This window comes from Pseudophryne corroboree, chromosome 2, assembly GCF_028390025.1.
Source record: "Pseudophryne corroboree isolate aPseCor3 chromosome 2, aPseCor3.hap2, whole genome shotgun sequence".
In the NCBI taxonomy this organism is placed as follows: Eukaryota; Metazoa; Chordata; class Amphibia; order Anura; family Myobatrachidae; genus Pseudophryne; species Pseudophryne corroboree.
The window spans coordinates 923,693,088-923,837,266 of record NC_086445.1 but is presented as its reverse complement, the minus strand read 5'-3'; the positions used below and the strand labels follow the sequence as shown (position 1 = coordinate 923,837,266).

General features: G+C 46.9%; 1 pseudogene; it reads right to left on the bottom strand.

Moving 5' to 3' along the window:
- Positions 1–102,693: 102,693 nt before the first annotated feature.
- On the bottom strand, positions 102,694–102,812 carry LOC135051473 (5S ribosomal RNA; annotated as a pseudogene).
- Between the last annotated feature and the right edge of the window lie 41,367 nt (positions 102,813–144,179).

Here is a 144,179-nt window from a genome sequence, read left to right as displayed (position 1 = left end):
CTAAAGACATGTTCCAAGATGTAGTGATAATTCCTTCAGGACCTGACAGCTGTCTAGAAGTTTTCCCCAGTCTTTGCACTTTATTATCCAGGTTAAGCCCTGTAAGTAGTATCAGGCAACAATGTAAAATGGGGTCTCTGAAAGAGGACTGGGAAAAGAACGTACATATGTGTGCCCAGAATTCTCTGCAAATGGTCATTAAAACTGCATTTTAAGGCTCTGTTATTTCTTAAGACATAATGATATACATTAATAGTAAGTACCAATGAATCATCGACAGTCCTTATAAATGTACGGCTTTCTGCCTGAACATTACCCTCTCCTGCCACCTATAAATATTTACATGCAATTAGATGCATTTAGCTTTTGTGTTTTCTCCATTACGGGTGGTTTTTTGAGTAAATATTATTTTATTTTTTTACTTTCTGTAAAGAAACACATCTCACTTCAGAGGAGTATATACGAAGCTGTGTACACATACAGTAAGTGTATATTTGCTTAAGATGTATTTGTAGAGTACTCTAAACACTACTTGGGAGAGTTGGAAAGTCTGAGTGATGCTGTATTTGCTAGCATATACTGTATGCCCATACAACAATTTAACCCTGCCTGGGTTATGGCAAAATCTTGGCCTTTTTAACTGTATTTTAGTACGGTATATATTTAGCAATGGAATATTAGCTATTCGGAAGAGAAGAGTGATAAAACTAAAAGAGCAATCAAAGGTTATTGCAACATTTAAATAGCTGTTCACTTAAAACCACACAGTGCAATAGAAGTTTGTGCATCGCAACTAACCCCTGCTTTCCTAGACATCCTGGTCATACCCTGATGAACAGTATATTTTGACCCAGATTGTTTTATGCACTAATTGTACTATGCTTCGTTGGATCCCCCTACCCATTATAGTAACCTAGTACCTTATTGTCCTGATTGAAATGGCTGGGCTTGCTGGGACCTGTAGTGACACAACAGTATTTAATGATTTTTTTTTTACAAAACAGCATTACCCTGGCACCCACCACCCAATGGCCCCAGAGCTGTTCATCCCTGGCAGCCTTTTCTTGGGGAGAAAGAAGGGGGAGGGGGTTTCGCTGGCTCCATTGCCATAGTGCATTCCACCCATGCTGACAGGATTAGTTTGTCATTATGATAGGGTGATCCCATGATGCAGGCCTGGCCACTCTGTGGCTCTCCAGTTGTTGTGAAAGTAAAAAAAATCTCAGCATGCCATGCCTCATTGTTAGCATTACCTAATAGCAAAACTGTGGCAGGGCATGCTGGAACTTGTAGTTTCACAACCGCTGGAGAACCACAGGTTGGCCAGGCCTGCCATGATGTTCATCTCCCTGTTATATTGTACACCAGCCCAACCTTGTTAGTGCTGGCTGCAACTTTTGCATGGGTTTCCACACTTCTCTTACATAATCTTATGAAGCCCAGGCTATAACATGGGTGCAAGTTGCTTATTTTAGCATACCTCCCAACTGTCCCGATTTTCGCGGGACAGTCCCGTTTTTTGGGGACTGTCCAGCTATCCCACCTGTGTGCACAGTGCCCTGCGGTGTGGGGGAGGGGGGGGGGGCATTTGGGAGGCTCCTGTCACTGCTGCTCTGCTTAGCAGAGCAGCGGTGAATAGACGATGTGTGCATGCGCACAGCGTCTATTCATGGAGACATAAGGGAGAGGGGGCATGCCAGCAGCTCACAGAGCAACACTTACAACACTTTTTTTGGTGCAGGTAACTGAAGATGGCTTTGACAAAAAAAATGAGAGTATTGAGGTCTTTTTGATGTCTAGAGAACAAATTTCCGTGTCATAGCTTCAGAGTTTAACAACTGTCACCCAGAAAGACCTCCCATATTACATAACACTGTCAGGTGCCTAATTTCCAAATTCAGAGAAACTGGGACTGTGGCTGACAAGTCACGGAGTGGTCATCCAAAAGGTGCTACTGACGAGACAACCTCAACAATGGTTTTGGCATCCTTCGTGAAGACCCCACAACGCAGCGCAACGCCCACACATTAAATGACTGTCGTTTATGGAGAACAGTTCAGTCTGTAATTCCAACAAAAAGTGTTGTAAATTTTGAACCATAACTGCTATTTCAATTTTCAAATCTTTTTGCAGCAATAAACTTTCCAGCAAATTCTGATGTTGTTTGACATGTTACATGACCCCCTTCCCATTTGAAAAAACTGACTTAGATTCAAGATGGCCGATTTATAGATGGCACCCATGTTTGTTACATACCCTAAAAAATAGCCCACCTCACCCATACCTTACTGGAGTATTCAGTTTTCCCATTTCCTGCACAGTTTTTGAAACAAAAGGGTGTACTGCGACTTTTGAATTACCCTGTACTTAAAACCTGGACCATTGGGGTGCCTTGAGGACCGCGTTTGAGAACTTCTGGTCGAGGTTATATGTGAAATGGACACCACTATACCACCAATCCACCACCACAGGCATAGAAGACCACAAGTACAGATTACATTTTAATTTCCGTTTAATTATACTGTGAATGCGTTTCTGTTCCTGAAACGCAGTTTATGATCACAAGTGAAAGGGGAAGGAACAAAACTTCATAAAACAGTTGGAATTAACATTATTCCAATGAAACTGTCAGTCCCTAAATCATGTACACTTGAACTGTACTTTATTTTTAACCGTTAAAACTATGTAGAACAGTCTTTGAAGTAATCAATAATTTTTTTTTACTTCTGTAAGGAATCTATGTCTAGCAATAATAGGGTTAATGGGGTGACAGAGTTGCGTGGCTCTTTGTGTGTCCTTGTTAAAAGCGGCTGCCAGCGGGAAGTTTAACAACGTGAAAACTGAGACTCACCACTCTCCTCATTAAAAGCATTTAACGAGGGATTTTCGAAGGTGTGGAAAGTGTTTATGGATTAAGGGTTTTCTTGTCCACTCCTATATGTTAACTCAATAAATTGAGAGCAGTGGCTGGGGAATAAAGCTCCACACGCAGAGCCGTTATGCCCATGTTCTTCTGCATTGAAGACAGTGTTTACATCATATGAAAACAATTTCTCTGTGAAGCACATTTTGAGTGTACTCTACAGCTATAGTTTTCTAGTTATGGCTGTTATGCTGTGACCAGAGAAATTAGGTGATTCATCAACAAGACCTGTCTCAACAGAAGCTCGCCAGAATTAAATTCAAAGATTAGCTAGCACATACATTTGAGGGGGTGGTATTCATGTGACCGCCGGTCAGCTGACCGACAGTCACATGACCTCCTCCCCCAGCCCGACGGGTCACTGTCCCGATGGTCGGCATGCCGACCAACAGGGACTATTTCCACTCGTGGGTGTCCACGACACCCATAGAGTGGGAATAGAACCCGTGGCGACCGCAGGTCGCCACCGAGCCCGCAGGTCGCCACCGAGCCCGCAAGGGGCTTGCTGCACTCGCCCCTGCCTGCCGGGATCCCGGCGTCGGTAAGCTGCCGGGATCCCGGCGTCGGTAAGCTGACCGGCGGTCAGCCGTACTACACCCATTTGAGGAACTCTGCCCTTCTTGCACCCTCTCTGTCTGAATTACCTTGTCACAGCTTATTAGTGGGCATTCTTCACAGTACTGTCCTCTGCTCCAACTGCATGAAGCCCAGACACTACATCAGTGCAATCAGCTGAGAGAATGCTCAAAGTCTCACATACAGGGGAGTCTGCTCCAGCATTTACAGACTGTCAAGTCGCTGCCATGTTTGTGCCTGTTTCTTATTTGTGAAACCATATCAATCCAATGTGATATTCTTGGTGCACTGTACGAGTAATAGTAAATATACTGTATCAGTGTGCTTTTATTGTTATGCTGGTTATATATTTATTTTGTGGCTCAATATAAGAAATCCCCTAGAATTTGAAATAAAAGTTGCCAAGGGCGCCATTTTTTTCATTTCCCTGGATGCCATCAACCCTAGTTATGCCCCTGCCTGGGTCTACATTTCAAACAAAGAGTAGGTACTGTATGCATAGATATGGGTAATATAAGCTAGAGAGGGCTGGGGCTGAAAATGTTTTACGGGCTTATACTGAGAAGGTGAGGAGCTGAGTGCTGTGTGGGTGTGGTCAGTGCTGTGTGGGTGTGGTCAGTGTCGTGTGGGTGTGGTCAGTGCCGTAGGTGTGTACACCCCTACACTATCAGACCCACTGCCTCACAAAATACATAAAAATACAAAAATTGCAGAATTTTGTGAGAAATAATATTTATGATTTATGTGCGATCGTGTGGCCAGCTAGGTGGCTTGTTATCATCATACTGTCATAATGATGGGTCTATTTTATGTGGAGGCCTGGTGCTGTAGCTTCATTCACCCCATTGTTAATCTGGCCCTGCAAATGCACAGTATGTTTCTGTTAAACGAGCTGTGAATTCTGGGAACACAGTTTACATGGCAGAGCTTTGCGTCAATGCTTTACAATGTAATTACACACAAGGTAAATTACAGTAATACATCCTTTTACACCACTAGCATATAACACAGGTTATTGCACATGAACGTGCATAACCCGTGTTGCTGGTTGGTGTACAAGGGTCAAGTTGAAATAATCCGGGTCGAGTTACCCAGTATTCCAACTTGAGTAGTTTGCAAGGTTAAACACGGGTTCAACCCGTCAAACTGCATACCTCCCAACATGACCCTCTCCAGGAGGGACAGAATGCTCTGCTCCTGGACTTCCCTCTTAATGTATGATTGCCCTGACCTGTGGTGAAACACCTTTCTTATCCATTAACCTGTTCAACACAGGTGCCGGCAATCATAAATTAAGGAAAAAGTTCAGAATCAGAGCATTCTGTCCCTCCTGGAGAGGGTTATGTTGGGAACGGCTTCCCGTTCACAAAAAAGGACAGGCGGCGCTTGGAGATCATGTGATTATGTGATATTTGGTGTAAAAGCGGTATAAATTACACACAAGGTCCTGGGAGCATCACATAGCTAGGCAGCACCATGTTGAGGCACAACCACAGACATTGATATAATTTTTTTTCAACTCTGTTGCTGCTATAATAATACGATTAGATAGGGATCCTCTGTTTAGCATGTAAACACATACAGGTACCAACACTCATAATAACACACACAAAAGTCTGGGGAAACTTTTACTCTCTAATGGCTACATCCAAATAATGTATCCCTCTATTCACAGTGATGGCTTTTGCTATGGAAATGCTTACATGCAAAAATAATAAGCACATTCCTTCAGCATAATACATTAATAAACCACCTACATCATTGCATAAACAACATCACTGTTGATATTTCCAGCTAAATACTATAGAGCACTTTATACCCTTGTGGGGTAAAAACAACAAAATTAAATACAGTAAATGTATACCTTCAAATGGCTGACTGAAAATTTGTCACATTTTTTTATTATAATTTTTTAATTTTCTTGTATCACTGACTGAAAATTTAGAAAATATATATATATTTTTTAAATTTACTTGTATCACTGCCTCATATTGTATAACTGCCTCTCTGCTTGCATACAGCGTGAATGTGTCAGACATTTCTAGGGGTCTGTTTAGGACCCATTCGCATTTTAGCCCTGAAAGTGCCTTTGCTTATTCCAGCTTATGACAGCAATTAGCAATGTCTTTTCTGAGCTTGTCCTGGTGAACAGTGAAAGTTAAGAGATAGATTTTGCTTATCACTTTAATGCATACTTGTCTACTTACAATTTTTCGGCCTGTACCCCGGACCCACGGAGGAGTGTCTGAATCACCCGCATCCTGCCCACTTCCTAGTGATGCAGGCAGGATGTTGACACTATACTCAGAATTTGCGGCTTTGTATAGAGGGTGAGGGGCTAAATGACGTGAATTTGCAACATCTGGAGGCGAGGCCTAGTTACGTGACAGACCGGCCCCGCACCTCAAAGTGGCAAGCAGCTTCTCCTTTCTGGAGACAGGGCTGCCATCAGAAATTGTGGGGCCCGGGACTAACAAAATAGACAGCCCCCCCCCCCCCCCCCCCCCAAAAAAAAAAAAGATTCTACTGCACAGCCTCAGCCCTATGTGAAGTCATAAGTCATACATCGTGAAGTTACATATGGGTGGAGCATTACGGACCTGCAGGAATGATTCACAGAGAACTGATGCACAGTGAAGGCTTGCTTTAAAAAAGTCCTCCCTGTGCATTAGCCCGCTGTTGTTGTACACTCTTGGTGCAGCTCTTCAGGTATCGTCAGTAGAAGCAAGGGGTGGGCCCCTCTCTCTGTAAGGGCCCAGGACACCAGTCCCCCCCCCCTGATGGCTGCCCCGTCTGGAAAGGAGACTTTATAAGTAGGCAACTAAGCTTTATTGATTGTTTGTGACCTACCTACTGTTCTTGTGTGTCTACAGATCCCCAGTATAGGCTGAAGGACAAAAAGAAAAGAATGGGTTGTATCATAAGGTGCACACGTACTGTGTTATAAAACATCACTTTTAATAGATTAAATTCCCCATTGACCAGTGAATTCCATTCTAGATCTATTTGCAACTTATTGATGAGACTATTAGAATCACACTAGGATATATACTGTATTGGCATAACAGCTTATTATAACAGCCTAATTACTTATCTCTTAACCACTCTATCCTGAAAACTGACTAATTATAATGATGGTTTACTAATGTCTGGATTTTAGAGTTAGATATTGATTTTAAAGGAGTAAAGAGCATACATATACATTTAACAATTAAAAATGCAAATGCAGCGGGAGGCGCCTGTAGGAGATAGACACCTCCTGCATGCATCTGCGAGATCTGAGTCTGAGGACGCAGCCTCGCACAGTGCCGTAACTACACATTTTAGTGCTGTGTGCAAGAAATGGCATCGGCGCCCCCCCCCCCCCTTTATGTTAAATAGGAGCAGTGTGCGCCGTAGGTGCGCGCAAACAATATAGGGGCATGGCTTCATGGGGAAGGGGTGTGGCCATAAAATAATACCAATTCATATTACGGTGCACAGTAGTCTCCATTATTCAAATTACGCCACACAGTAGCGCCACTACACCAGGTAGAGCCCCTTTTACACATTACGGTGGACAGATTCGCCTTTTTATACATTATGGGCAGACAGCGTCCCCATTTTACACATTACGGCAGACAGAGTCCCATTTTTACACATTATGAAAGAGATCATCCCCCTTTTTTACACATTACAACAGACAGCGTCGCCCTTTTTACACATTATGGCAGACAGCGTCCCCCTATTTACACATTACGGAAGACAGACCCCCTTTTTACACATTATGGCAGACAGTTCCCCCTTTTTACACATTACCAGAGGCAAACACAGGATTTCTAGAGGGGGGTTTCCAAATGCATTCCACAATCTACCACTTTTGCAGAACATTGGTGCAAGTGCGGGAGTCTGGGAGAGCAGTAGAGGAACCTAGTAATGACCCTGGATATTAATGTAAACATTGTTTTTTTTTATACACTGGATACTGTATGGAATACAGTATTAATATTTAACACACTATAGATGTTCTGTAGTATAGGCTGTATCCAACATATTTAAATAATAAATAAAAACACAAACATACAGCAATAGAATCAGTTTTGCACTTTCTAAGCACACATTCTCCCACCTCATGGTACGGCTCCTGTCTCTTCTTCCTGGTAGCTACTTTCTGGTCCAGTGCATTGATTGAGGACTCCAAACACACAGCAAACTTGGTAAAGGAAGCTGCTATCACCGGGAATGAGCAGTATTTCTGTTCTGTCCCTTAAACTGCATGTTGTAGTGGCAGCTCTGGTAATCGTATTATATGTCATTGATAATTTGAGCCACTTGCCAAGAGGAGGGGGGTTTCTAGGCAACCGGAAACCCCCCGTGCGTTTGCCTCTGATTACGGCAGACAGCGTCCCCCTTTTTACACATTACGGAAGACAGTCCCCCTTTTTACACATTACGGAAGACAGTCTCCCTGTTTACACATTACGGCAGACAGTCCCCCTTTTTACACATTACGGCAGACAGCGTCCCTTTTTACACATTATGGCAGACAGCGTCCCTTTTTTACACATTACAGCAGACAGCGTCCTCTTTTTTCACATTACGGCAGACAACGTCCCCTTTTTACACATTACAGAAGACAGCGTCCCCTTATTACACACTACGGCAGACAGCATCCCCTTATTACACACTACGGCAGACAGCGTCACCCTTATTACACATTACAGCAGACAGCATCCCCTTTTTACACATTACGGCAGACAGCGTCCCCTTATTACACATTATGGCAGATAGCGTCCCCCTTTTAACACATTACGGAAGATAGTCCCCCTTTTTACACATTACGGAAAACAGTCCCCTTTTTACACATTACGGCAGACAGCGTCCCCCTTTTTACGCATTACGGAAGACAGTCCCTTTTTTTTACACATTACGGCTGACAGTCCCCCTTTTTACACATTACAGCAGACAGCGTCCCCTTTTTACACATTACGGGAGACAGCATCCCCTTTTTTCACATTATGGCAGACAGACCGGATAGATAGACAGGATAGACAGACAGACAGACAGACAGACAGAATAGATTATACTTACTGTCTCCTCTGGCTCAGGCAGTCAGGCTCCTCGGTGCAGCTGCTGGCAGATCCCGGTCAGGCTGGGAAGGAGGAGGAGGGAGGGGGAGGGGGAGGAGGGAGCCGCAGCAGCGCACTGTAATTGGTGGCGCCGCCGCATGCAGCTGTCCTTCACTTTCCACATTTTGCTGGCCACCGCCGTTGTGAATGCTGGGATGAGGGAAGCGCATCCCAGCATTCACAGCGGTGGCCAGCCAATGTGGAAGGAGAGGGACAGCTGCAGCAGTGCCGCCACCAATTACAGTGCGCTGCTGCGACTCCCATCTCTTCCTTCTCACCTGCCCCGGAGCTGCTTCTCTCCTCGATCCGGGCATCCGGCATGACTTTAGGGAATGCGGACAGTTGCGTCCTCAGGGCACCTGCGCTGTGTGCCAGGCACACCTGGCACACGCGTAGTGACGGCCCTGGCCTCGCATCACCATTGTGACCATTGCAATTCTTCCAGACAGCGGTCAGCCTGCATAAGATGAAGCTTACTCAAGCTGGTCAACGGATTGGGACACCCGGGTCCAGTAAGTCTCCATCTGATGACGCAGACCCTTTTTTGAAGAACGGTGTCCGCCCAAGCGCGGCGGCATGTCAATCGTGATGCAGCTGACAGGGGACTGTGGGGGACATTTATTAAGCAGTGATAGGAGCGGAGAAGTGAGCCAGTGGAGAAGTTTTCCCAACAACCAATTAGCAGCTCTGTATAATTTTATAGTATGCAAATTATAGATGTTACTTCAGTGCTGATTGGTTGCCATGGGCACTTCTCCACTGGCTCACTTCTCCGCTCTTATCACTGCTAAGTAAATGTCCCCCTGTGAGTGGTATCGAAAAACGGATCTTGCACCTGCACAGACTCCACACCATCAGATTTGTACGTAAACCACCGGGTTTAAGTACAAATATGAATTAGGCCCAGTATCCTTTGGGGACATTGCAGTATGTTTAAGCAAATCTCCATTGTACATAAACCCCCTAATAGTATTTAGACAAAGCTCCATACTTTGCAGCTCACTTAGAAAAGACAGAAACATTTATTAAGTCACACAAGGTCACTTTTAAAAACAGAATATTTGAAAGTAATTTTCTGCTCACTGGGAGGTGACATATCTCCTAATGAACGTTTATAAATGACTATGGTGGTAGAGGCTAAAGACTGTAGAGCAATTTAAACATGCTTGGGATAGGCATGTGAATATCCTTACAAAGAATTAAGGTTCAGAAAGGGCTGAGATTACCTAAAGGATAAAAAAGGGGCAGACTAGATGGGCCAAGTGGTTCTTATCTGCCGTCAAATTCTGTGTTTCTATGACTATCAAGAATAGCGCAATTTTCTCCCTAGCACACTTACACTGTCCATGAGCTTGGGGACCAGTCTTATGGATGAGAAATGCAGTATATCGTATGGCTATTGGCACCACGGCTGCTGCACACAGAATTCAGATTGAACAAATATTTATTTCTTATACAGGTTGTATGTAGTTTTTGCATCGTTTGCAAAGAGGATTTATTCACAAAGGGATTGACAGTTGGAGAGCATTTGTGGAGGCAGAAGCATCACAAGGGTCGTGCACGCCGCACCCAGGTGTCAGCCTTCCAGGGGTTGACACAAAAGTGCTGACAGCTCCGTAATGACAGGAGCCAGGGTGCCGCAGTGTGAGCCCTCATGCCCCACAGAGTGATGTAATCAGGGGGGATTACTACCAGTTTACAACTGTGAACCTGTACAGAGGTGCAACGGCACCGATGTCTTACGTCTGAAGGTTATGTGAGCGTTTTTTTTTTTCCAGAACCGCTCTAATAACCTTCAAGCTTTCCTATCCAATTATATCCCCACTATACAGTCCACACATATCCTCCACATGTTTTCTCTTTCTTCACTTTCCCTTCCTCTTGACCCTGGTTCATCATTGCTGTGGTGTGATATCATACAGCCCATCAAGAACTTTTGCAATCTGTTGGACAACTATGCAATAGATAGCACCTACCCTTGTGCATCAATGTCTATTTACCTATAGATTGTAAGCTTACAAGCAGGGCCTTCCTACCTTTATAACTGTTTGTTATTACCCAGTTTTGTTTTATCATCATGTCTAGTTGTAAAGCACAATGGAATTTGCTGCGCTATATAAGAAAGCGTTAATAATAATATTGTTCTGAAGGTCCATTATCAACCGTTGTGCGTCTGATATCTGTGTCTTCGTACACAAGCAGCGGATCTCGGATGCCTCCAGTGGGCGTCTCTGCACAAATCCTGGCGGTTGCGACATTTGCATATTTCCGTACGTACTAAATGACAGCTGGGATGGCAGTAAGATCAGACTCTGAATCAGGCCCAATATTCATACGAATACGTTAAACAAAAAACACAAAATACAGTAGATGTCACTCCATTAATGTAACTAAACCATATATACTTACACATAACATATACACATACTGTACCTTCTGCTATGTAATATCCAAGTAATATATATGCAAGAATATCTGGGGGATCCAGTAAAATGCGTTATATACTGTTATACTGGATATGGTACACTAGGAGGCGGGCCATGTGTTATGCCCATTAATGCAAGCTATCAAGGTGGCAGTATAGCCAGTCGTATTGTTTCACTGGATGGATCAGAGATGAGTGAGCCATGATGGATGCCATTGCCAATATAGAAAGCTTTATAATCGAATTTCTTCATGTCCATGTCTGCAAGCACCTTCTCCGATGTGTATGTGTGTGTAATGAATACTCCCTGTAATGCTTCATATCATTTGCAGCCAGGTGTAATAAAACTCCTAACACCATGCAGTGCAGTTTTGATGGGGTGTATTGATGCCCATTTTTTCTATTACATATAAGTTTTGTTGCTTTTTTATTTCAGTAGTGTATAAATAAATGCTTTCAATGAATTACATCTAAGTGTTATACTGTATAATTCCTTTTCCATTCCTTGCAAAATAAGAAGACAAACACAAATCAGTCTGTTACCTTCTACCCACCCTATTGGTGAGGATTTCTTTTGATAGCTACTGTATGTTACTGTTCTAAAGGGGTGGTCTTCAGGTTGTCAACTGTCGGGATCCCGGCGCACAATATACCGGCGCCGGAATACCGACAGTCGGCATACCAACAGTTTTTCTCCCTTGTGGGGGTCCACGACCCCCCTGGAGGGAGAATAAATAGTGTGGCGCATGTAGCGCGCCACTGTGCCCGCAAGGGGCTCATTTGCGCTCGCCACGCTGTCGGTATGCCGGCGGGAGCCGGCATACCATAGCACACCCGTTCTAAATGATATAGGAACATTACATAGGGCCTGATTTCGAGATGGACGCAATGTCGATTTTGCACACAGTGGAGCGATTTTCTGCCACTGTGCATGCGTCTAATTCCCACTGTGCAGGTGCCGCCATGGTCTTGTGATGATGGTCGCAGTACGGATTTATTCGTACACTGATTGGCACCATTTGTGAGAAGTAACTTGGGAGTGGCAACTCAAACGCAGGTGTGACGCGACCGTTCGTGGGAAGGGGGGTCACAGCTTGAGACTGTGATCCTGTGTGCAGTTACAATGGCTACGGCATTTTACTCACAGCGGCCAGACTGCACGACCTTAGGGTTACTCACTCAGAAGGTCAACGGATGCCCGATGTACGTCAAATGGTTGCATCTTTGTACAGAGTGGTGGTTCACAGATGACACAAGTGGGCATCTCAATACATACTGTATGTTAGCAGCTACGACATTTGCAGATTTTCGCACAGCCATTGCAAACAAATTTGCAGCTGTGGTGGCATTAGCATACATTTCTGAATCAGGCCCATAGGGCAGTCTTCACATAAAGGCTCATTCAGAAGCCACACCAACTACAGGTGAAGCAATTTCTTATGTGCCAGTGCCAATGTTACTGCTTGTCTCTCAGGCTCATACAGTTTTTAAATAAGGAGATGTGGAAACTTCCAAAGTTGCTTTGATGGAGCACATTTGTAAGTGCATATGCTTCACGTTTTATAGATCCATAACCTTCTTGCATGTCATTTGTTATGGCTTTCTGTGTCTTCATATTGATACATGGACAAGACCACAAACTTCACACAAAGCATTTGCGCGGACCGTTGGCAACCAAGGGCTGAGATAAGCTGGAGGTAAATAAGACCCCCAAGGCAAGGTTTTGGATGAGCCCAAAAATGGCCAGAGAGGGTTGGGTTACATGTTTTGTTACTAGACTTGTTTCAAACATTACCAGTGGGAAAATTCAATTGTGTATGCAAGGGGACAAATTGCCGTATAAATACGGCCGGCAAACATGTTGCCAGCAATTGAATTCCCCACATGGCTTAGCCACAGGCCTGTATTATCCAAGGGCGTAACTCTCAGAGGCAATGGAGACACCTGCCTCTGGGATCTGAACCATGAAGGGACACCTGCATGTATCAGCAGCACCTGTGTGGTTCACAGCGGGATCCAGGTGTGAGCGCTGCTCCTCCAATGGAACTCTGTGGTGCATCAGCTGCTGCTGCTGCAGAGTTAATCAGCTCTGTCCCAGGAGCCTTGGTAACACCTGCAATGGGGGACATCTCCCGCATGATATCGCGCAGCATGTGCTGCAGCAAGTGATGGTGCACCAGCCGCTGCTGCTGGTTTATATAAAAGGACTCAGTAAAAATAGGATTTTAATTACCTACCGGTAAATCCTTTTCTCGTAGTCTGTAGAGAATACTGGGGTCCCATTTAGTACCATGGGGTATAGACGGGTCCACTAGGAGCCATGGGCACTTTAAGAATTTGATAGTGTGGGCTGGCTCCTCCATCTATGCCCCTCTTACCACACTCAGTCTAGGAAACTGTGCCCGAGGAGATGGACATACTTTGAGAGAAGGATAGATAAAAAGATAGTGGTGAGATTCCGAACCAGCACACGAGCTGTCCTCTTTACGTATACCTTCAAGGCCCTCACAACATCCAAAGACTTTGAAGTAGCAGAAGTGTTGGTGATAACCGGAACCACAATAGGTTGGTTGATGTGAAACGCAGACACCACTTTAGGAAGAAATTGCTGACGAGTTCTGAGTTCTGCTCTGTCCTCATGGAAAATTAAATAGGGGATCTTGTGAGACAAAGCCCCCCACACGTCTTGCTGAAGCCAAGGTCAACAGTGTGACGGTATTCCTCGTAAGATATTTTACGTCCACCTCCTGTAATGGTTCAAACCAGTCCGACTGGAGGAACTGCAGCACCAAATTGAGATCCCAAGGTGCTGTGGGAGGCACAAAGGGAGGTTGGATGCGCAGAACACCTTTCAAAAATGTCTGGACCTCAGGGAGAGAAGCCAATTGTTTTTGAAAGAAAATGGACATGGCCGAAATCTGGACCTTTATGGAGCCCAGACGGAGGCCCACATCCACACCTGCCTGCAGAAAAAGCAGGAAACGTCCCAGATGAAATTCCACTGCAGAAAAATTTCTGCTCTCACACCAAGAGACGTATTTCTTCCAAATACGGTGGTAATATTTAGACGTTACCCCCTTCCTTGCTTGGATCATAGTCGGGATAACTTTGTTAGGGATCCCTCTTCTGGCTAGAATCAGCCGTTCAACTTCCATGCTGTCAAACGTAGCCGCGGTAAGTCCTAATAGACGAACAGGCCCTGTTGCAGAAGATCCTCGCGAAGAGGTAGAGGCCACGGATCTTCGAGGAGCATCTGCAGAAGGTCCGCGTACCAGGCCCTTCTTGGCCAGTCCAGAGCAATGAGTATTGCTTGAACCTTTTCCCTTTTTATTCTTTTGAGAATTCTTGGGATCAGAGGTAGTGGAGGGAACACGTACACCATCTGATAGACCCATGGAGTTGTCAGAGCGTCTACCGCGACTGCCTGTGGGTCTCTCAACTTGGAACAATACCGCTTAAGCTTCTTGTTGAGACGAGAGGCCATCATGTCGATTTGCAGATATCCCCACCAATGTGAAAAGCACCTGAACACTTCCGGATGAAGGCCCCACTCCCCTGGGTGCAGGTCGTGTCTGCTGAGGAATTCTGCTTCCCAGTTGTCTTCTCCCGGAATGAAGACCGCTAACAACGCCACAGCGTTTTTTTGTGCCCAGAGGAGAATTCTTGACACCTCTGACATCGCTGCTCTGCTTTTCATTCCGCTCTGTTAGTTTATGTACGTTACTGCCGTCACATTGTCCGACTGGACCTGAATGGCCCGATCGTGAAGAAGATATGAGACCTGCAGAAGGGCATTGTATATGGCCCTGAGTTCCAGAATGTTGATTGGAAGGATGACTTCCTGACTTGACCATCTTCCTTGAAACTGCACCCCCTGGGTGAGTGCTCCCCAACCTCTGAGGCTTGAGTCCGTGGTTAACAGGATCCAGTCCTGAATTCTGAACATCCATCCCTCGACGAGGTGAGAAATCTGTAGCCACCACAGAAGGGTGATCATGGCTTTTGGTGACAGACAGATACTCTGGTGCATGTGAAGATGCGATCCGGACCATTTGTCTGACAGATCGAGCTGGAATGGTCTTGCGTGAAACCTTCTGTATTAAAGCGCCTCGTAAGAGGCCACCATTTTCCCCAGAAGGCCAATGCATAGATGCACCGATATCCGGGTTGGCTTCAGAATATCCCGAACCATCGACAGGATTAACAATGCGTTTTCCAGTGGAAGGAACACTTTCTGCAACTCCGTGTCCAGTATCATTCCCAGAAATGGGAGCCTCCGTGCTGGCTCTAGGTGAGATTTCGGAAGGTTCAGAATCCACCCATGATCCTGGAGAAGTTTGGTTGAGAAACCAATGTTGTCCAGCAACCTCTTCCTGGACAGTGCCTTTATCAGAAGATCGTCCAGATACGGAATTATGTTCACTCCATGCTTGCGGAGTATAAACATCATCTTTGCCATCACGTTGGTGAACACCCTCAGTGCTGTGGAGAGACCGAATGGTAGGGCCTGGAACTGGTAGTGACAGTCATGCAGTGCAAACTGTAGCTAAGCCTGATGAATCAGCCAGATCGGAATGTGAAGGTACGCATCCTTGATGTCCAGAGACACTAGGAATTCCCCTTCCTCCAGACCTGAGATCACAGCTCTCAACTCCATCTTGAACCTGAACACTCTTAAGAACGGGTTCAAGGACTTGAGATTCAGAATTGGTCGTACCGAACCATCCGGCTTCGGTTCTACAAATAAGTTGGAATAGTACCCCTTGTTGTGCAGATGAGGTGGAACTGGAGCAATGACTTGAGTCTGTACCAGTTTTTGGACAGCATGCTGTAAAGTTATACTTGCCTCTTGTGAAGCTGGTAAGCCTGATTTGAAGAATCTGTGAGGTGGGAGCTCTTGGAACTCCAGTCTGTAGCCCTGGGAAATAAGATCTATGACCCAGGGATACCGGCACGAACTTGAGAAGATGTGACTGAAGAATTTTAGTCGGGCTCCAGGCATCACAATCCACCTTCATGCTGAAGGCTTTGAGGAAGCAGAGCCTGAGCTCTGTTCCTGAACACCTGCAGTTGCTGGTTTGCGTGGTTTACCTCTTGCGCCTCTGGAAGCAGTAGAAGCACCTCTGGATTTTCCCTTAAACTTGGCTTTCCGAAAGGACTGTAAATTTGAAGCTGAAGCTGTATATGCTGCAGGAGTAAAACAACATCCCCCCTAGACAAGGAATCTAACCCCTCAATTAGGTTACCTGACCATTTAGCAATGGCTTTTGTGATCCACGCACATGTAATAGTGGGTCTCTGGGCCACCCCAGCAGCTGTGTACAATGAGTTGAGTGTAGTCTCAATTTTATGATCAGCCGTGTCTTTTAGGGACAGGTAATACAATTTTTCGTGACAGCCTAGAGACTGATGCGTCCACTATCGGTGGATTTTCCCATTTTTTCCTATCCTCCAGGGGAAAAGGAAAAGATGAGTGCAATCTTTTAGGGATTTGAAATTTCTTATCAGGATTAACCCACGGTTCTTCAAACAGGATAGTCAATTCCTTTGACGCAGGAAAAGTGACTGAGGACTTCTTTTTTACTTTAAAATAAGAATCCTTACACTCCTCTGACACCTTTTCAGGAATTAGCAGAACATCTCTGATAGCCTCTATAAGAGCCTCTATTCCCTGTGACAGAGTAGCACCCCACCCTCCAAATCCACCTCACCCTCCTCCATGTCTGACGCATCAGCGTCAGAGTCAGACTGCTGGATATGGGCCAGAGATAATTTTTGCGGACGAATGGGAGGGGATTGAGATGCTGGTTTGGGGACTGAGTCTCTATTCATAAACTCATCCACAGTCTGTCTTAAATATTGCGTCTCTTTCTCATTGCGGGATAGTTTTGTAGAAATATTTGAAATCATTCCCTTAATGGAATTAACCCACTACGGTTCAGCCCCGCTATTCTGGGAAGATGCACTGCCCTGAGTACCCAGAGTGAGTCCCCGGGTGAAGAGGATCACTCTGCTGTACAAGAAACACACTCTTTGCCTGACATAATGTAAATGTGAGAGCACACACACACACGAAAAGGTTAAGCATAATTAACCCACAAAGAGCCCTTCAGGGAGACAAAGAGAGATTTGGAGCCAGCCCCCACCGCGCCCTTATTGCTAGTGCCAAGCTTAGCCGAGTCGCAGACTAAGTACCCTGATAGGGGACTTAGTACACTAATAATCGCTCCCTGCTATGACCCCCTGGTACCACTGAGGTAATATGGAGTCTCTCCGGAGGAGCTGCGCGTCCCTGTCAGTCAGCGTCTGTGTTCATTGCAGAGGGAAAATGAAGCTGGTGAGCTGCTGGATCCGCTCATAGTGAAGGCCCTGCCCCTTCAATGGTACGCGGTCTTCCTGCTTTTTTTATACTGTCTGAGGTAATCTGGTGCTTATAATGGAGAAAAAAACGTTTCAATGCTATTTTTGCCAGTGTTGGTACTGTGTACAGTGTACTGCGACGCACCTGTGTACTGTGTCTGGAGACACATTCCGCCCCGGTTAGAAGCCACGCGTCTCCGTACCCTCATGCTGCCATAATGGCCGGTGACCCGCTAGCCGGGATGCCGGCTTAGTACTCACCACTCTTCATTCTTCTGACTCTGTTAGGGGTGGTGGCATGCTGTGGGAATGTACGCTCTCCATGGTGGGGATTGCGAATAGTTCCCTCAGGAGCTCAATGTCCTGTCAGTGGGGAGCGGGACTATTAACCCTTCAAGAGGTTGGCCCCCCCAAGTCCCACGAAGCAGGCAGGCTGGTGCCAACCAGCCCTGCCTGAAAATAACAAACATATAAAATAAATGCAGAAAAGTCTTCAGGAGCTTCCATAAGCATGACCGGCTCTTCCGGGCACATTTTCTAAACTGAGTCTGGTAGGAGGGGCATAGAGGGAGGAGCCAGCCCACACTATAAAATTCTTAAAGTGCCCATGGCTCCTAGTGGACCCGTCTATTCCCCATAGTACTAAATGGAACCCCAGTATCCACTAGGACGTAAGAGAAAGCTGATTCTGCATGCTGCAGACAGCTGAGTCTAACCCTGACCCACCGATTATTGTCACACAGCATAGCTGGAAACCTGCCAATTCTCTGCGGCAGTGCCGTAACTAGACATTTTAGCGCTGTGTGCAAGAAACGGCATTGGCGCCCCCCCCCCCATTATGTAAATAAATATATAGGGGCGTGGATTCATGGGGAAGGGGTGTGGCCACAAAATAATACCAATTCATTTTACAGTAGTCTCCATTATTCAAATTACGCTGAACAGTAGCGTCACTACACCAGGTAGAGCCCCTTTTACACATTACAGCAGACAGTGTCCCCTTTTTAAACATTACGGCAGCCAGGCCCCCTTTTTACACATTACGGCAGACAGTGTCCCCCTTTTTACACATTACGGCAGACAGCGTTCCCTTTTTACACATTATGGCAGACAGTGTCCCCCTTTTTACACATTACAGCAGACAGCGTCCCCGTTATTACACATTACGGCAGACAGCGCCCCCTTTTTACACATTACAGCAGCCAGTCCCCCTTTTTACACATTACGGCAGTGTCCCCTCTTTATACATTACGGCAGACAGCGTCCCCCTTTTTACACATTACGGCAGCCAGTGTCCCCCTTTTTACACATTACGGCAGCCAGCATCCCCCTTTTTACACATTACGGCAGGATAGATAGATAGATAGATAGATAGATAGATAGATAGATAGATAGACAGAATAGTTGATATTTACCATCTCTCCGCTGGCTCAGGCAGTCAGGCTCCTCGGTGCAGCTGCTGGCAGATCCCGGGCAGGCAGGGATGAAGGAGGAGGGAGGGGGACTCCGGAGCCGCAGCAGCACAGTGTACTTGGTAGCAGCGCCGCTACAGCTGTCCCTCTCCTTCCGCATTGTCTGGCTGCCGCCGCTGTGAATGCTGGGATGAGGGAAGCGCATCCCAGCATTCACTGCGGCGGCGGCCAGCCTATGTGGAAGGTGAGGGACAGCTGCAGCGGCTCTGCCACCAATTACATAGCGCTGCTACGGCTCCCTCCTACCCCTCCTTCCTCTCCTCCTCTGGCACACACAGGCGGCTTGTAATGAGTCAATTTGACTCATTACAAGCCGCTGACTTGGAATGTGAGCAGATGCGCCCTCAGGGCGACTACGCTGTGTGCCAGGCACACCTGGCACACACGTAGTTACGGCTCTGCTCTGCGGTCTTCGATCCCTGTAGATTGGCTGAGAGCACTATCTATATAATTATGTAAGGTGTATATGTTTATATATACACACACACAACATATTTGTTTTCTCTCTTTTTTTGTTTTTTAAGGAGGGGGGGTGGGGCACCAAACTGGGATGACCCCTGGTATTAACCATAATCTATTACCTCTATAAAATAATTTGTGGTACCCATGACTATGGGCCTCAATGTGATTTACAGAAGCAGGTTGAGGAGCTCATGGTTCCCCAACTGTGGAACTCCAAGTGCCTGCAATATTTAGAATAGCTGCAGAACACAGGCTGATGGGGATGCAGTTAAAATATCAGCTGTCAGAATCCCGGTGTTCAGGAGACCAACACCAGAATCCCGACAGCCGGTGAAATACCGCTGGAAGGAATCCCGACGACCGCTATGTATTTCCAATCCGTGGGTCCACACCACCAACCTAGTGGGAATATAACCTGTGGCAAGCAAAGCAAGCAACCAGGCCCAAAGCGCGGCGAGTGTAGTGAGTACGAGGGGATTCGCTGACAGGATTCTGACAGACGCAAAAAAATGGAAAAAAGTCCTAAGTGAAACTCTTCCGTAGGAGCCTTCTTGGATTCACACCAAGACACATATTTTCTCCAAATACGGTGGTAATGTTTTGACGTTACTCCCTTTCTGGCCTGAATAAGGGTGGGGATGACCTCCTTAGGAATACCCTTCCAGGCTAGGATACGGCGCTCAACAGCCATGCCGTAAAATGTAGCCGCGGTAAGTCTTGGTACACAAATGGCCCCTGCTGCAGCAGGTCCTCCCGAGGAGGAAGAGGCCGAGGATCTCCTATGAGTAACTGCTGAAGATCTGGGTACCAAGCCCTTCTTGGCCAGTCTGGGGCAATGAAGATTGCTCGAACCCTTGTCTTTCTTATGATCCTGAGTACTTTTGGGATCAGCGGAAGTGGAGGGAAAACATACACTGACGGAAACACCCACTGGGTCACCAGTGCATCCACTGCTACTGCTTGGGGGTCTCTCGACCTGGAACAGTATCTCTGAAGCTTCTTGTTGAGACGAGACGCCATCATGTCTATTTGAGGAACTCTCCAAAGACTTGTCACCTCTGCGAAGACTTTTTGGTGGAGGCCCCACTCTCCTGGATGGAGATCGTGTCTGCTGAGGAAGTCTGCTTCCCAGTTGTCTACCCCCGGAATGAATATTGCCGACAGAGCTTGTAGATGTTTTTCTGCCCAGCGGAGGATTTTTGTTGCCTCTGCCATTGCCGCTCTGCTTTTCGTTCTGCCCTGCCTGTTTATGTATGCGACTGCTGTTACATTGTCCACCTGGATCTGCACGGGACGGTCTTGAAGATGTACCGCTTGTTGAAGGCCGTTGTAAATGGCTCTTAGCTCCAGAACGTTTATGTGAAGGTAGGCTTCCTGTTGTGACCAACATCCCTGGAAGTTTTCTCCCTGAGAGACTGCTCCCCAGCCTCGGAGATTTGCATCCGTGGTTACTAGGACCCAGTCCTGAATCCCGAACCTGCGTCCCTCTAGCAGGTGAGAGCTGTGCAACCACCACAGGAGCGAAATCCTGGTTTTTGACGACAGGATTATCTTTCTGTGCATGTGTAGGTGTGACCCCGACCACTTGTCCAACAGGTCCCAATGGCATGGAACCTGCCAAACTGTATGGCCTCGTAGACTGCCACCATCTTCCCCAACAACCGAATGCACTGATGGTTTCAATATCTGTTTTACCATTTTCTGGATTTCCATAGCCTTTTCCAGTGGAAGAAATACTCTCTAAACTTCTGTGTCCAAAATGATCCCGAGGAAAGACAACCTTGTCGTTGGTTCCAACTGTGACTTTGGGTAATTTATGATCCACCCGTGTTGTTGGAGTATTGACAGGGAGAGGGATATGTTTTGCAATAACTGCTCCCTGGATCTCGCCTTTATCAGGAGGTCGTCCAGATAAGGGATTATATTGACTCCTTTCTGACGAAGGAGGACCATCATCTCCGCCATCACCTTGGTGAATACCCTCGGTGCCGTGGAGAGACCGAAAGGTAACGTCTGGAATTGGTAATGGCAATCCTGAACCGCAAATCTCAGATAAGCCTGGTGAGGAGGATAAATGGGAACATGCAGGTAAGCATCCTTTATGTCTACAGACACTATGTAGTCCCCCTCCTCCAGACTGGAAATCACTGCTCTCAGTGATTCCATCTTGAACCTGAACCGTTTTAAATAGAAATTCAGATCTTTTAGGTTTAGGATCGGTCTGACTGAGCCGTCCGGTTTCGGAACTACAAAGAGGCTCGAATAAATCCCTTCCCCTTGTTGTGACAACGGTACCAGGACTATGACCTGGTCCTGACATAACTTTTGGATTGCCGCTGTTACTGCTTCTCTCTCTGGCGGAGAAGCTGTCAAGGTCGATTTGAAAAATCGGCATGGGGAAACGTCTTGAAACGCCAGCTTGTATTCCTGGGATACTATTTGCAATACCCAGGGATCCAGGCCAGACAGAATCCAACCTTGGCTGAACAGTTTGAGACGTGCCCCCACCCGAGCGGCCTCCCGCAAGGGAGCCCCAGCATCATGCTGAAGACTTGGCAGAAGTAGGGGTAGACCTGCTCTTGGGAACCAGAACCCGCTGCGGACTTCTTTCCCTTTCCCCTTCCCTTACCTGTAAAGAAGGGGGGACCTCTCGCTTTTTGTATTTATTAGGCCGAAAGGACTGCATGTGTGGGTGATATGTCTTTTTTGCCGGTGCAGAGGGCAAAAACGTTGACTTACCAGCGGTAGCCGCCAAGACTAACGCATCCAGGCCATCGCCAAATAAGGCCTCACCTTTGTACGGGAGAGCCTCCATGTTTCTTTTGGAATCTGCATCCGCGTTCCACTGGCGAATCCACAATGACCGCCGAGCCGATACTGCCATGGTAGCGGCTTGTGAACTCAAGAGTCCAAGAGTCCAATATCCTTCATTGCTTCCAGCATGTAGGCAGCAGCATCCTTGATATTCCCTAACTTAAGGAGTATCTCATCTTTATGTTAGGGTCTCCTGCCCTGTGCTGCCACGTCGTCATGGCAACCGGGAGACAAGTGCTAGTGGAGTAACCTGAGCGCAGCTGATACTCCGGTTCGGGTCTTTTGCTGTGCAGTGGTTATAGGCTCTGTGCACGGCAGGGGATCCGGTGCTGGTTTTTGTGCTCACAGTCTGTGAGGTCTGAGTGGGGCGTGGACAGCACCTGCTTTATAAGGCCTCTTTTCAGGGTAAGCAGATGCTGCTGAATCTCTGTTGGTTAGTCAGTTCATGAAAGTTAGCCAGTACTGTGTAGCTTTGTATTTGTTTGTTGCTTACTGCAAATAGGCCTGGGGATTTGGTATTACACTCTGCCAATCCAGACCTAGCAGTAAGACTGAGTCAGTCGTTTAGCTTGCTGGGGTTCTGTTATTACTCTGTGAACTTAGCAAGTTTGCGGCTGTATTCTAACACTTGCCTGTCTAATCCTGTCTCACTGTGCTAGGTGTCAGGGGTCAGTTTAGTGGCAGTAAGCTTAAACCTGTGCACTGCAAGTGAGAATCAGGATTGTGGAGGCTCTCCTTGTGTCTATCATTCCATCTCTGACCAAGGAGTTTACTGCCACACCCGTTGGTAACCCTTTAGGGTTTTGCTGTTGCCCTTAGCAACAGCATTTCGGGTTCTCTACGTATTAAAACACAACATCTTGCTTTTTACATCTGAGCAGTTCTAATACAAGGGAGATACCCAGTTCCTTAGCCTCTGGGCTTCTCTGTTCACTGTGTGTGTATTTTGTTACCCTATCACCTTCTGTGTACGTTATGTCATATTCCCCAGTTTGTCTGTGAGTCCATTTGTTTTGCATAACAGTTCAAACACCAGTACATTCCTGCAGACACTGGAGTGCATAACAGTTCTGACACTAGTACTTTCCTGCAGGCACTGGTGTGCATAACATATTCAGCAGCCTAATGCTCTTGTTGAAATTTTGTGGGAATATGGAGCATACCCCTCAAAATACGTTGCAACAGGTGGTCGATCAGGTGCAGGTCCTGACTCGACAATTTAATGATTTGTCCATTAAAATGCACACCTCCCAGGCTGCTGGCGGAGCTCCCGCAGCAGCAGCACCTGCAGGGGTTAAGGAGCCGAAAGTAAATCTCCCGGATCGTTTTTCTGGAGATCGCTCGCAGTTCTTTTGTTTCAAGGAGAGCTGCAAGCTATACTTCCGGCTTAGGCCTCAGTCTTCTGGGTCGGAGATTCAGCGGGTGGGCATAGTGATTTCCTTGCTACAAAAGGAGACCCACAGGTCTGGGCATATGGGTTGCAGCCTGACTGTCTGTCGCTTAAAAGTGTTGATGCTTTTTTTACGGCACTGGGCATGTTGTATGATGACCCTGACAAGACGGCCTCAGCCGAGGCTCAGATTTCGATCCTTAAGCAAGGGCGAAGGCCAGTTGAGGTTTACTGTACGGAGTTTCGGAGGTTGGCCCATGATACCCAGTGGAATGACCCAGCCCTGAGACACCAGTACCGAAGAGGTCTTTCTAACCAGATAAAGGACCAACTGGTACAATATCCCTTGCCTGATAGCTTGGATCAGCTCATGCAGTTATCCATCCGGGTGGATAGACGGCTGAGAGAGCGTAGGCTTGAAAGGGAGACTGAGATTTCCTTCCTTCCCAAGGGAACCTCAGACTCTGAGGAATTTTCTGAGGAGCCTATGCAGATTGGGGCTACCCGCCTCTCCTCGCATGAGAAGACGCGGAGGAGACAGCAGGGGTTGTGTTTGTACTGTGGGAATAAAGGTCATGTGGTAGTATCATGCCCAGAAAAGCCGGAAAACTTCAGGGCCTGAGGGTGATGGGAAATATCCTGTCAGGCCAGAAGTCAGAATTTCCCAAGAAGACTTTTATCATTCCGGTGACCTTGAAGATCCTCGGTCAAACTGTCAAGACTGAGGCCTTTGTGGACAGTGGGGCCGACGGGGTTTTTATGGACCGCCAATTCGCCCTAAAACACTCTGTTCCCTTAGTACCCTTGGCATCGGAAATTGAGATTTGTGGGTTAAACGGGGAACCATTATCCCAAGGTAAAATTACCTCTTGCACTAGCCAGATTTCTTTGTTTATTGGAGCCACACACTCTGAAAAATTGTCCTTTTATGTGACTGTCTGTACTTTTGCCCCATTGGTGTTGGGGTTACCCTGGTTAAGGGCCCACAATCCTCAATTTGACTGGGTCTCTGGGGAGATTCTTAGTTGGGGTACTGATTGTTTCAGGAGTTGCTTGAGCCTTCCAGTCAGGCTCTCGCAGCTAAGTTTGCCAGGATTGCCAGGGTGTTATGCAGATTTTGCGGACGTGTTCTCCAAAAAAGTTGCAGAGGTACTACCTCCCCATCGCCCCTATGACTGTGCCATTGATTTGTTGCCAAATGCTAAGCTTCCCAAGAGCAGGTTGTACTCCCTGTCACGTCCTGAGACTCAGGCTATGGCAGAGTACATTCAGGAGAACTTGGCTAAGGGATTTATCAGACCTTCACAGTCTCCAGTTGGGTCGGGGTTCTTCTTCGTGGGTAAAAAGGACGGTTCGTTGCGACCCTGCATCGACTTCAGGGAATTGAACCGTATCACGATTAAAAACTCATACCCACTGCCTCTCATTTCGGTCTTGTTTGACCAGCTTCGTACTGCCACCATTTTTTCTAAGATTGACCTACGCGGTGCGTACAATCTAATCCGAATAAGAGAGGGGGATGAATGGAAGACTGCCTTTAATACCCACTCAGGGCATTATGAATATTTGGTGATGCCTTTTGGGCTCTGTAATGCCCCGGCAGTCTTCCAGGATTTCATGAATGATGTGCTCAGGGAATATTTGGATAGATTCTTAGTTGTATACTTAGATGACATCCTAATCTTCTCCCATTCCCTGGAGGAACATCGGAAGCATGTACGCTTAGTCCTCCAGAAACTCAGAGACCACCGGCTTGGGGCGAAGCTGGAGAAGTGCGAATTTGAAGTTCAGCAAATCGCATTTCTAGGATATATTATCTCCCCAGAAGGTTTCCAAATGGAGGGTTCCAAGGTACAGGCAGTCCTGGATTGGGTGCAGCCCACTAGTTTGAAGGCGCTTCAGCGTTTCCTGGGCTTTGCGAATTTTTATAGACGATTTATCGCTGGATTTTCGTCTATAGTGGCGCCCTTGGTGGCACTCACTAAGAAAGGGGCGGATGTTGCTCACTGGTCTTGTGAGGCTAAAGCGGCTTTTGCCCGTCTCAAAAGGGCATTTGTTTCGGCCAAGGTGCTGCGACACCCAGATCCAGAGCGTCCTTTTGTGGTGGAGGTGGATGCCTCTGAGATGGGTATTGGGGCAGTGCTTTCTCAGATGGGAGTGTCTGATAATCGCCTTCATCCCTGTGCTTACTTTTCCCGTAAATTTTCGCCTGCCGAGATGAATTATGACGTGGGTAACCGGGAATTGTTGGCTATTAAGGATGCACTCGAGGAGTGGAGACACTGGCTTGAGGGGGCTAAGTTTGTGGTCTCAATTCTCACTGACCATAAGAATCTGGCATATTTAGAGTCAGCGAAGCGTCTCAATGCCAGGCAGGCACGATGGGCTTTGTTTTTTGCTCGCTTTAATTTTTTGATAACATATCGCCCTGGGTCAAAAAACATCAAGGCTGATGCGCTCTCGCGGAGTTTTGCTCCAATCCAGGAGACCACCGAGGAGCCGTTGCCCATTGTTTCCCCATCATGTATTAAAGTGGGCATTACCCAGGACCTCTTATCATTAGTCCTTAGAGCACAGGAGCAGGCTCCTCCAGACCTTCCGGTAGGTCTTTTGTTTGTGCCTCCTAGGTTAAGACAGCGAGTGTTCCTGGAATTCCATGCCAAGAAGTCGGCAGGTCACCCGGGTATTGCCAGAACTCGGGAGTTGCTATCTAGGGCGGTGTGGTGGCCCTCGGTGGCTAAGGATGTGGATCAGTGGGTTCGGGCATGTGACATCTGTGCCCGAAATAAGACTCCTAGAGGGGTTCCTGTTGGCCCATTACATCCACTCTCTATCCCATCTAAGCCATGGACCCACATTTCAATGGATTTTGTGGTGGACTTGCCCAAATCCTCGGGGATGACAGCCATCTGGGTTGTCGTTGACAGGTTTTCGAAGATGGCGCACTTCGTTCCACTGGTTGGGCTGCCATCAGCCAGACGCCTGTCTGAATTATTTATGCTGCATGTTGTGCGTCTCCACGGGTTGCCACTTGATGTGGTCTCTGACCGCGGATCCCAGTTTGTGGCCAAATTCTGGAGGGCATTTTGTTCCGATCTCCAGATTTCTGTCAGCTTGTCGTCAGGCTACCATCCGCAGTCTAATGGGCAGACTGAAAGGGTGAACCAGTCCTTGGAGCAGTTCCTCAGGTGTTATGTCTCCAAGTGTCAGACTGACTGGGTTGCTCATCTGTCCATGGCGGAGTTTGCCTATAACAACGCGGCTCACTCTGCTACAGGGATCTCTCCCTTCCTTTGTGTGTATGGGCATCATCCTAAGGCCAATTCTTTTGACCCCCTGGACTCCACGCCTGGTGGTTCCTCTGTGGTTTCGGTCCTTAGAGGTATTTGGCGGAAAGTGAAGAAAGCCCTTGTGTCTGTGTCATTAGTGACCAAAAGGGTTTTTGATAAGCGGAAAAGACCCTGCAGCTTCAAATTAGGAGACTTCGTCTGGTTGTCTACCAAGAATTTGAAGTTGAGACAGCCATCTCATAAGTTAGGGCCCCGGTTCATCGGCCCTTATAAGATCACCAGGGTTATCAATCCGGTGGCATTTCAGTTAGATCTGCCCCGTTCTTTGGGTATCAATAAAACATTTCATTGTTCCCTTTTAAAACGGGCGATTAGTAATCCTTCTTCCAGTGGAAGACCTTCCCCTCTTCTGATACGTGGCCAGAGGGAGTTTGTTGTTGAAAGGATTCTTGACTCCAAGGTGGTTCGGGGTCGGCTGTCATTTTTGGTGCACTGGAAGGGGTATGGCCCGGAGGAGCGGTCGTGGGTGCGCAGTTGTGATCTTCATGCCCCCAGACTGATACGCTCTTTCTTCTCGCAGTTCCCCGATAAACCCGGTGGTAGGGGTTCTTTGACCCCTCGTCAGAGGGGGGGTACTGTTAGGGTCTCCTGCCCTGTGCTGCCACGTCGTCATGGCAACCGGGAGACAAGTGCTAGTGGAGTAACCTGAGCGCAGCTGATACTCCGGTTCGGGTCTTTTGCTGTGCAGTGGTTATAGGCTCTGTGCACGGCAGGGGATCCGGTGCTGGTTTTTGTGCTCACAGTCTGTGAGGTCTGAGTGGGGCGTGGACAGCACCTGCTTTATAAGGCCTCTTTTCAGGGTAAGCAGATGCTGCTGAATCTCTGTTGGTTAGTCAGTTCATGAAAGTTAGCCAGTACTGTGTAGCTTTGTATTTGTTTGTTGCTTACTGCAAATAGGCCTGGGGATTTGGTATTACACTCTGCCAATCCAGACCTAGCAGTAAGACTGAGTCAGTCGTTTAGCTTGCTGGGGTTCTGTTATTACTCTGTGAACTTAGCAAGTTTGCGGCTGTATTCTAACACTTGCCTGTCTAATCCTGTCTCACTGTGCTAGGTGTCAGGGGTCAGTTTAGTGGCAGTAAGCTTAAACCTGTGCACTGCAAGTGAGAATCAGGATTGTGGAGGCTCTCCTTGTGTCTATCATTCCATCTCTGACCAAGGAGTTTACTGCCACACCCGTTGGTAACCCTTTAGGGTTTTGCTGTTGCCCTTAGCAACAGCATTTCGGGTTCTCTACGTATTAAAACACAACATCTTGCTTTTTACATCTGAGCAGTTCTAATACAAGGGAGATACCCAGTTCCTTAGCCTCTGGGCTTCTCTGTTCACTGTGTGTGTATTTTGTTACCCTATCACCTTCTGTGTACGTTATGTCATATTCCCCAGTTTGTCTGTGAGTCCATTTGTTTTGCATAACAGTTCAAACACCAGTACATTCCTGCAGACACTGGAGTGCATAACAGTTCTGACACTAGTACTTTCCTGCAGGCACTGGTGTGCATAACACTTTATCAATCGTGTCTATTTCTGATGACACGCTTTCTGACCATTTTTCAATAGCGCAACTCACCCACGCGCAGGCAATAGTGGGCCTGAGGAGTGTACCATTGGCTACATAAATGGATTTCAATGTAGTTTCCATTTTACGATCTGACGACTCTTTTAGTGAAGCCGTGCCAGGTGCAGGGAGAATTACCTTCTTTGTCAACCTGGACAGAGCACTGTCTAACACAGGGGGTGATTTCCATTTTTCCTGTCCTCTGCTGGGAAAGGGTAAGCTCTGAAGGATCTGAATCCTCTTGGGAATACGAAATTTATTTTCAGGATTCATCCACATCCCTTCAAAAAGAGTATTTAGCTCGTGAGAAGGTGGAAAAGTGACTTTGAATTTCTTTTCCTTACAAAAATATGCCTTCTCCTGAGGTACAGGAGTGGCTTCTGTAACTTCCATCACCTCCCTTATAGCCACAATCATATATTGTATATTTTTTGCCAATTTATGATCTATTTCCCTGGAGTCACTATTGTCGACACAAGAATCAGTGTCTGTGTTGGTATCAGTATTCACAACATTTGCAAATGGTCTCTTATGTGACCCAGAGGGGCCGCCTGCAGAAGGAAGAACAGAGTCCTGAAAAATCACATCTTCCACAGATTTTCTCCAGCATGCAGCATTAAATTTAGACTTATCTAATCTCCTGTTAATCAGATGCATACTGTCACGTATCTCTTTCACCCATGCAGGCTCTTGATGTGCCGGTAGCGCCACCACATTACAACTGTGTCCCTAAAATGGTTTGCTCCGGGAAGGAACTCCCTGCCTCAGAAATGCCTCACACTTGTACAGCACTCACACACTGGGACTTATTTGGGGACAGACCCACAGTAAAATCTGTCAGAGGGACACAGTATAGGAGCAGCCAGCTCACAACCCCAGCGCCTGTATTTAATGTCTGTGAACACAGAATGCCCACTGACATGCAGCGCTCTTTACACAGTAAAACACATTTGTAAAGCACCCAAATCGCTTTGTGCCCCCCTTATTTACACCCTGAATACTTGTAGTCAGAAGTGGAGGAGAACCAGCTATATCTCTGCAGCCTGAGGGGAGAGAGAGAAAATGGTGCTGAGTAGTGTGCTGGCTGCCTGAGGAAGAAGCTTCGCCCTTTTAACCTCAGAGACTGTTTGTAATATTTATAATGGCAGGGGTAGGGCTGTGCCTGGGCATCTTATGCCCCCTATTAGCCAGTTTATAGAGGTATTTTGCTGGCCAGGGCGTCCCCCCCCCCGCACCCTGCAGTACCTGTGTGTGTGGGCAGCAATGGCGCGCTGCACTCCCGCCAGCCGCGACGCACCTCAGCCGTCACTTACTTGATTGAAGATCATTCTTCTCATACTCACCTGTCTTCTGACTTCTGGCTCTGTGAGGTTCTGGCTCTGTGAGGGGGGGCCCGACCCCCTGTCACGTCACCTCACTGCCCGCCCCCCCCTGCTGAGCCGACCGGCTGCTCTCTCCCGGAGAGAGCAGTCCAGAAGTCGGCAACTATGATCTAGACATGGCTAGCGTTCAGTTCCCTTCAGGAGCTAATGGTGTCCTGTCAGCCAAAAGCAGAGCCATGAAACTCTGAGGAAGTTGGTTCTGCTTCTGCCCCCTCAGTCCCACGAAGCAGGGAGTCTGATGCCAGCAGATCTCCCTGAAAATAAAAAACCTAACATAAGTCTTTTCAGAGAAACTCAGTAGAGCTCCTCAGAGTGCATCCAGTCGACCTGGGCACCTTCCTAAAACTGAGGTCTGGAGGAGGGGCATAGAGGAAGGAGCCAGTTCACACCCAATAAAAAAAGTCTTTAGAGTGCCCATGTCTCCTGCGGATCCCTTCTATACCCCATGGTCTTGATGTCGTCCCCAGCATCCTCTAGGACGTATGAGAAAGACACCTAGCACATTTATACAGTGGATGGAAGGAGAGTGGGAGTCCAGCCAGTCATGGTCATTTCTCTGCAGGGTTACAAAATGGAGCCAAAAGAGAGAGGGATACATTGCAGCTAAACTTGCTGTACCTGTTAGGAAGCATATGAATTGCTGAGGGAATGATTTATTTATTTTTATTTATTACCAGTTATTTATATAGCGCACACATATTCCGCAGCACTGTACAGAAAATATTTGCCCATTCACATCAGTCCCTGCCCCATTGGAACTTACAATCTATATTCCCTATCACATGTACACACAGACACATTCAGGCTAGGGTTAATTTTGCTGGGAGCCACTAACCTACCAGTATATTTTTGGATTGTGGGAGGAAACCGGAGTACCCAGAGGAAACCCACGCAAATACGGGAGAATATACAAACTCCACACAGTTAGGGCCATGGTTGGAATCGAACCCATGACCTCAGTGCTGTGAGGCAGTAATGCTAACCATTACCATCCGTATTTGAAATCCAAGGCTTTGAAGCATATGAATTGCTGGGAGAATGAGGATTTGAAGCATATGAATTGCTGGGAGAATGCAGATTTGAAGCATATGAATTGCTAGGAGAATGAGGATTTGAAGCATACGAATTGCTGGGAGAATGAGGATTTGAAGCATATGAATTGCTGGGAGAATGAGGATTTGAAGCATACGAATTGCTGGGAGAATGAGGATTTGAAGCATACAAATTGCTGGGAGAATGAGGATTTGAAGCATATGAATTGCTGGGAGAATGAGGATTTGAAGCATATGAATTGCTGGGAGAATGAGGATTTGAAGCATATGAATTGCTGGGAGAATGAGGATTTGAAGCATATGAATTGCTGGGAGAATGAGTGTTTGAAGCATATGAATTGCTGGGAGAATGAGTGTTTGAAGCATATGAATTGCTGGGAGAATGAGCGTTTGAAGCATATGAATTGCTGGGAGAATGCGGATTTGAAGCATATGAATTGCTGGGAGAATGAGGATTTGAAGCATATGAATTGCTGGGAGAATGTGGATTTGAAGCATATGAATTGCTGGGAGAATGAGGATTTGAAGCATATGAATTGCTGGGAGAATGAGGATTTAAAGCATATGAATTGCTGGGAGAATGAGGATTGGGAAGAAGGTTGCTATAGTACGCAGTATAGATCAAAAGGGCAAATACTCTCAGGTTAGATGAAATGCTGGAATGCCAGTATATCTAAAGGTTCAGAAACTTTCAGTACGGTGTGCAGCAATACTGGAAATTACTTGTGTACCAAATATCTCTAAGTTTTGGGGACAATTCTGATTTTGATAATTTGAGGATCTATTTAATATTAGAATTATGCTGTAAGTAATGTCCTGTATTAACAATTATAATTATTACAGCAATATAGAATGCTCTACCACTGCTCTTTATCATTATTTAGCTGCATCAGGAGCTCTGGTGAAAAGCTTTCTGAAATTATGAATGTTATCGGACGCTGCCACACGGCCCCTGTATCTGACTAGTGTGGTGCCTGGAACTGCACCCTGCAGCCAATAGTACAACTTCAGTGCTGCTCAGAACATCTAAAGGACATTCTGGCCATGCACCATGCAGTATGTAGAGCCGCCTGGGCCGTCACGGGTACAGGGTTCAGGATGCAGGGCTGCCACACGGAACATTTGAAATATCAACACGGTCAAAATGTTGAAAGTTAAAATGAAGACACAATCGAAATGTCGACATTTAAAATATACACAAATCAAAATGTAGACAGCAATATGTCAACATGTTCAAAATGTCAACAGTCCTAATAAATAATAACACAGCTGCTGATCGGTCAGCACGGCAGGATCCCACTCCTCCGCCCCCCAGCGGCTATAGACAATAGCAAGTGTAAGTTAAACCCCCCAAGCATTGGCGTGCGCACGGGGGGTTCCTGGTGCGCACAGGCACCCCCTAATGTCCGGCACCCTCGTCACACACGCAGCACGCAGTGATCAACAGCAGTGTGCCGATTTCCTTCCTCTGGCTCCTCCCCGCCACCCCGTGCACTGCAGCCACTGCCGGAGGCTGGAGCTTTCCGCTTTCCGGCACCCGCAGTGAGTCAGTGAAGGGAGAGACGTCATCTCTCCCATCGTACCAAGCGCGAGGAGCTTCAGAGGACGGAAGGCGGCCGGTGCTGGAGAGGGGAATAAGTAGTATTGTGCTGTCTACACTTGGGACTGTGGGCATGTGTAAGGGGGCACTGCTACCAAAGGGCATTGTGCAAGGGGTACTACTACCAGTGGGCATTGTGCAAGGGAGCACTACTACCAAAGGGCATTGTGCAAGGGGGCACTACTACCAAAGGGCATTTTGCAAGGAGACACTACTACAAATGGGCATTGTGCAAGGGGTACTACTACCAATGGGCATATGTAAGGGGCACTACTACAAATAGGCATTTTATAAGTGGGCACTACTACAAATGGGCATGTGTAAGGGGGCACTACTACAAATGGGCATTGTGTAAGGGGCACTACTATAAATGGGCATGGGTAAGTGGGCACTAAAAGAAATGGGCATTGTGTAATAGGGTACTACTACAAAAGTGCATTGTGTAAGGGGGCACTACTACCCATGGGCATATGTAAGGGGCTCTACTACAAATAGGCATTTTATAAGTGGGCACTACTACAAATGGGCATTGTGTAAGGGGCACTACTACAAATGGGCATTGTGTAAGGGGGCACTACTATAAATGGGCATGGGTAAGTGGGCACTAAAAGAAATGGGCATTGTGTAATAGGGTACTACTACAAAAGTGCATTGTGTAAGGGGGCACTACTACAAATGGGCATATGTAAGGTGGCACTACTACAAAAGTGCATTGTGTAAGGGGGCACTACTACAAATGGGCATTTTGTAGGGGGGCACTACTACAAATGGCCATTGTGTAAGGGGCACTACTACAAATGTGCATTGTGTAAGGGGGCACCACTACAAATGGGCATATGTAAGGTGGCACTACTACAAAAGTGCATTGTGTAAGGGGGCACTACTACAAATGGGCATTTTGTAAGGGGGCACTACTACAAATGGCCATTGTGTAAGGGGCACTACTACAAATGTGCATTGTGTAAGGGGGCACCACTACAAATGGCCATTGTGTAATGGGCACTACTACAAATTAGCATGTGTAAGGAGCACATACTAGAAATGGGCATCTGTAAGGGGCACTACTAGAAATGGGCATGTGTAAGAGGGCATTACTACAAATAAGCATTGTGTAAGGGGGCACTACTAGAAATGGGCATGTGTAAGGCATACTACTACCAATGGGCATGTGTAAGGGGGCACTACTACAAATGATCATTGTGTAGGGGGGCACTACTACAAATGGACACTATATAAGGGGGCACTACTACAAATGGGCATTGTGTAAGGGGGCACTACTACAAATGAGCATTGTGTAGGGGGCACTACTACAAATGGACACTATATAAGGGGGCACTACTACAAATGGCCATTGTGTAAGGGACACTACTATAAATTAGCATGTGTAAGGGGCACATACTACAAATGGGCATTGTGTAAGGGGCACTACTACAAATGGGCATTGTGTAAAGGACACAACTATAGGCATTGTGTAAGTGACACTACTACTATGGACATTGTGTAATGGGCACAACTCTGGGCATTGTGTAAAGGGCACTACTACAAATTAACATGTGTAAGGGGCAGTACTAAAAATGGCCATTATGTAAGGGGCTCTACTACAAGTGGGCATGTGTAAGGTGCACTGCTACCAATGGGCATGTGTAAGGGGCAATACTACCAATGGGCATGTGTAAGGGGCAATACTACCAATGGGCATATGTGAGGGGCACTACTACAAATGAGCATTGTGTAAGGGAGCACTACTAGAAATGGGCATGTGTAAGGGGGCACTACTACAAATGGGCATATGTAAGGTGGCACTACTACAAACGATCATTGTATAAGGGGGCACTATTAGAAATGGGCACGTGTAAGGGGGCACTACTGCAAATGGGCATTGTGTAAGGGGCACTACTACAAATGGGCATGTGTAAGGGGCACTACTACAAATGGGCATGTGTAACAGGGTACCACTACAAATGGCCATGTGTAATAGGGTACTACTACAAATGTGCATTGTGTAAGGGGGCACTACTACAAATGGCCATTGTGTAATGGGCACTACTACAAATTAGCATGTGTAAGGAGCACATACTACAAATGGGCATTGTGTAAGGGACACAACTATGGGCATTGTGTAAGTGACACTACTACTATGGACATTGTGTAATGGGCACAACTCTGGGCATTGTGTAAAGGGCTCTACTACAAATGGCCATTGTGTAAGGGGCACTACTACAAATGGGCATTGTGTAAGGGGCACTACTACAAATGGGCATGTGTAAGGGGGCACTACTACAAATGGGCATTGTGTAAGGGGCACTACTATAAATGGGCATGGGTAAGTGGGCACTAAAAGAAATGGGCATTGTGTAATAGGGTACTACTACAAAAGTGCATTGTGTAAGGGGGCACTACTACCAATGGGCATTTTATAAGTGGGCACTACTACAAATAGGCATTTTATAAGTGGGCACTACTACAAATGGGCATTGTGTAAGGGGCACTACTACAAATGGGCATTGTGTAAGGGGGCACTACTATAAATGGGCATGGGTAAGTGGGCACTAAAAGAAATGGGCATTGTGTAATAGGGTACTACTACAAAAGTGCATTGTGTAAGGGGGCACTACTACAAATGGGCATATGTAAGGTGGCACTACTACAAAAGTGCATTGTGTAAGGGGGCACTACTACAAATGGGCATTTTGTAAGGGGGCACTACTACAAATGGCCATTGTGTAAGGGGCACTACTACAAATGTGCATTGTGTAAGGGGGCACCACCACAAATGGCTATTGTGTAATGGGCACTACTACAAATTAGCATGTGTAAGGAGCACATACTAGAAATGGGCATCTGTAAGGGGCACTACTAGAAATGGGCATGTGTAAGAGGGCATTACTACAAATGGGCATTGTGTAAGGGGGCACTACTAGAAATGGGCATGTGTAAGGGATACTACTACCAATGGGCATGTGTAAGGGGGCACTACTACAAATGATCATTGTGTAGGGGGGCACTACTACAAATGATCATTGTGTAGGGGGGCACTACTACAAATGGACACTATATAAGGGGGCACTACTACAAATGGGCATTGTGTAAGGGGGCACTACTACAAATGAGCATTGTGTAGGGGGGGCACTACTACAAATGGACACTATATAAGGGGGCACTACTACAAATGGCCATTGTGTAAGGGGCACTACTACAAATTAGCATGTGTAAGGGGCACATACTACAAATGGGCATTGTGTAAGGGGCACTACTACAAATGTGCATTGTGTAAAGGACACAACTATAGGCATTGTGTAAGTGACACTACTACTATGGACATTGTGTAATGGGCACAACTCTGGGCATTGTGTAAAGGGCACTACTACATGTGTAAGGGGCAGTACTAAAAATGGCCATTATGTAAGGGGCTCTACTACAAGTGGGCATGTGTAAGGTGCACTGCTACCAATGGGCATGTGTAAGGGGCAATACTACCAATGGGCATGTGTAAGGGGCAATACTACCAATGGGCATATGTGAGGGGCACTACTACAAATAAGCATTGTGTAAGGGAGCACTACTAGAAATGGGCATGTGTAAGGGGGCACTACTACAAATGGGCATATGTAAGGTGGCACTACTACAAATGATCATTGTATAAGGGGGCACTATTAGAAATGGGCACGTGTAAGGGGGCACTACTGCAAATGGGCATTGTGTAAGGGGCACTACTACAAATGGGCATGTGTAAGGGGCACTACTACAAATGGGCATGTGTAACAGGGTACTACTACAAATGGCCATGTGTAATAGGGTACTACTACAAATGTGCATTGTGTAAGGGGGCACTACTACAAATGGCCATTGTGTAATGGGCACTACTACAAATTAGCATGTGTAAGGAGCACATACTACAAATGGGCATTGTGTAAGGGACACAACTATGGGCATTGTGTAAGTGACACTACTACTATGGACATTGTGTAATGGGCACAACTCTGGGCATTGTGTAAAGGGCTCTACTACAAATGGCCATTGTGTAAGGGGCACTACTACAAATGGGCATGTGTAAGGGGGCACTACTACAAATGGGCATTGTGTAAGGGGCACTACTATAAATGGGCATGGGTAAGTGGGCACTAAAAGAAATGGGCATTGTGTAATAGGGTACTACTACAAAAGTGCATTGTGTAAGGGGGCACTACTACCAATGGGCATTTTATAAGTGGGCACTACTACAAATAGGCATTTTATAAGTGGGCACTACTACAAATGGGCATTGTGTAAGGGGCACTACTACAAATGGGCATTGTGTAAGGGGGCACTACTATAAATGGGCATGGGTAAGTGGGCACTAAAAGAAATGGGCATTGTGTAATAGGGTACTACTACAAAAGTGCATTGTGTAAGGGACCACTACTACAAATGGGCATATGTAAGGTGGCACTACTACAAAAGTGCATTGTGTAAGGGGGCACTACTACAAATGGGCATTTTGTAAGGGGGCACTACTACAAATGGCCATTGTGTAAGGGGCACTACTACAAATGTGCATTGTGTAAGGGGGCACCACTACAAATGGCCATTGTGTAATGGGCACTACTACAAATTAGCATGTGTAAGGAGCACATACTAGAAATGGGCATCTGTAAGGGGCACTACTAGAAATGGGCATGTGTAAGAGGGCATTACTACAAATGGGCATTGTGTAAGGGGGCACTACTAGAAATGGGCATGTGTAAGGGATACTACTACCAATGGGCATGTGTAAGGGGGCACTACTACAAATGATCATTGTGTAGGGGGGCACTACTACAAATGATCATTGTGTAGGGGGGCACTACTACAAATGGACACTATATAAGGGGGCACTACTACAAATGGGCATTGTGTAAGGGGGCACTACTACAAATGAGCATTGTGTAGGGGGGCACTACTACAAATGGACACTATATAAGGGGGCACTACTACAAATGGCCATTGTGTAAGGGGCACTACTACAAATTAGCATGTGTAAGGGGCACATACTACAAATAGGCATTGTGTAAGGGGCACTACTACAAATGGGCATTGTGTAAAGGACACAACTATAGGCATTGTGTAAGTGACACTACTACTATGGACATTGTGTAATGGGCACAACTCTGGGCATTGTGTAAAGGGCACTACTACAAATTAACATGTGTAAGGGGCAGTACTAAAAATGGCCATTATGTAAGGGGCTCTACTACAAGTGGGCATGTGTAAGGTGCACTGCTACCAATGGGCATGTGTAAGGGGCAATACTACCAATGGGCATGTGTAAGGGGCAATACTACCAATGGGCATATGTGAGGGGCACTACTACAAATGAGCATTGTGTAAGGGAGCACTACTAGAAATGGGCATGTGTAAGGGGGCACTACTACAAATGGGCATATGTAAGGTGGCACTACTACAAATGATCATTGTATAAGGGGGCACTATTAGAAATGGGCACGTGTAAGGGGGCACTACTGCAAATGGGCATTGTGTAAGGGGCACTACTACAAATGGGCATGTGTAAGGGGCACTACTACAAATGGGCATGTGTAACAGGATACTACTACAAATGGCCATGTGTAATAGGGTACTACTACAAATGTGCATTGTGTAAGGGGGCACTACTACAAATGGCCATTGTGTAATGGGCACTACTACAAATTAGCATGTGTAAGGAGCACATACTACAAATGGGCATTGTGTAAGGGACACAACTATGGGCATTGTGTAAGTGACACTACTACTATGGACACTGTGTAATGGGCACAACTCTGGGCATTGTGTAAAGGGCTCTACTACAAATGGCCATTGTGTAAGGGGCACTACTACAAATGGGCATTGTGTAAGGGGCACTACTATGGGCACTGTGTAAGGGGCACAACTATAGCCATTGTGTAAGTGACACTACTACTATGGGCATTGTATAATGGGCACAACTATGGGCATTGTGTAAGAGGCACAACCACTGTGAGTATTGTGTAAGGGGCACTACTACTGTGGGAACTGTCTGTAGGTGGCACTAGACGCAGAAAAAAGGAAGGTGGAGGCTGAAAGGGGGAGACTCAGAGACACAAAGTGAGGTGGAATGTGAGAGATGCTTGGCAGGGAGACGCAGGCGGGAGATGATGATGTGGATGAGAGATGACATAGGGAGGGGATGATGGTGGGGGTGAGAGATGACGCAGGGAGGGGAGGAGATGGTGTGGCTGAGAGATGCAGCTGGGAGATGAGGGTGTGGCTAAGAGATAGAGGGAGGAGATGATGGTGTGGCTTAGAGACACAGGGGGCAGGAGGTGACACGAGTCTGGTTGAATCTCTGTTGCATGATGATGATCTTGGTTATATTCCTACACAAACAGGCATCTTCTGGACCATGTATTTTCCTTCATGAATAGTGATTACCGACTGAAGATGCTGTCTCCTCAGGAAGGACATTTCTTCAGAGGCTCCCCGTTGTGAGAAACCACCATATAGGTAAGGTGCATATAGAATGGAAACGAATGCTCCCAGAGTGATTAGAAACAGTTGGCCATTTGCAGTGGCCACACCCCTTGTGGTATATGATTTTATTGCATTGAGTGCCAATAGGCGGTGCTAGGTGGTCTTGGACAGTCCCAGTAGGTGGTGCTAAACACCCCTCCGATGGTGCACCCCCTAATAAAATGTTCTATGCACGCCTATGCCCCCAAGCCTCCCTGTGTACCTGGTGGCTGCCCCGAGAATTAAATGGATGATCGCAATGTTTCCGATGGTCGTGATATTCTGATGGTGCTGCCCGATGTTCTGTTGTTTGGGAAAAATTATTTTTTCCCCAAATATTAAAAAAATTACTTTTTTTAAAAAATTAAAATCATTTTGGATAACATTAAATACATGTTCTTTACCTAATTCACTTATTAGAAAACCTGTCAATATACTGAGCAGTTTTTTGGGAAAAAATGTCAGTTAAGTGGTTAAATAGTTATACTTTTTTTTAAAAATGTGTTGGGGTCATTTCATATTATATGTTTTCGTCTTTTCTCCCCACATTATTACTGTTTTCTGTTTTTGTTTATATTGTTGCCTGACATGGGAATGCCTTTCACTTCGGACTATTTTGCATTTCTAAAGTTTTCTTGTTTTTATGAGATTTGCGATTCCCCCCCTCCCCCTTTATATATTTTTTTTTATGTGTATGTGCTTTCTGCTGCTATGTTTTTTTTATGTGTACATTATGTTACTATATATCATTATTTGCGATATTGGTTATTGACTGTCCATATATATATGGCTTTATGATGGACTTTTATGTATGTCAGTCCCTTATATTACTATGTATACTGAGTAGTTTATACTGTTTCTTGCCATTATGCAGACAAACTTGTACTTCTCTTTATGCTTTTTTTTCCTTGTTTACTATTTTGTTGTTTTGAAAAGCAATAAAAAAAACTCAATGAAAAAAAAAATGTGTTGGGTTCCCACCAAATCCATAACCAACCCTGAACATCTCAGTCTGGCCTTGTATTGTAAAATCAGTGGGTAAATATGGTGTGGGGTTCCCACTATTTTCAAAAACCCAGCACCGGGCTGAACCAGTGTATGGGGTGGGAAGCTATAGCAGTCCCCCCGCCATAACCTTAACCAGCCCCAATGTGGTCAGCCCACAGAAAGTTAGGACCCTCCAAAAATGGGGTCCGCTCTCTGAGGGACAACCAGCCGTGGGCAGAAAGAAATTCCCTACACCCCTGGGCAGTGGGTGTGTGGTCAGGGCCGTAACTAGGTGTGGGAAGACGGTGCCTAGCACACAGCCCATTTGTCACCATCTCCATCCACCCCTATGGACCAGCTCTCTATGTGGGGAGAGCTGCAGCACTGTCTGCTGTAGATATGACAGCAGGCAGCGCTGGTGACTGGGGGAGGCTGAGAGTGAATTTATAGTGTTGTGCGCTCAGCCCTCCCCCTTGCTGTGCCAGCGCTGTAGACACAACATGAGGCAGCACTGGGCAGGTTACTCTGTGTGTGTGGACGACCCCCATCCTGGTGTTCCAGTACTGTAAATGTTATGGCTGTGAGCGCCGGGCATCCCACGTGCACGTGCCCGCCTCTGTGTGTTGAAGAGAGTGAAGTTGTTGTAGTCAGCCGGCTGCAGTTGCTGAGGACTCGAGGAGTAGAGGAAATAGGACATAGTGTAAATTAAGTACAGCGGAAGGCTTTCAGTCAGCCACTGTCAGCCGTCCCCTGTTAGCAGCTCCGCCTCCATTATTAGGATTGTTGGGATGTTCTTGGTCCTCATTGGCTCCCTGCACCACGTGACATGCAGTGCTGCTGTGCTGAGGAGCACAGAAGCCACCACGCGGACGCCATTGCAGTGGGACTGGGATCTCCACTGACAGGCCAGCCCAGCGGACTACATCAAAGATAATGCCGCTGAGGGACAACACGCGGCAGGGACTCCCAGCCAGGCCAGCCCATGATGCCTATGCCGCGGTCGAGACGCCCAGCATGCCAGAGGAGGATACAGTGATCGATGAGTAGCGGTGCTGCTGGGTGAGGGGAGAAGGTCCAGGAGTTAGGAGACTGCTCCTGAGGAGGAAAGTCTGGAGTCTTTGAGGATGGAGGCCAGCTGCTGCTGGGTAGGGGGTCAACGGAGAAGCTATGCTGGCTGGGAGAGGGGGACCTGTCACAAGGGCCAGGAGCAGAAATCTAGGCTGCTGCTCGGGGAGGGAAGTCTGCCTGCTGCTAGGGAGGGGGTGAGCTGAGGAGCTGTGCTGGTATGTAAAAGTACTGTGAGTATTGGGTGTTAACTAGTAGGGAACCAAAATACTAGGCGGGGTATTCATATAAGAATGCAATACTTTGGCTTTACTTATCACCAAACATCGCATTCTAACGACAGTGTTTTTTTCATATACTTACTGCAATTCATTAAGGCTGGCATGGGTCCCGTTGCAGTCTGGTATCTTGACCTCTCACGATGCCGCCTTCACTGGTGTTACCGCGGAACGTTGGTACATACTTTGATCCCTGTGCTTGATTTTCCTGTCAAATGCGCTGGCGTCTCCCGTCCACCATGTTATGACAGCGCTTGCGCCAGGTAGTGGTAGGAGCAGCACAAGGCGCAGCAGGCAGTAAGGAAGAGGTCACCCGGCATATGCATATTTTGGGTCACCTCAGCAGCAGAGTGACTGGGGGCAAGCGGGCAATCAGGAGGTGGGAGCTGCGCAAGGGGAAACTGGCAGCGGGCAGTCAGGAGGAGAAGACCCAGCATATGCATATGAAAAAGATGCCAGGACGCAGTGGCAGCAGCTCTGATTTTGTAGTGTACCACAGCTACAGCCGCACTCCAGCTATCATCACATAGATACCGCTGTGTATGTGTCTCTCCCCATCTCCTCTCTCCCCCTCCCACTACTCTCTCTCTGTCTCCTTCCCGCCACTCTCTCTGTCTCTCTACCTGCCACCTTTCTCTCTCTCTCCTTCTCAACCCTATCTCTCTTTTCCTCTCTTTCTCGTGACTCTACCTGACGTAATGTGTAAAAGGGTGCTCTGCCTGCCGTAATGCGTAAAAGGGGGTTCTACCTGCCATAATGTTAAGAGGGGGCTTTACCTGTCATAATGTATAAAAGGGGACTCTGCCTGCCGTAATTTCTAAAAGGGGACTCTACCTGTCATAATGTGTAAAAGGGAGTTCTGCCTGCCATAATGTGTAAAAAGGGGCTCTGCCTGCCGTAATATGTAAAAGGGGGCTCTATCTTGCGTAATAGGGGCTCTACCTGGAGTAATGTGTAAAATTGGCTCTACTTGACGTAATGTGTAATAGGGTCTCTACCTTGCGTTTAATGTGACAGGGGCTCACCATGGCGTAATGTGTAAAAGGGGCTCTAATACTCTACGAATACTGTGCAGCATTATATGAATTGGTAGAATTTTGTTGCCACGCCACGTCACCATGAAGCCACACCTCTATATTTTTGTCATGCGCCTATGGCACACACTGGCCCTATTTTAAATATTGGGGGGGAGGCGCCTATGTTGTTTCTTGCACACAGCGCTAAAATGTCTAGTTACGGCACTGTGTGAGGTTAAAGGTATTCATAAAATAAATTATTTTGTTCTTTACAGGTGGACTTCAAGTCCCAGCAAGCCTGCCATGGCATTATGGCATGAACCACAAATGTCAGTATGCCCAGGCATTAAAGGCCCACTGGCACCTTTAGTATATCTGCAATATATAATGGCAAACTGCTCTAATCAAACTGGTAACAGTCCTCAGGTGATGCGGGAGAGGGTTACTCTAGACAAGAAAAAACCAAAGGGTTTTTCGTATGCACCCTAAGGACTATTAGTAACAAGACCTGTACACTATATGATACAGGTTGAGTATCCCTTATCCAAAATGCTTGGGACCAGACGTATTTTGGATATCGGATTTTTCCGTAGTTTGGAATAATTGCATACCATAACGAGATATCATGGTGATGGGACCTAAGTCTAAGCACAGAAGGCATTTATGTTACATATATACCTTATACACACAGCCTGAAGGTCATTTTAGCCAATATATTTTATAACTTTGTGCATTGAACAAAGTGTGTCTACATTCACACAATTCATTTATGTTTCATATACACCTTATACACACAGCCTGAAGGTCATTAATACAATATTTTTTATAACTTTGTGTATTAAACAAAGTTTGTGTACATTAAGTCATCAAAAAACAAAGGTTTCACTATCTCACTCTCATTCAAAAACGTCCGTATTTCGGAATATTCCGTATTTCGGAATATTTGGATATGGGATACTCAACCTGTAATAGAAAATTTAGAGATCTTGGTTACATATATTTTGCAAAAAATATGATAAGCCTCCAGGCCACTTCACGGCGTCTCTATTGCTGGAGGTCCCTAATACTAAGTATAAGTCCAGGGTGCGGACCCCACAAAGCTGGCTCAGGCCCAACCACTCCAGGGCAGCACACTATTGGATGCTAAAGTGTTAATATGTGTTAATAGGAAAGAAGCAGGAGCTATGTGTTAGAAAGTGATACAAAAATAAGGGTTTGTAACCTTGTTACAGCTGAGGGGGAGTTGTTGGAAGCCAACAAGGACAGTTGGGGAAGACAGATGGGGAGAGGAAGAACTTGAACCTGCTCGTGCTGCGGGTGGGAAAGATCCAGAAACTTGCCCATTGGTTATATGAAGAGTGTAAACTGACTGGTGGTGATGTGCTGTGGGAAGTTCTGTCTGTCAGAGTAACAGTGTTGTAGGTACCGGTGGCTGTGACTGCATACCCAGCAGGATGGCAGCATCGTTTATTTAGGGTCAGTGAGCTCCCAGCTAGCAGGTGGAGCAATCCCCAGGAGGTTGCTCTTACAGTGGGGGTGTGGCTGAGGATAGGGGCTGGCAACAAAGAGACACAGCCGGAGGCAGACCTGGCCAGAGCTTACTGGCCCCCTCTACTGCCCATCAAAGTGTAAGAGGCAGGACCTGGAGCCATGGCTCACCTGAGTTGGGTAGAGCTGTGGGCAGACCTGTAGGTTCATAAAAGTCACAGCAGCCGGTGGCAACAGAGGCGGAATCTGGGGGTGTGGTTGAGTCACTGACAGCAGTCAGGGCTGGTGAAAAGGTAGACCATCCTCCAGGAGCTATCCACTGTGAGAGGCCAGCACTGTAAAAGAGTACTCAATGCCTAGCATGCAGTGCACCACCTTCATCCAGAAAAATAATATTATTAATAAATATATAACTACTGTCATAGCCAAGATAAACACAACAAATACAGCCTATTTCTTAAAAGAATAGATTTAAAAAAAACTATTATAACCAATGACAAGCACCTGAGTTTTGTAAAGGGAGCTTCTTAAAGCAGTGAATGCTAATGCCAGTATAATGCACATTTATTGGCAAGCTGCTCAATCAGATTGTGATGTCACTCAGGTGCTAAAAGGGAGGGGTAATTCTGTGTAAGAAAAAAATTTTTGTTATCCCTAATGCACACTGAGTGAAAAATAATGCTACATAATAATCAGATAATACGGAGATCTTAGTTGCGTATATCTGCAGATATAGGGTTAAGCCCCCAGGCCGATCGGCAAGGCGTCTCCGTCACTGGGGTTCCCTAATACTAGGTATGGGTCCGGGGTGCAGGACCCCATCACGTCGGCACAGGTCGGCTACCCCAGGTCAGCACACAGGTGAAAATTAATAAGGGTTAATAAGAAGCACATAAGTGCTATGTAAGTGAAGTGTGATTAAAATAATACAAAAATATATACAAAGTGATAGGGAAAATCATAAGTGTTAATAAAGTGTTAGGGTGTGCCGACCTGAAGCCGCCCAGCCATACTGACATAGGGGCCACCGCACCCCACCCCATAAATATCGCTTTGGGGTGATGGGGTTCTGCACCCCGGACCCATACCTAGTATTATGGACCCCCAGTGACGGAGACGCCTTGCCGATCGGCCTGGGGGCTTAACCCTATATCTGCAGATATACGCAACTAAGATCTCCGTATTATCTGATTATTATGTAGTATTATTTTTCACTCAGTGTGCATTAGGGATAAAATGTGTTTTCTAATGCCAGTATAATACAGGTGGAACTTTTATAACAGCTGTCTATATTACATGTGTTATGGACCAGGGACTCACCTCCGGTGATGATCTCCAGGGGCTCTCTGTCAGATGGCTAGCACTGCGGCGGTGGAGGTCTGTGAGGGCCGCTGGTGTGCTGCAGCTGAGAGGGAGCTGGTGACTGTGCGGCCTGCTGTCACTGGAGCACTGTGCAGGGAGGCTGTCTGTGTAAGATCCCATGCTCTGGAGCACTGTGCAGGGAGGCTGCCTGAACAAGCTCCCCTTCTCTGCAGTACTGGGGGCCGCCATGTTGGAGACCAATTCATAGTATGCCAATGGGACTTTCAGCTCCACGGAATTCTGACCTCAGCTGTCGTTTGCTGCACAACTACCTGTGGTTACCCCGGCCTCACGGGTCACAGCTTGCCACTTAGGACAGTGGCCCTCATTCCGAGTTGTTCGCTCGTTGACGAATTTCGCTATATTGTGATTAGTCGCTTACTGCGCATGCGCAATGTTCGCAGAGCGCATGCGCTTAGTTATTTTACTCAAAAGTTAGGTATTTTACTCACGGCATTACGAGGATTTTTCTTCGTTCTGGTGAGCTGAGTGTGATTGACAGGAAGTGGGTGTTTCTGGGCGGAAACTGGCCGTTTTATGGGTGTGTGTGAAAAACGCTGCCGTTTCTAGGAAAAACGCGGGAGTGGCTGGAGAAACGGGGGAGTGCCTGGGCGAACGCTGGGTGTGTTTGTGACGTCAAACCAGGAACGAAACTGACTGAACTGATCGCAGTGGCAGAGTAAGTGTCGAGCTACTCAGAAACTACTAAGAAATTTCTATTTGCAATTTTGCGAATCTTTCGTTCGCAATTCTGCTAAGCTAAGATACACTCCCAGAGGGCGGCGGCTTAGCGTGTGCAATGCTGCTAAAAGCAGCTAGCGAGCGAACAACTCGGAATGAGGGCCCGTGTCTCCTAGAGTTCTATCCGTAGAGGATTTCCCAGCAGTTCTGCAGTGCTTTTCAGTCACGTCTAACAATCATCCATTCTGCAAAACCACTTCAGTGTTCTTCAGTCACGTCTAACAATCATCCATTCTGCAAACCCCCTTCAGTGTTCTTCAGTCACGTCTAACAATCATCCATTCTGCAAAACCACTTCAGTGTTCTTCAGTCACGTCTAACAATCATCCATTCTGCAAAACCACTTCAGTGTTCTTCAGTCACGTCTAACAATCATCCATTCATCCATTCTGCAAACCCCTTCAGTGTTCTTCAGTCACGACAATTAACTATCCAACGTGCAAAGACAGTCGTTTATTATATGGACTTTGTCAATACTCTGCCCATGAATACTCTGCATCCTAATCTTTTGGAATTCTTCATCTTTGTTCTTTGAATATTAGCTCTTATATGTATTTCCGTTAATAAAAGCATATGAGAAGAAACTACATTTGTCCTCCTCGTTTTCTCCTCGCAGAGGCATGCACTTCTACCGCTAGCACACATCCAACGGATTCACAAATTCTACCGGCTGTGACAGTAAGCACTGGCCACATGGATCTGACGGGTGAGCAAGCATCTGGAGGTGATGCCACGGCCAGTATCCTGTCTCGTTTAAGTGAACAAGAATCCATACAAGTACAACTGATTCAAGCCATGCAATCTATGTCTGCTCGCCTAGATACGCTTCATGTTGCTATTACTTCATCTTAGGTTTCGGTTCCTGTATCTTCTCCTTCAGTGTCAACAGCGCCAGTTCCAGTATCTCGCCTACAATTACCACCTCCTAGTAAATTTGATGGAAACCCGAAGTTATGCAGAGGATTCTTAAATCAGTGCGAGATTCAATTTGAATTACAGGCTGCCAGTTTTCCGTCTCCTCAAACAAGAGTTGCCTATATTATTTCTCTATTGACCGGTCAAGCATTGGAGTGGGCGTCTCCTCTATGGGAAAGAGCCGATCCTATTCTTTCAAACTACTCTGCATTTGTATCCTCGTTCCGTAAGATCTTCGATGAGCCTGGCAGAACTACTTCAGCCTCCTTAGAGATTCTTCGTCTTCGCCAGGGATCTCGCTCTGTCAGTCAGTACGTGATTCAGTTTCGCACCTTGTCCTCTGAACTAAATTGGAACGAAGAGGCATTGGTTGCCGCGTTTTGGAACGGGTTATCCGATAAAATCAAAGATGACTTGACCACACGAGATGTCCCTGCCAAGTTGGATGATTTAATATCCTTGTGCAACAAAGTAGACCTTCGATATAGGGAACGATGCTTAGAAAAGTCCAAGTCAGAGCGCCCCAGCTTTCAGTTACGTTCAAGACTCCGGCAGGACTCTCGTGCGCGACAACTATCACCTCCCATGGGGGAGCCAAAGCAGGTCAATCGATCTCGTCTTTCTAATGAGGAGCGCCTACGCCGTCGCCAGGAAAATCTCTGCATGTACTGCGGATCATCTGATCATTTCGTCAAATTCTGTAGCCTGTGGCCGGGAACTACCTCTCCTAGCTTATTCAGGAGAGGTTAAGCTAGGAGTTTCCATGGAATCATGTGTAAGGAAGGAACCTGTATTGCCAATTTGCCTGGAAGTCCCACCTTCCTCCTTCGAGATTTCTGCACTGCTCGACTCTGGTGCTGCGGAGAACTTTGTCTCTTCTGCTTTGATTTGGCATGCCAGAATTCAGACAACCCTTTTGAATCGGGCTGTTTCCATCACAGCAGTGGATGGAAGTCGTATTCCAGACGGTGTCATTACCCTTCGTACTGTACCACTCAAAGTCAAGGTGGGGGCACTGCATTCCGAAGTCATCTCCTTTCTCGTGATTCCTAAAGCCTCTCATAACGTTATCCTAGGGCTCCCGTGGTTGCGAAAACACAATCCACAAGTTGACTGGCAGACCATGGAGATTCTTTCCTGGGGTAAAACCTGTTTCGACACTTGTTTAACAACAGTGGCACCACTGTGCACAACTCAATCCTCTAAATTGCCACTGGCTTACCGGTCCTTTCTAGATGTCTTCAATAAGCACGGAGCGGACATTCTGCCACCTCATCGGAAATGGGACTGTTCAATTGACTTGATACCGGGTAAGACTCCTCCCAGGGGCCGAATTTATCCTTTGTCACTACCAGAGACTCAAGCAATGTCAGAGTATATCCAAGAAAATTTAGCTAAAGGCTTTATCAGACCATCTTCCTCCCCTGCAGGAGCAGGATTCTTTTTTGTAAAAAAGACAGATGGAGGTCTACGGCCCTGCATTGACTACCGGGGACTCAATGATATAACTCTCAAGAATCGGTATCCGCTGCCGCTAATTCCAGAATTGTTTGACCTGGTGAAGGGGGCTTCAATATTCACTAAGTTAGATCTACGTGGAGCCTACAAACTGATTCGCATTCGCCCAGGGGATGAGTTGAAGACAGCCTTCAATACTCGGGACGGGCATTACGAGTATTTAGTAATGCCTTTTGGGTTGTGTAATGGCCCAGCTGTTGTCCAGAATTACGTCAATGAATTATTTAGAGACTTGCTTTACAAGTGTTTGGTGGTTTACTTAGATGACATTTTAATATTCTCTAAAGATCTGGAGACTCATCGAGCTCAAGTGAAGGAGGTGCTTACACGACAGGAAGAACAAGTTATATTGTAAACTGGAGAAATGTACCTTCGAAGTTCCTTCCATTCCTTTCCTTGGCTACATTATCTCAGGTAGCGATTTACAGATGGATCCAGCTAAAGTTCAGGCAATTTACGACTGGTCCATACCCTCTACTTTGAAGGGTATTCAGCGGTTCCTGGGGTTCGCAAATTTCTCAGAAAATTCATTAAAGGTTATTCATCCATTGTGGCTCCCATTACTGCCCTCACCAGAAAAGGAGCAAGTCCATCCTGCTGGCCGCCAGAAGCAATAGCAGCCTTTGAAACCCCGAAACAAGCTTTTACATCAGCTCCCATCCTTCATCAACCTGATCTGAATCGATCCTTCATACTGGAGGTGGACGCTTCCACAGAGGGGGTAGGAGCAGTACTGTCTCAACTCTTTGAAGATGGGAAGATTCATCCTTGTGGTTACTACTCACGAAGGTTCTCATCCGCTCAGCATAACTACGCCATTGGTGAGCAGGAATTGTTAGCTATTAAGTTGGCTTTTGAAGAGTGGAGATACTTGTTCGAAGGAGCTTTACATCCTATTGCTGTTTACACCGATCACAAGAATCTGTTATATTTGCGGACAGTCCAGTGTCTCAATCCACGGCAGGCCAGGTGGGCCCTATTCTTCACACGATTCAATTTCAAGCTCTTTTATCGACCTGGTCCTTTAAACAAGAAGGCGGATGCTCTCTCTCATTCTTTAAGCTCCAACGAACCCTCAGATTTCTCAGGGAAACAACTCATCTTGGATCCAACCTCTTTCTGTGCAACTCAGCTCACTCCAACTCCTCCACCAGGGAAAATTTTCGTAGCCCCCGAACTCCGAAAGAAACTGCTCATGTGGGCACATAATTCTTCATTTATGGGTCATGCAGGGAGACTTAAGACCCAAAAATTCATTCAGCGTTCTTATTGGTGGCCCCAACTGAGAGCAGATGTACAAGATTTCATAGCTTCCTGCCCAAAGTGTGCACAGTATAAGAGTCCAAAAGGTTCACCTCCAGGTCTTCTGCATCCATTACCCATACCGACTCAACCCTGGACTCATATCTCTATGGACTTTATCACTGATTTACCTCCTTCGAAAGGACGAAACACCATTTGGGTTGTTGTTGATCGTTTTTCGAAAATGGCACATTTCATACCCATGACAGGTATTCCATCTGCACCTCAGTTATCAAAGTTATTCATCTCAGAAATCTTTAAGTTACATGGAATGCCCACCGAAATTGTTTCCGATCGTGGACCACAATTTGTTGCCTGATTTTGAAGATCTCTCTGCTCTTCTTTTGGAATAAAATTGAACTTTACATCTGCTTATCATCTCCAATCAGACGGACAAAAGGAAAGAGTAAATCAGGATCTGGAGACCTTCCTACGTTTATTTATGTCTTCTTCACAGGATGATTGGCTGGATTTCCTCCCACTAGCAGAATTTGCTCATAACAATTTATACCATACTTCTTCGGGATCTACTCCATTCTTTACTAACTACGGATTCCATCTTCGAGTTCCAGAGTTCCAGGCTTTACCAGCTTTAGAGGTTCCTGCCGCAGATCAAGCGCTCAGACAGTTTTCTGAGAATTGGAAACAAGTACGTAAAGCTTTGATCAAGTCATCTGCACGTTATAAGTCTTTTGCTGATAGAAAACGGAAAGCCATTCCCAACCTTAGAGTAGGAGATCAAGTCTGGGTCTCCACATGCAATTTACGTCTTAAAGTTCCTTCGAAAAAATTTGCTTCTAGGTTCATTGGACCATTTCCTATTGAAAAGGTACTAAATCCTGTGGCTTACAAAGTAAAATTACCATCTTATATGAAGATTCCCAATGCATTTCATGTTTCTCTTTTAAGACCTTTAGTGCTCAATCGCTTTTGTGCAGCCCTGCCTAGACCTCCTAAGGTTCAAACCATGCAAGGTGAGGAGTTCGAAGTTAAAAGTATACTGGATTCCCGCAGACGATATGGTCGTGTCCAGTATCTCATAGACTGGAAGGGATACGATCCAGAGGAAAGATCCTGGGTATGTGCGGAAGATGTTCTTGCACCAAAATTGGTCCGTACCTTCCATGCCAAGAATCCTACCAAAGTCCGAGGGTGTTCGGTGTCCACACTAAAAAGGGGGGGTACTGTCATGGACCAGGGACTCACCTCCGGTGATGATCTCCAGGGGCTCTCTGTCAGATGGCTAGCGCTGCTGCAGTGGAGGTCTGTGAGGGCCGCTGGTGTGCTGCAGCTGAGAGGGAGCTGGTGACTGCGGCCTGCTGTCACTGGAGCACTGTGCAGGGAGGCTGTCTGTGTAAGATCCCATGCTCTGGAGCACTGTGCAGGGAGGCTGCCTGAACAAGCTCCCCTTCTCTGGCGTGTCTGCAGTACTGGGGGCCGCCATGTTGGAGACCAATTCATAGTATGCCAATGGGACTTGGTCTCTGGTCTCTTCCAGCCAATCACAGGTTGAGCTCTCTGGTAAAAGGGAGCAATCCGGTTTCAAACCTTGCCAGTGCTTTATGTTTCTGTCCCAGTACAGGTGTTTTAGCTCTGCGCTCCCTCAGGTCCACCTGTGTGCCTTCCAGTGTCTCTTGGATTTTCAGCTCCACGGAATTCTGACCTCAGCTGTCGTTTGCTGCACATCTACCTGTGGTTACCCCGGCCTCACGGGTCACAGCTTGCCACTTAGGACAGTGTCTTCTGGAGTTCTATCTGTAGAGGATTCCCCAGCAGTTCTGCAGTGCTTTTCAGTCACGTCTAACAATCATCCATTCTGCAAAACCACTTCAGTGTTCTTCAGTCACGTCTAACAATCATCCATTCTGCAAACCCCTTCAGTGCTCTTCAGTCACGTCTAACAATCATCCATTCTGCAAAACCACTTCAGTGTTCTTCAGTCACGTCTAACAATCATCCATTCTGCAAAACCACTTCAGTGTTCTTCAGTCACGTCTAACAATCATCCATTCTGCAAACCCCTTCAGTGTTCTTCAGTCACGACAATTAACTATCTAACGAGCAAATTCTGCAGTATTCACTAACCATATCAGACAGTCGTTTATTATACGGACTTTGTCAATACTCTGCCCATGAATACTCTGCATCCTAATCTTTTGGAATTCTTCATCTTTGTTCTTTGAATATTAGCTCTTATATGTATTTCCGTTAATAAAAGCATATGAGAAGAAACTACATTTGTCCTCCTCGTTTTCTCCTCGCAGAGGCATGCACTTCCACCGCTAGCACACATCCAACGGATTCACAAATTCTACCGGCTGTGACAACATGTCTAGTACAGAACTTCTAGCTAAGGGTATTAAATCAGATAACAGGGTGATTCTTCATATGTGCACCGCTGAAAGCCTGGCCTGGCCAGGGAATACTAATGGCATAGACTGTGGGGAAAAGGCTATCTAATTTGACTAGTATTGATAGACATTATATTTAAAAGTAATAGTTAACTTCAGTTACTTATCTCTAGTTCAGAATAGAATATAAAACAAATGTAATTGGTAAAAATATTACTATAGGGCCTAATTCTGAATCAATCGCTGAAGTGCGGAAATTGGTATTCGTCAATTTCTGCACTTCTGCGCATGCGATCGCAGTCTAAGTGCCGGTGAGGAGCAGTGACGGGGTGGCGTTTTGTGTTCATCATCGCGGTCCGTGGGGCATGGTCTGGACAATGGCGACATGTCTGGATCGTTTGCAGGGTGGGCCACCCGCAGCCGCTGCAACCCTAAAAATGCCAGCCTGGCACCTGCCTTTGCAGGTAGGCTGCGAAGGCAGGGGGCTACCCTAAAGATGAGAGTGCTACCCTGTTTAGCGAAGCGATTGCATTTTAGATGGGGGAAGGACGTGGCATGTGGGGGGCGGCCTTGCCCTGTGCTGGGCGGCCCCCCGCCTGCTAGTGGAAGAAGTTGAAGTTTTGCAATTTTTCGCAAAACCACGACTCATGTCGAATTAGGCCCTAAACATCCTAGTGATATTTGGTGGACCCCCTTTATTCAAGTAAACCTTAGTTACCTCTTATACCAGTAAATAAAGACACGGAGACTTGATTTTGGCAGAAAAATTGCTAGCTATTTATTTGACCCTAACCATAGCAAAACCTGTAATTGGAAAAAAGTTTGTTAAGATGCCGAATCAGCCGGCATAATGGTGGCAGAAAAAAGAACGGCTCTATTAAACTATTGGTAAACTTAAAATGGTAAACTGACCGAAACCGTCCAGCACCCTATCAAAATCGGTAATAGGTGTCAACACAACCCCCACAGTGACTTCCCACTGCTCCTGGGTGCCCTGCCGCTGCCTCCCGGATGGGTGGTCGAGCGGCCATTAAGTCGATGGAGGTGAGTGCACCTAAACCATATAGCACTGAAACTTACTACCTATAAAAACCATACAACTAACAAACTGCCGTTCTTTTCCGCCGATAAATAGCCAACGAATAAAACCAGCCAAACAATTAGACGCCAATGCACTCCGTGTCCAAACACAACCTCTACCCATAGGGCGGGAGGGCGGGAAGGCAAATCACTATCAAAGAGACCCAAAATGGCTACTCCTGGCCTATATATATCCTAACCCTCCCCTTTTCCTAAGGGCTGTACTTCCACACAGTTAGGTCCACCCCTCACAGGATGTTTAACTCATTCCTCTCCTATGTAGTCAATTCTCTCCCCTAAACATCCTAGTGATATTTGGTGGACCCCCTTTATTCAAGTAAACCTTAGTTACCTCTTATACCAGTAAATAAAGACACGGAGACTTGATTTTGGCAGAAAAATTGCTAGCTATTTATTTGACCCTAACCATAGCAAAACCTTTAATTAGAAAAAAAATTTGTTAAGATGCCGAATCAGCCGGCATAATGGTGGCAGAAAAAAGAACGGCTCTATTAAACTATTGGTAAACTTAAAATGGTAAACTGACCGAAACCGTCCAGCACCCTATCAAAATCGGTAATAGGTGTCAACACAACCCCCACAGTGACTTCCCACCGCTCCTGGGTGCCCTGCCGCTGCCTCCCGGATGGGTGGTCGAGCGGCCATTAAGTCGATGGAGGTGAGTGCACCTAAACCATATAGCACTGAAACTTACTACCTATAAAAACCATACAACTAACAAACTGCCGTTCTTTTCCGCCAAAAGCGAAGGACTCCATCCCAGAGTCCTCGCACCGCCACCATAACCTACCCTAACTCCTGCAACACTAGGAACAGATCCTCCAGGAAAAACATCATCCCCTCATTGGATAGATGTACACCATCAGGCCGAAAAAGGTGACTGTCTCGGAACCGAATCCTAGGGTGGCGAACCACTTTATCTCCGTGGGCCAAGACCGACTTCGCCACTGCCCCATTCACCTTTATCCTGGCCTCATCTATTACGCGTCCGTCCTCCACACCTCGCCAACTCAACCTTGGCACCATCAGGGAAAATACCAATATACAATTGGTCCATGCTGCGGCCACCCTTGCCAGATCTTGTATCATGGCCCACCGTAACTCCAAGGAAGTCCTCTTCCCTAGGTCGTTGCCACCTAAATGGACAACCAAAACCTTGGGAACCCCATGCTTGCTGGCCTGACTGACTAGTCTACTCATCAGATCTTTCCACATCATTCCTCGCCAACCAAGCCATCTGATTCCCTGACCTCCAGGAAACCTCTGAGCCCTATCAGAGGCCAAAAACCTTGCTGCCCAAAAGACATACGAGTGGCCGACCACCCACACGGGCAAGCCATCAGCAACACAACCTGAAGAGGAGGAAAAAAGGGGTAAAATTTGTTACTAGAATTCTACGCCATAACTTGTAATTGCGTTAACCTGAAGGATCTGCCAAAAAGAAAAAAAAATTATTGCTTCTAATGTCGCAGCAGTCACGGCCTAGCCGATCTCACGAGCTTCTAGCTGATTTGAAGCAAAACATTAACACACGAAGGGAAAGGCAAAACAAAACAAAACGAAATTAAAGAGGGGGGGGTATAAAAAAGGGGGTAACACATGAAGTAACTCAGCTGGAGGTGAAAGCATAAAACCTGCTGAGGGACTTATATTCGAACAGATCAGCCGAATTAATGATTAGAATTCAGTCCGTCAAGTCAGGCAAAAATCGCAAAATAACTCCAGACCCCCGCTGCCGGCTCACGCCAGCAGCGGCGAGTGGCCAATCCCTGAGTAGGATCACACACGGGTAAACAAACCAACGTACAGCAAACATAATATATGCATAAACACAAAACCAACATGATCTTACTCTAATTTTTATAAGACAAACTACGCATTAGCAAAATATCTCAGGCGACGGGGCGAATGTATCGCTTATAACAGGACGACTTCCATCGTCCCACCGCCTGGATTTGCGACCCTGAAAGACCCGCCGCCGCAGCCGCCGTCGCAGCCCCTATGCGGAAGGAGTGTGTACCGAAGTGGGAGGGGGAAAGGCCCAAGCTCGTCAGACAGCGACCCATCATCCACCGAAATTGAAACTTCGTTAATGGCAGCCCGTCATAGTGCAGCAACCACGACCCCCGACAATCAGGCCTTACTGCCTCATATTGCACTGCCAACCGCACTGGGCATATGCTCTCCTCAAGTGCCGAAACCAAGGTGACCCATCGGCCTCTCCCCACTTGGTCCGTCTTAGAGCGTCGCAATCTGCACAGCAAGGACCTCCCACTCACCACCACGTCCCCTACTAGCAAGCGCGAATCCGTTTGCTTAGAAGGCGCTACCAACTCCGATATCCTAAAGGCACCGTGGTAAGCCATGGAGAACGCCAATCTAAAAAGCAGCGATTCAAACATAGACGATGCAATGGCTCCGACCGACCCAATGATGCCCGGCAGCAAGGCCGCATCAATGGGCCGCCTCCTGTCAGGCGGCGTAGGCGCAACGCGCGCCCATCCTTTCATCGCCCTAAGCAGAATCCCACTTTTCGTCACATCGGGAACGCCCTTAATTCTGCAGAAAAACGCAATGCCAGCCAAGTACCGGGAAACCACCGCTCTAGACCTGCCTGACACATAAAGCTGCCAAATAAAAGAAAGCATCATCCGATGCCCGCTCTTACCTCGTTGCTTCCGTCCTCTAGCAAATTCTTCCCATTCGCTCCAGGCTTGGTCGTAAGCTTTAAGCGTGGATGGCGCGACCGATCGCAGTGCTAGACCTTCCAGTCCGGCCCGATGACCTGCCATTGTAATCGGGACAATGAAAACTCCTTTCGTCGGCCTCGGGAGCCAACAAGCAAAACCTATCCCATTGCCCTCGTGAAAGTGCGTCAGCGACCCCATTCTCCAGACCTGGCACGTGTTGCGCGCGAAACCACACGCTCTTGCGCAGGCAAGTCAACAGCAACTGCCCTAGCACCCTTAGCACCACCAGCGATTTTGCCCTCTGGTTGTTAATCGCGTGCACCACGTCCAGATTGTCGCATCTGAACAAGATGCTGCGATGCGCTAACCGCTCGCCCCAGATTTCCAGCGCAACCATGATGGGGAAAAGTTCCAGGAGCAGAAGGTCCTTAGTCAAACCCGCTTGATGCCAGTCCGCAGGCCATGATGCCGCGCACCAAGATCCCTCTAGATAGCAACCAAAACCGGAGGCTCCTGCCGCGTCGGTGAACAGCTGCAATCTAGCGCTGTCGACCGTTGGGGCCTGCCATATGCTCACTCCGTTGAAATCCTCCAGGAACGAGGCCCATACGGCCAGATCCCTTTTTATCTCAGCGGACAAGCGTACAAAGTGGTGCGGCCTGGCACACCCCGCGGTCGCTCTTTCAAGCTTCCGGCAGAAAACCCTGCCCATCGGGATGACCCGACAAGCAAAGTTAAACATGCCCAGCAAGGATTGCGCCTGCCGCAGCTTAACCTTGCGCGAACCCATGAAACGGCCAATGGCGTCGCGAAGCTTAGCCACTTTGTCCAAAGGCAGGCGACACGCCCCTGCCACCGTATCAATCTCGATCCCCAAAAATGACAGGCAAGACACCGGCCCCTCCGTTTTGTCCTCGGCCACCGGTACTCCGAAGTGACAAAACAATGCTCGTATACTGAAAAGCAAGTTGCCGCATCGCGGCGAATTCGCCGGTCCCGTACAAAGGAAATCATCGAGGTAGTGGGCAACCCCGTGCCCACCCGACGAAGATTCCACGCACCAATGCAGGAAGGTGCTAAAACGTTCGAAATACGAGCATGAAACGGCGCATCCCATCGGCAAACATTTGTCAATGAAATATTCCGATCCGATCCTGAAACCCATAAAGCGGAATGAGTCCGGATGGAGGGGCAGCAACCTAAAAGCGGATTCCACATCAATCTTCGCCATGAGGGCCCCAGCGCCGTAGCTGCGGACCAAATCTAGCGCCTCATCAAACGACTGATACACTACCGAGCAATGAGCCGGGGGTATGGCGTCGTTGACCGACGCCCCCGCTGGGTAGGAAAGATGTTGAATCAGTCGAAAAGAACCGGGCGTTTTCTTGGGGACCACCCCCACCGGGGAGATGACTAAGCCCTCCACTGGGGGTGCCGTAAACGGCCCCTCCATCCTGCCCAGCCTGACCTCCTTATCGACTTTTTCACGTAGCACCAAAGGTAAGGCTCGAGCAGACTGGAGGTTCCTATGGGCCTGAACCGTAACTTCGCTCGCAACAGGCAAGCGGAAACCAAAACGAAAACCTGAATAAAGAAACATGGCATCAGCCCTATTTGGATACCAATCCAAACATCTGCCCATCGCGTCTAACTTAATTGGCGTTGGCGCTCTGTGGAGCGCTCCCGCCGGATGCCGTTCTCGGGTATGATTGCTTAGCCCGGGGGCCTTGCCGACTACTCTTGAAGCAGGATGATGCCGGGTGGGAACCGCCGCAATGGAGGCAAGCATGCCGGAATCGACACTGCTTGCCGTATGAACACGTCGCGTTGTTGAACGCGAAACATATTCCTTTCGTTGCGGGCTGCCTCCCTGCCCGGACGGCCGACCTACCCGGCTTGGCCGACCCGCCGTCCGCGCCGGGCACATGGGCGGACGACCCAGCGCGGTGTCCGTCCGCCCCTGCGCTCCGGGGCTCCTTGCCCTGTTGCGAGGCCCTAGTGACCTTGAGCCAAACCTCCACATCCTTGAACCCGAAGTCCATGACGTGCAACCCGTCCTGCTTCTCCCGGAATTCTTCATCATATCTCCGCCATTCGGTACCCGCTGACGTGCGGTGCATATCATGCACGAGATGCAGGTACCGAATGACGTTCATGTGTTCATCTGGCCTGTTCTCGAGGTAACAAGCCGCGAAAACCCAAAAACCCGCCAGCCAGTTATCGAAGGTACGGAAAGCCTCGGCCCCGATGCCCTTCTTAGCAGCTGCCGCCTTGAAATCTTTTTTAGCGTCTTTGGTTAAGACGAATACGTCTACATAGTCCCCCCTACGAATCTTCTTGCGGCAGCTGTCCCTAAGCCCCCGCATGACTGCAGTATATTCGCAGCGGACCACGCCGGGCAGGTCGCATCGCTTCTTGGCCCTGCGAGAGTCCCTGCTAAGCCGCCGTCGCCTCTTACGCCTCTCCTGCTGCCCAGCCGCCTTCTTGGCGTATTTGGAAGCCCTCTTCTTCGCCTTAGTCGTGCTACTGACTTCGGACGCTGCCGACGACAGGGAAGAGGAGGAAGAGGAGGAAGAAGAGGAGGAAGAGGAAGAGCTGCGCGAACACGAGCGCGTACCAGAAACCGACCCTGACTGCTCCACCTCACCTGAAGCCGTAGACTGGTCGGATCCGGATTCCTCAGGCGTGACGAACGTAGCATCCTCATCTTCCGATTCCGATAGCCCTGTATCCTCCTGATGATCTGTGGGTAGAAGAGGGGGAGAGGACCCGGACAACAAAAGTGGAACGCGCCTAGCCCGGCCGAGGGCAGACGTACCAGGTGACCGCACAGTCTCGTCCTGCCTTGGCTGCAGATGCAGCTGTGCCGAGGCCGCTCCCAGCTCTCGACACGCGCGCGCTACTCTCTGTGCGGCTGAAATGGTATTAGCGCCCGATCCGCCCGCCACCCCCCCGGAGCCGCCCTCGGGCTCAGGGGCACCGGCGAGCGGGCCCAGCGCCGCCACCACCGTGGCCAGGGCCGACGCAAACGCACCGGGCGGGTCAGCGCGACTCCGGGACGCTGCGCCATCTCCTGCGGGACGCCACGCCGGGGGCACGCGCCGATTAGTCCCACTACTGGGCATTGGCAACTGAGACCCCTCCGCGCTGCGGCCCGGTCGGCCCCGAGGGGGGGAGTCCTCAAAATCGGCCAGATCCGGCGACACAGAACCGGCTGTCCGACCGGAACCGTCCCGCTCCCGGCCCCTGGGAGTTGCGCCTGTATTCTCCCCTACCCCCTCGCGGAGGCCCCTCCCCTGCCGGACGGAGCTAGCTCCGACAGCAGGGTTGGCCACGCGCAGGGAGTAAACAGATGACCTGAAAACCGTGCCCTCAGCACTGCTATAGAGAGCAGGCTGCACCCTATCCCGTGGCTGCGGTGTTAACCTTAAATTCCCCTCACAACCTGGTTGATCTCTGCCAGGCCTCCCCCCCCCCCCTCACCACGCCGGAATCCGGGCGTAACGAAGAGGGCTGGGGGGACACAGAGGGCTGCGGCGCCGCTGCGCGCACTCGTGCGCGAGAGACGCCGCCAGAGCTGCGCATGGGCCCGCGCGCACGGCGTGCGCGCGCCCCATCGCTTCCGGTCCGGGCGCCCTCAGCTGAGGTCTCCTCCGATGACCCTGCGAGTGGCCCAGCCAGGTACGCGTCCGCCCGCGAGAGCTCCCGCCTGGTACTCCCCCTCCGCCTGGGGCCTCTATCCGGCCCCAGCGAGCGTGAGGGAGCGGGAGCAAAGACAGTGGCCACACACAAGCGCCCCGCGGGCGCCCGAATACCCTGCAGCCGTATCCGGACCCGGAGGCGAGGGCTGTCGCCCGCCCCTCTCCGGGAGGCCAGACCGCCGAGCCGCCTCAGGACACCGGCCGTGCCTACCCGCTGCGGCAGGCCCGTCCACCGGCTCGCCAGCCGAGCGCCCTCTACGGCTGGCGCCCCCTGCCATCTAAGAGGCCCCAGGGGAAGGGACACTAGAGCCCAACACCCCTGCCCCGGGACCAGCCTCATCAGACTGGTAACGAGCTGGGGCACCAGCAGTACGTCGCGGGCGGCTGGAGGCCATGTAAGCAATTCAATAATAAAGTGCACAGAAATGAATGAAAGGAGTGAAGTTCTGCACAGCAGCACTTACCCCAGGCAAATCACTATCAAAGAGACCCAAAATGGCCACTCCTGGCCTATATATATCCTAACCCTCCCCTTTTCCTAAGGGCTGTACTTCCACACAGTTAGGTCCACCCCTCACAGGATGTTTAACTCATTCCTCTCCTATGTAGTCAATTCTCTCCCCTTATAGTGGAATTGTTAGTATCATTACTGTTCAACGTTGGACTCATTAATTACATTTATAACTGGAGGTAACAAATCTCAAGTACAAATATTGGTATTGTGATATATTTGTTTATGTTTTACACAAATGTATTATATTGTGATATCCTGGGGCAGATGTGTTAAGCCTGAAGAAGTGAAAAAGCAGCACCAGCCAATCAGCTGTCAATTTATATATTGGAGCTGACTGGCTGGTGCGTTATCACCTTGCACTTATCACTTCTTTATCACTTCTCCAGGCTTAATACATCTGCCCCATTGTGTGATGTGATCTTACTGACTTTTTGCTTAAGGAAAATCAGAAACTGTCAAAGAGTTTCTGTTTAATAAAATAGACATCATTTTATTTACTGTGTCATTTATTGCATTGGGGTTTGGGGACCACCTGTCTCTCTGCTGTGACATGGGAAAGAAGAAACATCAGGAACATCTAAAAGCGGTGAGAAAATCCCATACAAAAAGTCAGCATGCTCTCTTAGGTTGTTACATTATGACTGTCAATATTTTAACTGTGTCTACATTTTGACTGTCTACATTTGAATGTCGACATTTATTTGCTGTCAACACTTTGACTGTGTCTACATTTTAACTATTGACCTTATGGCCCTGCAACCTTATGGCCAAGTCAACATTTTAGTTGTCGATATTATTGACCATGTCATCATTTTGGTGCTGACATTTTATCCTCTAAGTTTTGACTGTCTACATTTTTACAACATTAATTTTGAAGATATCAGGAGAAATAATTTGAATTCATACTCCAGTTTTTAGATACCTGGATTTATAATTATAATTTGTTTTAATTGCATTTAGCGGACATGTTTCTTAATTTATATTGAAGTTAAGTACAAAAATACCCTCATTACAGACTAACTCTCTCTGCACATCTTACATTTGCCCCACCTGCAGTGCACATAGGCCCTCATTCCGAGTTGTTCGCTCGTTGCCGAGTTTAGCTATATTGCGATTAGTCGCTTACTGCGCATGCGCAAGGTTCGCAGAGCGCATGCGCTTAGTTATTTTACTCAAAAGTTAGGTATTTTACTCACGGCATAACGAGGATTTTTCATCGTTCTGGTGATCGGAGTGTGATTGACAGGAAGTGGGTGTTTCTGGGCGGAAACTGGCCATTTTATGGGTGTGTGCGGAAAAACGCTGCCGTTTTTGGGAAAAACGCGGGAGTGGCTGGAGAAACGGGGGAGTGTCTGGGCGAACGCTGGGTGTGTTTGTGACGTCAAACCAGGAACGAAACTGACTGAACTTAACGCAATGTAAGAGTAAGTCTGGAGCTACTCAGAAACTGCTAAGAATTTTCTATTCGCAAATCTGCTAATCTTTCGTTCGCAATTCTGCTATGCTAAGATACACTCCCAGAGGGCGGCGGCCTAGCGTGTGCAATGCTGCTAAAAGCAGCTAGCGAGCGAACAACTCGGAATGAGGGCCATAGTTTTGCCCATCAGAGAAAGATTCTGCTTTTGCAATCCATGCTGAATTAGGACCTATATCTGTGTAATGGACACAGAGTTGTCTCGGCATCTGCTTTGTGGATCCCCCTCCCCCCCTCAATTAAATGACCTCTTTAGTGTTCCAGATGAAAAGTCCACAGCAATTATCTAAAATTCTGCAGTATGTCAAACATACTTTCTGACTAATCCCAGGTTAAATGTGATAATGATCCAATCTTGAGTTAATATATAGACTTTGTGGTACTAATATGGCGTGACTTCATGTTTATGGAGCCTAGGGATATCTGAAATATAAGTGGAGTGGAACTAATTGACATGTATATGACATCATGACAGTCTGAAAAAGACTATTAGGCCCATGTGGATGTACTAAAGCCGTTGCTTATACATTACAGTAGAATAACCTTACTTTAATATCAAAGTAAGAGGTTACTTATCAGACTTGCAGTGCTTGGGAAACAACCTGACATATTTTCTTAGGGGAAACGTTCACAGGGGAAGCAATGGGATTTAGTTCTTTGATAAATGTGTTCTACAGTAGCAGAGCACGTGTTACTCCCAAATATAACAGATGGGGAGGTTTTTCGATGATTCTGTAAAACCTAGACTAAGTAATATTATTCATAATTCTTGTTACCATCATACTCTCCAACATACACACCACTGTGGACAAATCTATTTGTTTCACTTAAGGCAGTAAGGAAACCATGTACAAACAAAAATTTACTTTTAGTACGTAACTCACTCATATATGTATTATCATTCAGAAATGGAGATGTACAACCGCGCCTGAGTCAGTTATCTTAATAGATGCGTACACAAATAAATATCATGAAATGATGGATTAATAGTATAAATAATAACTGAAAAGATAACCTACACAATGTATTCTTATGGGATTTAAAATGTATTTTTAATCAGAAAAATAGTGTATTTGAAATTCACCTGATGCATACATGTAGGAATATGATGCAAGGTGTAAAAGGGAAGGGAAGGGAAAAAAAAAGGGGGGGGGGGGGTAGAAGACGGGTTTTAGGAAAAAGAAAAACAGTTTCTGCAGCGTTCAGGGGGAGGAAAACAGTAGCAGAAATGTCACTGTTTGGTAGGTTTGAAAGTGATATACACTGCAGTGATTAGTCTGTATTACAGGTTTGAAAGTGATATACACTGCAGTGATTAGTCTGTATTACAGGTTTGAAAGTGATACACACTGCAGTGATTAGTCTGTATTACAGGTTTGAAAGTGATATACACTGCAGTGATTAGTCTGTATTACAGGTTTGAAAGTGATATACACTGCAGTGATTAGTCTGTATTACAGGTTTGAAAGTGATATACACTGCAGTGATTAGTCTGTATTACAGGTTTGAAAGTGATATACACTGCAGTGATTAGTCTGTATTACAGGTTTGAAAGTGATATACACTGCAGTGATTAGTCTGTATTACAGGTTTGAAAGTGATATACACTGCAGTGATTAGTCTGTATTACAGGTTTGAAAGTGATACACACTGCAGTGATTAGTCTGTATTACAGGTTTGAAAGTGATATACACTGCAGTGATTAGTCTGTATTACAGGTTTGAAAGTGATATACACTGCAGTGATTAGTCTGTATTACAGGTTTGAAAGTGATATACACTGCAGTGATTAGTCTGTATTACAGGTTTGAAAGTGATATACACTGCAGTGATTAGTCTGTATTACAGGTTTGAAAGTGATACACACTGCAGTGATTAGTCTGTATTACAGGTTTGAAAGTGATATACACTGCAGTGATTAGTCTGTATTACAGGTTTGAAAGTGATATACACTGCAGTGATTAGTCTGTATTACAGGTTTGAAAGTGATATACACTGCAGTGATTAGTCTGTATTACAGGTTTGAAAGTGATACACACTGCAGTGATTAGTCTGTATTATCATTCAGGGATGTAGCTAGGTGTGTGCGGAGTGTGCTCCACACAGCGCTGCAGGGGATGGGGCGCTGTTGGTAGTACTTTAGTAATTTTGGAATTATCTAATTACTTTCACTTGCAGCTTTCCCCCTTTTTAAAGACCAGCATCTCCTGACATTTCCTGTCTCCTACCCCCACCCCTTTTGTTGCTAATACCTGTACAGCATTCATGTACTTGACTTGATAGCTCTTTGTTGTTCAGTCGCACTGTGCTTTTTTTAGATTGCAGAATGCTGATGTGCCCAGGATTCAAACCAGTTGCCTATGACATTGTATTCGGACACTCTATTCATTGAGCTATCTGCCCTTGCATAGTAAGCTAGGGAATTCCAAGCTGGAGAGTTTAACTATTTGAAGCTTACCTTGTACTTTGTGAAGGGGTATTCAGCATTACGGGTGGGCAGATCTATGTAGTGTGTGACTGCAAGGGATTGTATGTGTGGCTGCACACTGCATGGATCTGCTCGATTATGGCGATGGTTATTTTTTTTACGGGGTACAGGTAGCTTCAAATTGTTCGACATTTCATAGTTTTTATGTGGGATCAAGTGGCATGGTGGGTGGGGTATTTGGCTGCAATGCAGTAGGTTGTGGGTTTGAGCACTAGAGTGTGAGTGGCAGCAAGCTTTCGGGTTGGGTGCAGAGGATTTATGTCCAAATCATTTTTCTTGCAGTACAGTATATATATATATATATATATATATATATGTATATATATATGTATCTTTAAATCATCCGGCACTCCTGATATGGGAAAAAGAACAGTGGCCTGGGTGCCCTTGCTATGTTTAAATAGTCCCTCTATTGCTGAATAAGCAAATGGCACGTCACTCCAGGTTACTGAAAAAGGATTTTAATCCATGACAAAATTACATGGTCAGGCAATGGTTAAATGTGCAGCATGGCAAATTCTCAAAATTTGCCATGCTGCACATTTAACCATTGCCTGACCATGTAATTTTGTCATGGATTAAAATCCTTTTTCAGTAACCTGGAGTGACGTGCCATTTGCTTATTCAGCAATAGAGGGACTATATATATATATATATATATATATATATATAAATATAGTGTGTGTGTGTGTGTGTGTGTGTGTGTGTGTGTGTGTGTGTGTGTGTGTGTGTGTGTGTGTGTGTGTGGAAGGGGCATCATGGCATGTGCTTTCTCTGGGATCTTGTTATGCACCTTCCCCACGCCTTATGTCCCTATTGGAAAAATTTGGGGGGCGCCAATTCTCTTTCAGGCCCAGGGCACCAAAAAGTCTACTTACGGCACTGTTATCATTTATTTCTGTAGTGCCAATTACATTTTGCTGTGCTATAAAGTGTGTATGGGGAATCATGGTCAGGAAAAAGTGAGTGCAGAGATGGACAGGCACACATTAATAGACAGCAGTGTCTGTGTGAATGGCGGTGTACTGCTTCCCTAAGGCAACAAGCCTAGATACCAGCCCAAATAATTGAATTTGGGAAAGGACCTGTCCCGCTCCTGCCCCTGAGTGGTTTCAGATGTGGTCCATGTTTCCTGAGGTGGTCCATGTTTCCTAACCTACATCCAGTCCAAAGGGTAGATTTGCTAAAGCTTCTAAAACAGACAAGTGGAGTTGTTGCCCATAGCAACCATTCAGATTCTATAATTTTCAAGAAAGCAATAGAAAAATGTTAACTAAAATCTGATTGGATGATATACTGTAGGCAACATTTCCAGTTTTCATTATGGAAGCTTTAGTAGATCAGGTGGGAGGGACGTTGACCTACCAGAAAAACTCACAATACTGTATTATGCTAATCTGCTACTGGTGGGAGGAAAATAGAGGCAACCCACACAAACACAAATTATAAAAAAAAATTAAAACTGATATTGATAGAGGAGATATAGCAATTCCTCTCAAAATAAATGGAGGATGTGCCTATAGCAGCTAGTCAGGCTCCATACATGTCTGAATCCTTATTTGATCCATATAGGTCAGGCTGCCAAGCAGTTTAGTCTACTATGGTTTTTAGATTTGAAGTGCTTAGTTTAAGTAATTGAGATATTAATTAGAAATGTGTGCAGACCACCGTGCTTTGGTTTTAATACATCATCGTGTTTTGGTGTTGGTTTTGGCAAAACCACCCTCAAGTGTTTTGGTTTAGGTTTGGATTTCGGTTCAGTTTAAAATCAGTAAAAAAATGATAATCATTGATTAAAATCTATAAAAACTAGAGATGTGCACCGGAAATTTTTCGGGTTTTGTGTTTTGGTTTTGGATTCGGTTCCGCGGCCGTGTTTTGGATTCGGACGCGTTTTGGCAAAACCTCCCTGAATTTTTTTTGTCGGATTAGGGTGTGTTTTGGATTCAGGTGTTTTATTTTTTCAAAAACCCCTCAAAAACAGCTTAAATCATAGAATTTGGGGGTAATTTTGATCCCATAGTATATTAACCTCAATAACCATAATTTCCACTCATTTCCAGTCTATTCTGAACACCTCACACCTCACAATATTATTTTTAGTCCTAAAATTTGCACCGAGGTCGCTGGATGACTAAGCTAAGCGACCCAAGTGGGCGGCACAAACACCTGGCCCATCTAGGAGTGGCACTGCAGTGTCAGACAGATGGCACTTAAAAAAATTAGCCCCAAACATCACATGATGCAGAGATAAATAAAAATAAACAAAAAGAGGTGCAAGATGGAATTGTCCTTGGGCCCTCCCACCCACCATTATGTTGTATAAACAGGACATGCACACTTTAACAAACCCATCAATTCAGCCACAGGGTCTGCCACACGATTGTGGCTGAAATGACTGGTTGGTTTGGGCCCCCACCAAAAAAGAAGCAATCAATCTCTCCTTGCACAAACTGGCTCTACAGAGGCAAGATGTCCACCTCCTCCTCATCGTCCGATTCATCACCCCTTTCACTGTGTAGATCCCCCTCCTCACAGAGTATTAATTCGTCTCCACTGGAATCCACGATCTCAGGTCCCTGTGTACTTTCTGGAGGCAATTGCTGGTAAATGTCTCCATGGAGGAATTGATTATAATTCATTTTTATGAACATCATCTTCTACACATTTTGTGGAAGTAACCTCGTACGCTGACAAGGTGACCGGCTGCACTAAACACTCTTTCGGAGTACACACTGGAGGGAGGGTGGCAACTTAGGTAAAATAAAGCCAGTTTGTGCAAGGGCCTCCAAATTGCCTCTTTTTCCTGCCAGTATACGTACGAACTGTCTGACGTGCCTACTTGGATGCTGTCACTCATATAATCCTCCACCATTCTTTCAATGGTGACAGAATCATATGCAGTGATAGTAGACGACATGTCAATAATCGTTGGCAGGTCCTTCAGTCCGGACCAGATGTCAGCACTCGCTCCAGATTGCCCTGCATCACCGCCAGCGGGTGGGCTCGGAATTCTTTGCCTTTTCCTTGCAGCCCCAGTTGCGGGATAATGTGAAGGAGGAGCTGTTGACGGGTCACGTTCCACTTGACTTGACAATTTTCTCACCAGCAGGTCTTTGAACATCTGCAGACTTGTGTCTGCCGGAAAGAGAGATACAACGTAGGCTTTAAACCTAGGATCGAGCACGGTGGCCAAAATGTAGTGCTCTGATTTCAACAGATTGACCACCCGTGAATCCTGGTTAAGCGAATGAAGGGCTCCATCCACAAGTCCCACATGCCTAGCGGAATCGCTCCGTTTTAGCTCCTCATTCAATCTCTCCAGCTGCTTCTGCAAAAGCCTGATGAGGGGAATGACCTGACTCAGGCTGGCAGTGTCTGAACTGACTTCACGTGTGGCAAGTTCAAAGGGTTGCAGAACCTTTGCGCAACGTTGAAATCATTCTCCACTGCACTTGAGTCAGGTGCATTCCCCCTCCTTTGCCTATATCGTAGGCAGATGTATAGACTTGAATGGCCTTTTTCTGCTGCTCCTCCATCCTCTGAAGCATATAGAGGGTTGAATTCCACCTCGTTACCACCTCTTGCTTCAGATGATGGCGCGGCAGGTTCAGGAGTGTTTGCTGGTGCTCCAGTCTTTGGCACGTGGTGGCTGAATGCCGAAAGTGGCCCGCAATTCTTCGGGCCACTGACATCATCTCTTGCACGCTCCTGTTGTTTTTTAAATAATTCTGCACCACCAAATTCAATGTATGTGCAAAACATGGGACGTGCTAGAATTTGCCCACATGTAATGCACGCACAATATTGGTGACGTTGTCCGATGTCACAAATCCCCAGGAGAGTCCAATTGGGGTAAGCCATTCTGCGATGATGTTCCTCAGTTTCCGTAAGAGGTTGTCAGCTGTGTGCCTCTTATGGAAAGCGGTGATACAAAGCGTAGCCTGCCTAGGAACAAGTTGGCGTTTGCGAGATGCTGCTACTGGTGCCGCCGCTGCTGTTCTTGCTGCGGGAGGCAATACATCTACCCAGTGGGCTGTCACAGTCATATAGTCCTGAGTCTGCCCTGCTCCACTTGTCCACATGTCCGTGGTTAAGTGGACATTGGATACAACTGCATTTTTTAGGACACTGGTGACTCTTTTTCTGACGTCTGTGTACATTCTCGGTATCGCCTGCCTAGAGAAGTGGAACCTAGATGGTATTTGGTACCGGGGACACACTACCTCAAGAAATTCTCTAATTCCCTGTGAATTAACGGTGGATACCGGACACACGTTTAACACCAACACAGCTGCCAAGGCCTGAGATATCCACTTTGCAGCAGGATGACTGCTGTAATATTTTATCTTCCTCGCAAAGGACTGTTGGACAGTCAATTGCTTACTGGAAGTAGTACAAGTGGTCTTCCGACTTCCCCTCTGGGATGACAATCAACTCCCAGCAGCAACAACAGCAGCGCCAGCAGCAGTAGGCGTTACACTCAAGGATCCATCGGAGGAATCCCAGTTAGGAGAGGACTCGTCAGAATTGCCAGTGACTATTGGCGTTCCTGTCTGAGGAGGAAATTGACACTGAGGGAGTTGGTGGTATGGTTTGCAGGAGCTTGGTTTCAAGAGGAAGGGATTTAGTTGTCAGTGGACTGCTTCCGCTGTCACCCAAAGTTTTTGAACTTGTCAATTACTTATGATGAATGCGCTCCAGGTGACGTATAAGGGAAGATGTTCCTAGGTGGTTAACGTCCTTACCCCTACTTATTACAGCTTGACAAAGGCAACACACGGCTTGACACCTGTTGTCCGCATTTCAGTTAAAATAATTCCACACCGAAGAGGTCATTTTTTTTTTTTGTAATTTGACCAGGCATGTCAATGGCCATATTCATCCCGCGGACAACAGGTGTCTCCCCGGGTGCCTGACTTAAACAAACCACCTCACCATCAGAATCCTCCTTGTCAATTTCCTCCTCAGCGCCAGCAACACCCATATCCTCATCCTGGTGTACTTCAACAGTGACATCTTCAATTTGACTATCATGAACTGGACTGTGGGTGCTCCTTCCAGCACTTGCAGGGGGCCTGCAAATGGTGGAAGGCGCCACCTCTTCCCGTCCAGTGTTAGGAAGCTCAGGCATCGCAACCGCCGACACAATTGGACTCTCCTTGGGGATTTGTGATTTAGAAGAACGCACAGTTCTTTGCTGTGATTTTGCCAGCTTAAATCTTTTCATTTTTCTAGCGGGAGGATGAGTGCTTCCATCCTCATGTGAAGCTGAACCACTAGCCATGAACATAGGCCAGGGTCTCAGCCGTTCCTTGCCACTCCGTGTCGGAAATGGCATATTGGCAAGTTTACGCTTCTCCTCAGACGCTTTTAATTTAGATTTTTGGGTCATTTTACTGAACTTTTGTTTTTTGGATTTCACATGCTCTCTACTATGACATTAGGCATCGGCCTTGGCAGACGATGTTGATGGCATTTCATCGTCTCGGCCATGACTAGTGGCAGCAGCTTCAGCACGAGGTGGAAGTGGATTTTGATCTTTCCCTATTTTACACTCCACATTTTTGTTCTCCATTTTTTAATGTGTGGAATTATATGCCAGTAATATATCAATAGCAATGGCCTACTGTACTGTACTATATGTATACTGCTGGTCACCAAAATGCTGCACTGTCCTACTATATACTGCTCACAATAATGCAGCACAGAGATAGTATACTTGACACAGAGCTGCAAGATACAGCAATGGCCTACTGTACTGTACTATATGTATACTGCTGGTCACCAAAATGCTGCACTGTCCTACTATATACTGCTCACAATAATGCAGCACAGAGATAGTATACTTGACACAGAGCTGCAAGATACAGCAATGGCCTACTGTACTGTACTATATGTATACTGCTGGTCACCAAAATGCTGCACTGTTCTACTATGAACTGCTCACAATAATGCAGCACAGAGATAGTATACTTGACACAGAGATGCAAGATACAGCAATGGCCTACTGTACTGTACTATATGTATACTGCTGGTCACCAAAATGCTGCACTGTCCTACTATATACTGCTCACAATAATGCAGCACAGAGATAGTATACTTGACACAGAGCTGCAAGATACAACAATGGCCTACTGTACTGTACTATATGTATACTGCTGGTCACCAAAATGCTGCACTGTCCTACTATATACTGCTCACAATAATGCAGCACAGAGATAGTATACTTGACACAGAGCTGCAAGATACAGCAATGGCCTACTGTACTGTACTATATGTATACTGCTGGTCACCAAAATGCTGCACTGTTCTACTATGAACTGCTCACAATAATGCAGCACAGAGATAGTATACTTGACACAGAGATGCAAGATACAGCAATGGCCTACTGTACTGTACTATATGTATACTGCTGGTCACCAAAATGCTGCACTGTCCTACTATATACTGCTCACAATAATGCAGCACAGAGATAGTATACTTGACACAGAGCTGCAAGATACAACAATGGCCTACTGTACTGTACTATATGTATACTGCTGGTCACCAAAATGCTGCACTGTCCTACTATATACTGCTCACAATAATGCAGCACAGAGATAGTATACTTGACACAGAGCTGCAAGATACAGCAATGGCCTACTGTACTGTACTCCATGTATACTGCTGGTCACCAAAATGCTGCACTGTCCTACTATATACTGCTCACAATAATGCAGCACAGAGATAGTATACTTGACACAGAGCTGCAAGATACAGCAATGGCCTACTGTACTGTACTATATGTATACTGCTGGTCACCAAAATGCTGCACTGTCCTACTATATACTGCTCACAATAATGCAGCGCAGAGATAGTATACTTGACACAGAGCTGCAAGATACAGCAATGGCCTACTGTACTGTACTATATATATACTGCTGGTCACCAAAATGCAGCACACTGAGCACAGATATTTGCAGCACACTGAGCACAGATATGGAGCGTTTTCAGGCAGAGAATGAGATATTTGCAGCAAACTGAGCACAGATATTTGCAGCACACTGAGCACAGATATTTGCAGCACACTGAGCACAGATACGGAGCTTTTCAGGGAGAGAACGCAGCCATGTCCTCTCCGTTCAATCTCCAATGCAAAAGTGAAAATGTCGGCGACACGCTGCTCTTTATATAGAATACGAATCTTGCGAGAATCCGACAGCGGGATGATGACGTTCGGCCACGTTCGGGTTAACCGAACAAGGCAGGAGGATCCGAGGCTGAAGTTCGGGGGATTTGGATCTCAGAGAACCCGCTCATCTCTAATAAAAACAGCTAAAATCGTTTCATTTTGGAGTCCAAAACCCAAAATTTAAAATCTGAATTCCGAACCACGGGAAAAATCCCGGGACTTGGGAGATCCGGACCCGGTCCTGGTTCTGTTCGGATCCACAATATTGGATTTGGATTTCTGGAGAACTGAACCACATATCTCATAAGATGAAAATTGCAACAGTTTTATTTATTCGTATGCACAACTTGTATTGCCTGCAATTTCAGCAGCGGTATCCGGACTATAGAGCTACACTAAAAAGGGCTACAGTCAATGGGTCTACCACTAATGGTAGACATGCATTAGGTCAACAGGGTCAAAAGGGCGACAGGGTCAAAAGGTCAACATGTAACAGGCAGACAGGTCGACAGGGTTAAAAGGTTGACATGGTCAAAAGGTTGACATGACAATGGTCGACACACATATTGTAGACACAAGTTTTTTTTATTTGTTTTTTTGGAAAATTCTACTTTTTCATACTTTACCATCCATGTGACTACGACTGGGAATAGTAACCTGTGCCAAGCGCAGCGGTAGTGGAGCGACACACCTTGCCCGAAGCATGGCGAGCGGAGCAAGCCTTGCGAGGGGACGTGGTACACTAATGGGGCTTGGTTGTGGCAGAAAAGTGTCAAAACACCCCCAAAAATAAAATACAAATTGTGTTGACCTTTTTTGTGTCGACCATTTCTATGTCGGCCTTTTGACCCTGCCGAACATTCCTACTGTCTACCTATTCTATGTTGACCTTTTAACCCTGTCGACCTTTTGACTCTGTCGACCTAATGCATGTCTACCATTAGTGGTTGACCTATTGCCTGTGGACCTTTTTAGTGTAGCACTAATAATCCACACCCTTCGGCAACACGCCCTCTGTGAACTTGATGTTAGTTGCATGGGGAGATGTGTTCCGATTTCGCCCCACTCTTCGTCAGCTGTAGTTATGTACGGTTGATTCCAGAGCATGTACAGTGCTAAAACACAAGGGGACTTATTACTCTGCAGCAGCCCAAGTGTCTGTTCTCCTATGCCCCGATTACAAGGACAGCCCATACTAATCACCGTCTTCTGCAGTGCCTTACATAACATGATTCAGTGCGGGGAGCATCATGACAGTTCTGCCCCCACTGCACAATGAAACTGTGTCATTGCGCAGCAGGAGATGGGCCTGTGATGATGCAAATCCTGTTGTCTTATCCTCTTCACTTTTTCTTCAGATCTAAAAAAGGAGCCAAATGTATTCAAATGCCACATATTAGAAAGTACAGCTCATTAAGGCAGAGCATAAGCGTGTTCATACTGCAAAGATCATCTGAGTCTTACCCCAGCTACAACGCCGCCCTGGCCTGATAAATTACTGTTGACTTCACCTTTGCATTGCTCCGGCATATACTGGAAACCTTTCCTTTTATTCATTTTTCTTGCCATACAGTTTTTCATACAGTTTCTTGCTTTTTTTTTTTTTTTTCATTCTCAATCACAACAGCATAGAACAGCAATTACATCATCCCCGCAGGATAACCAACCAATTTTCCACTCACGTGTAAGCTAAGTGAATTCATGTGTTTGCTAATTGACTATTCTTATAATGAAGTGTGCCTGGGATTTCATAGGAGTAGAACTTATTATGATGTTATATGAGTATACAGCACTTTATTTTTTCTATGATAATGATGATGAGTAATTAGCAAATACTGGCCTGCATAATTAGAGGTATAGATCAGCCAGCTCTCGTTGGATAACTTCCTATCTTCCTGGAAGAATGTGTTAAGTGACATTCTTCACATGAGTTACATTAAAGAAGAATGGAAAAAACAGATCCCGCAGATGTATAGAAAGGATGAGCGTGTTCTCTTGAACTTTCAAAGTAATTAGGATGCTCTGTGGAAGTGCCAGGCTTATATTAATGATTGGTAACTTTAAAGAACTTAGGGGCTAATTCAGACCTGGTCGCTAGCAAGCGATTTTTGCACTGCTGCGATCAGATAGTCGCCGCCTACAGGTGGAGTGTATATTAGCTGTGCAATTGTGCAAACGCATGTGTAGCAGAGCTGTACAAACAGATCTTGTGCAGTCTCTGCACAGCCCAGGACTTACTCAGCTGCTGCGATCACTTCGGCCTGTCCGGGACCGGAATTGACGTCAGGAACCCTCCCTGCAAACGCATGGACACTCCTGCGTTTTTCCAACCACTCCCTGAAAACGGTCAGTTGCCACCCACAAACGCCCTCTTCCTGTCAATCTCCTTGCGTTCGCCCGTGCGAATTGATTATTCACACAAACCCATTGCTGAGCGGCGATCCGCTTTGTACCCGTGCAACGCGCCTGCACATTGCAGTGCATACGCATGCGCAGTCTAGACCTGATTGATGTGCGAAAACGCAGCCTAGAGATCAGGTCTGAATTACCCCCTTACTTAAAAACAATATTCTGCACTATACTGATACAGTGCTAGCATACTACACAGTACTTAAAAATGGAATTGCATTGAATAAAAGGCAACATTTTCTCCATTCACTGTCAATCGGTGGCCATCAATGATTATTGATCTATCAGGGAATTGTGGAAATGTTGAATGTTAAGTGTATAGATATTACACTCAAATTTCCTCAAAAAATATCAGACTGCAGCCTCTTGAAACAAGGAGGCTTGCGCCACAGGTTGAGTACGGGATCCCGACAGGATGCTGGTGGTCAGAAAACCGACAGCAGCAACTGATGGTCAGAATCCCGACACATTTTTAGTAAGTCTGCTAACCCTTCTTCTTACCCTCTCCCTAACCCTCCCTCCCACTATCCAACTTTCCCCTAGTGCCTAACCCTAACATTCCAAGGAAGCAGAACCACTTCGAACTCGGGTGTTCCCGCCAGACTCAGATCCCACTTCAAGGCCGAATGTCATCCTCCTGGCGTTGGAGTCTCACGGGATTTGGATTCTATATAAGGCACTGAGGCTGGGACTCTGTGCCATTTCACTCTCACGCTCACTGCTGAATGCTGCTCTGTACTCTGCTGTATTGGCTGTACTGAGACACCAGACTTATAAGTTGCTGTGCTCTCTAAAGAGACTGTGTGGGGCTACGCTGTATGCTGCTGTATGCTGCGCTGTACTCTGCTATACTGGCTGTGTTGTGTCCAGACTCACAAGTGGCTGTGCTCTGTATAGTGACTGTGTGGGGGCATGCTGCACGCTGCTGAATGATGTGATGTACTCTGCTGTATTGACTGTGCTGTGTCCAGACTCCCAACTGGCTGTGCTCTGTATATTGACTATATGGGGGCACGCTGCACTCTACTGAATGCTGCGCTGTACTCTGCTATACTGGCTGTGCTGTGTCCAGACTCACAAGCGGTTGTGCTCTCTAAAGTGACTGTATAGGGGGCATGCTGAATACTGCTGTATGATGCGCTGTACTCTTCTATTGCTGTGTCCAGACTCATAAGTGGCTGTGCTCTCTAAAGTGACTGTGTATAGGGGCACACTGCATGCTGCTGTATGCTGCTCTGTACTCTGCTCTATTGGCTGTGATGTGTACAGACTCACAAGTGGTTGTGCTCTGTATAGTGACTGTGTATAGGGGCATGCTGCGCTGTACTCTGCTGTATTGGCTGTGATGTGTACAGGCTCACAAGTGGCTGTGCTCTGTATAGTGACTGTGTATAGAGGCACGCTGCACTTAGGGCTCACCAGGAAGATTCCTGTTAGGTCGACGTGTCTGCAGGGCTTTGTGTGTTGTCATGTTGCCCCACCCCTCACATGATAGGCAGCCAACCACACTCAGTACACTGTATTGTCCCCATTCATTCTGTTATTCCATCTCTGCAGTAAAGCAACTCTGCCATCCAGTGATGCTGCCATGGCTACACGGTACGTTATACCACTTCTACAAAATTTTGAAAGTGACACTTTAAGTTCCCAATCCACCCGTAGTCTGCAGCAAAAGATGTAGGGAAGGCCACATTTGCGTACGATCAGATGCTATGAGAAGGTATCCCGCCCCTCGCAACAGACCCCACCCCCTTATCTGATCGCACCCCCATTAGTGCTGCTTGCATCATTTTCCCCGGGTTGGTTTTCCATCCCAAACGGGCTGTGCTGTGTCCAGTAACTCCAGATTGACAAGTGACTTTGCTCTGTATATTGACTGTGTATAAAGAAAGAAATAATAAATAGAATAAATAGAACTATTGTTTGCACTGTTCTGTGCACTGTACCCCAGTACATTGTGGCAATGTTTCATAGATGTGCTATAACCTCACGTGTGTTTGTGTCGCTGCTCTATCGCTTAGTAACCAGCCAGCTAACTGCAGATTTTGGCTAATATTGATGAAACAATATTGTGAGCTGTGAGGTGGTCAAAGTTGACTGGAAATGGCTGGAAATTAATGTTGTTGAGATAAATAATTCTCCTGGTATAAAAAAAAAAGGCCTTAATTATGTGATTTCCGCTTTTTTGACAATTTTTGAATAAAAATTGCAAATCCAAAACCAGTCACAGCAATTTGGCAAATCCAAACCAGACGACGAATCAGAGCCAAATCCAAATCTAGCAAAAATGGTCCAGCGCACATTTCTAGTTTAGGGTCATGATACTCCAAATCCACAAATAGTTTCCACTCTGAAATATTTCGAACACAGTGGTCCTTCTTTTGTTTGTTTTATGTACATTCTGGTGTTGTAATTATATTTTCTCTTGTAAAACCGGATATGGCCACTTTTGAAACAAGTTTGGCGTATTAAAAATCACAGATTTGCCAAACCCAATCATGTTTTGGTCAGGATCAGCAAATCTGAGAAGGACAACGTGTTGGATTTCCCAGATTCCCTAAAACTGGCGTTGTGGGATGTAGGATTTGCCCCAATCCATCGCAGATGTATGCGGCCTATTCAGGGGCTGTTTAAGAGAGGTGGAGGCCCGTGTGCAGCCTCCTCCGCTCGTCCCTCTCCTCTCTGCCAGTAGCGCTGAGAGTCTGAGCACTAGAGGGCTTAGACTCTACTGCGCATGTGCAGATCACCGGAAAAATGGTGCGGCGACCATTTTCCCAGTAATTTCTCTGCTGCGCATGTGCAGAACTCCATGATAATGGCCTCTGAGCCATTTTCAAGGTGTTTTAACTGCACTGTTGACATCGGCTCGGGACTCCGGAGGGGTGAGTATTCAAAAAATGGGTGCAGCCATTATAGATACGCCAGTGGGCCTATTAGAATTTAATGGTGGTCTAAAGGGGCCTATTTATGAAAAATCTCTAATCGTCTCAATTTATCCCTCCAAAAACACACAAAAAAAGCCTTATCAAGGCAGGGGAGTGAAACTATGTTGCTTTATGATGCTAGCCTGCAGAGGTAAAGGTTAACGTACCACTTTGCCAGGCCTATCTCTGCTGATATACATATATGCATTGAAACAGGCTTAGGCTATCAATTCTCGATGAAGCGTCTATGGCACACAAAACTACACTGCGTCTATGGCACACAAAACTACACTGCAAGCAAGTAGCTGCTTGCAGTGTAAGCTCTCCACAACCATCCTGTAATATTATCCTTTTACCCTAACCTGTGGCTCCTGGGACCTGTCCGTTGGTGGCTGAGTGTGAGCTGCCTCTGCTGCTGCTGACACTGACCCTGCACGGCGTGGTGCTGTGGCTGTAGCCTCTCCAGTGTGCCACCCCGGCTCCCTGACACTCGGCCCGCCATTGCTGCAACTTCCGGGACGGCGCGCGGCAGCGCTTGCGAGGCTAACAGTGGACTGATCCTCCGGCTGGAAGACGCGCTTGTTGGGGCCCTGACTTGCGGGCGGAGTGGCGGAGGTGCCTGTCCCGGGGCTGCCTGAGGTACTACGAGCGGCTGAGCACGGCGCAAAAAGCCAGCAAAACCGCCGTCTCCCTCCCTCTGCTCCTGCTGTCTTCCCCCTCTATCCCCCCTGTGGTGCTGTGCAGCGGGTCGGGCTGCGGCTGAAGCTGCCTCTCTCTCTCCCTCCTGGGCTTAATTGTTGCATGAAGGGGAGTGCAGTGACTATGGTCTCCCCCACTTCCACAGTGATATGTGCATGCCTGGCAGGCTACTATTTTAACACTGATACACCTGTGCTCATAACGCTAGGTCTGTGTCCCATATCTCAGGCTTACACTCCATTTGCCGTAGTGTGATTTAACGTGTGCACACGGGACTGCTCTGCTATTTTATTGTTTATCCTGTTTGGACCCAGCCTGAACTGTTCTGGCCTCTGAGCTGACCCTGTATTATTGGGGACTTTTTTGCTGTAATAAACTTGGGGTTTGACTCCGTGTCCAGTGCTGAAATGGTGAGAGGGGGTCAAAGTGCGGCGAACGCTGCTGCAAAATTGGAGAAATTCGCCAGGCCGCAGCAGGCATCTCATTCAACATGACAGGGAGATACTAACCCATCCTCGCCTGCGGCTGAGGTCGATGCCTCTGACCCCACTGAGCAGGTGCATTCAACCCAGCAAATACTACAGGCAATTTCTGCATCTGAACAGAGAGTCACTGATAAGATTGGGAAAGTGCAGGTGGATGTCTCTCTACTCAGACATGAGCTACAGAAAATCCTAGAGAGAGTGGGTGAAACTGAGCACCGGATATCAGCTTTGGAAGATACTGCGGCACCCCTACAGACGAAAGTGGATGACCTATCTACCCAGATGGTTTCTATGCAAGCCAAAATTTTGGATATAGAGGGGAGATTGCGGCGCAACAACGTTCGGTTTGTTGGGCTCCCTGAGAGAGCAGAGGGCACCGCCCTGGAGGCATTTCTTGAAGATTGGCTTGTTAAATTATTTGATAAGTAAGCATTTACCTCTCAATTCGCGGTGGAGCGAGCACATAGACTCCCGCCTAGACCACCACCACCGGGGGCCCCGGCTAGGACTTTTATTGCATGTCTCCTACACTTTAAAGACCGTGATGCCATACTTCGTCTGGCCCGGACGCAGGGCCCTATCCAATTTGATGGACATAATGTATCCGTTTTTCCTGATTTTGCCCTGGAGGTGCAAAAGAGTCGGTCACAGTTTCTGCATGTCACGCGTCAACTCCGGGACCGTAATATACAGTATTCTATGCTGTTTCCAGCCAGGTTGCGGGTGGTGTTTAATAACACTACTAATTTTTTTTTCCCTCTCCTCAAGATGCTAGTGACTGGCTGGAACGGCAGCCACGTCCTCCTCGTTAATGTGTTATTGTACAGCTACAGCTGCTGGTTTAATCCCATTTTTTCTTTTACTGTCGTATATGCCTGACATATAGTATATCCCTGTTATTTAGATAATACTGTGGATATATATGCAACAATTTAATGCGGCAATGCTTGGCAGCCTACTGCTATGTTTGTTTCTGTATTGGAGTTCGTCACCTGATATGTTTACTCAGGGTTAGGGTACTATTTCTCTCTGCACTTTGTGGAGAGTCCTTGCTGAAGATAGTGTAGGGGCTTTTCTTTGGTTTTTGGTTAAGGCCCCTATCCCTTAGTTTAGTTAGTTTGGTGGGAGTTATGGGATCCAGGTATACCTTAGGTTCGCAAGGTCATACAGGGTGGGTGTGGGTGGGGTTAGTTTGTTTTTTTTCAAGCCATCATCTCTCATTTATGTGCGTGTTCTGCTATGTGGAATTATTACTGAATGATATCCCTTTACTGTTTATTCATTGTTTGCTCGGCCTTGCTATACTAGACTGTTATATTTTGATGTCTGTCTCTCTGCTCTATCCTGTTGCCCATTTTTCTTCTGATTTCTATGTCTGTAGTTTCTGAGGGGCTCCGTCTGCTCGGTTGGAATGTTCGGGGATTGAATGAAAAGATTAAAAGATCGCTAGTCCTGACTCAGGTTAAAAAATACCTGGCAGATATAATTTGCCTCTCTGAAACACATTTGTTTGGTAGTAGGGTGTTGGCGCTCAAGAAGCCCTGGGTTAGTCATGTGTACCATTCCACTTTCTCCGGTAACGCTAGAGGTGTCTCCGTGCTGATCAGAAAATCTATACAATTTCATCTAGACGCTTGTGAAACGGATCAATATGGAAGATACGTCTTTCTGCGTGCCCATATTAATGGTAAATTGTTTCATGTATTGGCTGTTTACGTTCCTCCGCCGTATAATAATGAGGTTCTTCGTCACGCTGCCCAATTTCTCGCTCAATCCCCCGCTACCCCTGTAATATGTTTGGGAGATTTTAACAATGTTATGGATCATACCCTAGACAGATGGAGGGAATCAGTTGTCTCTCCTCCCCCTTCAGTGTCTTCTACTCCGTTTGCACGATTGGTAGGGGAGCTGGGGCTGGTGGATATTTGGAGAAGTCGTAATCCTGCGCTTAGTCAGTTCTCCTGCCACTCCGCTACCAATCATACTCTTTCTCGTATAGATTTGATTTTGATTTCTCCTGATTTATCCCCTAATGTACTAGCAGTGGATTATCTCCCTAGGGGTATATCGGACCACTCTCCTGTATCCCTTACAGTTAATATTGGTTGGGACTCGGGAGCGGGGTGCACAAATGTGGAAACTCAATCCCTTTTGGCTAACTTTGTTAGGGGAGGGCGCGGAGCTGATTGCTGCCTGGGAGGGGTTACAGGTAGACAACTTGCTGTACGCTGATTTGTCAATTAAACATGATGCTTTCAAGGCGTTCATGCGAGGCTCCTTTATAAAACAAATCTCTGAGGTTAAATTATTTAGTAAGAAGGAGGAGATGCGGTTGGAGGCCTCGTGTCAGCGGTTGGAGTCCCGCTATGTTACTACACATTTACGGTCTGATGAAATGTTATGGTGGGACGCGCAGGCAGAGTGGTCCGATTGCTTATTTGAGAAATCCAGGCGTAGACTCCTTTTTGCAGGACATGAACAATATTTTCAGGCCGAGGTAAATGGCAGTTATTTGGATTTTTTGGCTCAGTCTGAAATTGCTAGAAATGTAATTCAATGTGTGAAGGATTCTAATGATCGATTATGTTTGTTTTGTTTTTTTTCCAATATATATTTTATTGAGGTCCAGAAAATATAACAATCAACGTCAGAAATAAGTACAATACCCATTCTAAAATAGAGATCGATAAGGTCCAAGACCTGCAAGTCATGTGGACAACGGGATCTAAGACAAATCCTCATTTTTACATTTTTTAGTACAAAACATAACAAACTGTAGATGACAGTGTAACATAAGTCTTGGAAAAGCCAAACCTCAAAGCTGTCTATCATCAATTCGATGCAGATATAAAATTACAAACAGTACAAACCAAATAACATATCAATACGTACTCCCCGGTGGGGAACGTGTAACTAAAAGTAAATGAAACAAAAAGACAAACGTAGAAGAAAGAAAAACAAAACAAAAACAGAACAAAACAAAAAATACCTGCCAGGGTGAGGAGACCGCCGACCCATCCATGGAGATATCAACCGAGCGAGAGAGGTTATGTAGACAGCGGAGAGTCGAAGAGAGGATGAAGACGGAAGAGAAAGGGAGGGCCAAGGAAGGCAGCAGCACAAGATGTAGCATTAGAGAGAGGAAAGCCAGAGCAAAGAAGTGGAGAGGATTACATGGTTACAGGAGGGAAATGGGAGGGCCATCAGATAAGAGTTGATGTCCAAACCACGTGGTGCTTTGAAAACTTTGTTTAACCGCCAATTTAGTCAGGGTGGGCAAACTGTTTATAAATCGTCCCCAACATTTAAACAACGCAGGAGTTAGTAGTTCCTTATTCAGGGACGTTTCCAGCCAGTCCATTGTGAATAGGTAGAGGAGTCTAGAGGTAGCTAGTGGCAGTATAGGAGGGTGGTCTGAGATCCATTGCTGGAGAATGGCTTTTCTGCCTACCGCTGAGAGAATCACGATCAATTTTGTGTCCTGGGGGGAAAGGTCGGGTTGATCTAGGGTGTGACCAAAGAGAGCCCAAGGGGCAGTGCATCGGAAGTGCAGACCTAACTCGGCGGCACCATATATCTGTAGTTCAGTCCAAAACGCCTGAATGTGAGGACAGTGCCAAAATCAATGCATAAGATCTGCGACTGGCGCAGAGCATTTCAAGCATTTTGCCGAGTCAGATAAGCCCACCAGATGACTCCTCTTCGGGGAGATATAGGCTCTATGTAATATTTTGTAGGACATTTCCTGGTATAAACTTGCTGGAATAAGTTTAAGGGAGGTTGTGAAACTGTCCATTATGGCTTCTGGGGACATATAAGGAATGTGAGAAGACTATGGCCCTCATTCCGAGTCGTTCGCTCGGTAATTTTCATCGCATCGCAGTGAAATTCCGCTTAGTACGCATGCGCAATATTCGCACTGCGACTGCGCCAAGTAATTTTACAATGAAGATAGTATTTTTACTCACGGCTTTTTCTTCGCTCCGGCGATCGTAGTGTGATTGACAGGAAATGGGTGTTACTGGGCGGAAACACGGCGTTTTAGGGGCGTGTGGATAAAAACGCTACCGTTTCCGGAAAAAACGCAGGAGTGGCTGGAGAAACGGGGGAGTGTCTGGGCGAACGCTGGGTGTGTTTATGACGTCAAACCAGGAACGACAAGCACTGAACTGATCGCAGATGCCGAGTAAGTCTGAAGCTACTCTGAAACTGCTAAGTAGTTTGTAATCGCAATAATGCGAATACATCAGTCGCAATTTTAAGAAGCTAAGATACACTCCCAGTAGGCGTAGGCTTAGCGTGAGCAACTCTGCTAAATTCGCCTTGCGAGCGATCAACTCGGAATGAGGGCCCATGTCTGTACTTGGGACAAATCAGTAGTGGGGATGTGTTCTATACAAATACGGGCATATAGAGATGAGATGGAGCATGTCCCAGAGCGTAGGAGCGTGTCTAAACTGTTAACAAAGTCTGATGAGCTGAGATGAGAGAGGACTGAGTGCACATAGTGTAAAGCTTGAAAGAAGTAGAAGCCATGGTTAGGGTTAATGTCATATTTGGCTAGTGCGCCTGTAAAGGTGAGTGGTTTTTTCCTAGAGTCGAGGAAGTCACCGACTCGTGTGAGACCAGCAGTATGCCAAGCAGTGAAAGGATATGAGGCCTGACCCTGTTGAAAGTGTGGGTTACCAAGGAGAGGAAGAAATAGGGAGTAGGTGTGCTGTAATTTTAGAGATTTTCTGGATAATTTCCATGCCACCGCAGTGGATGTTAGGAGTAGATTGTTTAGAAAAGTAGTCGGCAGGTCAGATTTGGATGCATGTAGGATGAAGCTAAGAGACAAAGGGGCGCAGAGTTGGGAATCAATCAGCGAATCGGTAAAGACCGATGTGCCCTTGAGCCAATCTACTGCGAAACGGAGAAGACAGGCTCTGTTGTACTGCTCTATGTCTGGCAGATTCAGCCCCCCATTCTGTACCGTCTGGGATAATTTAAAGAGGCTTATTCTGGGTCGTTTATTGGCCCAGATGAATTTAGAGATAGATGAGTTAATGAGGGAAAGGTCAGATTTAGAGAGCATGACAGGCACCATCTGAAGGACATAGAGCAGTTTGGGAAAACTAGCCATCTTTACCAGATTACAGCGACCCATAAGATTAAGGGGTAGTTTTTGCCACAACGCCAATTCAGTTTGAATTTTAGTGAGGATGGGGTGTATGTTGTCAGGGTAAAGACGAGCAGGGTCAGAAGGGAGAATGACTCCAAGATATGTAATATGAGCGGGGGCCCACCGAAATGGAAAAGGAATGTCCCATCCTATAGTAATCTGGGGAAAAATAGCCAATGCCTCAGATTTATCAAAGTTAATCGAGAACCCTGCAAAGGTGGAAAAACGAGAGATAGCGGTCTGTAATACCAAGACAGATTGTCTCGGGTTGGAGGTGAGAAGAATGATGTCATCTGCGAATGCCATCAATTTAACCTCTCTGTTACCAATTTTAACCCCTCGAAAATCCGGGAGGTTAAGGATGTAGCGTATAAAAGGCTCTAGAGCTAGATTAAATAAGAGGGTGGAAAGGGGGCAACCCTGTCTGGTTCCTCTTTCAAGGATGAAGGGAGATGAGGGAATGTTGTTGACTATCACCTGCGCAGTAGGGGTATCATTGAGGGAGTCAACAAGGCCACGAAAGTTATCACCAAATTTCTGGTATGACAAAACTCTGGCGAGATGAGGCCAGGCAATCTTGTCGAAAGCCTTTTCCGCGTCAAGGTTAATTAAGACATTATCCATGAGGTTATGAGAGCGTGAGTACGTTATGGCTGCCAAGGCGGCCCTGTACAGATTGTCTATGTCTAATGAAGCCCAGCTGCGCAGGCGATATAATACGAGAGAGACACAGTTGTAATCTATTGGCCATCAATTTCGTAAGGATTTTAAAGTCCTGATTAAGGAGGGAAATGGGCCTGTAAGAGCCAGGTAGGGAAGGGTCTTTTCCAGGTTTCGCTTTGACTATAATCGTGGCCTCGTTAAACCTAATTGGGGTTTGTTTGGAAGTAAGGATGTGGTTGTAAAGGGACGTGAGAGTAGGGGCCAGCTCATCACAAAGCATTTTATAAAACTCTGCGCCAAAGCCATCAGGGCCGGGGCTTTTGTTATTCGGTAGAGACTTAATGACATCGACAACTTCATCGACTTTGATCGGATTCTCAAGAGAGTCTCTCTCTTCCTGAGTCAAAATGGGGAGATCAGCCTCCTCTAGAAAGGAGAGGTTGGCATCCAAGTTGTCAGGGCCCTTAGTGTACAGAGATTGATAAAACTCCCTAAATTTAGTGCAGATGGTTTTGGGGTCGGTGATTAGCATGCCCGAGCTGTTGAGTGCGGTTACCCATGTGCGTGCTTTAGGACCTTTAATCAGATTGGCCAGCAGTTTGCCTGATTTGTTGCCCCATCTATGGAGTCTGTTACGTTGATAATCGCAAGATAGTTGGGCACGTTCTGTGAGGAATGTGTCGTAGACAAGCTTGGCTGAGAGATAAGCTTCTTTGTGGGCGGGGGTATCATGTTGAATGTAACTTCTATATGCTGAGGTTAGTGTGGCACTCAAGGACTGTAATTGAGAAGAGAACTTCTTTCATCTAGAGTGAGTGTATGACATAACATGTCCTCGGAGGACGGCCTTAGCTGCTCCCCAGAAGACCGGTGAGTCTAGACATTGATCCTTGTTATCTGAAGTGTAATTGAGCCAGGATTGCTTTATGTGAAGGAGGAAGTCAGTAGATTGGCGCAGATAGGCAGGGAAACGCCAACGGGGTGGACTGCGAGGGGGCATGGCTAGTTGGATATGGAGAGATACAGGGGCATGGTCCAATATAATGATGTGGTCAATGGAGGTGTGGGTAACTTTGGAAAGGAGGTGAGTGGCAGTGAGTATGTAGTCAATTCGAGAGTGAGAAGAATGAGGATGGGAATAGAAAGAATAGTCTTTCTGAGTGGGATGAAGTATCCGCCAGGGGTCTAAAAGGTCTAGCTGAGAGCAGAAGGAAGATAAGAGTTGTGTGAAAGTCGTAGCAGAAAAGGCACTTACCCTGGATCTGTCCATGGATGGGTCGACCACTAAATTGAAGTCTCCACCGACAATTAAATTCTGGCTGCCCCAGGTGAGAAGGGACGTTAAAAGGTCTGCAAAGAAAGAATCGGGTGAGATGTTGGGTGCGTAGAGATTGAGAAGGGTATAAACAACATTGTCAATACATACATCCAATAGCAGAAATGTACCCTCAGGGTCATGAAGCTTCCTCAAAATAGAGTATCGGAGATTAGAGTGAAACAATATCGCAACTCCCCTAGACTTAGAATGGTATGAGGATGAAATACATTTGTCTATCCAAGGGGCTCGAAGGGTATGTCTGGGATCATCTAACCAGTGGGTCTCTTGGAGGAACACGATATGAGGAGACATGCGCTTCAGGTGAGTGATCACCTTTTTCCTCTTAACCGGGGATTAAGGCCTTCAACATTCCATGAAACGATGCGGAGCAACGTAGTAGTTGTATCTCCATCTACATGGGGGTGTGGGTGGGTGTCAGTAGACATGTCAACCCACCCCTACCGGGGGAAAAAACAGGAAAGAAACATGAAGAGTGAAGTAGGGTCCCACCCCGTCCCAACGAGCGGGGAGGGGATCCCCCAATGGGGGGAAGGGGCTCCAGCCTAGGCAGGTAAAATTAACAAAACACATAATCAATAACAAAAACATCAATAAACAACAAAAGGTGTAAACAAGAAATCAAGAGTGTATGTCAAGTACACTCCTCAATAAACAGTATGTGAGGCCCGAATGCGGACTCGAGCAGCGGTAAGCTATTAACAGGTATAGTCACATGGTGATCAAGTGTCAGGTATGGTGAAGTGCAATTTGGCCTCCTCAGGACCTTCAAAGAAATGTGGCCGACCATCTTCGAAAACCCTGAGGCGGGCAGGGTAGAGCAGTGAAAACTAGAGATGTGCACTGGAAATTTTTCGGGTTTTGTGTTTTGGTTTTGGGTTCGGTTCCGTGGCCGTGTTTTGGGTTCGAACGCGTTTTGGCAAAACCTCACCGAATTTTTTTTGTCGGATTCGGGTGTGTTTTGGATTCGGGTGTTTTTTTCAATAAACCCTAAAAAACAGCTTAAATCATAGAATTTGGGGGTCATTTTGATCCCAAAGTATTATTAACCTCAATAACCATAATTTCCACTCATTTTCGGTCTATTCTGAACACCTCACACCTCAGAATATTATTTTTAGTCCTAAAATTTGCACCGAGGTCGCTGGATGACTAAGCTCAGCGACCCAAGTGGCCGACACAAACACCTGGCCCATCTAGGAGTGGCACTGCAGTGTCACGCAGGATGGCCCTTCCAAAAAACACCCCCCAAACAGCACATGACGCAAAGAAAAAAAGAGGCGCAATGAGGTAGCTGTGTGAGTAAGCTAAGCGACCCTAGTGGCCGACACAAACACCTGGCCCATCTAGGAGTGGCACTGCAGTGTCAGGCCGGATGGCCCTTCCAAAAAATACTCCCCAAACAGCACATGACGCAAAGAAGAAAAAAAAGAGGCGCAATGAGGTAGCTGTGTGACTAAGATAAGTGACCCTAGTGGCCGACACAAACACCTGGCCCATCTAGGAGTGGCACTGCAGTGTCACGCAGGATGGCCCTTCCAAAAAATACTCCCCAAACAGCACATGACGCAAAGAAGAAAAAAAAGAGGCGCAATGAGGTAGCTGTGTGACTAAGATAAGCGACCCTAGTGGCCGACACAAACACCTGGCCCATCTAGGAGTGGCACTGCAGTGTCACGCAGGATGGCCCTTCCAAAAAACACTCCCCAAACAGCACATGACGCAAAGAAAAATGAAAGAAAAAAGAGGTGCAAGATGGAATTGTCCTTGGGCCCTCCCACCCACCCTTATGTTGTATAAACAGGACATGCACACTTTAACCAACCCATCATTTCAGTGACAGGGTCTGCCACACGACTGTGACTGAAATGACGGGTTGGTTTGGACCCCCACCAAAAAAGAAGCAATTAATCTCTCCTTGCACAAACTGGCTCTACAGAGGCAAGATGTCCACCTCATCATCATCCTCCGATTCATCACCGTGTACACCCCCCTCCTCACAGATTATCAATTCGTCCCCACTGGAATCCACCATCACAGCTCCCTGTGTACTTTGTGGAGGCAATTGCTGCTGGTGAATGTCTCCACGGAGGAATTGATTATAATTCATTTTAATGAACATCATCTTCTCCACATTTTCTGGAAGTAACCTCGTACGCCGATTGCTGACAAGGTGAGCGGCGGCACTAAACACTCTTTCGGAGTACACACTTGTGGGAGGGCAACTTAGGTAGAATAAAGTCAGTTTGTGCAAGGACCTACAAATTGCCTCTTTTTCCTGCCAGTATACGTACGGACTGTCTGACGTGCCTACTTGGATGCGGTCACTCATATAATCCTCCACCATTCTTTCAATGGTGAGAGAATCATATGCAGTGACAGTAGACGACATGTCCGTAATCGTTGGCAGGTCCTTCAGTCCGGACCAGATGTCAGCATCAGCAGTCGCTCCAGACTGCCCTGCATCACCGCCAGCGGGTGGGCTCGGAATTCTGAGCCTTTTCCTCGCACCCCCAGTTGCGGGAGAATGTGAAGGAGGAGATGTTGACAGGTCGCGTTCCGCTTGACTTGACAATTTTCTCACCAGCAGTTCTTTGAACCCCTGCAGACTTGTGTCTGCCGGAAAGAGAGATACAACGTAGGTTTTAAATCTAGGATCGAGCACGGTGGCCAAAATGTAGTGCTCTGATTTCAACAGATTGACCACCCGTGAATCCTTGTTAAGCGAATTAAGGGCTCCATCCACAAGTCCCACATGCCTAGCGGAATCGCTCTGTGTTAGCTCCTCCTTCAATGTCTCCAGCTTCTTCTGCAAAAGCCTGATGAGGGGAATGACCTGACTCAGGCTGGCAGTGTCTGAACTGACTTCACGTGTGGCAAGTTCAAAAGGTTGCAGAACCTTGCACAACGTTGAAATCATTCTCCACTGCGCTTGAGACAGGTGCATTCCACCTCTTATATCGTGGTCAGTTGTGTAGGCTTGAATGGCCTTTTGCTGCTCCTCCAACCTCTGAAGCATATAGAGGGTTGAATTCCACCTCGTTACCACTTCTTGCTTCAGATGATGGCAGGGCAGGTTCAGGCGTTTTTGGTGTTGCTCCAGTCTTCTGTACGTGGTGCCTGTACGCCGAAAGTGTCCCGCAATTCTTCTGGCCACCGACAGCATCTCTTGCACGCCCCTGTCGTTTTTTAAATAATTCTGCACCACCAAATTCAAGGTATGTGCAAAACATGGGACGTGCTGGAATTTGCCCAGATTTAATGCACACACAATATTGCTGGCGTTGTCCGATGCCACAAATCCACAGGAGAGTCCAATTGGGGTAAGCCATTCTGCGATGATCTTCCTCAGTTGCCGTAAGAGGTTTTCAGCAGTGTGCGTATTCTGGAAAGCGGTGATACAAAGCGTAGCCTGCCTAGGAAAGAGTTGGCGTTTGCGAGATGCTGCTACTGGTGCCGCCGCTGCTGTTCTTGCGGCGGGAGTCAATACATCTACCCAGTGGGCTGTCACAGTCATATAGTCCTGAGTCTGCCCTGCTCCACTTGTCCACATGTCCGTGGTTAAGTGGACATTGGGTACAACTGCATTTTTTAGGACACTGGTGAGTCTTTTTCTGAGGTCTGTGTACATTTTCGGTATCGCCTGCCTAGAGAAATGGAACCTAGATGGTATTTGGTACCGGGGACACAGTACCTCAAACAAGTCTATAGTTGGCTCTGCAGTAATGATGGATACCGGAACCACGTTTCTCACCGCCCAGGATGCCAAGGCCTCAGTTATCCGCTTTGCAGCAGGATGACTGCTGTGATATTTCATCTTCCTCGCAAAGGACTGTTGGACAGTCAATTGCTTGGTGGAAGTAGTAAAAGTGGTCTTACGACTTCCCCTCTGGGATGACCATCGACTCCCAGCAGCAACAACAGCAGCGCCAGCAGCAGTAGGCGTTACACTCAAGGATGCATCGGAGGAATCCCAGGCAGGAGAGGACTCGTCAGAATTGCCAGTGACATGGCCTTCAGGACTATTGGCATTCCTGGGGAAGGAGGAAATTGACACTGAGGGAGTTGGTGGGGTGGTTTGCGTGAGCTTGGTTACAAGAGGAAGGGATTTACTGGTCAGTGGACTGCTTCCGCTGTCGCCCAAAGTTTTTGAACTTGTCACTGACTTATGATGAATGCGCTGCAGGTGACGTATAAGGGAGGATGTTCCGAGGTGGTTAACGTCCTTACCCCTACTTATTACAGCTTGACAAAGGCAACACACGGCTTGACACCTGTTGTCCGCATTTCTGTTGAAATACTTCCACACCGAAGAGCTGATTTTTTTGGTATTTTCACCAGGCATGTCAATGGCCATATTCCTCCCACGGACAACAGGTGTCTCCCCGGGTGCCTGACTTAAACAAACCACCTCACCATCAGAATCCTCCTTGTCAATTTCCTCCCCAGCGCCAGCAACACCCATATCCTCCTCATCCTGGTGTACTTCAACACTGACATCTTCAATCTGACTATCAGGAACTGGACTGCGGGTGCTCCTTCCAGCACTTGCAGGGGGCGTGCAAATGGTGGAAGGCGCATGCTCTTCACGTCCAGTGTTGGGAAGGTCAGGCATCGCAACCGACACAATTGGACTCTCCTTGTGGATTTGTGATTTCGAAGAACGCACAGTTCTTTGCTGTGCTTTTGCCAGCTTAAGTCTTTTCATTTTTCTAGCGAGAGGCTGAGTGCTTCCATCCTCATGTGAAGCTGAACCACTAGCCATGAACATAGGCCAGGGCCTCAGCCGTTCCTTGCCACTCCATGTGGTAAATGGCATATTGGCAAGTTTACGCTTCTCCTCCGACGATTTTATTTTAGATTTTTGGGTCCTTTTTTTACTGATATTTTGTGTTTTGGATTTTACATGCTCTGTACTATGACATTGGGCATCGGCCTTGGCAGACGACGTTGATGGAATTTCATCGTCTCGGCCATGACTAGTGGCAGCAGCTTCAGCACGAGGTGGAAGTGGATCTTGATCTTTCCCTATTTTTGGAACCTCAACATTTTTGTTCTCCATATTTTAATAGGCACAACTAAAAGGCACCTCAGGTAAACAATGGAGATGGATGGATACTAGTATACTTATGGATGACGAGTGACTGACGACACAGAGGTAGCTACAGCCGTGGACTACCGTACTGCGTCTGCTAGTATAGAGATGATAATGATATAAAAAATATATATATATCACTACTGCAGGTATATATAATATAATGACGGACCTGCTGGACACTGTCAGCAGACTCCTACTACTAGTATGAAGAAGATAGAAAAAAAAAACCCACCACAGGTAGGTATACAATTATGGACGAGCACTGACGACACAGAGGTAGCTACAGCCGTGGACTACCGTACTGCATCTGCTAGTATAGAGATGATAATGATATAAAAAATATATATATATCACTACTGCAGGTATATATAATATAATGACGGACCTGCTGGACACTGTCAGCAGACTCCTAAACTACTAGTATGAAGAAGATAGAAAAAAAAAAACCACCACAGGTAGGTATACAATTATGGACGAGCACTGACGACACAGAGGTAGCTACAGCCGTGGACTACCGTACTGCGTCTGCTAGTATAGAGATGATAATGATATAAAAAATATATATATATCACTACTGCAGGTATATATAATATAATGACGGACCTGCTGGACACTGTCAGCAGACTCCTAAACTACTAGTATGAAGAAGATAGAAAAAAAACCCCACCACAGGTAGGTATACAATTATGGACGAGCACTGACGACACAGAGGTAGCCACAGCCGTGGACTACCGTACTGTGTCTGCTAATATAGAGATGATAAAGATGATAGAGATGAACAAAAAAAATATAACACTACTGCAGGTAAATATTTATATAATATAATGAATGACGGACCTGCTGGACACTGTCAGCAGAATGCGTTTATAGAATAAAAAAAAAAAACACCACAGGAGTGTTTAACTTTTTCAGGCAGACAATATACTGGTGGTCACCTGTCAGTCACACTGGCAGCAAAAGTGTGCACTGTACTCCTGCAATAACTGCACCCCAGTCTCCCCCACAATTCAGCTGTGTGAGCAGTGAGCACTCAGCACAGTCAGATATACATAGATGATATTATCATGCAGCACACTGAGGCTGAGCACAGATATGGTATGTGACTGTGTATCATTTTTTTTCAGGCAGAGAACGGATTATATTAAATAATAAATAAAACTGGTGGTGGTCACTAGTAACTATCAGCAAAACTCTGCACTCTGAGTACTCCTAATGCTCCCCAAAATTACTAAGTTAGTAGTAAATCAACTCAAGTGTCTCTATCTATTCTAACGGAGAGGACGCCAGCCACGTCCTCTCCCTATCAATCTCAATGCACGTGTGAAAATGGCGGCGACGCGTGGCTCCTTATATAGAATCCGAGTCTCGCGATAGAATCCGAGCCTCGCGAGAATCCGACAGCGGGATGATGACTTTCGGGCGCGCTCGGGTTAACCGAGCAAGGCGGGAAGATCCGAGTCTGCCTCAGACCCGTGTAAAAAGGCTGAAGTTCGGGGGGGTTCGGATTCCGAGGAACCGAACCCGCTCATCTCTAGTGAAAACTTGATCTTCGCGTCAAAAAGATGTTTGCAGATGGGAGCAAATTCTCTGCGCTTAGCGGCTACTATTGCGGAAAAGTCCTGGAAGATGAGGAGGTGTTTTCCACTGATGTAAAGGCTGGCAGCTTTACGGTAATGTTCGGGAAGTCTCGATTTGTCCGCATAGTTTAGAAACCGCATGATGACCGGGCGAGGGCGTTCCGAAGAATTTTTTCTTTCGGGTCCTATTCTATGGGCTCTCTCAATGACAAGAGGAACTCCTTTCAGATCCATAGATAGCTGTTCCGGGATGCCTGATGAGAGGAGATCCAAGAGTTTGCGACCCTTTACCGATTCAGGGATGCCTATGACCCTCAGGTTGTTACTTTTGCTGCGATTCTCGATGTCATCAAGCTTCTCCGATAGGTCAGAGATCTCCAGCTGCTTGGCATGTAGAGAACGTTGTGCCTCCTCCAGATTATCCTCTAGGGTCGATATCCTTTGTTCCGCTTCATCCAGGCGGGTGGAGTGTTGACTCAGCAGAGTCGAAGAGGACTCAATGGCTTCTTTAATGCCCGCTAGCTTCTCATCTAAAAGCGGGCCTAAGACAGCTACTAGATCTTTGTGTTTCATCTTCGGTTGTTTAGCAGGCGGTCGTGATTTGCGGGATCGCTGGGATAACGAGCGTGTAATCGAGTGGTCGGAGTTGGATGATTCGCCACAGGGGGTGTCGTCTCGAGAGTGCTGAGTAGTGCCTGCGGACATCACGGGCAAAGGAATCAGGAACTTTCCCATGCAGGGAGAACTGAATAGATATGAGGTAGCCAATCGCAAAGAATCAAAGCAGTGAAGGGTGTAGCGGGCCTCACATATTAAACAAATACTTTCAGTGCACTCTCATCTTGGTTACAGAGCACCAGGAGGAAGGGAGGTGTGAGGTGCGAGGGCCTCGCAGCAGAGGTACAGCCTAGGAGCTAGTAAAGGCATGTGGGGAGAAGGACCCCGAGCTCTAGGCCGTCAGATGGCTACTCGAGGCCGCAGGTAGGGAGAGGCAGCGGTCCAGCTAGGGGGAGGCAGGGGAGATTTCCTCACCGCACCGAGGAGTAGCTGGTGCGGCTCCCGTCTCCCTCCGTCTCAGACTCCGTGCTATTTTTGGCAGGAACGGAGTAAGGTGGCCGCTTGTCCCCGTGAACCGTGGGGAAGGGGAGGGGGGAGTATAGGTAGAAGCCTTCGGGTGGTAGGGATAGGATCCCCACTGGTGCACGTAGGGCCTTTCTGGGTGAGGAAAATGGAGGGGCACTGCTTTGTAGACCAGGCGGGCCCGGCTGTTTGCAGAGCGGGGCTACCGGGGATCCGGTCAGTCGGTAGCCGGGAGTAAGGGCCCTGGCTTTAATCCGCCTTTATGACAGGGAGGATAGCCAGTACTGGGGTGCCCCAGCCGGGGCAATGACAGCCGTGGGTCTCCGCTTCAATGAGCAGTTATGGCAGAGGAGTCTGTGGCTTTAGGCGTGACAGGCTGTGGCCCGGTAGCCTGACACTCCGGTGATGGTGCAGTGGTAGGGCCCTTCACGGAGCCACAGCAGCGGCTACAGCACAGTCCTGTAATCCCCAGGCAGTGATGAGGAGAGACAACAGGGGCAGAGGACGTGCGGCGGAGGTGGTCCGTCTCCAGGTCTCTGGCACCCCACGGCAATGTGTCCCGCCGCAGCGAGAAAGAAGATGGCCGCCGGGTCCCGCCGCTTCGTCAGGGAGAGGAGACACCGGTTCCCCAGACAGAGCCGTCCGTCCACGCGAGCGGTCGCCGGGATCACACACCCTCCCGCAGGTGGCAACCAGACCCTCGAGAGGTGAGCCAGGGTCGGGAGCAGTCTTCTCAGTGCGTCCGGAAGTCCGGCGGGGCTATGGTGTAATCGAGGCCCCGGCTTAGGGATTATAAGCGGGCCGCAATCCGCGGGAGCTTTCCAGACGCTCCCCGATTCTGCACCCACGGGTAAATAATAGCAGGGACGATGGGAGAGTGGGAATAGCTGAGGGATGGGATGGGAAAATGGGTCTGAGCGGGCTTGGAGGGTAAGGAGATGGTAATAAAGCAGGAGCTATGCCAAACTGCGACTGCTCTCCTCCATAGTCAAGCCACGCCCCCCTATGATCGATTATGTTATTCTGGCTCAGAGGTGACAGAGATGTTTCGTAGTTATTATTCCTCATTATATGCCTCCCGAGCCACTTACTCCGGTGATCAATTAAGGGAATATTTGGCTCAGTTAGATTTGCCCTGTTTGTCCCGAAAGGATTCTGAGGCCTTGGATGCACCGTTTACGTTGGAGGAGGTGGAGGCTGCGGTTCTGTCTCTTCCGGGGTCTAAGGCTCCTGGTTGTGATAGACTTCCGGGAGAGGTCTATAAAAAATATAGTACAATTTTCTCCCCATATCTTTTACAATTGTTTGACTCATTGTTTGAGGGTGGGACTCTCCCACGCTCTATGGCTGAGGCCAACATAATTGTTTTGTTAAAACCGGGGAAAGACCCCCAACTACCCGAGTCTTACCGTCCCATTTCCCTCCTAAACACTGATGTCAAGATTCTGGCGAAGATCTTGGCAACTAGATTGAATTTGGTTATCACAGCAATAGTTCTCCCGGACCAGACAGGGTTTATGCCAGGCAAGTCCACTGCCCAAAATTTGCGTAGATGTTTTGTCATCTGCAGAGGTGTGATTTAGTGGAGTCGGATGCGGTGGTGGAGTCTCTCGACGCGGCCAAAGCATTAGATTCAGTGGAGTGGCCGTATCTGTGGGAGGTGCTTGAGAAATTTGCTTTTGGCCCTCATTTTATTCGGTTTCTCAAGTTGTTGTATTCTCGGCCCGTGTGAGAGCCAATGGTTTTACGTCTGAGATCTTTGCATTGGAGAGGGGCACTCGGCAGGGTTGCCCCCTATCCCCTGCGCTTTTTGCAATAGCTGTGGAGCCGTTGGCTGGCCTGCTCCGCACTAATAATAGGATTAAGGGTGTTAAGGTTGGGAGTCACGTAGATGTAGTGGCTCTATACACGGATGAAATGCTCCTTTTCTTACAGGACTCCGAGGACTCCTTACAGGCTGTGTTGCAGGTGGTAGGGGATTTTGGAGTTTTTTCTGGTTTGTTAATTAATTGGAACAAGTCGCACATTTTCCCCATTTCTAGTCTTCTCCCTGAGGATACACAGAGGGTGCACCCCTTATGGTGGACACTGAGGTTCAGGTACTTAGGTATCTGGATCACACCCATGGCACAAAGTTATGTGACTCAAAACATAGACCCCATTTTGGCAACTTTTAAAGAAAAGGCCCATAGCTGGAAAAAACTACCACTGTCTGTTTTGGGTCGGGTTAACCTATTTAAAATGGTAATGCAGCCGAAGTTCCTATATGCCCTACACAATTCTCCAGTATATCTCCCGAAAAAGATTTTTACAGTTATTGAGGGCGTTCTATCTTCATTTATATGGGGTGATAAGCCAGCACGAGTCTCTATTTGGACGCTCTGTAGGTCGCAACTCTCGGGAAGTGCGAGTCTTCCTAATCTACGATTGTACTATGTGGCGGCACAATTGTCTCAGTTGCGCAATTGGACTGGGGAATCTCTGGACCCGACTTTGCGGGGTTTTCTGGCTGAGCGGATGGAGTTTCTCCTGTTTTCTCTCTTTCACCTCTTCAGCTTCTCCTCTCTGGTCATCCGGCTTCTGGTTTACTTCCCCTGTTGCGTCAGGCCTTACTAATTTGGCGCTATGTTCACACTTTATATGAGTGGTCGGGGCAGGATGCCTGTACTCCGTTATGGTTTAATGATACATACTCTGAGCTGTATAAGCTATCTTTAGACAATATATGGATTACTAAGGGTGTAATATCTCTGCATCAGCTGTACCATGACGATGTGCTCAATTCTTTCCAACAACTGAAACTTGAATTTGATATACCTAACACTGCTCTGTTTCGGTATTTTCAGCTTCGACATGCTGTGCAGGCCCAATTTCCTCATGGCCCACCTGCGATTTTGGACTCGCCAGTTAAAGTGTTGCTCACCTCTCTTAATCAAAGGGGAAAAATATCTATCCTGTACGCTGCTCTAAATGATAAATTTAGTCCTGATCATTTGAATAGTCTTCGCATTAAGTGAGAGGCTGATTTGGGACCTTTGTCTCATGAACAGTGGCTCCAAATTCTAGGTTCCCTTAAATATACTACGCCCTGTATAAGATATAAACAAGTTTTTTTTTTATGTTTTGCACTCCTGTTACTATGCATAGGGCTGGTCTTAGGGATAACTCTTGCTGCCCCAGATGCCAGGCTGCTGATGCCGGATTCTGGCACCTACTATGGGAATGTCCGGTGATTTCTCTCTTTTGGAGTAAGGTGTGGCATGATATAGCTATGACTGCTCCGTCCCTCCCTGCTCTAAGCCCTGGTTTATGTTTCTTCGGATTAGATCTTGAGGAAACACACTCTGTTATGTTGTACAAATATGTTTTATGCCTCACTACGCTAGCAAAAGTTATTATTGCGAGGGTTTGGTTCTCGTCTGACCTACCTAAGGTGGAACAATGGAGGGCATTGGTGAACGATGTGGTCAGGAATGAGAGACATATGTATAGAGTACGAGGTTCCGCCTCCCGATTTACGGAGAAGTGGGATCGATGGTGTAGCTTACGGCTGAGCAGACCTCTATTAAGCACTTAAATTTCCCATTTTTTTATGTATATTCATTATTTACCCTGGATCTGTATGGTTAATGATTCGACACGTGCATACAATTTTTTTTGTACTCAATCTGTCTGTTATTGATGGCATTTGTTACAGTTACTATTACTGTTTGTGTTTGTTTTATGTAATGTTTATTTCATTTGAAGCAAAAATAAGACTTTAAACCTACCGGTAAATCTTTTTCTCCTAGTCCGTAGAGGATGCTGGGGACTCCGTAAAGACCATGGGGTATAGACGGCTCCGCAGGAGACATGGGCACTGTAAAGCTTTAGAATGGGTGTGCACTGGCTCCTCCCTCTATGCCCCTCCCCCAGACCTCAGTTAGGACTGTGCCCAGAGGAGACTGACAGTACGAGGAAAAGGATTTTGTTATCTAAGGGCGAGATACACACCAGCCCACACCATACACACCGTACAACATGGCATACAATAACCAGTTAACAGTATGAACAAAACAGCATCAGCCAGAGGCCGATCTAAACTGTAACTTAACCCTTAAGTACGCAATAACTATATACAAGTCTTGCAGAATGTTTCCGCACTGGGACGGGCGCCCAGCATCCTCTACGGACTAGGAGAAAAAGATTTACCGGTAGGTTTAAAATCTTATTTTCTCTTACGTCCTAGAGGATGCTGGGAACTCCATAAGGACCATGGGGTTTATACCAAAGCTCCAGAACGGGCGGAAGAGTGCGGATGACTCTGCAGCACCGACTGAGCAAACACGAGGTCCTCATCAGCCAGGGTATCAACTTGTAGCACTTAGCAAAAGTGTTTGACCCCGACCAAGTAGCTGCTCTGCAAAGCTGTAATGCCGAGATGACTCGGGCATCCGCCCAAGAAGAGCCCACCTTCCTAGTGGAATGGGCCTTTACTGAATTTGTTACCGGCAATCCAGCCGTAGAATGAGCCTGCTGAATCGTGTTACAGATCCAGCGAGCAAAAGTCTGCTTAGATGCATGAGTGCCAACCTTGTTGGCTGCATACAGGACAAACAGAGCATCTGTTTTCCTAACCGTAGCCATTCTGGCTAAATAAATCTTTAAGGCCCTGACTACATCAAGGGACTTGGAATCCTCTAAGGATCCCGTAGTCACAGGCACCACAATAGGTTGGTTCATATGAAATGACGAAACCACTTTAGTCAGAAATTGAGGACGAGTCCTCAACTCTGCTCGATCAGCATGGAAAATCCGATAGGGGCTCTTGAAAGACAAGGCCGCCAACTCGGACACCCGCCTCGCAGATGCCAAGGCCAATAACATGACCACTTTCTAAGTGAGAAACTTCAATTCAACTGTTTGAAGCGGTTCAAACCAGTGTGACTCAAGGAACTTAACACCACGTTAAGGTCCCATGGTGCCACTGGGGGCCCAAAAAGAGGTTGGATGTGCAACCCTCCTTTTACCAAAGTTTGGACTTCTGTGAGAGAAGCCAATTCCTTCTGAAATAATATGGATAAGGCAGAAACCTGCACCTCAATTGAGCCTAACTTTAGGCCCATATCCACTCTTTTCTGTAGAAAATGGAGAAAACGTCCTAGTTGGAAATCCTCAGTAGGAGCATCCTTGGCTTCACACCAAGACACATATTTTCTCCAGATACGGTGATAGTGTATCGCCGTAACATCTTTTCTAGCTTTAATAAGAGTAGGAATGACCTCCTCTGGAATACCCTTTTTAGCTAGGATTTGGTGTTCAACCGCAATGCCGTCAAACGTAACCGCGGTAAGTCTTGGAACACGCACGGCCCCTGTAGTAGCAAGTCCTCCCTGAGAGGAAGGGGCCACGGATCTTCTGAGAGCAGTCCCTGAAGATCTGCATACCAGGCCCCTCGAGGCCAATCTGGAACAATGAGTATCGTCTGCACTCTTGTTCGTCTGATGATTCTCAATATTTTTGAGATGAGAGGAAGTGGAGGGAACACATACACCGACTGAAACACCCACGGTGTCACCAGGGCGTCCACCGCCGCTGCCTGAGGGTCCCTCGACCTGGAACAATACGTCCGAATCTTCCTGTTGAGGCGTGTTGCCATCATGTCTATTTGCGGAAGTCCCCAACTGTCACCTCTGTAAAGACTTCCTGATGAAGTCCCCACTCTCCTAGATGGAGATCGTGTCTGCTGAGGAAGTCTGCTTCCCAGTTGTCCACTCTGGAATGAAGACCGCTGACAGAGCGCTCACATGATTTTCCGCCCAGCGAAGAATCCTGGTGGCTTCTGCCATTTCTGCTCTGCTTTTTGTCCCGCCCTGGCGGTTTACATGCGCCACGGCTGTGACGTTGTCTGACTGGATCAGAATAGGCAGGTTGCGAAGAAAATTCTCCGCTTGTTTGAGGCCGTTGTAAATGGCCCTCAATTTCAGCACATTGATGTGTAGGCAAGCCTCTTGGCATGACCATATTCCCTGAAAGTTGTTTCCCTGTGTGACTGCTCCCCATCCTCGGAGGCTCGCGTCCGTGGTCACAAGAACCCAATCTTGAATGCCGAACCTGCGACCCTCTAGAAGGTGAGCACTCTGGAGCAACCACAGGAGAGAGACCCTGGCCCGGGGGGGCAGGGCAATTTTCCGATGCATGTGCAGGTGGGACCCTGACCACTTGTCCAGAAGGTCCCACTGAAAAGTCCGTGTGGAATGGCCTTGTAGGCCGCCACCATCTTTCCTAATACATGAGTGCATTGATGAACTGACACTCTTTTTGGCTTTAACAGGTCTCTGACCATGTTCTGGAGTACTTGGGGTTTTTCCTCTGGGAGAAAGTCCTTTTGTTTTTCCGTGTCCCGAATCATGCCCAAAAACGACAGTCGAGTTGCTGGAACCAACTGCGACTTTGGTAGATTTAGGATCCAGCCGTGTTGTTGTAGTATTCTCTGGGAGAGAGATACGCTTTGTAACAATTTTTTCCCTTGAACTCGCCTTTATCAGGAGATCGTCCAAGTACGGGATAATTGTGATGCCTTGCTTGCGCAGGAGCACCATCATTTCCGCCATTACCTTGTCGGGGCCGTGGAAAGCCCAAACGGCAACGTCTGAAATTGGTAATAACAATCCTGTACAGCGAATCTCAGGTACGCCTGATGAGGAGGATAAATGGGGACATGAAGGTATGCATCCTTTATGTCTAGTGACACCATAAAAACTTCCCCTTCCTGGCTGGAGATCCCTGCCCGGAGAGATTCCATCTGGAATTTGAACTTTTTCAGATATAGGTTCAGGGATTTTAAATTCAGAATGGGCCTGACCGAGCCATCCAGTTTCGGGACCACAAAAAGGCTTGAATAAAAACCCTTCCCCTGTTGTAGAAGGGGAACCTTGATAATCACTTACTGATGATACAGTTTCTGTATGGCAGCTGCCACAGTTTTCCCTCTCTGGGGAGGAAACTGGCAAGACCGATTTGAAAAATCGGTGAGGAGGCACATCTTCGAATTCTAGTTTGCATCCCTGGGATTAAATTTCTACCGCCCAAGGATCCAAGTCCGACTGAACCCAGGCTTGGCTGAAGAGTCGAAGACGTGCCCCCACCGGCGCGGACTCCCTCAGCGGAGCCCAGCATCATGCAGTGGATTTTGTAGAGGACGGGGAGGACTTTTGTCCCTGGGAACTAGCCGTAGCAGTAGTGATGTGCACCGGATATTTTTCGGGTTTTGTGTTTTGGTTTTGGATTCGGTTCAGAGGCCGTGTTTTGGATTCGGACGCGTTTTGGCAAAACCTCCCTGAAAATTTTTTGTCGGATTCAGGTGTGTTTTGGATTCGGGTGTTTTTTTACAAAAAACCCTCAAAAACAGCTTAAATAATAGAATTTAGGGGTCATTTTGATCTAGGGATGGGCAAAATACGGCCCGCGGGCCGGATGCGGCCCGCAAACCGATCCTGCCCGGCCCACTGCATCCCACCAGCGAGCAATGACAAGCGGCCCGACCGGCTGAGCTGCTTGTCATTGCTCTGCACTGCAGTACCTCCAAGCTGCCAGCGGCGCCTCTCTCCCCTGCTGCTGCGTTGTAGCAGCCTCCTCCAGAGTCCCCAGTGACAACGGCTGTGTTCAGCCGAGAAGGGGGCGGGGCTACACGGGACCTCAGGGGGCGGAGCTACACGGGACAAGAGCCAGACTGCTACAGATCCATCCTTCCTGCCACTGCCAGCCAGATCAGTAAGTTAATGGGAAAAGTGAAAGAAAGTGTAAGTGTGTGTGTGTGTGTGTGTGTGTGTGTGTGTGCGCATATATTTGTGTGTGCGGGCAGTGGCGTCAGAATGTTTTTAGGTTTGGGGGAGAGATCTTTAGCTCTCGCTGTACCAACCCCTCCCGTGTTCTATCACCATGTCACCCGCCCCATGTTCTGTCACAGTGTCACCCCCCCGTGTTCTGTCACTGTCACCCCCCCCGTGTTCTGTCACTGTCACCCCCCCGTGTTCTGTCTCTGTCACCCCCCCGTGTTCTGTCACTGTCACCCCCCTGTGTTCTGTCACTATGTCACACCCCCCGTGTTCTGTCACTATGTCACCCCCCCCGTGTTCTGTCACTGTGTCACCCCCCCGTGTTCTGTCACTGTCACCCCCCGTGTTCTGTCACCCCCACCGCGTTCTGTCACCGTGTCACCCCCACCGTGTTCTGTCACCGTGTCACCCCCACCGTGTTCTGTCACTGTGTCACCCCCACCGTGTTCTGTCACCATGTCACACCTTTCCCCAGGGGCCAGAAGACACTGGATAATTTGCTTGCTGCACAATAATTATCCTAAATAAAATGTTAATGTGTAAAAAGGCTCTCTACCTGCCGTAATGTGTGTAAAAGGGGCTCTACCAGGTGTAATGTGCGTAAGTGGCGCTGTGTGGCGCAATTTGAATAATGGAGACTATTGTGCAGCCTAATATGAATCTGTATTATTTTTTGCCCACACCCCTTCCACATGAAGCCACGTCCCTATATTTTTGGCAAGTGGGGCGAGCTGTTATTTTGTATGTGGCCCTCGGATACTGACAGGAAATGTCAAGTGGCCCCTCAGCTGAAATAATTGCCCACCCCTGTTTTGATCCCATAGTATTATTAACCTCAATAACCATAATTTACACTCATTTTCAGTCTATTCTGAACACCTCACAATATTATTTTTAGTCCTAAAATTTGTACCGAGGTCGATGGATGACTAAGCTAAGCGACCCAAGTGGCCGACACAAACACCTGGCCCATCTAGGAGTGGCACTGCAGTGTCAGACAGGATGGCAGATTTAAAAAATAGTCCCCAAACAGCACATGATGCAAAGAAAAAAAGAGGTGCACCAAGGTCGCTGTGTGACTAAGCTAAGCGACCCAAGTGGCCGACACAAACACCTGGCCCATCTAGGAGTGGCACTGCAGTGTCAGACAGGATGGCATATTTAAAAAATAGTCCCCAAACAGCACATGATGCAAAGAAAAAAAGAGGTGCACCAAGTTCGCTGGATGGCTAAGCTAAGCGACCCAAGGGGCCGACACAAACACCTGGCCCATCTAGGAGTGGCACTGCAGTGTCAGACAGGATGGCACTTCAAAAAAATAGTCCCCAAACAGCACATGATGCAAAGAAAAAAAGAGGCGCAATGAGGTAGCTGTGTGACTAAGCTAAGCGACCCAAGTGGCCGACACAAACACCTGGCCCATCTAGGAGTGGCACTGCAGTGTCAGGCAGGATGGCACTTCAAAAAAATAGTCCCCAAACAGCACATGATGCAAAGAAAAATGAAAGAAAAAAGAGGTGCAAGATGTAATTGTCCTTGGGCCCTCCCACCCACCCGTATGTTGTATAAACAGGACATGCACACTTTAACAAACCCATCATTTCAGCGACAGGGTCTGCCACACGACTGTGACTGAAATGACTGGTTGGTTTGGGCCCCCACCAAAAAAGCAATCAATCTCTCCTTGCACAAACTGGCTCTACAGAGGCAAGATGTCCACCTCCTCCTCATCGTCCGATTCCTCACCCCTTTCACTGTGTACATCTCCCTCCTTACAAGGGGAGAAAACAGAAGGCTCTTGTGTGGGCGCACTCTTAAGAAAAAAAGTTGATAATGTATGAAAATCTAGAAAATGCTTAAGACATAACTTTTATTGACATTGTTAAAAACAAAAATACCCTTCCCAAGGATCTATCAGACAAATTGAAAATTTGAAAAAGTATTAAAATTGTTCTGGTCTCTTTATTACAAAGAGTATTTGGAAAGGTTGTAGACATTGAATTGTCATACCCCCATTTCCCCTGACCAGTACAGGGTTTCTGTATTGATGGAACCGGGGGTTGGTTAAAACACAGTTTCTATAAAGGAAGTCAAAGTGAATAGACTATGAATAACTAGAATGGTAATCAGCGGTCACCACTCTAGGGATTGTACACCTGAATTACATATAAATGCCATCTTTACAGGCAATAATTGTAGGCATCATAATACAGTCAAAAAACTGTTATTATTGTAAACACTATGATAGAGAAATACAGATCAGTATTAGTGGTGATACTGCTGTTGGTGTTTTTTATCACATTAGGGAAGAAATTAATTCCTGATCTACAACACCAGGTATTCGCAGGCAGTCACCTATCCTGATACTAACCTGGCCCAACGCTGTTTAGCTTCCAAGATCGGACGAGATCGGGCGCTGACAGCGTGGTATGGTAGTAGAGATTTATGTGTACGCCAATGAGAGTGCACCTATATAAGAAATGAGAAATTGAGAGAACTGAGAGAAGATGGAGAGTAAGAAAAAGGTTAGTGAAAATATGTGGATCTGCTTTCCACGTTAGACCCGGTTCAAAGATTCCCACTGTTGTGGTACAATGCTCCGGGAATCATGGATGAGAGTCCACAAAATTGGTGAGTAGAGAGTATAGTAGTAAATTAATTAGATAGCGATATATTAGGCTAATAGCTTTGACAAGATAATGCAAGGATTTAACTACTACACAACATATATTTTCAGAAGACAAAATCTTCCATTAATAATGGCAAAAGTTTCCTTGGTGTCTCAACCTTAAATGATGTTGTGATTGAGAATCTTATTATAACATATACATGAGAATCTTATACAAATGGTATGTCTCTTGACACAAAAAAATATATATATATATATATGATATAATATAAACAGGTTCTCACAGTATTAGGTAGAACACAAATAAAGGCAAAAGTGTTTTTAGGGAAAGTGTGGGGTGACAGGATAAATCATGAACGAAAAGAAGAAGGCAATTAAATCTTAGGGAATGTGGTTGAGAGATGAAATGGAAATCATGCTATTACGGGAACTTAATGGATGTATGAACAATATAGGAAAAATAATGTTATGGAAAAAATATTGGTTTAGAATGTTGTGGGGGATGTAAAGGATGTATATGGGAGAATTGGGAGGAATCCTAGAAATACCTATAAAGATAAATAGTTGACAGTAATAGTTATTGAGAATGAAATGGGTGTAAATAGGGAAATAAGGAGGAATCACAGAAAAGCTCCATAATTTATAGTTTCATTGAGACCAAAAGGCTTCAAGCTGTTCAGGCAAAAAATCCACTTGCTCTCTTTTTTATATATAGTTCTTTGGTTATGTCCCCTCCTCGTATGCCCAGATGAACACGATCCAGGCCAAAGGTCTTGAATTCTTTGATGGATCCTTTGTGAAAAAAATGAAAATGCCTGGCTACTGATGAGAGCTGTTTCATCCGTGCCAGATCTCTGGAGGCATTGCGGATGTTTCCTAGATGTTCCAACACTCTCTCTTTGAATTTACGTGTGGTCATGCCTATGTATTTAAGATTGCACCCGCAGGTTATGCAATAGATCACTGACTGAGTATTACAGTTAAAAAAATGTTGTACTAGACTGTACAATGTCGTACGTAATAGACTGGCCATATCTGTCGATGACAGTATTGGTTTGCAGGATCTGTGGGCATGATTTACATTGTCCACAAGGAAAAGAACCAGTGATGGAAGGTTTTTTTAGAAATAGAAGTAATCAGGTGGCTGTGCACTAACTGATCTTTCATATTTCTAGATCTGCGCCAGCTCATTTGTAATGGAGAATCGAAGAGAGGTGCTAGATCCGGATCCAGCTGCAGAATGGGAAGATGTCTGACTATGGCTTCCTTCAGCATTCTCCATTCGGGACAGAAAGTGCCAATGAAGCGAATGGTATCCTCCTGCTCTATGTCTTTGATCTTCTTCCCAAAAATCAAATTTTCCCTCTTAGTTGCTGCAGTGGCAGTATATGCCCGTTTGAGTGAGCGTTTGCTGTAGCCTCTAGCTTGGAGGCGATTAGTAAGTTCCAAACTCTTGATTTTGAAGATTTGATCTTCTGAGCAATTGCGTCTCAAACGTAGGTATTCCCCTTTCGGGATATTTTCGATAGTGGGGGGAAAATGTGAGCTTGTTTGGTGTAGGAGACTGTTGGTTGCAATCTCCTTGCGGTACAATTCAGTTTCCAAAAAGCCTGCATTAGATTTGTAGATATTGAGATCTAGGAATGGTACCATTTCAGAGCTGATGAAATGTGTCATGGTAATATTGAGATCATTCGTATTGAGATTTTGAATAAAGTCCATGAGCAGATCTCTGCCACCATTCCAAATTATGATATACGTCGTCGATATACCTCAACCATAATACTATATGTGTGGTGTATTTTTCATTAGAGGTATTGAAGACATAAAAGTGCTCCCACCACCCTAAAAAGAGGTTCGCATACGTGGGTGCACATGCCGCACCCATTGCAGTTCCCCTGATTTGTAGGAAAAATTGGTCTTGAAAGACAAAATAATTCTTGGAAAGAACGAAATTGAGCAACTGTAAAAGAAAATCAGAAAAATCATTAGTGCCAGTTAGATCCAGAAAGAATTTGGCTGCTGTTAGGCCTTGATGATGATTAATACTGGTGTAGAGCGCCTCTACATCTAGAGTCACTAGGAGGAAATCATTCTCAAAATGAATATCGTGGATTTTCCGCAGTAAGTCAGCAGTATCCTGTAAGTATGATGGTAATTCCAGAACAAAATCGCGTAGATGTAGGTCCAGAAATCGACTGGGCTGCTCCAAGATCCCACCGTCACCTGACATTATAGGTCTGCCAGTTGGTTGGTGAGCATCTTTGTGAATCTTGGGCAGAAGATAGAACGTAGGGGTTTTAGGATTTAGGACAGTGAGATATGCTGCTTCTTGTTTGGTGATGGTGCCTTGTGCAGCAGCTTCTTGTATCAGAGAGGTGTAAGCTTTCAAAAACCTTTTTGTTGGATCATTGAGAAGTTTCTTGTAACACAGAGGATTGAATAACTGTCTGTGTGCTTCAGTGATATACATTTGTTGTGGCCAAAGGACAATATTGCCACCTTTATCCGATGGTTTTCTAATTACATCTCGCCAGGTTTCCATTTCACGTAAGGCTTGTCTCTCTTTAAATTTAAGATTCCTAGAAAGGTGTTGATGGCCAGGTTTGGACATAGATGTCATCAAATTCTTTAGACACTCTGTTGAGAAAGACCTTAATTTCGGGGCTGGTATTGTCTGGAGGAAAGAATGAAGATTTGGGTTTACATTTAGGTCGAGGAGCACTCGCTTCAGACTGCCCTGCATCACCGCCAGCGGTTGGGCTCGGAATTCTTAGCCTTTTCCTCGCACCCACAGTTGCAGGAGAATGTGAAGGAGGAGCTGTTGACGGGTCACGTTCCGCTTGACTTGACAATTTTCTCACCAGCAGGTCTTTGAACCTCTGCAGACTTGTGTCTGCCGGAAAGAGAGATACAACGTAGGTTTTAAATCTATGATCGAGCACGGTGGCCAAAATGTAGTGCTCCGATTTCAACAGATTGACCACCCGTGAATCCTGGTTAAGCGAATTAAGGGCTCCATCCACAAGTCCCACATGCCTAGCGGAATCGCTCTGTTTTAGCTCCTCCTTCAATCTCTCCAGCTCCTTCTGCAAAAGCCTGATGAGGGGAATGACCTGACTCAGGCTGGCAGTGTCTGAACTGACTTCACGTGTGGCAAGTTCAAAGGGTTGCAGAACATTGCACAACATTGAAATCATTCTCCACTGCGCTTGAGTCAGGTGCATTCCCCCTCCTTTGCCTATATCGTAGGCAGATGTATAGGCTTGAATGGCCTTTTGCTGCTCCTCTATCCTCTGAAGCATATAGAGGGTTGAATTCCACCTCGTTACCACCTCTCGCTTCAGATGATGGCAGGGCAGGTTCAGGACTGTTTGCTGGTGCTCCAGTCTTCGGCACACGGTGGCTGAATGCCGAAAGTGGCCCGCAATTCTTCGGGCCACCGACAGCATCTCTTGCACGCCCCTGTCGTTTTTTAAATAATTCTGCACCACCAAATTCAATGTATGTGCAAAACATGGGACGTGCTGGAATTTGCCCAGATGTAATGCACGCACAATATTGGTGGCGTTGTCCGATGTCACAAATCCCCAGGAGAGTCCAATTGGGGTAAGCCATTCTGCGATGATGTTCCTCAGTTTCCGTAAGAGGTTGTCAGCTGTGTGCCTCTTATGGAAAGTGGTGATACAAAGCGTAGCCTGCCTAGGAACGAGTTGGCATTTGCGAGATGCTGCTACTGGTGCCGCCGCTGCTGTTCTTGCTGCGGGAGGCAATACATCTACCCAGTGGGCTGTCACAGTCATATAGTCCTGAGTCTGCCCTGCTCCACTTGTCCACATGTCCGTGGTTAAGTGGACATTGGGTACAACTGCATTTTTTAGGACATTGGTGACTCTTTTTCTGACATCTGTGTACATTTTCGGTATCGCCTGCCTAGAGAAATGGAACCTAGATGGTATTTGGTACCGGGGACACAGTACCTCAATCAATTCTCTAGTTCCCTGTGAATTAACGGTGGATACCGGAAACACGTTTCTCACCATCCAGCCTGCCAAGGCCTGAGTTATCCGCTTTGCAGCAGGATGACTGCTGTGATATTTCATCTTCCTCGCAAAGGACTGTTGGACAGTCATTTGCTTACTGGAAGTAGTACAAGTGGTCTTCCGACTTCCCCTCTGGGATGACGATCGACTCCCAGCAGCAACAACAGCAGCGCCAGCAGCAGTAGGCGTTACACTCAAGGATGCATCAGAGGAATCCCAGGCAGGAGAGGACTCGTCAGACTTGACAGTGACATGGCCTGCAGGACTATTGGCTTTCCTGTGTAAGGAGGAAATTGACACGGAGGGAGTTGGTGGTGTGGTTTGCAGGAGCTTGGTAACAAGAGGAAGGTATTTAGTGGTCAGTGGACTGCTTCCGCTGTCATCCAAAGTTTTTGAACTTGTCACTGACTTCTGATGAATGCGGTCCAGCTGACGTATAAGGGAGGATGTTCCTAGGTGGCTAACGTCCTTACCCATACTTATTACAGCTTGACAAAGGCAATACACAGCTTGACACCAGTTGTCCGCATTTCTGTTGAAATAATTCCACACCGAAGAGGTGATTTTTTTGGTATTTTGACCAGGCATGTCAATGGCCATATTCGTCCCACGGACAACAGGTATCTCCCCGGGTGCCTGACTTAAACAAACCACCTCACCATCAGAATCCTCCTTGTGAATTTCCTCCCCAGCGCCAGCAACACCCATATCCTCATCCTGGTGTACTTCAACACTGACATCTTCAATTTGACTATCAGGAACTGGACTGTGGGTGCTCCTTCCAGCACTTGCAGGGGGCGTGCAAATGGTGGAAGGCGCAACCTCTTCCCGTCCAGTGTTGGGAAGGTCAGGCATCGCAACCGACACAATTGGACTCTCCTTGGGGATTTGTGATTTAGATGAAAGCACAGTTCTTTGCTGTGCTTTTGCCATCTTAACTCTTTTAAGTTTTCTAGCAGGAGGATGAGTGCTTCCATCCTCAGGTGAAGCTGAACCATTAGCCTTGAACATAGGCCAGGGCCTCAGCCGTTCCTTGCCACTTCGTGTCGTAAATGGCACATTGGCAAGTTTATGCTTCTCCTCTGATGATTTTGATTTAGAGTTTTGGGTCATTTTACTGAGATTTATTTTTTTGGATTTTACATGCTCTCTACTATGACATTGGGCATCGGCCTTGGCAGACGACGTTGATGGCATTTCATCATCTCGGCCATGACTAGTGGCAGCAGCTTGAGCACGAGGTGGAAGTGGATCTTGATCTTTCCCTATTTTACCCTCCACATTTTTGTTCTCCACTTTTAAATGTGTGGAATTATATGCCAGTAATATATCAATAGCAATGGCCTACTACTATATATACTGTGCACAACTGAAATGCACCACAGGTATGGATGGATAGTATACTTGACGACACAGAGGTAGGTAGAGCAGTGGCCTACTGTACCGTACTGCTATATATAGTATATACTGGTGGTCAGCAAACTGTGCAAAACTGAAATGCACCACAGGTATGGTAGGATAGTATACTTGACGACACAGAGGTAGGTAGAGCAGTGGCCTACTGTACCGTACTGCTATGTAGTATATACTGGTGGTCAGCAAACTGTGCAAAACTGAAATGCACCACAGGTATGGATGGATAGTATACTTGACGACACAGAGGTAGGTAGAGCAGTGGCCTACTGTACCGTACTGCTATATAGTATATACTGGTGGTCAGCAAACTGTGCAAAACTGAAATGCACCACAGGTATGGATGGATAGTATACTTGACGACACAGAGGTAGGTAGAGCAGTGGCCTACTGTACCGTACTGTTATATAGTATATACTGGTGGACAGCAAACTGTGCAAAACTGAAATGCACCACAGGTATGGATGGATAGTATACTTGACGACACAGAGGTAGGTAGAGAAGTGGCCTACTGTACCGTACTGCTATATAGTATATACTGGTGGTCAGCAAACTGTGCAAAACTGAAATGCACCACAGGTATGGATGGATAGTATACTTGACGACACAGAGGTAGGTAGAGCAGTGGCCTACTGTACCGTACTGCTATATAGTATATACTGGTGGTCAGCAAACTGTGCAAAACTGTAATGCACCACAGGTATGGATGGATAGTATACTTGACGACACAGAGGTAGGTAGAGCAGTGGCCTACTGTACCGTACTGCTATATAGTATATACTGGTGGACAGCAAACTGTGCAAAACTGAAATGCACCACAGGTATGGATGGATAGTATACTTGACGACACAGAGGTAGGTAGAGAAGTGGCCTACTGTACCGTACTGCTATATAGTATATACTGGTGGTCAGCAAACTGTGCAAAACTGAAATGCACCACAGGTATGGATGGATAGTATACTTGACGACACAGAGGTAGGTAGAGCAGTGGCCTACTGTACCGTACTGCTATATAGTATATACTGGTGGTCAGCAAACTGTGCAAAACTGAAATGCACCACAGGTATGGATGGATAGTATACTTGACGACACAGAGGTAGGTAGAGCAGTGGCCTACTGTACCGTACTGCTATATATTATATACTGGTGGTCAGCAAACTGTGCAAAACTGAAATGCACCACAGGTATGGATGGATAGTATACTTGACGACACAGAGGTAGGTAGAGCAGTGGCCTACTGTACCGTACTGCTATGTAGTATATACTGGTGGTCAGCAAACTGTGCAAAACTGAAATGCACCACAGGTATGGATGGATAGTATACTTTACGACACAGAGGTAGGTAGAGCAGTGGCCTACTGTACCGTACTGCTATATAGTATATACTGGTGGTCAGCAAACTGTGCAAAAATAAGAATTTACTTACCGATAATTCTATTTCTCGGAGTCCGTAGTGGATGCTGGGGTTCCTGAAAGGACCATGGGGAATAGCGGCTCCGCAGGAGACAGGGCACAAAAGTAAAGCTTTTACAGGTCAGGTGGTGTGTACTGGCTCCTCCCCCCATGACCCTCCTCCAGACTCCAGTTAGGTACTGTGCCCGGACGAGCGTACACAATAAGGGAGGATTTTGAATCCCGGGTAAGACTCATACCAGCCACACCAATCACACCGTACAACTTGTGATCTAAACCCAGTTAACAGTATGATAACAGAGGAGCCTCTGAAAGATGGCTTCCTAAACAATAACCCGAATTAGTTAACAATAACTATGTACAAGTATTGCAGATAATCCGCACTTGGGATGGGCGCCCAGCATCCACTACGGACTCCGAGAAATAGAATTATCGGTAAGTAAATTCTTATTTTCTCTATCGTCCTAAGTGGATGCTGGGGTTCCTGAAAGGACCATGGGGATTATACCAAAGCTCCCAAACGGGCGGGAGAGTGCGGATGACTCTGCAGCACCGAATGAGAGAACTCCAGGTCCTCCTATGCCAGGGTATCAAATTTGTAAAAAATTTACAAACGTGTTCTCCCCTGACCACGTAGCTGCTCGGCAGAGTTGTAATGCCGAGACCCCTCGGGCAGCCGCCCAAGATGAGCCCACCTTCCTTGCAGAATGGGCCTTAACAGATTTAGGCTGTGGCAGGCCTGCCACAGAATGTACAAGTTGAATTTTGTTACAAATCCAACGAGCAATCGACTGCTTAGAAGCAGGTGCACCCAACTTGTTGGGTGCATACAGTATAAACAGCGAGTCAGATTTTCTGACTCCAGCCGTCCTTTAAATGTATATTTTTAAGGCTCTGACAACGTCCAACAACTTGGAGTCCTTCAAGTCGTCTGTAGCCGCAGGCACTACAATAGGCTGGTTCAGGTGAAACGCTGATACCACCTTAGGGAGAAAATGCGGACGCGTCCGCAGCTCTGCCCTATGTCGAATGGAAAATTAAATAAGGGCTTTTATAAAACAAAGCCGCCAGTTCAGATACTCTCCCGGCCGAAGCCAGGGCCAGTAACATAGTCACTTTCCATGTGAGATATTTCAAATCCACATTCTTTAGTGGTTCAAACCAATTGGATTTGAGGAAATCTAAAACTACATTTAGATCCCACGGTGCCACCTTAGGCACCACAGGAGGCTGTATATGCAGTACTCCTTTGATAAAAATCTGGACCTCAGGGACTGAGGCCAATTCTTTTTGGAAGAATATTGATAGGGCCGAAATTTGAACCTTAATAGATCCCAATTTGAGACCCATAGACAATCCTGATTGCAGGAAATGTAGGAAAACGACCCAGTTGAAATTCCTCCATCGGAGCACTCCGCTGCTCGCACCACGCAACATATTTTCGCCAAATACGGCGATAATGCTTCGCGGTGACTTCCTTCCTTGCCTTTATCAAGGTAGGAATGACTTCTTCTGGAATGCCTTTTCCTTTTAGGATCTGGCATTCAAACGCCATGCCGTCAAACGCAGCCGCGGTAAGTCTTGAAAAAGACAAGGACCCTGCCGAAGCAGGTCCCTTCTCAGAAGTAGAGGCCACGGATCGTCCGTGACCATCTCTTGAAGTTCCGGGTACCAAGTCCTTCTTGGCCAATCCGGAGCCACTAGTCTTACTCCTCTTTGCCGTATAATCCTCAATACCTTTGGTATGAGAGGCAGAGGAGGAAACACATATACCGACTGGTACACCCAAGGTGTTACCAGCGCGTCCACAGCTATTGCCTGCGGATCTCTTGACCTGGCGCAATACCTGTCCAGTGTTTTGTTGAGGCGAGACGCCATCATGTCCACCATTGGTTTTACCCAACGGTTTAATAGCATGTGGAAAACTTCTGGATGAAGTACCCACTCTCCCGGGTGAAGGTCGTGTCTGCTGAGGAAGTCTGCTTCCCAGTTGTCCACGCCCGGGATGAATACTGCTGACAGTGCTATCACGTGATTCTCCGCCCAGCGAAGGATCCTGGCAGCTTCTGCCATTGCCCTCCTGCTTCTTGTGCCGCCCTGTCTGTTTACATGGGCGACTGCCGTGATGTTGTCCGACTGGATCAACACCGGTCTTCCTTGAAGCAGAGGTTCCGCCTGGCTTAGAGCATTGTAGATTGCTCTTAGTTCCAGAATGCTTATGTGAAGAGACTTTTTCAGGCTCGACCACACTCCCTGGAAATTTCTTCCCTGTGTGACTGCTCCCCAGCCTCTCAGGCTGGCATCCGTGGTCACCAGGATCCAATCCTGCATGCCGAATCTGCGGCCCTCCAATAGATGAGCCTCCTGCAACCACCACAGAAGGGATACCCTTGTCCTCGGCGACAGGGTTATCCGCAGGTGCATCTGAAGATGCGACCCTGACCATTTGTCCAACAGATCCCTTTGCATGGAATCTGCCGAAAGGGATTGCTTCGTAAGAAGCTACCATTTTTTCCCAGGACTCTTGCATTGATGTACAGACACCTTTCCTGGTTTTAGGAGGTTCCTGACCAGGTCAGATAACTCCTTGGCTTTTTCTTCGGGAAGAAAAACCTTTTTCTGAACTGTGTCCAGAATCATCCCCAGGAACAGCAGACGAGTTGTCGGCATTAATTGGGATTTTGGAATATTCAGAATCCATCCGTGCTGCTTTAGCACCTCCTGAGATAGTGCTAAACCCATCTCTAGCTGTTCTCTGGACCTTGCCCTTATTAGGAGATCGTCCAAGTATGGGATAATTAATACGCCTTTTCTTCGAAGAAGAAATATTATCTCGGCCATTACCTTTGTAAAGACCCGAGGTGCCGTGGACAAACCAAACGGCAGCGTCTGAAACTGATAGTGACAGTTTTGTACAACGAACCTGAGGTACCCCTGGTGTGAGGGGTAATTTGAACGTGGAGATACGCATCCTTGATGTCCAAGGATACCATAAAGTCCCTTTCTTCCAGGTTCGCTATCACTGCTCTGAGTGACTCCATCTTGAACTTGAACTTCTTTATGTACAGGTTCAAGGACTTCAGATTTAGAATAGGCCTTACCGAGCCATCCGGCTTCGGTACCACAAAAAGAGTGGAATAATACCCCTTCCCTTGTTGTAGAAGAGGTACCTTGACTATCACCTGCTGAGAATACAGCTTGTGAATGGCTTCCAAAACCGTCTCCCTTTCTGAGGGGGACGTTGGTAAAGCAGACTTCAGGAAACGGCGAGGTGGCTCTGTCTCTAATTTCAACCTGTACCCCTGAGATATTATCTGCAGGATCCAGGGATTTACCTGCGAGTGAGCCCACTGCGCGCTGTAATTCTTGAGACGACCGCCTACCGCCCCCGAGTCCGCTTGCGAAGCCCCAGCGTCATGCTGAGGCTTTTGTAGAAGCCGGGGAGGGCTTCTGTTCCTGGGAAGGAGCTGCCTGTTGCTGTCTCTTCCCTCGTCCTCTGCCTCGTGGCAGATATGAATAGCCCTTTGCTCTCTTATTTTTAAAGGAACGAAAGGGCTGCGGTTGAAAGGTCGGTGCCTTTTTCTGTTGGGGAGTGACTTGAGGTAGAAAGGTGGATTTCCCGGCCGTAGCCGTGGCCACCAAATCCGATAGACCGACCCCAAATAACTCCTCTACGCATCGCCTGTCCACTGTCGTGTCCATAAAGCTCTTCTGGCCGAAATGGACATAGCACTTACCCGTGATGCCAGTGTGCAGATATCTCTCTGTGCATCACGCATATAAAGAAATGCATCCTTTATTTGTTCTAACGACAGTAAAATATTGTCCCTGTCCAGGGTATCAATATTTTCGATCAGGGACTCTGACCAAACTACCCCAGCACTGTACATCCAGGCAGTCGCAATAGCTGGTCGTAGTATAACACCTGCATGTGTGTATATACCTTTTTGGATATTTTCCATCCTCCTATCTGATGGATCTTTAAGTGCAGCCGTCTCAGGAGAGGGTAACGCCACTTGTTTTGATAAGCGTGTTAGCGCTTTGTCCACCCTAGGAGGTGTTTCCCAGCGCTCCCTAACCTCTGGCGGGAAAGGGTATAAAGCCAATAACTTCTTTGAAATTAGCAGTTTTTTATCGGGGCACCCCACGCTTCATCACACACGTCATTTCATTCTTCTGATTCGGTAAAAACTACTGGTAGTTTTTTCACACCCCACATAATACCCTGTTTAGTGGTACCTGTAGTATCAGTTAAATGTAACATCTCCTTTATTGCCAAAATCATATAACGTGTGGCCCTACTGGAAAATACGGTTGATTCGTCACCTTCACCACCGGAATCAGTGCCTGTGTCTGGGTCTGTGTCGACCGACTGAGGCAAGGGGCGTTTTACAGCCCCTGACGGTGTTTGAGGCGCCTGGACAGGCACTAATTGAGTGTCCGGCCGCCTCATGTCGGCAAACGACTGCTTAAGCGAGTTGACGCTATCCCGTAATTCCACAAATAAAGGCATCCATTCTGGTGTCGACCCCCTAGGAGGTGACATCCTCATATTTGGCAATTGCTCCGCCTCCACACCAATAACGTCCTCATACATGTCGACACACACGTACCGACACACAGCAGACACACAGGGAATGCTCTATACGAAGACAGGACCCACTAGCCCTTTGGGGAGACAGAGGGAGAGTCTGCCAGCACACACCAAAAAGCGCTATATATGACAGGGATAGCCTTATGATTAAGTGCTCCCTTATAGCTGCTTTTATATTAATATATTGCCATTTATTTTGCCCCCCCTCTCTGTTATACCCTGTTTCTGTAGTGCAGTGCAGGGGAGAGACCTGGGAGCCTTCCTGACCAGCGGAGCTGTGACAGAAAATGGCGCCGTGTGCTGAGGAGATAGGCCCCGCCCCTTTTTCGGCGGGCTCGTCTCCCGCTATTTAGTACATTTAGGCAGGGGTAAATATCTCCATATAGCCTCTGGGGCTATATGTGAGGTATTTTTAGCCTTTTTAAAGGTTTTCATTTGCCTCCCAGGGCGCCCCCCTCCCAGCGCCCTGCACCCTCAGTGACTGCCGTGTGAAGTGTGCTGAGAGGAAAATGGCGCACAGCTGCAGTGCTGTGCGCTACCTTAAGAAGACTGCAGGAGTCTTCAGCCGCCGATTCTGGACCTCTTCTTGCTTCAGCATCTGTGAGGGGGCCGGCGGCGTGGCTCCGGTGACCATCCAGGCTGTACCTGTGATCGTCCCTCTGGAGCTTCATGTCCAGTAGCCAAGAAGCCAATCCATCCTGCACGCAGGTGAGTTCACTTCTTCTCCCCTCTGTCCCTCGTTGCAGTGATCCTGTTGCCAGCAGGAATCACTGTAAAATAAAAAACCTAAGCTAAACTCTCTAAGCAGCTCTTTATGAGAGCCACCTAGAATTGCACCCTTCTCGGCCGGGCACAAAAATCTAACTGGAGTCTGGAGGAGGGTCATGGGGGGAGGAGCCAGTACACACCACCTGACCTGTAAAAGCTTTACTTTTGTGCCCTGTCTCCTGCGGAGCCGCTATTCCCCATGGTCCTTTCAGGAACCCCAGCATCCACTTAGGACGATAGAGAAACTGAAATGCACCACAGGTATGGATGGATAGTATAGTTGACGACACAGAGGTAGGTAGAGCAGTGGCCTACTGTACCATACTGCTATATAGTATATACTGGTGGACAGCAAACTGTGCAAAACTGAAATGCACCACAGGTATGGATGGATAGTATACTTGACGACACAGAGGTAGGTAGAGAAGTGGCCTACTGTACCGTACTGCTATATAGTATATACTGGTGGTCAGCAAACTGTGCAAAACTGAAATGCACCACAGGTATGGATGGATAGTATACTTGACGACACAGAGGTAGGTAGAGCAGTGGCCTACTGTACCGTACTGCTATATAGTATATACTGGTGGTCAGCAAACTGTGCAAAACTGTAATGCACCACAGGTATGGATGGATAGTATACTTGATGACACAGAGGTAGGTAGAGCAGTGGCCTACTGTACCGTACTGCTATATAGTATATACTGGTGGACAGCAAACTGTGCAAAACTGAAATGCACCACAGGTATGGATGGATAGTATACTTGACGACACAGAGGTAGGTAGAGAAGTGGCCTACTGTACCGTACTGCTATATAGTATATACTGGTGGTCAGCAAACTGTGCAAAACTGAAATGCACCACAGGTATGGATGGATAGTATACTTGATGACACAGAGGTAGGTAGAGCAGTGGCCTACTGTACCGTACTGCTATATAGTATATACTGGTGGTCAGCAAACTGTGCAAAACTGAAATGCACCACAGGTATGGATGGATAGTATACTTGACGACACAGAGGTAGGTAGAGAAGTGGCCTACTGTACCGTACTGCTATATAGTATATACTGGTGGTCAGCAAACTGTGCAAAACTGAAATGCACCACAGGTATGGATGGATAGTATACTTGACGACACAGAGGTAGGTAGAGCAGTGGCCTACTGTACCGTACTGCTATATAGTATATACTGGTGGTCAGCAAACTGTGCAAAACTGAAATGCACCACAGGTATGGATGGATAGTATACTTGACGACACAGAGGTAGGTAGAGCAGTGGCCTACTGTACCGTACTGCTATATAGTATATACTGGTGGACAGCAAACTGTGCAAAACTGAAATGCACCACAGGTATGGATGGATAGTATACTTGACGACACAGAGGTAGGTAGAGCAGTGGCCTACTGTACCGTACTGCTATATAGTATATACTGGTGGTCAGCAAACTGTGCAAAACTGAAATGCACCACAGGTATGGATGGATAGTATACTTGACGACACAGAGTTAGGTAGAGCAGTGGCCTTCTGTACCGTACTGCTATATAGTATATACTGGTGGTCAGCAAGCTGTGCAAAACTGAAATGCACCACAGGTATGGATGGATAGTATACTTGACGACACAGAGGTAGGTAGAGCAGTGGACTACTGTACTGTACTGCTATATATATATATATAGTTATACTGGTGGTCAACAAAATTCTGCACTGTCCTCCTACTATATACTACAATGCAGCACATATATGGAGCGTTTTTCAGGCAGAGAACGTATAATACTGGTGGTCACTGGTCACTGGTCAGCAAAACTCTGCACTGTCCTCCTACTATATAATACTGCTGGTCCCCAGTCCCCACAATAAAGCAATTAGCACACTGAGCACAGATATTTGCAGCACACTGAGCACAGTCAGATATGGAGCGTATTTTCAGGCAGAGAACGTAGATATTTGCACTTGCAGCACACTGAGCACAGATATTTGCAGCACACGGAGTACAGATATTTGCAGCACAATTTGTAGCCCACTGAACATAGAAACTGAGAGGACGCCAGCCACATCCTCTCATGATCATCTCCAATGCACGAGTGAAAAATGGCGGCGACGCGCGGCTCCTTATATAGAATACGAATCTCGCGAGAATCCGACCGCGGGATGATGACGTTCGGGCACGCTCGGGTTAACTGAGCAAGGCGGGAGGATCCGAGTATCCCTCGGACACGTGAAAAAAGGGTGAAGTTCGGGGGGGTTCGGATCCCGACGAACCGAACCCGCTCATCACTACGTAGCAGGCACTCTTTTCCCTCTACCTCCACCTCTGGCGAGGAAGGAAGAGCCCCGACCCTTTCTAAACTTATGCGACCGAAAGGACTGCATCTGATATTGAGGTGTTTTCTTTTGCTGTGGGGGAACATAAGGCAAAAAAGAAGATTTACCCGCGGTAGCTGTGGTAACCAGATCCGCAAGGCCCTCCCCAAATAAAACTTCACCTTTGTAAGGCAAAGTCTCTATATGTCTTTTTAAATCAGCATTATAAATAAATAATTATCGTCGACACTGGAGTCGGAATCCGTGTCGGTATCAGTGTCTACTACCTGTGAAAGGGGACGTTTCTGAGACCCCGAAGGGCCCTGTGACACAGTCAAAGCTATGGATTGACTCCCTGCTTTTTCCTTGGACTCAGCTTTGTCCAATCTTTTGTGTAATAAAGTCACATTAGCATTTAAAACATTCCACATGTCCAACCAATCAGGTGTCGGCTGCGCCGACGGAGACACCACAATCATCTGCTCTGCCTCCCTAGATGAGCCTTCCACCTCAGACATGTCAACACACACGTACTGACACCCCCACACACACTGGGATACCTAATATTATGGGGACTGACCCACAATAAGGCCCTTAGGAGAGACAGAGAGAGAGTATGCCAGCACACACCTAGCGCCACTGTACACTGAGACCAAAATCCCAGCCTGTCAGCGCTTTTTATATATATGTGTAAAACACCACATTTTTGCGCCAAATAATGTGCCCCCCCCTCTCTTTTTGGCCCTCTGTACTAGCTAACAGCAGGGGAGAGTCCAGGGCCGCTTCTCTGCAGCATGCTGAGGAGAAAATGGCGCTGGTTAGTGCTGGAGGATCAAGCTCTGCCCCCCGACGGCGGGCTTCGGTCCCGCTCTAAATCTTTATACTGGCTTGGGATTTGGAATTATATAGCCTCTACAGTATATATAAGTATTCTGCCAGTCTTATCTGAGGTATATTTATGCTGCCCAGGGCGCCCCCCCTGCGCCCTGCACCCTTACAGTGGCGCCTGTGTGTGTGAGCTGGGAGCAATGGCGCGCAGCGTTACCACTGCGCATTACCTCATGAAGATCTGAAGTCTTCTGCCGGCTTTGAAGTCTTCTTTCTTCTTATACTCACCCGGCTTCTATCTTCCGGCTTTGTGAGAAGGACGGCGGCGCGGATGCGGGACGAACGGCGAGGGTGAGACCAGCGTTCCGACTCCCTCTGGAGCTAATGGTGTCCAGTAGCCTAAGAAGCAGAGCCTATCATTTAAGTAGGTCTGCTTCTCTTCCCTCAGTCCCACGAAGCAGGGAGCCTGTTGCCAGCAGTGCTCCCTGAAAATAATAAACCTAACAAAAGCTTTTTCAGAGAAACTCAGGAGAGCTCCCCTGCAGTGCATCCAGTCTCCACTGGGCACAGGAACTAACTGAGGTCTGGAGGAGGGGCATAGAGGGAGGAGCCAGTGCACACCCATTCTAAAGCTTTACAGTGCCCATGTCTCCTGCGGAGCCGTCTATACCCCATGGTCCTTGTGGAGTCCCCAGCATCCTCTACGACGTAAGAGAAATCAATAAAAAATACTTGATTTTAAAAAAACAAAACACAAAACTAGGCATGTTTTGTATTTAATATTATTGCCCCTTTAATTCCAGTGGGCAAAACCACCAAGGACTTTGCGACTTTGAAAAGCATTGCATAGTAAATGTACCTCATGTTATTGAAGGGAATATGGCTTCTTGTCATTTAATAGATAAAATTATTGTGGGATGTAAGTGATTCTGAGTTCACCCGACGTGCGGGATGCAGGCCGAACTCGGATGTTTTTTTTAAATGAGCAGTCATTTACAATGCATAACCTTATAAAGGATTGCCCTTTTAAAAAAAAGTCAGAATTCGGGCGGCATCTAGCACGTCGGGCGAACTCCATTACATCCCACCCATTGTTTTCAAAACCAGACCTGTCCCAAACATAAAACATATTACATTATATTATATTAGCTAACAATTGCCAGCCATAACTGCAACTGGACAGCAAAGGACATTTTTTATGCAATTTGTCATCACAAAATTATTCCTTTCTCTGTGAAGATTGCTTTGTACACTCGGTTATAGAAAAACCATCAGTGGTCTCTGACCATCAGCCATCTTTGAAGAATTGTTTAAAGGATGACTGTTAGTTCAAAATATTTTTCAAAGAGCCAAGAGATTCCACAGTCCCTTAGTGTGGAATAAAAATAATGGATAAACTGTTGAAGACACAGACATAGGGAAAAAGACAACCTTGTCCAACCTTGTTGGAGTCTTCCATCAACACCTGTCTGTGTGTATACAGATTCCAAAGCAAACATTACATGAATTGTCATTTCCTGCTTGCGGAATATTTTGAATAGTAATGAAAAAAAATAATTATACATTCTGGGAATCAACTGCTATAGAATCGAACCACTAATATAATTCAGGAAAGTTATAATAGAGGGCCTAATTCAGATCTGATCGCAGCAGCAAATTTGTTAGCTAATGGGCAAAACCATGCAGGGGAGGCAGATATACTGTAACATGTGCAGTGAGAGTTAGATTTGGATGGGTTATTTTGGGGGTCATTTCGAGTTGATCGCTAGATAAAAATGTTCGCTGCGCAGCGATTAAGTGAAAAAGCGGCACTTCTGCGCATGCGGCGCAGTGCACATGCGTGACGTACTTTCACAATGGGGGGAGTATTTTTACACAAGATCTAGTGAAGCTTTTCAGTCGCAATGGCAGCCGCAGATTGATTGACAGGAAAGGGGTGTTTCTGGGTGTCAACTAACCGTTTTCAGGGAGTGTTCGAAAAAACGCAGGCGTGCCAGGAAAAACACAGGCATGCCAGGAAAAACGCCTGCGTGGCTGGGTGAATGCAGGGCGTGTTTGTGACTTCAAATCCGGTACTGAACAGTCTGAAGTGATCGCAAGCTAGGAGTAGGTCTGGAGCTTTCGGTCGCACTTCTGCTAAGCTAAAATACACTCCCAGAGGGCGGTGGATTAGCGTTTGCACGACTGCTAAAAACTGCTAGCGAGCGAACAACTCGGAATGACCCCCTTTGTTCTTTGTTTCTGTGCAGGGTAAATACTGGCTGCTTTATTTTTACACTGCTATTTAGATATCAGTTTGAACCCACCACACCCAAATCTATCTCTCTCTACACATGTTATATCTGCCCCCCCCCCCCCCCTGTACTGCACATGGGCCCTCATTCCGAGTTGTTCGCTCGCAAGCTGTTTTTAGCAGCTTTGCACACGCTAAGCCGCCGCCTACTGGGAGTGAATCTTAGCTTATCAAAATTGCGAACTAAAGATTAGCAAAGTTGCGAATAGACACTTCTTAGCAGTTTGAGTAGCTCCACACTTACTCGGCAACTGCGATCAGTTCAGTGCTTGTCGTTCCTGGTTTGACGTCACAAACACACCCAGCGTTCGCCAAGACACTCCTCCGTTTCTCCAGCCACTCCCGCGTTTTTCCCAGAAACGGTAGCGTTTTTTCGCACACACCCATAAAACGGCCAGTTTCCGCCCAGAAACACCCACTTCCTGTCAATCACATTACGATCACCAGAACGAAGAAAAACCTCGTAATGTTGTGAGTAAAATACCTAACTGCATAGCAAATTTACTTGGCGCAGTCGCACTGCGGGCATTGCGCATGCGCATTAGCGACTAATCGCTCCGTTGCGAGAAAAAAATAACGAGCGAACAACTCGGAATGACCCCCATGGTTTTTCCCCATTAGCTAACAAATTTTCTGCTGCAATCAGATCTGAAGTAGGCCCAGAGTTATAAATTGTCTTTTACATATATATATATATATATATATATATATATATTAATGATGAGCGGATTCGGTTTTACTCGGTTCTCAAAACGGCATCTTATTGGCTCACGGATGTCACATGTTTTGGATAGCCAATAAAGGTGGTCATTCCGAGTTGTTCGCTCGGTAATTTTCTTCGCATCGCAGCGATTTTCCGCTAACTGCGCATGCGCAATGTTCGCACTGCGACTGCGCCAAGTAAATTTGCTATGCAGTTACGTATTTTACTCACGGCATTACGAGGTTTTTTCTTCGTTCTGGTGATCGTAATGTGATTGACAGGAAGTGGGTGTTTCTGGGCGGAAACTGGCCGTTTTATGGGAGTGTGTGAAAAAACGCTACAGTTTCTGGGAGTGGCTGGAGAAACGGAGGAGTGTCTGGGCGAACGCTGGGTATGTTTGTGACATCAAACTAGGAACGACAAGCACTGAACTGATCTCGCTGGCAGAGTAAGTCTCGAGCTACTCAGAAACTGCACAGAGAAGTCTTTTCGCAATATTGCGAATCTTTCGTTCGCAATTTTGATAAGCTAAGATTCACTCCCAGTAGGCGGCGGCTTAGCGTGTGCAAAGCTGCTAAAAGCAGCTTGCGAGCGAACAACTCGGAATGAGAGCCAAGATGCCGTTTTGAGAACCGAGTAAAACCGAATCCGCTCATCACTAATATATATATATATATATATATATATATATATATATCCTATATAATAGCCCAGATCTGTGACTCTGTGCCTGGGCCTCTAACGCTGGACGGAGTCACAACACTGGGCGGAGTCACAGCATACAGTCACAGATCTGCTAAAAAATATGGGAGAGATGTCTGGATGCAGGCCATGATGATGATGCAGGCAGGTGAGTAGCTGATGCAGCGCCTATGGACCCCATCCCCCATCCGTGGTACCCCCGCATCTGCTACTGCCCCTCTCGCGTCAACCCTGCTCCTCCTGCACCCGCTGCGCCTCTCAACCCCCGCACCCGCCCCTTCTCCGGTGCTGTCTCCGGCCACTGGTCTGGCAGCGCTGTGAGCAGCCGGTGACACGCTGGAGCGGCGGGGCCAGCAGAGCGTGGCGCAGCGGAGTCTCCGGCCCCCAGCCTGACTGCACTGTGAGCAGCCGGTGACACACAGGAGGGACGGGGCCAGCACATCATGGCGCAGCGGAGTCTCCGGCCCCTGGTCTGGCAGCGCTGTGCGCAGCCAGTGACACGCTGGAGCGCCGGGGGCAGCAGATCTCGGATTTCTCCAGGCACTCCCGGGAGAAGCTGCTGCAGCAGAGGGTAAAGATGTTCTCCAAGCTGACGCCCATCCTGTAGCAGGCTGTAGAGGCGGTGAGTGCCGGGGGACACCGGGGGCAGCTAGGCCGCAGCATCGGCACTGTCCTGTGTAGGGACCTGAGGCTGGCCCGCGAGGGGCAGACAAGGGGCAGCAGGGAGCGATGATGTGGCCAGAACTTCTCATCCTGGGCCCGCCGCCGCTGATTCCTATCTCACCCCCCTGATTAGATACCGTACAATGTATTACACACCACACACATATACACCCCTATATACTACACAGCGCACATATATATACACCAGGCATGGCCAACCTGTGGCTCTCCAGCTGTTGTAAAACTACAAGTCCCATCATGCCTTGCCACAGTTTTGCTATTAGGGAATGCTAAAACTGTGGCAGGGCATGCTGGGATGTGTAGTTTCACTACATCTGGAGAGCCACAGGTTGGCCAGGCCTGATATACACCATTATATACAGTACTACACACCACACACATACATCCCTATATACTACACACCACACACATATGCATCCCTATATACTACACACCACACACATATGCACCCCTATATACTACAGATCACACACATACACCCCTCTATACTACACAGCACACAAATATATGCACCATTATATACAGTACTATACAACACACACGTACATCCCTATATACTACACACCACATACATATACACCCCTATATAGTATACTACACACCACACACATACACCCCTATATACTACACAGCGCACACATATACACCCCTATATACTACACATCACACACATATATACACCCCTATATGCTACACACCACACACATACACCCCTATAACCTACACAGCGCACACATATACACCCCTATATACTACACACCACACACACACACACACACACACACACACACACCCCATATACTACACAGCGCACAAATATATACACCATTATATACAGTACAACACACCACACATATACAGTACACCCCTATATACTACACACCACCCACATACACCCCTATATACTACACACCACACACATATACACCCCTATATACTATACACCACACACATACACCACTATATACTACACAGCGCACACGTATACACCCCTATATACTACACACCACACATATATACACCCCTATATACTACACAGCGCACACATATACACCCCTATATACTAAACACCACATACACCCCTATATACTACACATCACACATGTATACACACCCCTATATACTACACACCACACACATATACACCCCTATATACTACACACCACACACATATATACCCCTATATACTACACACCACACACATATATACCCCTATATACTACACACCACACACATATATACCCCTATATACTACACACCACACACATATACACCCCTGTATACTACACACATACACCCCTATATACAACACAGCACACACCCCTATATACTACACATCACACACATATACACCCCTATATACTACACACCACACACATATATACCCCTATATACTACACAGCACAAACACCCCTATATACTATACACCACACACATACACCACTATATACTACACAGCGCACACATATACACCCCTATATACCACACACCACACACATATACACCCCTATATACTACACACCACACACATATACACCCCTGTATACTACACACCACATACACCCCTATATACTACACATCACACACATATACACCCCTATATACTACACATCACACACATATATACCCCTATATACTACACACCACACACATATACACCCCTGTATACTACACACATACACCCCTAAATACAACACAGCACACACCCCTATATACTACACATCACACACATATACACCCCTATATACTACACACCACACACATATATACCCCTATATACGACACAGCACAAACACCCCTATATACTACACATCACACACATATACACCCCTATATACTACACATCACACACATATATACCCCTATATACTACACACCACACACATATACACCCCTGTATACTACACACACACACCCCTATATACTACTAAGCGCACAAATATATACACCATTATATACAGTACAACACACCACACATATACACTACAGTACATCCCTATATACTACACACCACACACATATACACCCCTATATACTACACACCACACACATATACACCCCTATATGCTACACACCACACACATATACACCCCTATATACTACACACCACATACACCCCTATATACTACACATCACACACATATACACCCCTATATACAACACACCACACACACATATATACCCCTATATACTACACACCACACACATATATACCCCTGTATACTACACACATACACCCCACTATACTACACACCACATACACCCCTATATACTACACACCACACACATATATACCCCTATATACTACACACCACACACATATACACCCCTGTATACTACACACATACACACCCCTATATACTACACAGCGCACAAATATATACACCATTATATACAGTACAACACACCACACATATACAGTACATCCCTATATACTACACACCACACACATATACACCCCTATATACTACACACCACCCACATACACCCCTATATACGACACACCACACACATATACACCCCTATATACTATACACCACACACATACACCACTATATACTACACAGCGCACACATATACACCCCTATATACTACACACCACATACACCCCTATATACACTACACATCACACACACCCCTATAAACTACACACCACACACATATATACCCCTATATACTACACAGCACAAACACCCCTATATACTACACATCACACACATATACACCCCTATATACTACACACCACACACATATATACCCCTATATACTACAAACCACACACACATACACCCCTGTATACTACACACACACACACCCCTATATACTACACAGCACACAAATATATACACCATTATATACAGTACAACACACCACACATATACAGTACATCCCTATATACTACACACCACACACATATACACCCCTATATACTACACACCACACACACATATACACCCCTATATACTACACATCACACACATATACACCCCTATATACAACACACCACACACATATATACCCCTATATACTACACACCACACACACATACACCCCTGTATACTACACACATACACCCCTATATACTACACATCACACACATATACACCCCTATATACTACACACCACACACATATACACCCCTGTATACTACACACACACACACACACACACACCCCTATATACTACACAGCGCACAAATATATACACCATTATATACAGTACAACACACCACACATTGTCACAACTGAGGGCCTGAGCTGACGGGAGGCAGCCTCAGTTGTAGGGGCTGAGGTGTAAAGGAACCTGGGAGGTTGTATCAGACCCCTAGACATGTAAGTTATATGTAGAAGAATTGCCTGAAGGCGTGACCACGACAACCAAAGTAAAAGTCAATGATGTTTATTATGACATACTCCGTAACACAGCAGCAGTAAAAGAAAACATAAAATCAGCAGAGGATAAATACAGTTCCTGGGTACTACAGGGTGGCAAGGACCACAGGGCTCTGGTAGTGTGAGATAGTTCTTATAATATTCTAGTTGGAAAGTCCTTACCAGGCCCAACTGTAGCAATGGAAATAGCCCAGGGTCGTACCAGCTGGTGTTCCAGGAAAAGCTGGGCTGCTGTGGATAAAACGGCTGCTGTGGATACTGGCTGGAACCAGACTGATGTTGGCACGGAGTGGATACTGGCTGGAACCAGTTAAATAATAAATGTAGCTTGATAGCGATGAAATATGAAATGATATATGGAGCTTGAGAGCGGTGAAATAATAATACCGGTGATAAATGGTAATCTGCAGAAAAGGGTACCGGCACTTTAAGAAGAGCTGATCTCTGCTGGAAGCTGATTGCTGTAAGCAGGTGGATCTGTAGCTGAAAGCAGATGAATCCAAATGGATAGGAGAGTCAGGCTACACCGCAGGTGGAAATGCTGGTGCGGGTCTCTTTAGTGGAAGTGTGGAGATAGGAGCTGGAACCTGGAAAACAACCACAGGAGAGAGACAAACTGGAACTAGGTTTGACAACCAAAGCACTGACGCCTTCCTTGCTCAGGCACAGATTACTTATACCTGCAGCAAGGAAGGGATTGGCTAGGCAATTATGCAGATTAACATTGCAAACAACAGATTGGTGGAAATGAACAGATGACAGAATCCAAGATGGCTGCGCCCATGCAGACACTTGGAGGGAAGTTTGGTTTGTAATCCATGTGGGAATTAAAACAGTAATGGCGGCGCCGGCCACAGGAGACAGGAGACGCCAGACTGATAAGTGCACATTTAACCACGCGGGCACAGCGGAGGCCGCGGCTGACGTAATCACCACTCTGACATTCTGCATGTAGAAACTCAGGAACAGCGGCGGAGGCCGCGGGAGACGTCATTCCGGATGTAACAGGCGTTGCGGTGACCGCGTCTCAGAGTGACAGGAGAGGAGGCAGGAATGTGGACATCAGTATTACAGATGGGATCCGGTCCTGGAACGCTGAGCCAGCCTTAGGAGGCATCTGAAGGGTAAGTAATGGCGTCCAGATACCCGGATCGTGACAGCACCCCCCCCCTTTAGGAGTGGCCCCAGGACACTTCTTTGGCTTTTGAGGAAACTTGGAATGGAATCTCCGGACCAAGGCAGGGGCATGGACATCAGAAGCATTGGTCCATGAGCGTTCCTCAGGGCCTTAACCCTTCCAGTCAATAAGATACTGTAGTTGACCGTAACGGTGACGTGAGTCCAGGATCTTGGCCACTTCATACTCAACGCCTCGTTGAGTTTGGACTTTCGGAGTTGGAGGAAGTGAGGAATGAAACCGATTCAGGATCAGCGGTTTCAACAGGGAAACATGGAATGTCCTGGGTATTTTTAAGAAGGGAGGTAACTGAAGTCTGTAAGCAACAGGATTGATGACTTGCTCAATTTTGAAAGGACCAATGTAGCGAGGTGCAAACTTCATACTGGGAACTCTTAACCTCAAATTCTTCGTGGATAACCATACCCGATCACCCACCTTGAGAGCAGGAACCGCTCTACGCTTCTTGTCCGCAAACTTCTTATACCTGAACGATGCCTTGAGCAGAGCTGCTCGTACACTCTTCCAGTTGTTTGCAAACTGATGCAAGGTGATATCCACTGCTGGAACAGAAGTTGCTGGGAGCGGTTGGAATTCAGGGACTTTAGGGTGGAATCCAAAGTTGGTGAAGAATGGTGTTGAAGAAGATGAGGAATGATACTGATTGTTATGACAGAACTCGGCCCAGGGAAGTAATTGAACCCAGTCATCTTGAGAGGAAGACACATAGATGCGGAGGAAGGCCTCCAAGTCCTGATTCACCCTCTCAGTTTGACCATTGGTCTGAGGATGGTAAGCCGTGGAAAACTTTAGTTTGACTTGGAGGACTTGACATAAACTTCGCCAGAATTTGGCTGTGAATTGAACTCCTCGATCTGAGATAATTTCTTCAGGCAGACCGTGGAGTCGGAAGATCTCTTGTATGAACACTTGAGCCAACTTGGAAGCTGACGGAAGACCGGTGAGAGGAATGAAGTGTGCCATCTTGGTGAACCGGTCAACTACCACCCAGATGGTATTGAACTTGTTGCACATGGGTAAGTCTGAAATGAAATCCATCGACAGATGGGTCCATGGTCGACGGGGAACGGATAGTGGAACCAGTTGCCCCGCAGGCGACTGGCGGGATACTTTATGTTGGGCACACTTTGGGCAAGATGCAATAAACTCAGTGACGTCCTTTTTCAGAGTTGGCCAACAATAGGACCTAGAGATAAACTCCAGGGTTTTTTGGATACCTGTATGTCCGGCAAAACGGGAAGCATGGGCCCAATGCATGAGCTTCTTCCTCAGTACCGGCTTCACAAAACTTTTCCCTAGTGGGGGCGTAGAGTCCATCCCTACCGTGGAGAATGCCAACGGATTGATAATAGGATGCTTGTCTGAAGACTCTGACTCATTTTCTTGCTCCCATGAGCGGGAAAGGGCATCGGCCTTGCGATTCTGAGAGCCCGGACCGAACTGGAGTTTAAAGTCGAACCTGGAAAAGAAAAGTGCCCATCTGGCCTGACGAGGGTTGAGACATTGTGCTCCTTTCAGATATAAAAGGTTCTTGTGGTCTGTAAGTATGGTGATTGAATGAGAAGCTCCCTCCAACAGATATCTCCACTCCTCTAGAGCGAGCTTGATGGCTAGCAACTCCTGGTCGCCAATGGCATAGTTGCGCTCCGCTGGGGAGAACTTCCGGGAGAAGAAACTGCAAGGATGTAAATGGCCATCTTTAGCCCTCTGAGATAACACCGCTCCTACTCCAACGGAGGAGGCTTCCACCTCTAAGATGAAAGGAGAGTCGATGTCGGGCTGTTTCAGAACTGGTGCAGAGATGAACCGTTGTTTTAAGAGATGAAAAGCTTGCGTAGCTTCTTCAGACCACTTGGACGGGTTAGCACCCTTCTTAGTTAAAGCAGTAATAGGCGCCACAATGGTGGAAAAGTCTCGTATAAACTTTCTGTAATAATTGGCGAACCCTAAGAACCTCTGGACCCCTTTGAGGGTTAAGGGTATCGGCCAATTCTGGATTGCTTGTAGTTTCTCAGGATCCATCTCTAGTCCGGAACCGGACACAATGTAACCTAGAAACGGAATGGACTTGACTTCAAAGACGCATTTCTCTAATTTGCAATAGAGATGATTGACACGGAGACGGGACAGAACCTCTTTTACCCAAAAACGATGTTCCTCTAAATTGTTGGCAAAAATGAGGATATCATCTAGATAGACCACGACATGACGGTATAAAATGTCTCTGAAGATCTCTTTGACAAAATGCTGGAAGACAGCTGGAGCATTGCTCAATCCGAAGGGCATGACGAGGTACTCATAATGTCCGTCACGGGTTTTAAAGGCGGTCTTCCACTCGTCACCCTCACGGATCCGGATGAGATTGTATGCACCTCTCAAGTCCAGCTTTGTGAAGATGGTAGCTCCGCTAACTCTATCAAAGAGCTCAGTAATCAGGGGTAGTGGATAGCGGTTCTTGATGGTAATGTCGTTCAGACCTCTGTAGTCGATGCACGGCCGCAGACCACCATCTTTTTTCTTTACGAAAAAGAACCCTGCGCCGGCTGGAGAAGAGGAAGGTCGAATGAACCCTTTTGCTAGGTTCTCTTTAATGTATTCCTCCATAGAATGCGTCTCAGGCAGAGACAACGGGTAAGTTCGGCCTCGAGGTGGAACCTTCCCTGGAACGAGATCAATCGGACAGTCCCATTCTCTATGAGGAGGAAGGATATCAGCAGAAGCCTTACTGAACACATCCGTGAAATCTTGATATGGAGGAGGTGGAACATCAGACGACCTGGGGGAGGAAGAACAGACAGGCAATACTTTAAACAAACATGTCTCAGCACAGGAGGGACCCCATGCCAGAATCTGCGTAGTCGTCCAATCAATAGATGGATTGTGAAGACGGAGCCATGGAAGGCCCAGGACCACAGGATGTGTGGCTCTTGGAATCACTAAAAAAGAAATACATTCGGAATGAAGAACTCCCACTCTCAGACGAACTGGTAGAGTCCTTAGAGAAATAACTGCATCAAAAATCTTGCTGCCATCCACGGCAGTTAAGGAGATGGACGAAGGAAGTCTCTCGGTGGGTAGGGACCACCGTTTAACATAGGCTTCGGTAATAAAGTTCCCAGCTGCTCCGGAATTAAGGAGGGCAATAACGTTCCGGTAACGTTGAGCAATTTGGAGCGACACTGGGAGATTACAATCATGAGGAGATGGAGAGGAGATCATTACTCCTAGCCGGCCCTCTCCTTGGCGAGCTAGGATTTGGAGTTTCCCGGACGTTTGGGACAGGCATTAATGGTGTGAGACGGAGCTGCACAATAAAGACAAAGAGACTCAGAGAGACGTCTTCGGCGCTCAGCAGGAGTTAAACGGGAACGACCAATTTGCATGGGCTCGTCTTTAGATGGTGACAGTTGGCGAGGAGGAGGAGCAGAAGATTTTGGAGCAGATGATCTTCCACGCTCAGTTGCTCTCTCTCTGAAACGTAAATCAACTTTCGTGCAGAGTGAGATTAGCTCATCTAACTTGGAAGGTAAGTCTCTGGTAGCTAACTCATCTTTAATACGCTCAGATAAGCCATGCCAAAATGCAGCATACAGGGCTTCGTCGTTCCATGCCAGTTCGGATGCCAGAATCTGGAACTGTATAAGATATTGTCCTACAGTACGTGATCCCTGGCGTAAACGGAGAATCTCAGATGAAGCTGAAGTTACCCGGCCTGGCTCGTCGAAGATACGCCTGAATGTTGACACGAATGCAGTGTAGCAGGGTGTCAGATCTCTCCCATAACGGTGATGCCCAATCAAGGGCTGAGCCACTGAGAAGAGAGATAATGTAGGCAATTTTTGTACGGTCACTGGGAAAATTGCCAGGTTGTAGCTCAAACTGAATCTCGGCTGACGTAATCACCACTCTGACATTCTGCATGTAGAAACTCAGGAACAGCGGCGGAGGCCGCGAGAGACGCCATTCCGGATGTAACAGGCGTTGCGGTGACCGCGTCTCAGAGTGACAGGAGAGGAGGTAGGAATGTGGACATCAGTATTACAGATGGGATCCGGTCCTGGAACGCTGAGCCAGCCTTAGGAGGCATCTGAAGGGTAAGTAATGGCGTCCAGATACCCGGATCGTGACACACATATACAGTACATCCCTATATACTACACACCACACACATATACACCCCTATATACTAATCACCACCCACATACACCCCTATATACTACACACCACACACATATACACCCCTATATACTATACACCACACACATACACCACTATATACTACACAGCGCAAACGTATACACCCCTATATACAACACACCACACACATATACACCCCTATATACTACACAGCGCACACATATACACCCCTATATACTACACACCACATACACCCCTATATACTACACATCACACACATATATACCCCTATATACTACACACCACACACATATACACCCCTGTATACTACACACACACACACACACACACACACACACACACACACACACCTATATACTACACAGCACACAAATATATACACCATTATATACAGTACAACACACCACACATATACAGTACATCCCTATATACTACACACCACACACATATACACCCCTATATACTACACAGACACCACACACATATACACCCCTATATACTACACACCACACACATATACACCCCTATATACTACACACCACACACATATATATACCCCTATATACTACACAGCACAAACACCCCTATATACTACACATCACACACATATACACCCCTATATACTACACACCACGCACATATATACCCCTATATACTACACACCACACACATATACACCCCTGTATACTACACACACACACACACACACACACACACACACCTATATACTACACAGCACACAAATATATACACCATTATATACAGTACAACACACCACACATATACAGTACATCCCTATATACTACACACCACACACATATACACCCCTATATACTACACAGACACCACACACATATACACCCCTATATACTACACACCACACACATATACACCCCTATATACTACACACCACATACACCCCTATATACTACACATCACACACGTATACACCCCTATATACTACACACCACACACATATATACCCCTATATACTACACACCACACACATATACACCCCTGTATACTACACACATACACCCCTATATACAACACAGCACACACCCCTATATACTACACATCACACACATATACACCCCTATATACTACACACCACACACATATATACCCCTATATACTACACAGCACAGACACCCCTATATACTACACATCACACACATATACACCCCTATATACTACACACCACACACATATATACCCCTATATACTACACACCACACACATATACACCCCTGTATACTACACACACACACCCCTATATACTACTAAGCGCACAAATATATACACCATTATATACAGTACAACACACCACACATATACAGTACATCCCTATATACTACACACCACACACATATACACCCCTATATACTACACACCACACACATATACACTAGAGATGAGCGGGTTCGGTTTCTCTGAATCCGAACCCGCCGAACTTCAGCTTTTTTTACACGGGGCCGAGCAGGCTCGGATCCTCCCGCCTTGCTCGGTTAACCCGAGCGCGCCCGAACGTCATCATCCCGCTGTCGGATTCTCGCGAGGCTCGGATTCTATCGCGAGACTCGGATTCTATATAAGGAGCCGCGCGTCGCCGCCATTTTTCACACGTGCATTGAGATTGATAGGGAGAGGACGTGGCTGGCGTCCTCTCCGTTTAGAGTGACTAATAGTACTAGAGAGAGAGAGACACAAATTTTGGGGAGCATAATATAGGAGGAGTACTACTTGCTGCTGATAGTGTGACCAGTGGCAGTGACCAGTGCCACCAGTTTAATGAATCCGTTCTCTGCCTGAAAAAAAACGATACACAGTGTGACACAGTCACACATACCATATCTGTGCTCAGCCCAGTGTGCTGCATCATATACTGTATATCATTATCTGACTGCTGAGTGCTCACTGCAGTGCTCACACAGCTTAATTGTGGGGGAGACTGGGGAGCAGTTATAGCAGGAGTACATATTTTAAGTACAGTGCACACTTTTGCTGCCAGAGTGCCACTGCCAGTGTGACTGACCAGTGACCACTGACCACCAGTATTGTGATTGTCTGCTGACCACCAGTATATTGTGATTGTCTGCCTGAAAAAGTTAAACACTCGTCGTGTGGTGTTTTTATAAACGCATTCTGCAGACAGTGTCCAGCAGGTCCGTCATTACATAATATATACCTGTCCAGCTGCAGTACTAGTGTGATATATATATATATATATATTTTTTTTAATTTTATCTCATTATCATCCAGTCTATATTAGCAGCAGACACAGTACGGTAGTCCACGGCTGTAGCTACCTCTGTGTCGGCAGTCGCTCGTCCATCCATAATTGTATACCACCTACCCGTGGTTTATTTTTTTTTTCTATCTTCTTGATACTAGTAGCTTACTTTAGGAGTCTGCAGTGCTGACAGACAGTGTCCAGCAGGTCCGTCATTACATAATATATACCTGTCCGGCTGCAGTACTAGTGTGATATATATATATATATTTTAATTTTATCTCATTATCATCCAGTCTATATTAGCAGCAGACACAGTACGGTAGTCCACGGCTGTAGCTACCTCTGTGTCGGCAGTCGCTCGTCCATCCATAAGTATACTAGTATCCATCCATCTCCATTGTTTACCTGAGGTGCCTTTTAGTTGTGCCTATTAAAATATGGAGAACAAAAATGTTGAGGTTCCAAAATTAGGGAAAGATCAAGATCGACTTCCACCTCGTGCTGAAGCTGCTGCCACTAGTCATGGCCGAGACGATGAAATGCCAGCAACGTCGTCTGCCAAGGCCGATGCCCAATGTCATAGTACAGAGCATGTAAAATCCAAAACACCAAATATCAGTAAAAAAAGGACTCAAAAATCTAAAATAAAATTGTCGGAGGAGAAGCGTAAACTTGCCAATATGCCATTTACCACACGGAGTGGCAAGGAACGTCTGAGGCCCTGGCCTATGTTCATGGCTAGTGGTTCAGCTTCACATGAGGATGGAAGCACTCAGCCTCTCGCTAGAAAAATGAAAAGACTCAAGCTGGCAAAAGCACCGCAAAGAACTGTGCGTTCTTCGAAATCACAAATCCACAAGGAGAGTCCAATTGTGTCGGTTGCGATGCCTGACCTTCCCAACACTGGACGTGAAGAGCATGCGCCTTCCACCATTTGCACGCCCCCTGCAAGTGCTGGAAGGAGCACCCGCAGTCCAGTTCCTGATAGTCAGATTGAAGATGTCAGTGTTGAAGTACACCAGGATGAGGAGGATATGGGTGTTGCTGGCGCTGGGGAGGAAATTGACAAGGAGGATTCTGATGGTGAGGTGGTTTGTTTAAGTCAGGCACCCGGGGAGACACCTGTTGTCCGTGGGAGGAATATGGCCGTTGACATGCCTGGTGAAAATACCAAAAAAATCAGCTCTTCGGTGTGGAAGTATTTCAACAGAAATGCGGACAACATTTGTCAAGCCGTGTGTTGCCTTTGTCAAGCTGTAATAAGTAGGGGTAAGGACGTTAACCACCTCGGAACATCCTCCCTTATACGTCACCTGCAGCGCATTCATAATAAGTCAGTGACAAGTTCAAAAACTTTGGGCGACAGCGGAAGCAGTCCACTGACCAGTAAATCCCTTCCTCTTGTAACCAAGCTCACGCAAACCACCCCACCAACTCCCTCAGTGTCAATTTCCTCCTTCCCCAGGAATGCCAATAGTCCTGCAGGCCATGTCACTGGCAATTCTGAGGAGTCCTCTCCTGCCTGGGATTCCTCCGATGCATCCTTGCGTGTAACGCCTACTGCTGCTGGCGCTGCTGTTGTTGCTGCTGGGAGTCGATGGTCATCCCAGAGGGGTAGTCGTAAGCCCACTTTTACTACTTCCACCAAGCAATTGACTGTCCAACAGTCCTTTGCGAGGAAGATGAAATATCACAGCAGTCATCCTGTTGCAAAGCGGATAACTGAGGCCTTGACAACTATGTTGGTGTTAGACGTGCGTCCGGTATCTGCCGTTAGTTCACAGGGAACTAGACAATTTCTTGAGGTAGTGTGCCCCCGTTACCAAATACCATCTAGGTTCCACTTCTCTAGGCAGGCGATACCGAGAATGTACACGGACGTCAGAAAAAGACTCACCAGTGTCCTAAAAAATGCAGTTGTACCCAATGTCCACTTAACCACGGACATGTGGACAAGTGGAGCAGGGCAGGGTCAGGACTATATGACTGTGACAGCCCACTGGGTAGATGTATGGACTCCCGCCGCAAGAACAGCAGCGGCGGCACCAGTAGCAGCATCTCGCAAACGCCAACTCTTTCCTAGGCAGGCTACGCTTTGTATCACCGGTTTCCAGAATACGCACACAGCTGAAAACCTCTTACGGCAACTGAGGAAGATCATCGCGGAATGGCTTACCCCAATTGGACTCTCCTGTGGATTTGTGGCATCGGACAACGCCAGCAATATTGTGTGTGCATTAAATATGGGCAAATTCCAGCACGTCCCATGTTTTGCACATACCTTGAATTTGGTGGTGCAGAATTATTTAAAAAACGACGGGGGCGTGCAAGAGATGCTGTCGGTGGCCAGAAGAATTGCGGGACACTTTCGGCGTACAGGCACCACGTACAGAAGACTGGAGCAACACCAAAAACGCCTGAACCTGCCCTGCCATCATCTGAAGCAAGAAGTGGTAACGAGGTGGAATTCAACCCTATATATGCTTCAGAGGTTGGAGGAGCAGCAAAAGGCCATTCAAGCCTATACAATTCAGCACGATATAGGAGGTGGAATGCACCTGTCTCAAGCGCAGTGGAGAATGATTTCAACGTTGTGCAAGGTTCTGCTGCCCTTTGAACTTGCCACACGTGAAGTCAGTTCAGACACTGCCAGCCTGAGTCAGGTCATTCCCCTCATCAGGCTTTTGCAGAAGAAGCTGGAGACATTGAAGGAGGAGCTAACACGGAGCGATTCCGCTAGGCATGTGGGACTTGTGGATGGAGCCCTTAATTCGCTTAACAAGGATTCACGGGTGGTCAATCTGTTGAAATCAGATCACTACATTTTGGCCACCGTGCTCGATCCTAGATTTAAAACCTACCTTGGATCTCTCTTTCCGGCAGACACAAGTCTGCTGGGGTTCAAAGACCTGCTGGTGAGAAAATTGTCAAGTCAAGCGGAACGCGACCTGTCAACATCTCCTCCTTCACATTCTCCCGCAACTGGGGGTGCGAGGAAAAGGCTCAGAATTCCGAGCCCACCCGCTGGCGGTGATGCAGGGCAGTCTGGAGCGACTGCTGATGCTGACATCTGGTCCGGACTGAAGGACCTGACAACGATTACGGACATGTCGTCTACTGTCACTGCATATGATTCTCTCCCCATTGAAAGAATGGTGGAGGATTATATGAGTGACCGCATCCAAGTAGGCACGTCAGACAGTCCGTACTTATACTGGCAGGAAAAAGAGGCAATTTGGAGGCCCTTGCACAAACTGGCTTTATTCTACCTAAGTTGCCCTCCCACAAGTGTGTACTCCGAAAGAGTGTTTAGTGCCGCCGCTCACCTTGTCAGCAATCGGCGTACGAGGTTACTTCCAGAAAATGTGGAGATGATGTTCATTAAAATGAATTATAATCAATTCCTCCGTGGAGACATTGACCAGCAGCAATTGCCTCCACAAAGTACACAGGGAGCTGAGATGGTGGATTCCAGTGGGGACGAATTGATAATCTGTGATATAGCGGAGGATGATGATGAGGTGGACATCTTGCCTCTGTAGAGCCAGTTTGTGCAAGGAGAGATTAATTGCTTCTTTTTTGGTGGGGGTCCAAATCAACCCGTCATTTCAGTCACAGTCGTGTGGCAGACCCTGTCACTGAAATGATGGGTTGGTTAAAGTGTGCATGTCCTGTTTATACAACATAAGGGTGGGTGGGAGGGCCCAAGGACAATTCCATCTTGCACCTCTTTTTTCTTTCATTTTTCTTTGCGTCATGTGCTGTTTGGGGAGTGTTTTTTGGAAGGGCCATCCTGCGTGACACTGCAGTGCCACTCCTAGATGGGCCAGGTGTTTGTGTCGGCCACTAGGGTCGCTTAGCTTACTCACACAGCTACCTCATTGCGCCTCTTTTTTTCTTTGCGCCATGTGCTGTTTGGGGAGTGTTTTTTGGAAGGGCCATCCTGCGTGACACTGCAGTGCCACTCCTAGATGGGCCAGGTGTTTGTGTCGGCCACTAGGGTCGCTTATCTTACTTACACAGCTACCTCATTGCGCCTCTTTTTTTCTTTGCGTCATGTGCTGTTTGGGGAGTGTTTTTTGGAAGGGCCATCCTGTGTGACACTGCAGTGCCACTCCTAGATGGGCCAGGTGTTTGTGTCGGCCACTAGGGTCGCTTAGCTTACTCACACAGCTACCTCATTGCGCCTCTTTTTTTCTTTGCGTCATGTGCTGTTTGGGGAGTGTTTTTTGGAAGGGCCATCCTGCGTGACACTGCAGTGCCACTCCTAGATGGGCCAGGTGTTTGTGTCGGCCACTAGGGTCGCTTAGCTTACTCACACAGCTACCTCATTGCGCCTCTTTTTTTCTTTGCGTCATGTGCTGTTTGGGGAGTGTTTTTTGGAAGGGCCATCCTGCGTGACACTGCAGTGCCACTCCTAGATGGGCCAGGTGTTTGTGTCGGCCACTAGGGTCGCTTAGCTTAGTCATCCAGCGACCTCGGTGCAAATTTTAGGACTAAAAATAATATTGTGAGGTGTGAGGTATTCAGAATAGACTGAAAATGAGTGGAAATGATGGTTTTTGAGGTTAATAATACTTTGGGATCAAAATGACCCCCAAATTCTATGATTTAAGCTGATTTTTAGTGTTTTTTGAAAAAAACACCCGAATCCAAAACACACCCGAATCCGACAAAAAAAATTCGGTGAGGTTTTGCCAAAACGCCGTTGAACCCAAAACACGGCCGCGGAACCGAACCCAAAACCAAAACACAAAACCCGAAAAATTTCAAGTGCACATCTCTAATATACACCCCTATATACTACACACCACACACATATACACCCCTATATACTACACACCACATACACCCCTACATACTACACATCACACACATATACACCCCTATATACAACACACCACACACATATATACCCCTATATACTACACACCACACACATATATACCCCTGTATATTACACACACACACCCCTATATACTACACAGCGCACAAATATATACACCATTATATACAGTACAACACACCACACATATACAGTACATCCCTATATACTACACACCACACACATATACACCCCTATATACTACACACCACCCACATACACCCATATATACTACACACCACACACATATACACCCCTTTATACTATACACCACACACATACACCACTATATACTACACAGCGCACACGTATACACCCCTATATACAACACACCACACACATATACACCCCTATATACTACACAGCGCACACATATACACCCCTATATACTACACACCACATACACCCCTATATACTACACATCACACACATATACACCCATATATACTACACACCACACCCCTATATACTACACACCACACACATATACACCCCTGTATACTACACACATACACCCCTATATAAACACAGCACACACATATACAACCCTATCTACTACTCACCACACACATATACACCCCTATATACTACACACCACACACACATATACACCCCTATATACTACAAATCACACATATATACACCCCTATATACTACACACCACACACATACACCCCTATATTCTACACAGCGCACACATATACACCCCTATATACTACACACCACACACATATACACCCCTATACACCACACACATATACACCCCTATATACTACACAGTGCACACATATACACCCCTATATACTACACACCACACCCCTAAATATACTACACACCACACACATATACACCTCTATATACTACACACCACACACATATACTGTACACCCCCAGTAGCAGCTCTTGCAACGGCAAGCAGGCTTTTTGCCCGGGGTGCCGCTACCCTGAGGGCGCCGCCGTGGCAAGAGACGCTACAAATCCTCCCTCCCCGCTCCCGGTCCCCGGCTGCAGCGAGCGCCGTGTGCGCCCGCTGCAGCCGGCATCCCTGACTGACACTAGAGGTCAAAATTGACCCCTAGTGTCAGTGCAGCACTGCTATGGGAGAGACGTCATAACGTCTCTCCCATAGATAGGAGCCGGCGCCCGGAGACAGCAGCAGCAGCGGTCCGGAAATAGGAGCGGGGCTGGTAAGTATAGTTTTTTTTCTTTTAGGGTTTGAAAGCGTCGCTACTACAGGGGGCACTACTACTGGGGGCACTACAACAGGGGGCACAGCTACAAGGGGCAGATCTACAGGGGGCACATACTGGGGGCACTGCTACAGGGGGAACAGCTACTGGGGGCAAATCAACTGGGGGCACAGCTACAAGGGGCACATACTGGGGGCAGATCTACAAGGGGCACATACTGGGGGCACTGCTACTGAGGCAAATTAACTGGGGGCACAGCTACAAGGGGCACAGCTACTGGGGGCACTGCTACAGGGGGCACTGCTACAGGGGGCACAGCTACTGGGGGCAGATCTACAGGTGGCACATACTGGGGACACTGCTACAGGGGGAACAGCTACTGGGGGCAAATTAACGGGGCACAGCTGCTGGGGCACAACTACTATGGGCACAGCTGCTGGGGGCACAACTACTGCGGGCACAGCTACTGGGGCACAAGTACAGGGGGCACAACTACTGGGGCAAATTAACTGGGGGGCATAACTACTTGGGACAAATCTGGGGGCACAGCTACTGGAGCAAGACTGTGGCCACGACCCTCCCCTATGAAGCCACGCTCAAACTAACTGTTGTGCCACGGCGGGGGGGGGGGGGCGCCAGTGGAAACTTTCGCACTGGGCGCCGCAAGGTGTAGAACCGGCCCTGTACACCCCTATACTACACACCACACACATACACCTCTAAATATACTAGTACACACCACACACATATACACCCCTATATACTACACACTACACACATATACTGTACACCCCTATACTACACACCACACACATACACTCCTATATACTACACAGCGCATACATATACACCCCCATATATTACACACCACACACATATACACCCCCATATACTACACACCACACACATACACCCTTATATATACTACACACCACACACATACAGTATACACCCCTATATACTACACACCACACACATATACACCCCTATATACTACACACCACACACATATACACCCCTATATACTACACAGCACTACACACCACACACATACAGTATACACCCCTATGTACTACAAACCACACATATACACCCCTATATACTACACAGCACACACATATACATATACTACAGACCACACACACAAACACCCCTATATACGAAACAGTGCACACATATACACCCCTATATACTACACACCACACACATACACCCCTATATACTACACACCACACACATACACACCTATATACTACACACCACACACATACACCCCTAAGTATACTATACATCACACACATATACACCCCTATATACTACACACCACACACATATACTGTACACCCCTATACTACACACCACACACATACACTCCTATATACTACACAGCGCACACACATACACCCCCTACATACTACACACCACACACATATACACCCCATATACTACACACCACACATACACCCCTATGTATACTACACACCACACACATACAGTATACACACCTATATACTACACACCACACACACATATACTGTACACCCCTATACTACACACCACACACATACACCCCTATATACTACACAGCACACACATATACACCCCTATATACAACACAGCACACACACGTATACTGCACACCCCTATATACTACGCACCGCCCACATATACACCCCTATATACTACACAACACACACATATACACTAGTGATGAGCGGGTTCGGTTCCTCTGAATCCGAACCCGCCCGAACTTCAGTTTTTTCTTCACGGGTCCGAGCGACTCGGATCTTCCCGCCTTGCTCGGTTAACCCGAGCGCGCCCGAACGTCATCATCCCGCTGTCGGATTCTCGCGAGACTCGGATTCTATATAAGGAGCCGCGCGTCGCCGCCATTTTCACACGTGCATTGAGAGTCATAGGGAGAGGACGTGGCTGGCGTCCTCTCCGTTTAGAGAAGAGAGAGATACAGTAGAGATGAGAGAGACACAGTATTTTGGGGAGCATTATTACTATTAGGAGGAGTACTACTATACTACTATACTACTTGCTGAAGTGATATAGATTAGATAGTGTGACTGTGTATTGTATTAATTTTCTCTAACGTCCTAAGTGGATGCTGGGGACTCCGTCAGGACCATGGGGATTAGCGGCTCCGCAGGAGACAGGGCACAAAAATAAAGCTTTAGGATCAGGTGGTGTGCACTGGCTCCTCCCCCTATGACCCTCCTCCAAGCCTCAGTTAGGTTTTTGTGCCCGTCCGAGCAGGGTGCAATCTAGGTGGCTCTCCTAAAGAGCTGCTTAGAAAAAGTTTTTAGGTTTTTTATTTTCAGTGAGTCCTGCTGGCAACAGGCTCACTGCTACGAGGGACTTAGGGGAGAGAAGTAAACTCACCTGCGTGCAGGATGGATTTGCTTCTTAGGCTACTGGACACCATTAGCTCCAGAGGGAGTCGGAACACAGGTCTCACCCTGGGGTTCGTCCCGGAGCCGTGCCGCCGACCCCCCTTGCAGATGCCGAAGTTGAAGAGGTCCAGAGTGTCACGATCCGGGTATCTGGACGCCATTACTTACCCTTCAGATGCCTCCTAAGGCTGGCTCAGCATTCCAGGACCGGATCCCGCTGTTTCTGAGTTTCCACATGCAGAATGTCAGAGTGGTGATTTCATCAGCCGCGGCCTCCGCTGTGCCCGCGTGGTTAAATGTGCGCTTGTCAGTCTGGCGTCTCCTGTCTCCTGTGGCCGGCGTCGCCATTACTGTTTCAATTCTCACATGGATTACAAACCAAACTTCCCTCCAAGTGTCTGCATGGGCGCAGCCATCTTGGTTTTTGTCATCTGATCATTTCCACCAATCTGCTGTCTGTATTGTTGATTTGCATAATTGCCTAGCCAACCCCTTCCTTGCTGCAGGTATAAGTAAGCTGTGCCTGAACAAGGAAGGCGTCAGTGCTTTGGTTGTCTAACCTAGTTCCAGTTTGTCTCTCTCCTGTGGTTGTCTTCCAGGTTCCAGCTCCTGTCTCCAGACTTCTGCTATAGAGACCCGCACCAGCATTCCATCTGCGGTGTAGCCTGACTCTCCGATCCATTCTGGACTCACCTGTTTCCAGCTACAGCAATCACCTGCTTCCAGCCGAGCTTCCAGCAGTGTACAACTTCTCTTAAAGGGCCGGTGTCCTTTCTGCAGTTTACCACTCTCCACCGGTATTATTATTTCATCGCTCTCAAGTCAATCACCTGCTTCCAGCCCAGCTTCCAGCAGTGTACAGCTTCCCTTAAAGGGCCGGTGTCCTTTCTGCAGTTTACCACTCTCCACCGGTATTATTATTTCATCGCTCTCAAGTTCGTTTATTATTTAACTGGTTCCAGCCAGTATCCACTCCGTACCAACAACAGTCTGGTTCCAGCCAGTATCCACAGCAGCCGTTTTACCTTCAGCAGCCCAGCCTTTCCTGGAACACCAGCTGGTACGATCCTGGGTTCTCTCCATTGCTACAGTCAGGCCTGGTAAGGACTTTCCAACTAGAAGATTATTAGAACTGTCTCACACTACCAGTGCCTGTGGCCCTTGCCACCCTGTAGTACCCAGGAACTGTATTATTGCCCTGCTGACTTTTATGTTTTCTTATTTTCTGCTGTGTTACGGAGTTTGTCATAATAAACATCATTGACTTTTATCCTGGTTGTCGTGGTCACGCCTTCGGGCAGTTATTCTACATGTTACTTACATGTCTAGGGGTCTGATACAACCTCCCAGGTTCCGTTACATCTCAGCCCCTACAACTGAGGTTGCCTCCCGTCAACTCAGGCCCTCAGTTGTGACAGTAAGCACTGACCTAATGAATCCAGCCGGAGACCAGGATCAAGCGGCCAGGCCGATGCAAGAACTGGCAGCCCGACTTGAACATCAGGAGGCTGCACAGGGCCACATCATCCGCTGTCTCCAGGATCTCTCCACACGGCTGGATGGGATTCAAACGACCCTCCGTGGACCTGGCACGTCCGGTGCGTCCACTACAGTGACACCAGCTGTAACCCCACCCACCTTACCCATTTCCAGTCCACATCTTCATCTTCCAACGCCAGCAAAATTTGATGGATCTCCAAGGTTCTGCAGGGGATTTCTCAATCAATGTGAAATCCACTTTGAGCTTCTACCTGGCAATTTCTTCAGTGACCGTACCAAAATTGCCTATATCATCTCCCTTCTCAGTGGCTCAGCCCTTGACTGGGCATCACCTTTATGGGAGAAGTCTGATCCCCTGCTATCCTCCTATACTGACTTTGTAGCTACATTCAGGCGCATCTTCGACGAGCCAGGCCGGATAACATCTGCTTCATCTGAGATTCTTCGTTTACGCCAGGGAACACGTACCGTGGGAC